The sequence below is a fragment of the Medicago truncatula genome, chromosome 3, assembly GCF_003473485.1.
Source record: "Medicago truncatula cultivar Jemalong A17 chromosome 3, MtrunA17r5.0-ANR, whole genome shotgun sequence".
NCBI lineage: Eukaryota > Viridiplantae > Streptophyta > Magnoliopsida > Fabales > Fabaceae > Medicago > Medicago truncatula.
In genome coordinates this window covers 44,388,080-44,530,019 of record NC_053044.1, presented here as the reverse complement: position 1 = coordinate 44,530,019, position 141,940 = coordinate 44,388,080, and the positions used below count along the sequence as shown (strand labels likewise).

Sequence of the window (141,940 nt, the reverse complement as noted above, 5' to 3'; positions counted from 1 at the left end):
TTATATTGAAGAAACATTATAGAAAAAATAAAATCATTAATTATATTGAGAATGAAGTAAATAAAGCCATCCAACGAAATTCAACTTTTCTTTTTTCCTTTGCTTCCGTTTTTTTTTTGATTGTTAATCTTTAACTAGTAGCACTTTGAACAAAAAAACAGAGAAACACAAATCAATTGGAAAAATGAGAAATTAGTGAATCAAACAAAGTCATTCCCCAATTCGAAACAAGTCCTAACTTCGACACTAGCTGCTTCGCTTCATAAAAACTTTTTGGCAAGCCATCAGTTATGGGTGTTGAATCCAACATCATTTTGGTCGTCAAATCTAAAGCTTGTTCAGGAACATGAAATTGAGACTTTTGAGATATAAGTCTTGCACACATTGATAACTTTGAATGAGGAGACCCTGGGAACAATGGTTTATTTGTTTCTTTCAAAATATTATAAAATTTATGGGCCTCTTCATTTGGGGGTTCATCTACCTCGACATCATCCTGCACCTCATCATATTCAGCATCTAATCCAGCATTAACTCCAAGAGCATCCACTATCATATTATCCATCATTTCAAATTGAACATGTCGGGTACTACTTGATGAACCTACTGCATGACTCTCTTGGACACCTACATTAACTATCGGAGGTGCCACAAATGACGATCCACCATGACTTGTCCAAATCCAATAGTTAGGTTTGAAACCTTTACTATATAAATGCAACCTAATTTCGTCTTCAGTGCGAATGCACCTACAATCACAAACTACACACGGGCATCTAATTCCCCCTTCATTTATGACAACAGGCTTAAATTTTACGGTACAGATAAAAAGTTCAACACCTAACTTAAAAAGCTCCTTAACTTGCCCTTTTTTTTCATGATGACTTCTATCATACATCCAACTACGATCACCCATACCTGTAATGCATATAACATGGTCAATATAAAATAAAGAACACAAAAAAGTTTTAATTTCTACTTTTTTTTAATTTATTTTACAAAATGTCATTTTTAGAGTCAAGTTACAGTGATAACACTTAAAAAAATCACAATATTAACAGTAAAATATTTTTTCCTAAATCAAATATATACACTAAAAAATTACAATTATTAAACAAAATAAATTGTACAATTTTAATTTGACTACTAACCTTGTGTCAATTACAGTCTCACTTTAAGAATTGCTCCCATCAACACCACCAATAAACAGCTAAATGTATAGAATATCAACTATATAAAAATTTAAAATCTATCAATATTAAAATAATTAAGAAAATAAATTCAATACATCTAACATTTAAAAAATATAAGTCTTTACCTTGATGAGAAAAAAATTTGTGTGGAAAAATGTTGAAGAAATTTAATAACATGGTAGAGAATTGTTTGAGAGATGAATGATGTTTGCTGTGAATGAGAGGCTACTGAGAAAGAGTATCGGTGAAAAAATAAGATTGCATTACATTACTGGCGGATTTGGTTTAAATACTGACGGATTTTATTATTAATGGCAACCGACCATTACTGGCGGATAAGGCGCATTACTGACGGATTGTTTGCTTTAATTACTAGCGGATTATATGGATTACTGACGGATTCTCAAGGAACAGTTATTACTGGCGGATACGTAGCATTACTGGCGGATTGTTGAATCCGTTATAATATTACTGACGGATTTATATCCCTCAGTAATACAAAGCCTTGTACTTTTACGTTATTGGCGGATCATTTCCGCCAGTAATAATTCGTAGGTTCTTTTTTGATATTACTGACGGATTTATCCGTCAGTAATGTAACTCTCTGAATTATTGAGGGATTGTTCCGTCAGTAACGTTATTGAGGGTTTTTTGAATGTTATTGAAGGTTTATTCCGCCAGTAATTACTGAGGGTCTAAATCCCACAGTAATGCAATATTGGATTGGTTAGTATATTGGGGAATTCTTGTAGTGAAAACCTCTGTCAAAATTGTCACTAAATTTCATTATGATAGACTGATACACCTTAAATGTGAAGTAGTGAGAAATTCGATAATTTAATCTCTAGCATCTACATATTAACATCCTTGCAACTATCAATTGAGTTGTACTTACATGATTTTCTTTTCTAATTTTATTTCTATATTTTCAACACTATTATAAACATAATTTCTCTATGCATATGACCAAACAAACATTCATTATTTTTTTTTTTTGTAGTTGTACATTTAATTCTTCACAAATAAAATAATAAAATAATTCTTAGTGAGAACAACGTTTTTTCCCATATCAGTCCATCATGTAATTAAAAGAATTGTTTGTATATTGAGAAATCAATATCCTACTCCAAGAATGGATTCAAATAAAAATCATAATGGATTTGGGATATTGATAAGGTGAATACCTTATCTATTCAATGTTAGGCAAATGAGTCTAGGAACCAAAAATATAATCTCTTTTCTTCCATCTTATGAAACTTTTAATAATTTTTTTTTTGAGAGAATAGAAAAATAATTTTTTGAAATGACTAATTTAAGGGATTCCCGGTGAGCATAGAAAAATAAAGACTAATTTAAAAAAGTTTAGTCTTAATTAACAAGTGTTCATGGACTTCTTAATTAACAAGTGTTTTAAGATCACTTGTAAGCATATGGCTCTTAGTTATTTTCTTAACGTTTGGCACCATATATACTTACCAAGTTAACCTCCTCCACATGGTTTTCTAAATAAATTATCTTAGAAAGTTGAAGTACTTCTCTACAATGAAGCAAATAGTTGGGTATCGGTTTGGGATCCAGGTCCTCTTCTCAACACGGATGTATAGATCTAAAATAATTATTAAATTTGTTGGATCTAAATGCTTGCTTCCAAACAATACCCTATTTGTTGGTGTAAAAAAAAACAAAAAAGAAAAAAACTGTTTGATACCATATACTTCCTCAGTTTCGCAATATTACGATTTCTCAAATCCACTTTTGAAGGAAACATGGAGATGAGGACGCCATGATACTCAATTTTGATGAAAGCGCTCTAACTATTCCAGAAAAGGCACGTAATGTATGTCTAATCCGTAAGCACCATGACAATTTTTAACTTGGTTTCTTTGGCGGTGTTGGTATTTCTAGTATCCTACATGTTGAGATTCAGGCTCTCTTGCTTGGCATCAGGTTGTGTTGGAAGATGTGCTATAGAAAGTTTGTGTTACTCTGAATCTTTTCATGTGGTGTACTTGGTGACGAAGGACACTCTGCAATTTCATCCTTATGCAAGTCTTTTGAAACTCATCCAAAACTATATTGCTAAAGATTTGACTATTTATGTTCATCATATCATTTTGGTGGGTAATTTGTGTTCGTCATTCTTACTGAGCTGATATCTAATAATTCAGATCATCTTGTCTCTTTCAATAAACACCACCATGTTTATCATATTCTCTATTAGGTGATGCTTTAAGTGTGTACTTTTTAATGACTTGGTTTTCCTTTTTTGTTCTCTTACCTTTTCTAATGTATCCAAAATAATTAATTAGTCCCTAATATATAAAAAGTCATTCAATTTAGTGGATATTGTTAAGATGCTACAAACTAACTCAACTTAACACATCTCATTCTGTCCAAACTCACTAAAAAATACTCAAAATTTGCTCTTCTACCATCAAAAAACACTCATGCCCAATTGAACGGACGAAAGTACCCCACGAGACTTAAGTCACACTTGGTACTTTCGGCCTGAGTTAACTCACGTAAGTTATAAATCTAACGTGACTTAACTCACGTTGTGTGTTGTTATAGAACAGCAACAAACAGAAACACATTCCATTCTGTTTCAAACTCATTTTTGCGAATTTTCTCCCATTTTTTGCGATTTTCACCAAACTCGACCAAATCAACAAGTAAGTGTTGTTTATCCTACTGCATTGTTTTTTTTTTTTTAATTTTTTATTTTTTGGAGAAAGTTTATATTTTTATGTTTTTAGAAATTTGGTTTGCATGTTAGTTTTTAGGATTGTTAGTGATGAATTAAGTTAAGAATTGTAGTTTAGATGTTATTTAGAGTGCAATGTGGTAGTTTAGGGTTTAGAAATTGTTAGATTTTATGTTGATTGAAATTGTTAGAAATTGACACAATTTCCAACACAAAATTTCTAATTTAAGTTCCTTAACATGTGCCTTATAAGGTCACAAGTTAACATTTTCTAAAATTAAAATAAGTAAATAATTATTCATTTATCCCACCCAAATAAGTGTTTAAGTCGATGAATGAATTAATGTTCTAACCCCAATTAATTGAGCATTTTCATGAATCAATTAATATAAGTAAGTAATTGTTTTTTTTTTTTTGGTACAATATAAGTAAGTAATTGTTAATTGGTGCAAACAAGTCAATTGTTGCTGCTAGTATTAACAAATTTGTTGCCATATTTTTAAATTATACGTTGTCTTGCAAAAAAAAAATGGAACCAACCAAAACTATATTGATTTTTTTTTTTAGTTTTGTTTGACTTTTAAAAAAGAAACTAAACCAAATCGAACCACATATCTTTTATTATTTTGTTCATATGAATATTAACTTTAAAATAGAATCAAACTGCATAATTAACGTTAGAGTTTTTCTATTTACACCCCATGTTTTTTTGGTTACACCCAAATTTTCTTAAATTTTTTTTATAATACCAAAATTGCCCTTTTATATAAATTTTCTTAAAACCCTAATTTTATTCATTGTCAGTGAATTTCACCCTCTTTCACCCCACAAAGCGATCGATCAAACAATTTGGTGTTCAATATCAATCTCCATGAAAATTAAAGAGTGAATCAAAATATTTTTCATCCATACTCAAATTGGATATAAGTAAGTGAATTTCTTCTTCTATTTGCTAGTTTCAATTTTTTCCTTCAACTGCAATGATGCACTGTACGATTACGGTTTTAATTTACATTGGCAAGGTTAACTTAAATTCAGTTTAAGTAGGTTCATGTAAACTAAGTTTACATGAACCTACTTAAACTGAGTTTACATGAACCTACTTAAATTGAGTTAACATGAACCTACTTAAACTGAGTTTACATGAACCTACTTAAATTGAGTTTACATGAACCTACTTAAACTGAGTTTACATGAACCTACTTAAACTGATTTTACAAAATCGCAGAACTGTGAATCGCAGAACAAGGAAAACACAAAATTAGAACTGAGAACCCATAACAAGAAAACACAATCGATTGAAGAACAACACTTGCTAACCTGATTTGCTTCGAATTTTCTTTGAAATCATGAATGGACGTGAGAAAGTATGGTTTTGAAAATCTTCGCAAAACACAATCGATCGATTGGAGAATTATGGTTTTGGAAGAAGGGTTTTGGGGTGTAACCAAAAAAGAAGGAATAGGCTTTTTGAAAATCAAATTTTATGAAAGGGTAATCTTGTCATTTTAGGTGCAACCATGATTAACTAGGGTGCAAGTAGAAAAACTTTTAGCGTTATGTTAATTATTAATATTACTTCTCAATCAATTACTCTGCTCTTCATTTTATTTAAAAAAAATTAAGAAGTAATAATTAGCCTTATGCTAATTATTAATATTTTTTTGTCAAGTTATCAATAATTTTTAATAGGTGCTAAAAAATAACTGCGATACTCATTATAAGGCTAATTAGTAGTAATAGTTAGGTTTCCTAAATATATCTCAGTTATTAAGGGCATTGCAATATACCTCGGTCGACTTTGAACCCGAGATTCTAGCCACTAGCAAACAAATAAAAATTAATAATGAGATTGTTCCCTTTCCAACTTTCTATGATCGGTTTAAGGCTGAGGGGGGAGGAAGGGAATCTTGCTTGCTGTTTTCTCTTCTGCTTTTTATTTTTTATAAATCTCAAATGATTTTTGGAAAAGCTTAAAATCCAACTAGTCCAAATACTATAGACAAAAATGTTTCTGTGCGTATGAGCACAACATTACACACAAAACACATGAACGGTAGGACATTGTTTTATTATTAGCAACCCATACTAGCTAGGTCCCGTTTGTTTCCACACACACGCACAAATTAAATATGCATTTAATGATTATGGCCGAATAATATAATTTTTTATATAGATATAATTATATTTTCTCATATAATTATAATGGATAGATATTAAATACCAAGGTGATCATGGATTCATGAGAAGATGTTCAAACTAAGCAGATACAGAGAAATGAGGTAGCATATTTTTCTTGGAAGGGTGTTTTAGATGATTAGTCACACTTTGTGGTCCTTCATGGGTCATGTAAATTCTAATTCAAATTCGTTTTCTTTTCCTAATGACCCCATCACCATAACATGGTGTTCACTGTAGGGGAGTGATAGATTAATGGACAAGTTGTTGCACTAAAGATTAGTCAATCATAGTAAAAATAAAATATTGACATTGGCCAATGTAAAAATTAGTCTCTAATTTCTAGTTGTGGTTAGGGAATCAATTGTCCCTACCTTCCAAATCCACAGCTTATCCTAACCTTATGGCCTACATGATCCCTAAACAGATATCCAACTTGTTTTCATCCCCAAATCACTCAACATCTTTGGAAGGTCTGTGCTACTGAGAGATCCTTTTCTGTCTTTCAAATTTTCCTGTTTGTCTGCTTTCTTCACATTAAAGTTCTCTTTCCTGTTCTCCAACAATTATTTTATCACACTGTTAAAAGGTCACATAATAATAATTCAATGATTGATAATGTAGGTAGGTTGATACATTTGGTAAGGATTTAATTTATATTACACAAGGGCCTGAGTTCGAATTCTACTACTGGCCGATGTAAGGATTTTGTTGATGGATAGAATATAAATGTCAAAGTAAGTTGTATGTAAGTCCGCTTCGAACTTCACTTACTCTAACCTCTGATGAGTCTTCAGACCCAAGTCATCTAAACCTTTTTATATATCTATATATAATATTAAAAAAAAAAATCAATGATCAATAGTGATAATACTATTTCTTTGAGACCAATCAAAACCTCTGACCCACATATCTAGAGTTACATCTTACCATGGGGTATGCACCAAAATAATGTAATTAAATGAGCTTCACAAGTTCACTTTCATTGAAAAATTAGTCATATAAGCTATTATTAAAAGCCTAATTGTCTTCATAGAGTTAGACTTAAATAACTATTAGTTGGAATTAAAACAAAGTTCATGTATTAGAACAAGGTCACCGACTGACTTTCATGATAAGTAACAACTTAATCAAATACTAATAGAAGGTGATTTTGAGACCTCACCATGCATATATAACAGAAAAGGTTGAACCACTTTGTGGTTTCCACCACTTTTTTACTTATTTATATTATATGAGTTGGACATTTGTTTATTTAATGCTGCTTAGTCCTTCTCAATACTTTGATTGTTATGGCAAATTAGATGAATCATCATGATGAATGCTTAGGAAATTCATAGCAACTTCTGTCATTTGCACCTAAAAGGAAGAGAACAAAATACAAATAGAATTTAATCAGGTTATGCAAGTACTCCCTCCTGTCACATTTACGAGAAAAAAATAACTTTTTAAATACATTGAATAATTAAGGTATCTAATCACATTTATATAAAAATTAAATCATTCAGGGAGAACAAAAAAAGTATTAGGATAAATATTCTGACAATGAAAATTAACAAGTCAGTTAATATAATATATAAGAAAAACAAAAAATTTCATTTTTATATTGTATTATATTATTATACAATTATGGCATACAGATTTATGAGTTCATTTATTTTTGTGCATCATGATTACATATAGGAAAACAAATGGGATGGGACTGCAGAGCACAACCTTGCAAGCTTGCTAAATACATTTTAGGTGTCAATGTTTATCAACCATAAGAATGTTCTGTCATGTAACAGTAGTATTTTTCCTTTTGTATTGTCCAAATAGGTATCTCCATACAAATCATAGCACATGCACAGGTCCCATTAGATACTAAAAAAGCCATTTCAGTCATTTTCACATTTCTTTTTGCATTAGATATATTGTATACAGCTCCATTACAATACACACTGCAGAATCTTGTACGAAATATGTTGTTAGATCTCATAAAAATCTGTTGAATGATTTGTTACAGAACTTGCTTTTATATATTATATATATTGTATACTTACAGTTCCAACAGCACCTCTCACTCTCGGTTAATTTCTAATTATAGAAATTACCCTGGTGAAGATTTGACAGCAGTTAGTTTCTATTAGCCAAGTGAGTAAAATACTACACCATCAGTCCAACAATAACTGTCAAATTTTCCTATTTCACGCAGATTAAGAGAAAAACTACAAAGAATTTTATTTTATCAAATTAACCTTATCAATTATTAGTATATTCACTATTACCATCAATGCAAATTAAAATATATTAACTTGAAACTTGAGAGTAATGCAAATGTAACGGAACGCTAGTTATGAGACGAAGTGAGTATTTAGTTAATAGAATCATCAAGAGAAACGAACACAACATCTTTACTTAAAACTTTAAGGGGCGAACTATATGAGTCATTTCTTTTATATATCTTCCGCACGTACTGAAGTTCCACACATGCTTGTACAATGCTTCCACTTTGTCCTTTTCTTTAACCTTTGCTGTAAATCCATTACAAAAGAGAACTATATATAGTTTGATGATGAAGGATAAAAGAACTGTCTACATCTTTATCAGTAACTTTAAGTGAAGATACGAGAATTTTAATATCCAACAAGTATCAAATGATAAAGAGAAAAATAGAGAGTAGTAACATAGAAAAACTAGTACTGCTGCTATGTTTTAGATGAGATAGAACAGTAGCAGAAAACCAACTCATCATGTCAAACAATGCATTAAATTTTCTTATCTTGTTTCTCACTATCTCCTTGTTTCCATTCATTTCTTCTCTAAACCAAGAAGGTCTCTCTCTACTTTCATGGCTTTCAACTTTCAACTCCTCAAATTCTGTCCCTACCACTACTTTCTCATCATGGGATCCAACTCACAAAAATCCTTGCAGATGGGATTATATAAAATGTTCTGCAGCAGAGTTTGTTGAAGAGATCGTAATAACATCGATCGATCTTCATAGCGGATTCCCTACACAGTTTCTTTCTTTTAACCACCTTACAACTCTTGTCATCTCAAATGGAAATCTCACAGGTGAGATTCCAAGTTCAGTTGGAAACTTGTCATCTCTAGTTACTCTTGATCTTAGCTACAATACTTTAACAGGAACTATACCAAAAGAAATAGGAAAGTTATCTGAGCTGAGATGGTTATCTTTGAATTCGAATTCGTTACACGGTGGAATTCCAACCACAATTGGCAACTGTTCAAAGCTTCAGCAGCTAGCACTGTTTGACAATCAGCTTTCTGGTATGATTCCGGGAGAGATAGGACAACTGAAGGCTCTTGAATCGCTGCGAGCCGGCGGAAACCAAGGTATTTTCGGCGAAATTCCAATGCAGATATCAGATTGTAAGGCTTTAGTTTTTCTTGGACTTGCAGTTACTGGAATTTCTGGTGAGATTCCAGCAAGCATAGGGGAGCTTCAAAATCTCAAGACGCTTTCAGTCTACACAGCTCATCTCACAGGTCAAATTCCACTGGAGATTCAAAACTGTTCTTCTTTGGAAGATTTGTTTCTGTATGAAAATCACCTTTCTGGAAACATTCTATATGAATTAGGTTCCATGCAAAGCCTCAAGAGAGTGTTGCTGTGGCAGAACAATTTCACTGGAACCATTCCAGAAAGTCTTGGAAACTGTACAAATCTAAAGGTTATTGATTTTTCTTTGAATTCTCTGGTTGGTCAGTTACCTTTGTCTCTCAGTAATCTACTCTCATTGGAGGAACTTCTTGTGTCTGATAATAACATTTATGGAGAAATACCTTCATATATTGGAAATTTTTCCATGCTGAATCAACTTGAATTAGATAATAACAAATTCACTGGAGAGATTCCACGTGTTATGGGGAACTTGAAGGAACTCACTCTCTTCTATGCTTGGCAGAATCAACTTCATGGAAGTATACCAACAGAATTATCTAACTGTGAGAAACTTGAAGCAGTTGATCTTTCACACAACTTCCTCACTGGTCCAATTCCAAATTCTCTCTTTCATCTACAGAATTTAACTCAGTTGTTGCTGATATCAAACAGGCTTTCAGGCCAAATTCCACCGGATATCGGCAGGTGCACCAGCTTGATCAGGTTAAGACTTGGATCAAACAACTTTACTGGTCAAATTCCCCAAGAAATAGGCCTTTTAAGAAGTTTGAGCTTTCTAGAGTTGTCAGATAATAACCTTAGTGAAAATATTCCTTATGAGATAGGTAACTGTGCTCATTTAGAAATGCTTGACTTGCATAAAAATGAGCTTCAAGGAACCATTCCTTCCTCATTAAAGTTATTAGTTGATCTTAATGTGTTGGATCTTTCTTCAAACAGAATCACCGGAAGCATTCCCAAGAGTTTTGGTGAGCTTACATCGCTAAATAAGTTGATTTTAAGTGGAAACCTTATCACCGGTTTGATCCCTCAGTCATTGGGGCTATGCAAGGATTTGCAGTTGTTGGATTTTAGTAACAATAAGCTCATAGGTTCTATTCCCAATGAGATTGGTTACTTGCAAGGATTGGATATTCTTTTGAACTTGAGTTGGAATTCTCTTACTGGTCCCATTCCAAAGACTTTTTCAAATCTCTCAAAACTTTCAATCTTGGACCTATCTTACAACAAGCTCACAGGTACTCTCATAGTACTTGGTAATCTTGACAATCTTGTGTCTCTAAATGTTTCTTACAATAGATTTTCTGGTACTCTTCCTGACACAAAATTCTTCCAAGATCTACCTTCTGCTGCATTTGCCGGTAACCCTGACCTTTGCATTAACAAGTGTCATACAAGTGGAAATCTCCAAGGAAACAAGTCAATAAGAAATATTATTATCTACACTTTCCTTGGTATTATCTTAACTTCTGCTGTTGTCACTTGTGGAGTTATTTTAGCATTAAGGATTCAAGGGGACAATTATTATGGGAGCAATAGTTTTGAGGAAGTGGAAATGGAATGGTCTTTCACTCCATTCCAAAAGCTTAATTTCAACATCAATGACATTGTCACGAAGTTGTCGGATTCAAACATAGTCGGAAAGGGCGTCTCGGGCGTTGTTTATCGTGTAGAGACTCCAACAAAACAGCTTATTGCAGTTAAGAAGCTATGGCCAGTAAAGAATGAAGAACCACCTGAGAGAGATTTGTTTACAGCAGAAGTTCAGACGCTTGGATCGATACGGCATAAGAATATAGTGAGACTTTTAGGATGCTGTGACAACGGAAGAACTAAAATGCTCTTGTTTGATTACATATGCAATGGTAGTTTGTTTGGATTGCTCCATGAAAAGAGAATGTTCTTGGATTGGGATGCAAGGTATAAGATCATACTTGGAACAGCTCATGGTTTAGAATATCTTCATCATGACTGTATCCCTCCAATCGTCCATCGCGACGTTAAGGCTAACAACATCTTGGTAGGTCAACAGTTTGAAGCTTTTCTTGCAGATTTTGGCCTTGCAAAATTGGTCATTTCCTCAGAGTGTGCAAGAGCCTCGCACGTAGTTGCAGGTTCATATGGATACATAGCTCCTGGTGAGTTTAAAAACTTGAGTTTCTCAAACAGCCATTTCATTTTTGCAAATTCTCAGTTTATCACAACTTTTCAGTCGCGCATCATTTTTTTCTGTCAAAAAGATGTTAAAAAATCAGTGTCTTAAGTCGTAACACTTAAATACATTCTTTTTCTAAACCTGGTAGTACTTTGTATACTAGTTTCCTGAGACCATATTTGGAAGAGAAAATGGGACGTGCAATTCCAGTGTAAATTAGTTTTGCACAGACGTCCAATAAGAATAGAGTATTTTGCAGTCAAGTGATATATGCCGCTTTACATTTAATGTATTTTCATTTTATGTCCATTTTCGCTAATGACAGCATTATGTGTAAAACTGCAGAATATGGATACAGTTTAAGGATCACAGAGAAGAGTGATGTGTACAGCTATGGTGTTGTGCTCCTTGAGATGTTAACTGGAATGGAACCAACTGATAACAGGATTCCAGAGGGTGCTCACATTGTAACATGGGTTATCAGCGAAATCAGAGAGAAGAAAAAAGAATTCACATCTATTATTGATCAGCAATTATTATTACAGTGTGGAACAAAAACACCAGAGATGCTTCAAGTGCTAGGTGTAGCTCTTCTCTGTGTGAATCCATCACCAGAAGAAAGACCTACGATGAAAGATGTAACAGCAATGCTCAAAGAGATTAGGCATGAAAATGATGATTTGGATAAACCAAATAAAGGCATGGTTATTACCAATCCAAAAGCAGCAGTTCATTGTTCCAGTTTCTCAAGATCATGTGAACTTTTGATAGAATCATCATCATCTTCATAGTCAACATATTGATTATTAAACCTCTTAATTTCTTAAGTAACAAATTATTTATTTGTATAGATTATAGTATTATATATCTTATGGCAATTCCATATTACAATTGTGTTATTTGTGTAGATAAAATCCTTCACTTGAAGACAAGTTAGAGAAGTGAATAATTGTGTCCTTATCTAAATGATCTTGTCCTATAATTGTTGTCAATAAAAACAACCACTCTGTGTTGTCCAAAATTCAAGGAATATAAAAACTTGAAACAGCTCATATGTCTCTATAAAATATTCTAATTAATTAATTAGTTAATTTTTTTTCGTTTTTAAATGAGCATAAAATAATGTCCTTGAAATGTAGATATGTAGAATCAAACTAATATTTGGAGTGCACTAAAATTCAGGAAGAAAATGACGCATCTTACCTATTCATGATCCTGCTTTTGCCAACATGAGTGGTCAGTAGAGGTAAACTAATCAAAAGTTCACAAAAGGTTCCAAAAGGTTAGTCATTAATTTCCCATAAGGTATGGGATATAAGGAATGTCTGTATTATTTCAAATAGGGTGAGTGATTGTAGAATATATTAAGGTCATTTCATCAACAAACAAAAAAAAAGAATTTATTAAGGTCATTGAAATAATTTTTGACTCGATTTAAATCATCCATTCATCTCTTTTATGAGTGGAGGGTGAATCTTATGGAATACATTTTAAGAGTTGATACTAGTGAGATTGTGTCTATTTTTATCTGGCTTTTTTTTGGAAGTGACAAATATTAATTGTTATTTTGTTAGTAGATGACTTGAACTCGAGCATGGATTCTTTACAGTCGGCTTTACGGTGCAGTCAGTAGACCGTTAAAACCGGCTGTATAGAATCCAATTATATTGAATTTATGACCTCCATATTACTCCAAATATTATGTTGTTCCGCCAAATCACTGTTTTGTTGTATTCCTTTCCTTTTGTGGCTGCTCTTGTAAGTAGGTTGTTAATCTTTCATATTCAATATTCCCTTCTTGGTATAAGTTTTAATTATGAAAAGTAGTACTTGTAAGAGGGTTAGATTCAATTAACCTTGGGAATGAATAATGACTTGTTAGCTAAGGGACCTCATAAAAGGACATAGTTTACAAGGGACACTGGAAGAGATGGACTAGAGAAAAGCAAGAGTTGATATTGTCTTCATTCGTGGCATAAGCTTCTAGATCACAAAACTATGAAGAGATGAGAAACAAATATGGTCCACAATCTTTCAAAATTATTAGTGTAAAGATAGATATATGTCGTACTCCATGTTATTGAAAAGATGTCTTGCTTTTATTCATGTGATAGGAGACCATCCTTGTCCCACACATAGTTTGATACATCTTATAATAATTATATCTCACCTGGTTAGAAAAACAAGCAACCATCAATGTTAAGTAATCAATATCTTCACATACAAGAAACGTTAACCTCATGAATTAATCAATTTGATTAATCAACTTCAAAGGTGATCCGAGGTGCAACAAGATCGACATCATGAGTTGATGAAGCAGAGAAGGATGGTAGTTGTGCACCTTGGTGGGGATAATGTACCTGCAAACATTTCAACGCTCAAGTCGGTTTTTGAGTGAGTTGGCTGAGAGGTTTTGCATAATAGAATGCGAACATTTATTTTGGTGCATGTCCCCTTCTATAGGTAGGGTTTCAAGAGAATCGGGCAAAAACCCATTTCAAGTGTTGAGTGATTCTCGATGTGATTCACGAATCAGCATCTAGTGTCGATAATGTGGTGATTGGTGGACAAATACGCTAGGGTGTGTTAGCAGTGCAGCTTCCTAGCGTGCATCTCTGCAGTAGATTAAGAATTGATCATTTGTCTGGTCCGAAACAAAGAGTAATGTATCTAGTTCCTTTGGCCCAAAATATCGCGTATTTAGTTCAGTTAAGATCATGTTTAACAGCATTATCATTATGTATACTCTATGGTGTATACAGGTTATAATCTTATGACTATTTAACAATACAGTGCGAAGGAGAGGACAGTAGGGGCATTTCACGTTTTCAGTGCCCAAATAAATCAATAACTAAAATCTTTATTAAAATATTCCCATTTCAGTAAAAAAAATCCCCATTTCTTAGTTCAAACCAATAAGAAAATTGGCCAGCATTCACTTTAAATCTATTCTCAAACAACATCCACATGGATGACAAATTTATACACACTTTTTTCTTCACAAAAGTGTTTCTATAAAAGTGGCAGCATATCAGTACAACATCACATGAACACAAATTATCCGGTGATGATGATAATGCAAGTAAAAATTTTATGAAAATAACAGATTGAGTGAATTAGCTTCAAATTTTATATGTAACTGTCTTCATTCACTTGCTTCACCAGAGTTAGGCCATGTATGAAAATAAGTTTTCATTTCCAAAAGGATTGCAAAATATTTCCTTATTATAACAAGTTACAACATACAAGAAAAAAAGAACGGGGGAACTAGAACCTCTTCTGATTAAATGCTTTCTCATTACACAAGTTCCTTAATCATTAACATATTCAGTGGAAATAAGAATAACAAATTACACCATTTCCTTTCAAATCACACTCTCAACGGAAAGAAAAGAACAAACAGTTAATACAGTCATGATATTACATAAATATAGAACCGAACGAAAAACTTGGACTCACTGATTGATATCTTGAGTAAGATAATTACAATGTACAAATCAAGACGTCTTTCATGGGTGCCACTTTATGCTGCATCCAACACTTCATACAAATAGGAAAACATTATCATGACAGAGACCATAAATTGAAATTTTCTTAAACAATCAAAAGGGGAATTATATGTACAAAGTACCTAGGTTTTTGCTCTGATGGTACCGGCTGTCCACTCAGAACACGATCTATTGCCAAGCTCAAGTCTCTTTAGAAATAAAATAAATAAATTAATCAAAAGGTTATATTACTTTCAAGAGATTAAAAATGTTAAGATAATTGTTTAATGCTAATTCAGTTATACGAAACAAACCTTCCAGTTACTGGTATGTTATTATTACTTGGCCTAGAATCATCAAACTGACCGTGATAAACCAGCTCAAACGGCCTTCGACCATCCTGTTATTATTGGATTAATTAATTGATACAAAATACAACATAGCTTGACATTTGAGGGTTTAACTTAACATAAATCAAAGCAACACTGATCAACAGTGACCGGTTGTAAATACCTTTTTAAAAAGATAAAATTCTGGTGTACAAACTGCTCCAAAATCCCGTGCAACATCTTGTGACTGCAATAAAGGACATTCCACCAAAGATCAGGGTTTTATTATATTGTACTACGGACATAGATAACTTCAAATCTTCAATAAATTGGTTGCTTTCAATTAACCCATCAGGTAAAAGATCTTCTACAGTAACGATTCGATTTCAATTTAGTAATATCATGCTATCAGCTCTCAGTTTTAGGATAAAAATGTTATATGATTTGGAAAAGGACTAAACTTATCTATATAGTGCCATATTATGCTTTAGTTTTGTCCGATTTACAATTTTGTGTACCAATGTTTATGTGATTTGGATTAACAAACTTTAACAATAAATCACAATACCACAGTATAAATAAATTTATGATGTGTACCAATTGTTAAGTACCACTTTGATCGAGCTAAAAAAAAATCAATAAAAAGCAACATATTTGTATAAAGGGACAACAAATATTTACCCAACGTTTTCCGTCACATTTGTTTATAACACATGATCGAATATGGATGATGTTTGATAATGTTTTGAACAACATGGTAGATGCTGAATACACACACACAAAACCTTTAAGTGTTGAGTTCAAATAATTTTGAACACAATATACTCACTAAAACACTTTAGTTATAGCAAAGTAGCAAATTATTTTGGGCTTAGGCCCTCTTTCCTACCAAAAAAATAAACAAATTATTTTGTCCATTAAAACTTCATCAAAGAGCAACATTTGACTGCTACCTAAGAGAAGTTGAAGCCTACAGATGCTTTTTACCCTTTTCTTTATAATATGTTACCTTTCTACGCACACATGTTTTAACAAGGAGATGAAGTATAGATCACATATTTTCTTGGTGATGTCTTAGGCTTCGACAACTTTGTGCTTAACCCAATTAACAGATGTGGATTATAGTAGTTTCATCATCTTGATATCGATGTAAAACTTGACCCACATTATAGCTAAACAGAGTATGCAATCTACTTGTTCTCTAATGGTGTGTTTGCGAGTTGAATTTTGGAGGGTTAAGTCTATATTTTCATATATATTTTACATTTTAAAAAAATTGAAAGAACAAGATGATATATGAGCATATAATACCATGCTGTTCATTTAATTTTTTTAAAATACCAAATATATATCAAAGATTTAACCCTCCAAAAACCAACTCGCAAGCACACCATAAAAGAGTAAAGCCCAGAAAATGTTCATGAAGGGTGTATAAGTATGACCATAAAAAAAAATAATGTTTACCAGGTTATATATAATAAAGATAAGATTAAATAGACATAGCTGTACAGGCATCTGTTCAACCGATAAACCATGTGAATTGTGAATACTTAAAACAAGTTAAAATTTACTGAATCATACCTCGTCATATAGGTATGGAAAAGGATAACCAAACAATTTAGCATCTTCTGCCATATATTCTGGTCCATCCTGTGACGCAGAATTCCAAATTGGACGATCATTCAATACTTTGAACGTAGCTATATTCCAGGAAATGAATTTACTATCACCTGGGGGTGTGTGGCTACGGAATTTGAAGATATAGCAACGACAGCAAGTCCTTTCTGTAGAAAGACAAAAAAAAATTAATTGGGTCTTGACTTATGCAAGTTTGGCCTGCTGCTGAAGATAGAAATATATAAACTTTTGCCATGGTAATTTGTTTGACTACCTTCATATAGAATTCAGTAAGCTTTACGATGACTTTTTTCAGGTGTATAACAAATGGACAGTGGTTGCATACAAACATAACCTGCATGACCACATAAAGAGGGAGGAAAGACAAACATCGTTACCACCGAGCAAAGAAAATGATAAAATCTCCACAAAATATAAGCAACAAGAGAGAAGTTTTAATTAGAATTTCCAAAACACTCATACTTTAGTCTTTATTCATCATAATTCATAAGGAATAACCACAAGAACAGCCCGTAAAACTTAGCCACAGACCACAAAATGGTCCATGGAGTACATTTTGCACACTGTAGCTGGAACTAAATAGCTTATATGAATGAAGACTACGTTGCATTTAGATTGAAGGCGTGTATGGTAACCAAAACGTGTTGGTGCCCGTGACACTGACATTGATGGTTACGTTCAAATTTAATCATTTTATTGTGTCAATGTCCATTGTGTTGTCGGCGCCTTGTAGAATGAAGGCACGATAATATCATAACTAAACAGAAATGAACCTAACCTACTTACAGAATAGCATTCTCCAAAGTTTTTTTAATGGATATGATTATATGAAACCTGCTTGCATTTTGGACCCATTTCATATGAACTCATTCTTACTAGGGCCTATTTGAATTGGCTTATTTGAGCTTATCTACATGCATAAGCACTTGTGAGACTGTTTGGGAGAATTTGTGAAAAATAGCTCGTGACATGTTCATAAGTTATTTTCAGCTTATTATCATAAGTTCTCTAATATAGCTCTTTTTTTAGAAACAGCATATTATTGAAAGCTACACTGCACAAGAAAAACAGGTAAGCCTCAGAGAAACAAACTACAATAACAGGCACCGTACATATGCGGCACCCATATATAGCTTATGAAAACAACTTATAGCTTATATGAAAACAAATTAATTTTATCTTTTTTCTAAAGAAATAGCTTATACTTAAGCAATTATCATGATAAACCCTTATACTTTAAGCTACAAATGAAGTTGTTTATCTAAGCAGGGTTATATATTCAGTGTGCCTAAGCCTAACATAGAACAAGAAATATAAATAAAGAGTAAAGTAAGCAAAAGAAAGAAAGATAATCAAAAGCAGAATCCTACCAATAGAGCTGGATGAGCCTCAAAATCTTCCAATGTCCAGACCTTTCCAGTCAGAGGCTCTGAAAGCTATATCAATTTCAATCCATCCAAACAAAAATTAAAATGTAATTATTACCATACTTTAAAAACAAAGTAAAAATAAAAAGCAGTAAGGCAAAGACTAAGAGCACCGACACCGACACATGCGATTACATTTAATTGTGTCATTCTCGACTCATGTCAACAACCTGAAATTGAGGGGCTCTGAAACCCAAGGTGACACTTTTGGACTCAATTCTAGCAGCTCTAATCACGAACCTTGTTTGGTACGAGTACTTTCTTCTAGTATTGAGTTTGAGATGAAAACTCGGTTTGGAAACAGAGCATGATTGGGAGAGTGAGAGTGAGAATCCAGAAGAGGCAGTAGAAGATAACTGAACAAATGGTGACCAAACAGAAGTCACTCTCAGGCTTAGTGCCATAATGGGTTGGAATGGTTAATCCAATAATATTCACCTCCACCTCAATTTTCCAGCATCATCTTCTTCGTTAGTCTTATTCTGTTTTTCTGCTCCAAAATTACATTTTTAGTCATTTACCTATTATTTTGCACTATTTACATGTGGATTTTAAGTTTCATATTTAACATTTATATGCAAATATAGATGAAAGTTTGAGAGACCATACAAAAATAAAGTGAATTTGAAACTTGAAAATTCATGTACAAACAAATTAAAATCAAGAAAATTATAAAGGACCAAACTCTTACCAAATTAAGGGACTAAAAAAACTCATTTTGCCTAAGATTTTCATGCAATTTCTTCTTCTTTTTTCCTTCGAATTATTAATAAGAGTAAATTATACTCCCCTCCTTTAAGAGAAGCTTGGATTACACCCCTTCCTCTTTTTTGTTAAAATATATACTCCCCTTCCTTGAAAAATATAATGTATACTCTCCTCCCTTATAAGATGTTTGAATTACAACCCTCTCCCTTAGGGTTTGTTTGGAAGATCAAAGAAAGTGAAAGGAAAGATAGTAAGAGGAAAGATTGTTGAAGGAATGAAAGAGAGTAGAAAGTGAATGGAAAGTGAGATGATTATTTAACTGTTTGGTATGAAAGAAAGTGGAAAGAAAGACAAAGAAAGGATAAATCTATGTTTATTAAAATGACATAAATATCCTTACATTAAAAATTGGTATTATATTATATAAAGTAGCATATATTTATAAAAAAAAAAACAAATAATAATGTTTCTATATTGCGCGCGCACACAAATAATCTAATGTTTCTACTTCCTTTACTCTTTTGTTAGAAATAATCTAACTAAAATAATTCCTTAAAAAAAATCTAATTAAAATAATTAATAAAAAAATATATTGATGCTAAAATTTATGTTATATATATATATATATACAAAGAAGGAGTTTCAGAGTATTTTTATTGATCATCATGTCATATAGGTCCGACTCGAACATCCAATTGATTCAATTTGAATTATCTGAAAGATAGATCCGTTAAATATATATTATATCAATAAATCAACAAAAAATTTCGATTCATTAGACGGTAAACCAAAAAGGTTGATATGAGGTCCCAGAGAGATATGTAAAAAACATACTCCTAATCCTAAATGAAATAAACTTATAATCATGGAATCGATATATATATGCGCGCGCACTCGCAATACAGTACCGTTAATCTTTTTTTAGGGGTTTTTGTAATTAGATTATTTCTAACAAAAGAGTAAAGGAAGTAAAAACGTTAGATTATTTCAAATAAAAAAAACACAAACGTTAAAAATGAAATATTTATCTCCCTTGCAAATATGTCTACAAAACAGGGGTATATATGTCATTTTGCTTAAAAAGATGCAAGTTTCTAACTTTCTTCTCATAACCCTGCGGAAAGCTTTTTGAGCATGGGGCCCACTCAAATCAATATTTCCTTCCTCAATCTATGGAAACCAAACGATGGAAGGACCACATTTCAAGAAACTTTCCATCCCATAGGCTTCCATCCTTCCACTTTCTCTGGAAACAAACAGGCCCTTAGAGTGTGTTTGGAACTGCTGATTGTTCAAACAAGGAAAGCTTGCAGCAAGGAAAGATTCTTGATTTTTGTGCTTCCATCGTTTGGTTTGGTCAAATACAAGCAAGGAAAGAAACTTTCTGTTGGGTCCCACATGCAAAATGTTTCCCCTCTGTTTTGGACGGAAAACCTTGGAAATCCTGAAATGACATAAATGTCTCCACTATATATACTTTTTTAAGCCACTTTTCTTTATCAACCATACATTCAATAAAATATAATAAAAAAGTGTATATATTTTTTTTAATATAAAAAAATGTAATATATATTATTTATATATATAGATATTTATAGACGAGTCTTGTTGCATTTGTATATTAAAAAAGGTGTGATTTATTGAATTAATATATATCATTTTTATGTAAAGACAATAATGTCATTCACTAAATATAACTCTTTCTTTCCTTTCACTTTCTACTCACTTTCATTCATACCAAACACTTAAACAATCATCTCACTTTCTTCTTACTTTCTTTCCTTTAACAATCTTAACCTCTTACAATCTTTCCTTTCACTTTCTTTTGTAATCCAAACAAAGCCTTAGGGTGTGTTTGGTAGAAGAGAGAGAAATAGACATGAGAAATCAAATAGGGAAGAGAGAACACATTTCCACAGTTTGGAACAGCAGAGAAAAAGGGGAGAGAGACCAAATATATGTGGGCCCCATGGCTACTCTTTTTCTCCTCTAGACAGCGAAGAAATGCAAAAGAAACCTCCACTCTTTTGCTTTTCCACTTTTACCCTTCTTTCTTTGTAGTGGCCACCTTGAATTGATATTGCAAGGGGAAAGTGATTGAGCAAGCAATACTGGATTACTGGTAGTGTTTTTTGTTGTTGTTAAATAGGTAATTTTTTTTTTACTTTTTACGGATGGTTATAGTTTTAAGTAGTATTATCATCATCAAACTAGTTACAAACCCGTGCTTCGCACGGGTTGAATTACATATTTTTTAAAAAATTTGCTCTAAATGTGAGATGTTCAAATTACGGAACATTGTTATTCTTTGTAATTTTAAGAACGAAGGTCGCGTCCTTCGCACGGGTTGAATACTGTTTTTTTGGAAATCCTTACTATATGTCTGAATAAGACAAATGAAACCGATTTCCTAAGATAAAATCCAAGTGTACTAAGCCAATCCCAAAATGTTACCGCACTAAATAAGGACCATCACTTAATTATTTAAATTCAACAATAGCTAGAATTATTCAAGCCAATTAACATCACACCATATACTTGAATAATTAGACCCTAAACATCTCAAGATACCAACAAAAGTCCTAATATATGTAGATTATACTACACCGCGATTACAGATAAGTATTTCACCAACTGTTGTGTATCGGACAACACTCAAGCAACTTGATCCAATTCCAACTTCCGAGACACATAAACCATCCTAACCACTGCAAAAACACCGGTGCAGATGAGCATGACAGCCGAAGAATGACACAATAAAAACAACCGAGCAGACCAGCTACAAAATCTCATTAAACTTCCATTAATATATTTATAGTGGAAATTTTAGAGCTGAACGATGATGCAGGATTAACCAGTATCTTATAGGAGCTTTTCTCTATATTGAAAGCACAGAGTATGCATGGTCATTTTTATTCACATAAAGAATAAGCTGTGTATCATACATATCAATTAAAATGCTTGAATTGCCTGATATTTGAACTTGACAAAATAAAACTTATTCAATAGTTGTTGTAAATTGGAAATCTATCTAATACACATGGTCATGGTTTTTCTTTTTATTGTATGTGTGAGAGAGACAAAAAGAAAAGAACTTTACCTCTAATTTTGCATTTCTACTACCAAATGAAGCCATGACATATTGTTAAAGCGTAGTTCAGCTTAACACTACCTGCAAGAAGAAAAATAAAATTAAACTTATTAGAGATAAGGACATTCTTAGATTGAGAAATGGTGCTTTGAAGGGGAAGACAATCGTATAAGACATTGCTTCAGTCGACCCTGATAATGATGAAGCAGAGATTTAGTCTTACATTGAGCACATTCGTGTTCACAAGTCTTATCATAGATTGAGAGACATGATTATTGAACTTCAATAGGGATGACATAGAATTATGACTCATGTTCAATAAGATATGTGTTTAAGGGGTATAACTTTATAAATGTATTGGTCAGAAAAATGTTAAAACCATATCATCAGTTTTTTAGTTTTTTCATGACAGAGGCACACATTGTCTCAAAACTTAGGTAAGCTACCAGGGAACCAAGAAAGAGAATGAGTTACCATCTCAATGCTCTTAGTAAACATAACGTGGCACAACTTTAAAGTGTCTATCAAATGCATATTTTCGAGCATTAACATTGCCATTGTTACTTCTAACAAATTTCAATTGATAAAATTTTGCCAAATGCAAGAACTAAAAAACAACATAACGCTACATTTTACAACAAAACACAAAGGTGTGCATGGAAGAAGGATTACAAATAAAGTCTGAAATACACAAATCAACCATACTAAGACACAAAAATACCTATAGTCCAGGACCAAATGCAAGAGAGAAATGAACACAAAAGTGTCACACTAATAATAATACCCCAGCAACAGGGACACACTTTATAGCTATAGAGAATACTGAATCAGCCCATAAACTGCGGAAATGCAAAGACAATTGAAAGATCTACTCTAATCCTGCTTCACCAGCAACTAATACTGATAGGAAACATCTCATGACTCAATTGAAAGTATCCAGGACTGAAAGAGACCTCAGTAAATTTTCAGTCAGTAATTGAGGCAGGTGATTGAAATTTCAATGAACTGAATGTCTCCTAACATGTGACTTTGACACTCTCTAATTGAGTCATGAGATGTTTACAATCAGTAATTAAAGGATCAATGACAGCAATACATAAATTCAAATTCAGACAGTTTGTGACACTGACTACACCAGTTGAGATTGTTATTTTCTGCATGTTGAGCTCTAATTTATTTTAAGCATCTACATAAAGTCAATTGCGTTTTTTTAAGCATTTCAATATCTTGCATATACCTTTGCAAACCTCTTGCAGCAATATTAATTAATAAAACCACCTATCATATAAAGAGAATGAATCAAACAAACCTAAAGTTAGGGACTTTTCATGAGAATACACTTCATGGCAGGAATTTTGTCTTGTGGCCCATCAACTCAAAATGGCGAAGAGTAAGTCTGTACAAAATATTTCGGCTAACAATTAGCACATGCAATACAGTTCCATTCAAGCACTGTTTTATTAAGATGATCTCACCAGGAATTCAACATCATATGTGAAGATGATTTCCTTTACCTCTTCAACTTCCTGAGGAGTATTGGAGTTGACAACTGTATGTTTAGCATGAGGGTCACACGTTGATAAGCGAGTCTTTTCATTTCATTTCCCTTCATATTCATGTTTAACACTGCAAATCATCATTCAGAACCGAAAATCAGTAAGAATCCATACCACAACTGGTTTGACAGACTGAATTCATAGAACAAATCAAGCACAGACATACAGACCTGAATGGCTTAATCTCAAAGCCCACTATTCTGGCAGATTCAGTGAGTGAATCTCTATGATATTTGACAGTAAATGCCAAATGGTTGTGTATAAAAAACTTCTCCTCCTTGCTCTGTGTATTTCAACATAGTAAGCACAAGAAGAAGAAAAAAATTGGCATTCGCAACAATAGACATTAATTTATAGTATAATGAGCATACCCCACCATATTGTCCTTTGAGTCCAACATGGAAACCAAGCTGATAAACAGTAGAATCCTGATCCACACGCTTTATGGGAACAACCAAAGGAAGGTTATCTAGAATCCTGCACATAGAAGGTAGAGGCATTGTAAGATCCTCAATATCAAGATAGTGGCAGAAAACAGGCATGGAAATATAAGACAATTTACTGGCACGCCGTACATGTTCACCCGATACTCGTCATCAATCTTCTTTTTGAATGCTATTGCAGTTTTGGCATCAAGTTTAAGCTTACACACAACATTGCACATTTTGAACTGCAAATATGTCAGAGTAGAGTAAATCAGTTGAAAACCAAAACACAGGTTGCAAGAAGCAAGCAAGGATGACGACATCATTTACGGAACACAGCCAAATAGTGCAAATATTATGTAATCTAAACAAATATACATAGACTGAATAATACAAATCCTCATATTTGTTAATTAACATCATCATGATCATACTCAATAACTTGAGCTCCACTACACTACACCAGAATTAACAGTCACAGGCTCCAATATAATTCATAAATTGCTTTTGGTTTTTTAGTGTATCACAAAACAACATTTATGAAGGATTGACAGTGGAGCTCAGCGATCGCATTGATTTATACTCTTCTAAATCCACGATTGTGATCACATTTTCAAAATATCTGATTGCTTCCTTTTTATCAAAACATATTTGAACTTGCTAAGGAAAGTCCATGCTACAATTTTTAGGCATTGTACTTTCTATTCCGTACAATGATAATTTTACTTACCAATTGGAAAATCAAAAGGGAGATACATGTTGGATGCATTGCAAATGAGCTTGATAATCAAGTGTAATAAATTCAGTGCAGGTAGAATGTAATAATTCATTAGTGCTTAGGACCTTGCAGCTTCTACTTCACTGTCGAATAACCCAAGATATATATACCTGCACGAAAGCATCGCAATTTCTATAACCAAACCAAAACACCTTTGCCAATTCTTTCTCAATTCTCAGAAACATGTATGATACTACTATCTTATACATGTTTCTCGTAACACGATAAAGAGCCTAAAAGTGTGTCGAGAATTAAGCTGAAACTCATTCACTTTTGTCGGAGGCCTTAGGATTTTAAATTCATAATATCTCATGTGATCATAGTAAATAACTAAAGTTAAATTAAAAATAGGTTCTCACTTTTTACCAAGGAATTGACCCATTCGAGCTTCCCAACGGCCACATTTGTGCAGTGTTCCTCCTCTGTACTTCGAACTCCCTCTTGAGAAAACATTGCTCTGTAGACGAAGTGTTTGCACAAACTCCTCTTTCGATAAATTCTTCGTCTAAGTAACAAAATAAAGAAAAATTACATGATATAATCCATCTTGTTTCACATTCATCAAGTATACTTGAAAATTCTCTAACCTGTTTAAGATCATCATCATAATCATTCAAATTGAAATTTATGTCAGCACCAACTCCCCTGAATTTAATCGCAGCTCGATCATAGGCTCTGATATTCAAAATTTGGAATCAACTCAACAATAAAAAAATCAATTACACAAAAAATTGAAAATATGTTCAAAGATTTACCTAGCAGCAGCATGAGCTGTGTCAAATCCACCTACAAAAATCAAATTTCAGTAAATTAAAAATACAAAATTAAAAATACAAAACTCATAAAAACTATTGTCCTGCAGTCCTTGAGGTTGTCACCACTTTCTTGGAATATGCCTATTAGCTCTAAAAATTTGATACACATACCTGAGCTATTTCTTCAGAAGTGTCAATCATTCGCGCTCTGCTTTTCAAGTTTGTCACAACAGCATCAACATCCATATTTATACCTCGCCTCAGATCCATTGCATTCATTCCAGCTGCTACTGATTTGCATCCTTCCGTAAATATTGCTCGGATAAGAACTGTAGCACAAGTGGTTCCTGCCAAAATTTATACCACTCATTAGTCGGGAGACAAAATGCACAATATCAGCATGTCAAATGTGGCCGTATTTAGATTTAATTTCTAAAAAAGCATAAGATACTCCCTCCCTGCACATTTGTTTTGGGTTTTACAATCCGAAAGTAAGACGCACGAGAAACTTGGAGGTGATGAAAAATTCACAAATTCATTATCATAAAATTTGTTTAGAAGTGTCTCCAGAAATTCACAAATTCATTATCTTAAAAATCTCTCTAAAATAAAAGAAATTGAAAGAAAATGAATAAAGGATCATGTGTCTCTAACCTGTTGCATGACAAAGGGAACTACAAAATCATTGGTATTCATGTTATTGTGAAGAAGTGTTTCATAAGGCACAAAATTCATCTCTTGTAAATATTCATAGCTATCATCATCATCATCATCAACCCTGTTAATTCCAGAAGTTCCTTCACCATCTTTTCCTCTACTATTACTCCCCATCATAAACACACACCAAGATTTTTTATAAAATCAAACCCACAAATATTACCTTGATTTGTGAAAGAAACCTAAAAAAAGGTTCAGCAAGCCACTCCCCGCAATTAGAAACCTTCTATCTATCATCGTCGCTTGAACCACCCTCTTATGCAATATGATGTGTTGCTGCAACTCTGGAAAACTGCAAATTAGGAAGAGATGTAGATAACTCTATGAAAACAACAAACCACAAATATTTATCTCACTCAAACATAATCATAAACTACCCAAGAGGTAGGTTCTACAACTAAAGGAACTCACCTTAAACATTTTTTTTTAAAGTCTCGACGCTGCTTACGTCCCATTTCAGCTCCTGCTATGCCCCATAAGCACTTTTCTCAAAACAGCTTAACTGCAGCTTATGGCCTCTGCATGTTCCAAATTCATTCCAAACTTCAACCCACACAACCAAACACTTATGAACAACTTTTAGATCATTTATTCAGCAACTTAAACTTCAAAATCGCTTATTTTGCAATTTCCATGCCAAAACCCGTATAGCTTTTTCTGCAGATTTTCAGCACTACAGTCCAACTTCTAACGTGTTTTCAGAATTCATTCTTGATCCAAATCGTACAAAATTTATATCTAAACTGTAGGGAATTGAGGGTAGAATCTTAAAATCCAATAATTTCTCCATTTTGGGTTACACAGAAAAATTTTCGACCCATAATTCATAACCAGTCCAATACACTTTTTCTAACAATCTATCCATAAAATTCAGTCATGGTTCAACCATAATCAGTTTCAACCCACCATTACAAAATACAGTAGCAACAACACATAATTCATAGTAATACCACCATTGTGAAATTCAAGCTTAATAAATAACTTACCTTTAAGCCCTTGAAAAACACCTTACGCTTATTTCTTCAATTCTTCCCAAACTTGTTTCTTCCAACCAACACCCAAGCTTCTGCCCTAATTCATTCCTTAATTCCTTGCTTCCAATCATCCATTTAAGTCACCAGCAACCCAAAAATCCCCTTGTATTTCCAAAATTCCACATGAAGGAGAAGAGAGGGATGGTTCGGCCAAGAGGTGAGGAGGAAAGGGATGAGTTTCTAATGACTGAATCCAACTTAGTTGTTATGTAGAAAGCATTATCACAATTGCATGTAGAATCCATTATTGTTTAGAAAGATTTGGAGAAGATGATGAATAGTGAGAAGGGGAGGCGATGGGGTTTTTAGAGAAAGAAGGGGAAGAAATTTTGTGAACTTTAGAGAGAGAAGTGAAAGAAAATTGTGAGAGAAGAGGAAGTGATTTGAAAAGAGCAATTATATATATAGGAGAAAGATAGACGATGCGTCAACAATTTAAATCCATCAATCAATAAAGGTTTAATTACACTTTCGTCTTCATGTTTTGGCCTACTCACGAAACTGGTTCTGTCCTTTTAAAACAGAATAAAACGTCCTTCAATTATCATTTTTGTTGCATTTTTCGTCCTACCTCCTATTTTCAAACTCCAGAAACGCAGAGAAATGGCAGTTTTAGGCGGTTTTAGACCTACCCATATGTTCAACCATGAAATCAACAAGGAATAAAACATGTGGGCACAAGGAATCTATTCTATTCAGCACACTAACAAAAAAAAACTAATTTGAAACATATCTTAGAAATTAGGGTTTTCTTGGTTAATGTGTTGAATAAAGTAGATTCTTTGTACCCACATGCTTTATTCCTTGTTTATTTCATGGTTGAGCATAGGGGGTAGGTCTAAAACTGTCATTTCTCTGCGTTTTTGGAGAATAAAATGGGGGGTAGGACGAAAAATGCAACAAAAATGATAATTGAAGGACCGTTTTGTTCTGTTTTAAAAGGGCATGACCAGTTTCGTAATTAGGCCAAAACACGAGGACCAAAAGTGTAATTAAACCATTAATAAATGACTAAAATGCCCCTAAATCAAGGGTAAATTTGGAAAAATTGGTGGAAGTTTTTTGTAGTAATTAGAAGAAGAAGAAGATAGATAGATAGATAGAAGATTAATTATAGTAATAATTATGGAGCAAAATGGGTACCCACGTGTTGGTTTAAGTAGATAGATAGGTATACCAACGATGGAAATAAATTTATGAGTTGATTTAGTTAACTAAATTATTATTCTTTTTACCATAATAACTAAATTATTTAAACCCTATCAAAAAAATAATTAATTAATCTAACTAAATTAAAAAATTGTGTTAGTTTGTTAGTTTAATAAATTAATTAAATGAATTCATATGTATAGATAAATTATATGTTGATTCCCTCAAAAAAAAAAAATATGATTGAAGGATTTTTTTAATTTGGTGTTATAAAAAAAGAATTTTTAATTTGGGGCATTTTAGTACTTTCAAAAGTAATCAATGTTGGAACAAAATGCGTTTTACAATAAACCTTAATGAGTTTTGATGATAACAAGGTATTAAAAAATTGTCAATTGGTTATTGCTAATATTTGTTCAAGTGTACAGGACCATAGACAAAGTTGATCAATTTAATAGGTCTTGGAAAAACAAAAGAGAGCAAAGGAATCAACGTGAAGAGAAACCTATAAGCATCTGAAGAAATCTGCATCTAAAGACAAAATGCATCTGATGACGTCATCAGAAGCAAGACCCTCATAAGCTAATTGTTCAGAAGCTATATAATCATCAGAAACTGAAGTTGATCAGGAGATTCAACCTGAAGTTTCAAATAGCTGTCTAGTGGATTCAACCTCATCTAAGAAAGCGAAAGACTAAAAGGGAAGATGCCAACGTTCGCTTGAAAAGCACTGGGTGTTTGTCCTTCATTGAAGAGTTGACAAAGTACAATTGTACAACCACTACCTCCACGACTCTGATTGTGTCTACGCTACAAGACAAGATAACAGCTCTGCCTGCAGAAATGTTCCTTCAAGTTAGGAATGGATTTGAACTTGATCCTTCATAGGACAACATCCAAATCATGCAAAAAATAATTGGTATTGATCAAGGTTTCTCAACAACTCTTTTTGACGTGCTTAAAGATCTCAACGTCTCTCTACACACCTCTATATAAAGGAGTGAAGACTTGAAGATCAATAGAGACAATACAACAAGTTAAAAGCGCTCAAACTCTGCCAAATTTGTTTCATACAAAGCACTTTGAATTTCTATGTTGATTTGATATATCTTAGAAATTCTTAAGTCTAGAGAGTCTTTCAATTGCATTGTATTGTGAACACCACCAATAGTATATCAAGTGTTCAAACTCAAACAACTTTCTGTGTAATTCTGTTTGATTAGAAGTCTCTTGCTTTAATGCTTGAGCATAGGAAGTCTCTTGCTTTAGTGCTTGAGCAAAGGAAGTCTCTTGCCTGCGTGCTTGAACATTTGTGAAGTCTCATACTAGGTGTAGTATTGAGCAGTTGTAATCTGTGTGATTATTTCTTAGTGGAAATCTCCTTGGAAGTGCAAGGGGGATTGGACTACTTCCAGTTTGTAGAAGGAACTAGTATAATTGTTTGTGTCTCTCTTTCTTTTCTCTACTCTGTTTTTACTCCGCTGCGTATCTGATTCTGAACAATACATCAGAAGCAATTTAACTGCATCTGAAGTATTATTACATCATAAGCACTCTCAAACAGCTTCTGAAGTGATATCAGAAAAAGATTTTTTTAAGAGAAAAAGAAAACACAATTCAACCCCCCCTCTTGTGTTTTTCTCACCTTCAATCAAGACTTCTTTCTTCTCTATTTCTTTTATCTTTCTATTCTACCAAACAATCAATTAAATCTACTCTATTTCTCACATATTTCTCTCTTCCCTTACTCTCTCTCACCTACTTCTCTCTTCACAACTTCTCTTCACAACCAAACAGAGTGTTAATAATTAAATATGCAATACACTTTAATCTATTTTAACATAAATAAATATTTTTTACGATATATACTAATTTTGAACTACCATTAAAGAAATCCCCTAAAAAAAACTACCTTTAAAGAAAAATAAATTCATTTCTTCATAATTTAAATATCAATGATAATTAAATTTAAATATTTTGCTATCGATTTTATAATTTAGAGTATAAAATTAACTTTTAAATAACTATGCTTTATTGTTTTTAGTAATTTTTCACATATTTTGATTTTATTTTTGGTTGTTTCATATTTTATTATAAGGTTTAAAACTACACGTTAATGAAATTGTGAATAAAAAATAACGAGAAATACATATTCAAATTTTGATTAATATTAAAATAGACCCGCAATACTATTTTTAGGGGCCTATGACCTTTAAAAATCGCTCTTTTGACCCTCTTAATGAGACATAGGCCCCTTAAAATTCCATTTTTACCCTTAATTAAGGTGTTTGGGAGTTACAAACCGATTGGTTCAGGAGATATCTTTCATTTGGTATATTTCAGGAGATTATTCCTGATATGTAATGTTTTCAGTGGCAAAAATCAGGACTTGTACTTGCATTGAAGCATGTACACTCAACCTCGACAATTACACAAAGTTTGAATTTTTGTGTTCTTTTTTTACTCTTTAATCCCCATCCTTGCATGAATGGACTCAAATGTTGTTACCATTGTGTTTCTGCATTTTTTTTCTTTGTAGGTGGTTACTAACCGAACTGGGCGTTGAGGATGTTTGTCGGGTTTTCTCTATTTTTGCAAAGTGTTTAATTATTTTTGGGTTGGTATGATACTTTTTGCATGAAATCTTTTTAAAAGTGTTTTAATGTAGATAAGAGATATCAATATTGAGATGAGTTGATTAATTGGGTTCCTTGGCAAACACCAAAGATAGGATTTCCTATAAAAATAGAAAAATATGATAGTGGTTCCAGTTGTAGAAAACAAACTTTTGTATTGGGTTGTGAAAGAGGCTATGAGTACAAAGAAATAAAGAAGTTGAAACGACAAAACACATATTTGAGAAAATGTGGATGTCCATTTTGGTTGCGTGGTATTTTTAAGTATCGATTGAATATAATCTTAGTATTGTTTATGGATTGCACCATCATTAAATTGTGTCATATGTGGAAAACAAGGAATATGGTGCAACAAAGAAATATTTTTTCGACTTTGAAAGATAGATGAAAAGAAAATTAAATAACAATAAAGCAAGTATACAAAGCACGTCAAAGATACAAAAAGTTCATTAGAACTTCAAGAACACAAATGCAACATTTGTTGAAGTGGTTGGATGATCAAAACTATGTTTACAAGTATACAACGGTTGGTTAGTAAAAAAATTATTCAAGACATCTATGAAGTTGTTTAACACTTTTCATATTGTTTTTCTTATGTATTCTGCTTATAAAATCAACCAGTACGAAATGCAATTGTTTGAGATAGTCGGTTTCACCTCAACATGGTTGACATATTATGCTGAGCTTTATTTTTTGACATTCGAAAAAGAGGATAATTTCACTTGAGTTTTATATGAATGTTTTAATCTTTTAAAGTAAAAGGATGATAATTGTATTGACACAAATATCATGCCATTAAATTTTGTTGCTAATATCTTTCCAACATCTAGTACACTTTTAGATAGAAGAAATAATTTTGTTATTGACGCAGGATATTTGCATCCTTTCATATATTTTTTTCATCCATTCATATGAATAACCATAAATAATAAATTATTTTTACAAATAGTACACTTTTTACTAATAAATGAATATTATTGATTTGAATTAATACATGAATAACGCATGGCGAGTTTCGTTGTCTTTTAAATAGACGAAATGATAACAATCATTAAAAACTTTTACACATGTAGATAAGTTATGTTCGAATCTCTATCACAATATTCAATCTGACAATTTCAATATTTTTACCGATTAAACAAGAAATTCTGACAAATTTATTTCAAAACAAAACTTCTGACGAGCTTGGTTGTTTTTTATTATTTTGTCTAAAGATCTCTATCCTAATTTCTAATGTAGCAAGTATAACCTCCACTTTCACCAAAAGGAGACCAATAATCTCACACCATTTTTTTTTTTTTTTGAAGGGAATCTCACACCATTTTATCTTCTCCAAGACTGCTATAGATTCATAAAGTACACCTTATCTTTATTATTTTTTTCAATTTATATGTTGTGATTATTATCTATGATATTCGGTCAAATCTTTCATCCATATATACTAACTATTCCTCAAATAGAATACACATAACTAAATTGTTTAAGCAAACATTTCCATGTTAAACAAGGTTATATTGCTTTGGCCTGAAATCCAGTCACGAGCCTCTGGAATCCGGGAATTGTCAGTTCAATCCAATTGTTCTTCGACAAGCAATTGTTAATTTTTTTTTTATGAAAAGCTTTAATTTAGATAACACCGTCCTTAGTTCAAGATAAATTGTATTTATCGTATGAGCTGTCAGATCTACAATATCCATTCAATACACTTAATTTTATGTTTTCAAAAAAATATATATTACCCCTAAAAAAATTATTTTAATAACGTACTTTGAGGGTAGAAAGTATATTTATATATACGTTTGGTCCTTTGGTTAATATTATATAGCTATTTTTTGGCAAAACTTATAACTTATTTATAAGATAACGTTATTTTTTATTTAACAATCTAAATTGAAACTAGTGTCGTCTTCTAGTTAACGGGGTCGAGTGTGAATAATAAAGAGATGTAAAATTACTTAAGATGCTTCCAAGAGAATCTAGCACGTTCACACTTAATTGTATTTATTCTATAAATTGTTGATATCAGCACTTCAGCAATTAGTTGTGTTGTGTTCTATCCAAGTTGTTTGGAATATTTGATGTCATGGGTGATGGAAAAATTCATAAGTATCTCCAAAAAGTTGACATCTTTTATACACATTTGTTTATATCTAAAAAATAATTTAAATTGTCGGCTAAAAACAACGTATAAGCATGCTCAAATAGTCGGATGAAAGATTAATTAAACTAAGAATGACTGGATATGAGTGAGTCAAATTTTTTCAGATCTAAAAAAATGATAATAAAAAATCATGTGATTTTGAAGAAGTTAAATTAATCCACTTAAATAAGTGGTTTGGAGCACTCTAATAAAGACTATTTAATGCATTCAGAAATAACATCTAACGCATAAACGAGCTTAGATTATCTGTACATGAATGATTAAATATGTCATTTTTTTTCCTTTTCTTTGTTTGGATTTCAAGTCATTGACATTTTCAACATTTTAATTTCTCGCACATTTACCTTTTTTGTGGTTTTTTATACACTCACGTTTCTACACTTTCTTTTACTTTTAAACACTTTAATTTTCGGTGTGTGTTCACATAGAAAAGGTGAATCCTTTCCTATCATGGGAAAGTTCGCTTTAACCATTAGATCATTTTGAAGAGCACGATCTTATCATACACTTGCAGCACTATATTATTTCTTTTACATCTTCCACCACCCTTCTCTCCTTCCCCCACCACCAACAACATCAATCACAACACCAGCTGCTCGGCAACATCAAACCCACCAACTGCTTCCGCCCAACATCTCATCCCACTTCCTATTAATCAGTGTATTTCTACCCAAGGTTGGCTAGTTTTTTTGGATTTTTCTGTGGGGGGCTGCCGCTATCAATCAATTTCACACCTATTTTTGTGGTAAACCTTTGTATTTTGCCTATACTTGCACACCTTATGCTTGTTTTATTCCTATAATTTAATTTTTGTTGTTGTTCCTTAAAAGAGTGTGTTTTTTTTTTTTTTTTTTTTTTTACTTTAATTACATGAATATTGTTTTTGGATTGTTTTTTATTTTAATATTCTGGGTTTTTATTTTAAGAGCAAATTGATGAAGATGGATATGAATTGTAGTCTCTTGGTTTTGGTGGTTTTTTAAGAGCAAACCGATGAAGCTGAAGATGGATATGGATTATAATTTTCTGGGTTTTTTAAGAGTAAATTGATGAAGATAATGAGGGAAAAATATATAGTGTAGGTTGACCATCATAAAATCTATGTTCATCTCTAATCTAATGGTAAAAAAAAAACTTTTTCATGGTGAGAAAGGATTCACCTTTCCCATGTGAAATGCCACCTTACTTTTCATGTATTTTACTTTCAACATTTTACATTTCTTTGTCAAAACCTTGAATTTAAGTTCATTGTAACAGATAAAGTTTCATCATCAAAATCATACATTTTTTTGCACTATTAAATCACAAAAAAAGTCAAATGTTCAGGTATTCGAAGAAACAATTTAATATTGTTATTTTCACAATATATGCAAGCAACGACACAATACATCAACTTGTTTCTTTGCTAAACACATCAGAATCTTACTTTTTAATTTGATAAGAACCATCGTTTAAACATTCTATTGGTTTAAATTGACATTTCCAGGGAAACTTGTTTGAGTAAATTATGTGTTCACAACCGGAACAAACTTGTGATTTAGACGTTATGAATGTGTAAAAACCTTAAGGGTGTGTTTGGATTGGGGGAGGAAGGGAGGAGAGGGTTTACTTTTCGCTTTTAAATTACGGATTAGATAACATGATTTTTTAAAATAAAGTAAGCGTGATTGAAGTATTATATGATTGTTTATCATGTTAATATGTTAACTTTTTATAAAATATTTCATAGTGTCTGTAATTTAAAATTGAAAATTAAACCCTACGCTCTCTTCCCCTCCTAAACCTTCCATCCAAACACACCCTAAATGTCATGACATGTTGAAAGAGGGAGAGGGTAATTACAATTGAATGTTTATCTTCAATTAAAAGATCGTGTGGTTGCTGTACACGTTATGAAAAAATACTAACGAAAATAATATGTCGTGTGGTTTCTGTACAGTGTACATGTTAGGAAACATAATAATAACAACAGAATAATGATTGACTCCATCCATAGAGTTGGCGGATGAGCCAAATCCATTGAGACTGGACCTATTAATTCCATCCAATTAAACTCTTGGAGGTTAAGAACATATTTAAAATTAAAATTATGAAGGATTCTGCTTTTGTGGGAACATTGCCATCTATGTTTTTTTTTTTAAACAGCAAATTTTATGAAACAAATAGATCCCTACTTAAAACGAATAGAGATCAGTGAAACCAAGCATACAAAGAAAATGCATCATATATAGGCGGAACACCAGAAAATAAACACCCTAAAAACACCCGTGAAGACAACACCCACCAAAAAAATATTATCACCTAAAACAGATTCTTTCACAAAAGCGACCAAACGATATACAATACTACACATCTTCACTACTCACCCCCAAAAAAAAAAACACACCTCAAAATCAAACTCACAGTCCTCAAACTCCAAATCTGAACCACATTCGAAAAACTCCTATCTAAAAGCTGAGCCATCTTTGTTTAACATAATTATACTTTTTTGTTTTTTTGTTACATGTGGTTATACACTTATATGTTTCGACAACTTCTAATTTTTTTGTCTTTTTTTTATTTCAGTTTCAATTTTTTTCGTTTAAATTAAATTGTAGTGTATTGACTAGTAAAATAAATTAGTGTAATGTTTTTTTTTTTCGTAAAATAAATATTGTATACTGTATAAAAAAGTCAAGTGGGATTTTGTGATTATCCAGAAAAACTGGTTTTGAACAAGGTTTTTTGTTTAAGAAAAAAAAATATGAAGAAATGTAAACATTGACACAGCCTGGAAAATTTACTGAAATTAAGGAGACATGTTTCTCATATTTTATTTAAAAAATAAAGTTAAAATAAATTTTACAAATTTGTCCTTTGCTTAAAACAAAACTTAAATAGATAGAGTTTGATTTTTTAATAAAAAAACAAGTGAATGTATGTTGTTAATTTACTCCACACATCAAATTTGTTGTTATTGATGTGATTTTTCAACGAATTCACAACATTTATTTCTAAAATACTAACTCATTGCTCAATTTACTTCACGACTATCAAATGAGTAGTTTCTATGTCAAATTCAAATGTTAGCCACAATTATTTTATGGGAAAGAAATCTAGGAACAAGTAGGGGTGTACTATATTTTAAAATAGCACTCCCTCCGTCTCACAATAATTGTCTTTTTATCTATTTTTAAAGAAAAAATAATTGTCACTTTAAAATACAAATGCAGCATTTATTATTTTTTTCCATTATAATATCCTTATTTATTGAACTTCAACCAACTTAACTACTTCATTAACTACAATTAATAAGAGTATTTTATTTAGAGACGGAGTAAGTATTAAAATGAAGGTACAACCTCGAGGGGTCGGAATGGAGTCCGAAGTTTAGTCTAAAAGAAACTATTATCATGCTACAGTCACTGACAGTGATTTTGTTTTCCTCATATACGGCGGACCAAAAGATTATGATTAGTCGGTCAATAAATTTTTTTATTCCATATAGATTGAAAGCTGTTGTATATAGCAATTGCTTACGGTCACTTCAAATTAATCAAAATACCCTCAAGGATAATTAAGTACCGTTGTAAGAGCTTTATATTATAAATCGGTTGCACTGATTTAAAAAGTCTCGAAACTAGTAGTAATATTTTACAGCAAACGATAGTTAATTAACGTTCAATAAATACGTGTGAACAATTGTTAGATACCTGTCTAAAGAGTAATCTCCAACAATTTAAGGCAAACGGTTAATGATAGTTCAGGATAGAAGGATGCTTAAGATTGTTTGGCCTGTCATGTTCAGGCATGGGACATACATTACATGGATTTAAACATTTTTCTATTGTGGTTAAACGTATATTTAAATTATTTTATTGCTTTGATTATAATTTTTAACAATCAAATAACTTTAGCAAATAAAAAATTTAACTGTTATTATTCTTATTTTAGTGAGTTTTTTCTATTTCTATGAGATTTAATTCAGTTTTTAATTAAAAATTTAGAAAACATTTGCAAAAAATCTAAAATTGTAAATAAAATATTTTAAATACACAATATGATTGAAAGAAAAAGTGTTAAACCAAAAACAAATATTCATTATATATGTGTGTGTGTGTGTGTATATATATATTTATTTATTTATGTATAGGTATAAATAATAATGTTTTATTTCATTAATAAATAAATAAATTAATTAATATGAGGATAGCCAGCCTGATAGGTGAGGTGATGAGGGAGGGAGATTGATGATAACTACAAGGTCAAATATATTGTCACTATCAATGACCTACATAAAAAAAAAAATGATTATCACAATAATATTACTAGCAAAGATTAATTTACATTAGAACGGATAGAACCCAAAGAAAAAAAGAATTTAAAATAGGAAGGAGCTAAGTTATACTATATACTATATGTGAAGAAACAATTAATAATTGGCATGGTTCCTTATGAGTTTCTCTCTCTTTTTCTGTCCAAAATATTTGAAACAATCAACTATACTGGTAAAAGTCAATGCTATTTTGCTTATAAATAAGCTTGGTGAGTTTTGCAAGCTATGTTTGTATCAGAGAAAGTATAAGGGAAATGAAGAGGAGTAGAGATATAGAGAAGAGATCAGAGATAAACTCTGCCATTGAAGAGCTTTCAGTGCTTGTTATAGTCAAACCTGAAGAAGATCATGAGGCTGGTGCACGCATCCCAACAAAGCCTTTCCTATCTTTATGTTACATGGTTCTACAAGTTCTTGGTTAGTACCAACATTTTTCATTTATTTTTAATCATGATAGTTATGTAACACCAAACAAATTTTAAGTATGTTTTTTATTGATTGATTATCTTGCAGATAAGGTAGGGCCAACAATGGCTGTTTTGAGACAAGACATTCACCAGAATATTAAGGTAACCAAATACTCGCACACACATGACATGGTGACACCTTGACACATGTAATAATTTGAGAAAATGATATAGTTGAATGTAACCACACGTGTCGATGTTGTCTCAGTGGCGGACACGAGACAAGTTTTTAGTTTGAAATTACTTTTTTCAGTTAACATATAGTTAGTTACACATTGGTCAAACAAATTAACATGCAGCTATGATCAATGTGCTATTGAGTTATGCTATGTGTCATTGCATTGCAGAGGTTGGAAGCAATACATGAATCAAATCCCTTAACCAATTCAAATTTAGTTGAGATATTCAAGTCAGAAACTAGCAAAGGAAATGGAAAGAAGAGAGTTAGCGGCAGTAAATCCTTTGTTTGGCTCACTAGGTGAACTTATATCAGCTCATAAATTTTTCAAGAAAAATAACTTATGGAAATTATGTGTTTGTATAATTTTCATATGAATAAGTCTTTTGTTGTTGTAATTTTTACTAAGAGATGTGCCACTCTGCAGATCCCTGGATTTCACATCAGCGTTGTTACAAGCGCTACTAGTAAAAGATCCTAAAAAGAATATGGAGCAAGCAGTTCAAGAGTCTTATGATGCAACTTTGAAACCATGGCATGGATGGATTGCATCAGCTGCTTACAGAGTAATAATAACCATTTCTTCCTTTTTTTTTTCTTCCACTTTTCAATAGTTACCAAAATTGAAATTGTGACATCGAACTGTTGAGTATGGCTCATAGTTACTAATAAGCGGGCAAGTCGCTCCAGCTACAGTTCAGAGGTAATGTTGTAATCTGGACCGTAATACAAGTTCTACATTGTAAATCCTAAACACAATAATAGAAAGGTGTTGCAGACACTATGCAGTCTGAGACGTAGGCACAATTGGACGAATTTCGTTACCAAACATCGTGGTTCATTGTTTGTATTTTTGTATAGCTTTACTCTTTTGAACCAGGGTTGCTATTCTAACATGAACTAATAGAATTTGTACTGCAGGTGGCTATAAAACTAGTGCCTGATACAAAAACTTTCATGGATCTCCTCCGGGAAAAAGACGAAGACTGCAACACCCTAATGGAAAAAATGGAGATTTTAGTTTCTTTGCTTGTGCCTTTTCTTGAGGATATCCATTGTATTCTAGTAAGCTTGATTTTATGCTTTCTGACTTAACATCAATTGGTCATGGTCGTTGGATTTCCTGTCATATACTTACCCGATGAATATTTATTTATTTTGCAGAAAGTGTATAACTTGGACAGGCTTAAGTCAAATTGAAGTTAAGATAGAAAAGCTGATGTAGAATTTTACTTAGTGTATACTGTATATAGTTTGGTTTCCTCTCCTGCTGTTTTCTTGTAAATTACTTGTACAGTAAATTTTGTATCAACTCAGTTCTGTAGTTACAAGTTTGCAACTTTGCATCAAGCTGGTCAGCATAGCTGTTTAAACATAAAAAAAAAAAAAAATTCAGTTGATTTTGATTTTATCTACATAGAGGGTCTAATTCAATGGTCCAGCTTCTCTAACGCGAGCAACTCAATTATATAGTAAAGTGAGTAATGTCGATTGTTGATGAACAAATCATTAGTTGATATTACATGTGAGACTCGTTACATGTACATGCATAACGAATTAGGGAGATTAAAAATATAAACTCTTGAAATCTTTTTGTCCCCTAAAAGCTTAAAATGGTAGAGATTCAAGAGTGATTTATAGTACAGTTTAAGTAGAGCCCAACTGCTTGGTTCTTAGAGTTGAGTAATTTATGGTGTTCATTGAACAATCATGCCTTCATTGCATCAAAATCCTGAAATAACTGAACTTTACAATTGATGACATGAAAAGTACCATTTAAAAATTAAATCCATCAAATTGTTGATCATATGAGCCAATGAAATATATCTGCTATAATTATAGTTGTCACACTTCCCTTTTTTCCTACACATATCCTCACAATTCTGTTCCACTAAGAGAAATTTGATGCAAGACTTTCAATAATAAATCAAATCCATTCCCACAATGAGTTTTTCAAGTCATGTGAATTATTAGAAGGGTCTTGAAGTGCAATCAATGCTGAAACTAATCCAGCATTGCTTGATATGGTTGGCTCCGTGAACCTTTTGTTGCTCCTCTGATCAGTAAAATGATCATTTGTGTCTGGTCCTCCTACCATGGCTCCCAAAAGAACTTGTGGGTTCGGATTTTTCGAGTTCAGCCATGTCTTACCATCATCACAATTGTAGAGCCGTTTATCCCAAGGGATCGACGCACTTCTATGATGAACTTGGACTGGAAACTTATCACCATATCCCACTAAATAACTCATTTTCATTGGATTTTGTCCCAAGATGTAGTTAACCTGAAACACAAGGAAGCAAAAATTAAGACTATTTCCAATTCCTATATGTTACTATAGAAAATGGTTAGAAGGTTAGGAATTCACCTGAGAGCTTGAAAAATCACGAAGCATTGAAACTGAGAATGTATCGGTTTCACAGCTTGCACCGGATATTTTGAGATGATCAATGTAATCACTATACAATTTACTGAGAAAAGATGCTGTTACAGCATACTGGAGTAATGGTCCATTATCAGGTTTTGGAATAACCAATCCACCTACAATTATGTTTAACATGAATCATATACTTTTTTTCTCGATCAATCATGAATCATATACTGAGATAAATCATGATGTAAGTTTCATTTTAACATAGAGTTAATTAATTACCAGGTGTCCTGCTCATATACTTTTTGAAAAGGTAAGAACACATGAGGGAGTGAGTGGAATTCGATGAAAATTTCAAAACATCTTCATATGGAAACCCGGGATCACGGAAATATCGAATACCAGTAAGCAAAACCTGCAAATATTACATTAAAAACATTATACTGAGATCCACTTTTCTCAAATCCATCTAAAAATTTAGCTCGAGTATCAGATTAAAGTTACCGCAACAGCACTGAGCTTGTTATTCCAATAAAACACCCCTTTGTCTAAATTTGTTTCATCTTTCTTTGCTGATAAAAAAAATTGAGTTGCATTTGCAAGATAATCAGTGTTTTTAGTAGCAAGAAACAACCAAGTAGCTCCCCAAGCCAACTCATCTTTGTAACTAGTTGAGTTATAAAGCATTCTTGCTTGTTTTCCACATGCATCAACAGCGGTGTAGGTTCCTTGCTTCTTAGGGTCTTCCTTTGTAACTACCTCATATAGGCTTTCTGCTGCTTGAACTAGTTTCCCTGAGTATTCTTTGTCTTCTTTGAATACCATTGACGCCGCAGATAGTGCTGCCACAATTTCACCAGCTAAATCTGTAGCAGATCCATCACAAACTGAAACTGGTCTCCCATAACTCATGTCTTCAGGTCTTTGCCAGCAGCTTATATCATTTGGTTCATGATTAGTACTAATGGTACTTCCAACCTAATGAAATTGAAAAAACATGTATCAATTTCAATACGTAACTTATTATAACTAATAGTATATGATTATGAATAGCAACCTGTTTGGATAAAAAACTTAATTAAGCACAGTCAAATGTTTTCATCCAAACCATAAGATATCCTGAAGAGATTGTGGAAATAAGCTAAAAATAGCTTATCGATTTATCATTAGTTGTTTACTTAAGTTCTCCAAACAGTCTCACGAGTCCTTATGTCAGTAGATAAACTCAAATAAACCAATCTAAACAAGCCTTAAATATGATACAAAAATTTGTATCTTGCCTGGGAATATAGTGTTAGGTTGGATCCATTTGGAGGAATGAACACCTTGTGCAAATAGTCAGTACCCCATCTGATAATATCCCTAACATGGTCAAGCTCATCAATATCAGCATATTTACTTTGATATTCCATTGCAGTCCAACTCAACAAGGTCATAGTATAAGCTGTGGTGAAAGTAAACTTAATGTTGTTGCCTGAATCATAATATCCACCAATAAGATTGGTCTTTGCTGAATTCCCATCTTTTAATCCAGAGTCTCCCCTATATTTCACTGGACTATTCCGTGGATAGTTCCCAGCTGCAAATTTATTAAAATTAAAATCACCTTGTTGAGGCGGGCACGATACTGTAATAATTTTAGAAAATTGAAGTGATTGAATGTAAGTACATGTGTCATGTTACTGTGTTAGACACTAACATATGTGTCAGACACCGAACATGCCTATAATCTGAAGTGTCAGTGCTACATAAAAGAGACGTAAGTACATTTTTGTGCGTCATAAAATGTTAGAGCTTGATTTATTGCCAACTTGAGATCGATAGACGAGTCTTGATGTTTATGCTTTTGAGGTAAAAAGTGCACCAGAAGAGCCACTGCTACAACTGCAAAAAATATTGCTACTATAACAAAAATAAAAATATGGAAGTATTTCTTATCAGTGATGACCAGATTGCAGTCAACAGATTTTGGATATTGGGAAGGGATGGACTCATAAGAAGCAGAAAACTTTGGAGTAAGGTTGAAATCAAGTGCTATGGCGTTCCAGCGGCTTGATGAAGGGAGAAGTCGACCTGCTTCTGAAACTGTATGCATATATCTTACAGGATTCTTCTCTGACTCTAATTTTGGTGGCATGATTGATGAAGATTTTTGTACTTCAGAAGTGTTGAATAACAAAATGGATCATACACTATTCATAGTTTGATATTGTACGTATATTTGGTTCATATGATATAAGCAAAGTAGCAAACTATGCAGTTATTTTTCAGAGTTTGAGGTAATGTCTAGACTCTAGTACACTACATATTATTTGATTAGGAAATTTATGTTACACATGATTTTTGTTGTTGGTTATTATGCATTAAATTTGAATTGGGTTGATATTCCAAAGCATGGGTTTGTCTTAAGGTTGCCGTCCAAATTGTAGCTTTAGATGGAATGCCTGAATGTAAGCCATACAAATAAAGGCAAAAGTTTCCTTATAATTGCCACACTTGTACTTATTTCCTTGTAATAATAATCGGAAAAATGCTAACAAACGCCTTTAAAATAACACTTATTAAGGAACCTAATATAATAGTATTTTATTGAAAATTGTGTACTTATGTTTTTAAAAATTTAGGAAGTTTTCTTTTCAACATAAAACTTTACTACTCCCTCTCCGTCCTAGATTAACTGAGCCAAAATCTCATTTCACACGTATTAAAAAAAATGTATGAAAGAAGAAGAAAGAAAAATAGTTTTAAGTGCACTTGTTAAGTATTGGTGCATTTTCCACTATCATAATAAATGTAAAGTGAAATATATTGAATTGGAAATGATGAAAGTAGTATTAATTAAAGTTATAAATGGAAAAAAGTAATTAATATTGTATTGAAAAGTGAAATGACTCAATTATTTTGCGACACTTTTTTTTTGGTAAATGACTCAGTTATTATAGGACGGAGGAACTATCTTTTTAAGCTCCTTAGTAAAATCATAAATATCGGTTCCTTTTTAGAGTGTCTTTAAAGATATTTATGACACTATGTCATATATTTCACTTTGTCCAACAAATGGGGTGGTAATGCATTGCCACCGTCTCTTTCCTACTTTCTTTATGTAAAAAATAATATAAATTAGAATGTGATTTTAAATTATAAATTTGAGGTGTATTATATAATTAGGTGGGACCCAATTTAGAGTTTTGGATTGGTGGTATGAATATTTAGAAAATCTAGTTTAATAGTTTCAATAATTAGAAAGTATAAAATAATATAATGTATTCAGTAGGACTCATTTATAGCACCCATATGAATGGCATGGATGTGAGTGCTTTAAGTATCTTTGATTCAAAAGTTGACGCATAATGACTTAAGCCAAAGTAGATGAAGATCAAAACCAATTGATGTTGCAAGATGTATGTCTTCTTCAAGTATAGGAGAGTATCGGAATGAGTTATTTCAAACTCTTCATGGAGATTGGTACCATATGATGTTGTAAAAAACTGATAGACAAATCAGTATTGAACAGAGCATTTCTTGTGTGAGCCAAACCAAAGTGATGGCTGCCTAGCCAACATTAGCCACTATAGTTCCTTTACACTGGACTATTTTAGACAGTGCAGACCGGTCGTTAGAATTTGGGTACCAGTCAAATTGAGAAAATGATGAAATCTGTTTCAGAGTCAAGAGAATTCAACATTTACATGTTCTAGTCAAGAGAATGCCACATTCAAATATATATGGTTGTCCGATCAAAATGAAATTATCTTAATAAAATGAAGATTTATATTTTATAGTATGCTATTTTGAATTTGAATATGAATTGCCTGGTCACAATCAATCCGACACGTATGTAACGCAATGTTTAAATGTTGCAAATTTTAAGTTAGAGAGCTCGACCGGAAAATGATGTACTTATTTGAAGATAGATGAGTGTAAAATTATTTAATCTATTTTATGATATGTATAATCACAGTATAGGTAATGGTAATAAGAATAGTTAAAGTTATTTTGTAAGTTGTGCATAGGTCGAAAGTAAATATTAAAAATTTAAGAATTTAGTGTAATGGTAAAAAGATCCAAGATTTTAGGTTGAAGTCTAACAATGACATTAAAAAAAGATAAAGGTAAATCTTATGTTAATTCTTTTAAGTTTTTCTTGAGCTATAATTTATTCTCTGCCTTAGACTTTTTTTTTGGTAGTGACCGGAGTTTGAACCTCAAACCTTGCATATTTTATGTATTGTTTCAACTAACTGAGCTAAGCTTACGAAGAATTAATTGATAGTTATTAGATTTTATGCTAATTCTCTAATATTATATTTTCATATGATCTAGATTTTATGCTAATTCTATTGAGTGAATCAAATTTATTTATTTTTTACAAGTGAATCAATTGTTTAATATCATGTGTAAAAATAATAAAACTTAAAAGAATACTCATATTATTTAGAATAATATAAAAATCTTGAATAGAAACAAAAATCAAATGAGAGTGTGAGTAGTGAAATGAAAATAATTTAAGGAACGTGGAACCAATTTGGCAACATGAATAAACACCGAATTGGCTGCCAGATACACACACCAATTGGACTCTCCTCTAATATTCTTTTCATTTTCACCATCTTTTTCGCAGTAAACAAAATGCAGCGTAACTGTGTAAGAGGGAATCGTTGACCCAATGAAGAGAAGTTGGATTTGGATTTTTGAACCAAAAAGATGAACAGTGAATAACAACAACAACAACAAAACAGAGGCAGAGGATATTCTGTAAACTAGAGTCAATCAAAAATGGGGAAGGTAACAGTTCCATTTGTAGGGATGATAATAGCAGAATGCATTCAAGTCGCGTTAATCATATTAAGCAAACAAGTCATGTCTCAAGGAATGACCAGTTTCATTTTCATCTTCTACTCAAACACCATCGCTGCTCTCGTTCTTCTCCCATCTTCTTTCTTCATCCACAGGTACCTTTTTTTTTCTCTCTCTCTCTCTTAATTATTATGAATTCAATTGGGTTATATAAATTCCAATTTTTTTTTTTTTTTTTTTGCAGATTTCAACGTCCTCCAATCACTTTTTCCACTCTTTCTGGATTCTTCATTCTTGGACTACTTGGGTATGTTTCATTATTGATGCTAATACCAGAAGAATAATTATGTTTATTTATGTTTTTAGTTTCTTTTCAGTTATTTGGCGCAGGTTTTCGGATATGCTGGGATTAACTACAGCTCATCAACACTTGCCACTGCAATGCTTAATCTTGTTCCTGGTTTTACCTTCATCCTTGCTGTTCTTTTCAGGTTCATTCTCTGCTCTGATATTAACTATAAGTAATGCTGGTGATGAATAAAGTCGAAGTTTAAGCTTATGGAAACTTCTACTCTAGTGCCATGTTTGGACAAAACACTAAATTTATCTCTTATAGCTTAAATGCTTATCATATAAGTGCTTATGTATAAGCTATTTCTATAACAAAAGAAAAAATAAAGTCAATCTGTTTTCAAATAAGCTATTCTGTAGGGCTTGTGAAAATAAGTTGAAAATTGCTTATGGACATGGCTAAACAGTTTCAATAAGCTCTCCCATACACTCTCATAAATGTTTATGCCAGTAGATAAGCTCAAATAATTTGGTCTAGCGCTTCCATAATGGATATTCTTCTGTTTTTCATTTAAGCCATTGCTGTTTTTTAACTCTCTTAGTATAAAGGATCGATGACACTACTACTACCACTACCACTACCTATGTTATAGTTTATAGAAGTGGTAGTAGTATTTTGTTAGATTTATATGTCCTCAATTGAATATGAAGCATATGATTCAGTTAAATTGCAATTATCTTGACTGACAGTTGTATAGTAATTTATGATCTCACCAGTATTATCCCTCCGATTTCGTTATTTTTGTGGATAGCTTATTTCCTTACATAACAAATTGAATCAAGTGATATAATCTTATCAATTTTATAGGATTAACTTTTTAAGTTTTTATAGACAGCAAACTCATGTAATTTATAAAGGTCAACTGGCATACAACTTCAATAATTCTCCATCATTAGCTTGGATTTTCCTGTTATCGAGTTTTGCATTAAAACCAAATTAGATTATCTTGTTTCATTTTGAAGAGAAGTAGAGTGAACAAACAATGCCATTCTTAACAGAAATTTCTCTATTGATCTGATTGTAATCTTAATTGCTTTGACTTAATTTTTCTCACAATACCATTTTCATCAACCAGCATACATAAATGGTGAGGCTAAGCATCAAATTGTGAGGAACCATTAGCACTTGGGCCATAATTCTTGTATTGCTTAAATTCTCCCAGCATTGATTCTAAAAATTAAAGTTCATGCATATCTAAAATATAAACATATATCATCACATGAAGAATTTAGTTTGATTGAAATAACTGCCCTGGGTTTTGAAAGCTTTTGCATGTCTTATTTAAATACAAAAGACTTGCCAGATATGCACTTCATTTCGTTTTAGCGAAAAAGAGGACATATTTGTTTTCTCAATCACTTTTTTACTGCTATAGATCTGTCTAAACTCATCTCACTTTCTGGTTTCAGAATGGAAGAATTAGATTGGAGAAGCCCTAGCAGCCTAGCTAAATCATTGGGAACAATAGTATCAATTGCCGGTGCTTTTATTGCAACTTTGTACAAGGGTGCTGCACTTCTGAAGGGACCATCACCTGCAAACTTTTCTCAGCAGCCACTTTTCTCACAAGATTCTGATTGGATACTCGGAGGATTATTTCTTGCAGCTGATTGTGTGATGGCTTCATCATTTACTATAGTACAGGTGAAGTTGGCAAGCAATAGTAGAGAGATTTCATGATCTTCAATTTCTACTTGCATTGCATGGCACCCTTACTTTGTGATAAGTTAGTTATAATTTCCTAATTGTCCATATTTCAGGCTTCTATTCTTAAAAAATATCCAGCAGGGTTGATTGTTGTATTCTTTTATTGTTTCTTTGTGGCCATTCTATCTGCTGTGACCTGTTTGGCTGTGGAAAGAGACATCAGTGCTTGGAGCTTGGAACCCAAGCTGAGGTTGCTATCAGTTTTATACTCGGTAATCAGAATGTATATTTGAATTGACATACAGGTTACAGCAAATAACTAACTTTGTATTATCGTTGTCTTGAATTCTAAAATTTCACTGGTAAACATTTCTAGGGAGTCTTTGGCTCTGCCTTTCAAGTTGGGGTGACTACCTGGTGTTTGCACCAGACAGGACCTGTTTTTGTTTCCATGTTCAAGCCCATAGGAATTGTCATATCGGTTGTTATAGGTGTTCTCTTCCTTGGTGATGCATTCTATCTTGGAAGGTAAATTTTATGCCTCTCTACTGAACTGTGTTTGGTGTTACCGTTGACTTTATTTATCGACAAAAACTTTAATGTTGTCCTTCAATGCAGTTTGATTGGTGCTACTGTGATTGTTATTGGGTTTTATTCTGTACTGTGGGGGAAATCCAAAGATATTGAAGCGAGAAGCTTGGAATCAAGAGGCAAGCAGACCCCTCTTTTGAAGGAAAACAGCAGTGAAGACGTATGAAGTTGTTGTTAGTTCATTTAAAAGGATGCTACAATTCTGCAATGAATTAGACTGTTTCAATTGTTTTACTCAGAGTAAAGGAAACAACTTTGACTCTGAGAAGTATATAATTTTTCTCTTTTAAGGGGGCATGGATAGTTTTGTGATTAAAGCTATAGGTCAAATCATCAAGAACTATTTGAATTCAAATGGTTTAATAATAGAACAGAAGTTGTCAATTGATTCATATAGCCAACCAGCCAACCCCATATAGTGATAAAAGTCTTTGATTGTTGTTGCCAGAAAAACTTCGAAGATTGTTGTTGTTAATGTGGGTCTAGGAGGGAGATCAATATATTACTAGTTTGAAGGTGAGTTGCAACCTTTTTTGTTTGCAAAATCTTGAAGAAAAACTATTGTTGTAATACTATGTAAGGTATATACAGTTTACAAACACTCTGTTTGATTACAATACAACTGCGAAAGATATCAATCTAAAATTCTTGGGAATTCTTTGAAAATTATTGGGAAGTCTTTGAAAGTTCTTAAATACAGTGAAACATTTCTGTTTTGCTGGGATCTTAGAGATTCTTTAAAGGAAGAACACTTGCACCGCAAAGACGGGAATGGACGTTTGTTCACTGCCTAGAAGGGAAACCCATTTCTTGCAGTCACCACGTCAGTGGTCGTCTGATAAAGTCCGATCTTATCAGATGTCCCATGAAAAGAAGATTTAATTTTTATTCTAAAATTTTAAAAATGTTGAGTTTAAATCAGAATCTTTCGTTCTATAAAAAAAAAATGGTTTTGATCTTGATCGGACAGCCACCTACGTGTGTTTGCGGGGATTTGATGACTGCAGCAAATCCGAGTCTGTTTTCCATTGTTATGCTCTAGAAAGGAGGAATGGATTTTCTTTCCTCTTAATTGCGACAATACTTGAGGAATGAGTCCTATCTCCAATTCTATGCAAGAATTTACAAGTGTTTAAATCCTATGAGTTATTTTGCCTAGATATCTGTAGTTGTTACAGATAGAACCATGAATAAAAGTGTAGAAAGAGTCTTCTCCATATAAAAGATAGCTCATATAACTTCTGCAAATACAAATGCAAAAAACTTAAACAGATCACAATTGCGGTTAAAAACCGTAGTTGTGTAGGTCATGATTTGCACAAGGGATGCAATGTGAGAATACACTAAACATTGACGAAAGTTAACATAAATTGTTATCATAATCATCTAGCTTTATGTTTGGTACCTTTTGACTATGTTGGTATTCACAAGACAACAATTTCAATCATGCTCAAAATGTAGCTCCTATCTTTTTGACCAAATATAAATGAAGTTTATTATAATAATAATAAAGTAAACTCCTTATCTGATCTTGACATTGAAAATTAGATATTGAAGAAGAGTGCTTGCTTAGGTGAGTAGATTGTGATAGATAGTTCCAATTACATGGCTAAAGGGGGGAAACATTGTCTCCAAATTATGCTAAAACAGTAATAAGCATTTGAGTTTAGGTTTTTTTTATTTTTTTTTTATTGAGGGAATTTGAGTTTAGGTTATTTTGCTTTCACGTACTCACAAACTTTATTTTGGGAGAATGTTGAAAAAAGTTTGAATATATTGCTTATAAAGTTGGACATTTTGGTGAACTGCTTTGTCAATAAAATAACCAATACATTTCTGCAAAAAATAATTAACCAGTATTTAATGATAATTCAAAGTGATAAATCAAAATGAGAAAATATCGACTGTTAATAAGTTATTTTAAATTTCCTCAAAAAATAAGTTATTTTCAATATGAGTTTAATTGGCTAATAATTACAGTTGTTAGCATTTTCCATTTTTGTAATATATGTCTCCACCATTTCCATGATTCTCCACCTTTTTTTTAGGGGAATTCTCCCCCTTTTCTTAACAATGTCAAAATGTTATTTTATATATTATCCCCTCTTTTGTACTTCAAACGAAAGAAACTTGCTCATTTCTTGATTTTTAAAAATCTCTAAGTCGTTGAAAAATGAGTTCAAACTTGCATTGAGGAAGCAAAGATAAGTCTTTCTCCATCTTTAAAATGTCAATTATATAGTGATGAGGATATTATGAGACAAATATACTAATTCTATATATCCATACACTAATAAATACTAATTCTTCTATTCAAGGGAAATTATGTAAATGGGTTTGTTTATCTCAAAAAAAGTTACAAGTGCATTCTACTAATCTCAGATATCAGTTAATAGCATGAATCTATATATATATATATGATGAAAGAACATCGATATATAATGATCATTATTGGAATTATAATGCTATATTCTATAAATACTTATCTTGTTCTTCTTTTATTTATTTATTTGTTGACATGAAGGTTTTTCTTATTAGTGGCTATGTAATGCGATGTTTTTATTTATTTAAATTCTCAATTTCCCCATTAATCAAAACTTTAGTGCTGGCACTTTGTGGATGAGAACGTATACAAAAATTTGTGAGGGACTCCAATACTAGAGAGATTGAACATTTCTGTTTTCTTTTCTGTCAATCTTAGAATAAAGAAAATAAAAGTTATAGTCTTCTCCTTTGTCTGAAAAACCTTTCAAATAGTGAAGGAACAAAATTAAGTAACAATGTTATGAACTCAATTTGTTAGTTTACTTTCACCATTCTATTGACTCTGTCACATATTAGCCTTCATCAACAGGCCCACCAACTTTGCATGCGCATGAATTCAAATTTCAACCAAACAAAAAAAACTCAACCAAGTTGAGTTTGATCCATCTCCATCTTGACAACTATAGGAAGATTCAAAAAAAAAAAAAAAAAAAAAAAAGATTCCAGACAAAAACACTAATTTTCTTTAGATTCCAATCTAGTCTTTCTTAATTACACGCAAATAGGTAGGTAATAATTAATTTAGTAACGCCAAAAAAATCCTATAATGGTAGGGCCACAAATAATGTGTGCCACTAAACCATTTACAAACATACTAAAAAGCCTCAAGTTATTGGTCCTTGATGATTCATTTCTTATTCTAAGGTAAAATCACTACAGTGTATACATATAATAACCAACAAATAAATAGAGAACATGTGCACAAGATTTATACAAAGAAACAAAGAGTAAAATGATTAAAAATTTCATGATGTCATGTTTTGGTCAATTGTTTAATTAATTTGGGACACTCGAGTTGCAACTTCTCCAAAGTAGCTTCACAATTCTTTGAAAGGTTACTGACATATGCATGGCCCTCATTTCTTCTCTTCTTTATATTTGGAGCACAAACATTACATTTCAATTTCACCTCAATACATAAAGAGAGTCTAGTTGTGTTTTGTGGTTCTTATTCAAGCTCCAACAATTGAGGAGCACCACACCAAGAAACACATAGCTAGCATATACTCAAATTAATTCTCTGTCCATATATATATTACAAGGACTATTACATATTTACATATATATTAGAACTTTGTGATAAAAACATTAGGAAAATTAAATGGAGTCTAAGATTAAGACTTTAGAAGTGCTTCCATTTATAATTATGGTGATTATGGAAGGGTGCACCATAGGACTAACTATTTTAGCAAAAACTGTAATAACAAATGGAATGAGTCCATTTGTGTTTATTGTTTATACCAATGCTTTGGCCACTATAATTTTGTTTCCTACTTCTTTTTTATTAAACCCCCAAAACAGGTGTGTGTGTGTTTATGTTGCTAGCTACATGCATGAAGTTGTTTGCATGGATGATTAATTTTATTCCTAATCTTCTTTTACACAGAAAGGAGAAGCCACTTTTTACTTTCTCTTTGTTTATGAGATTCTTGTTTCTGGGGTTTACAGGGTAAATATTCTTCTCTGACTCAATATAATAAAGGTGTCATAATATTGTTATGTACCAAAATATTTTAAATCTAAATTACTAAGACCCTTCGAATATATTTGAATTAAAATTTAAAGCCTAATTTATGTAACATTTTTGTTGTGATTGATGGATTTTGCAGAATAACTATGACTCAGACACTTTTATTTCTGGGTCTAAGCTATAGTTCTCCAATACTTGTATGTGCCATGAGCCACTTGATCCCAACCTTTGGTTTCCTACTCAATATCATTCACAGGTTCCTCTTCAAAACTTTATATGTGATTATGTAAAAATAAATAAAATTATGTCATCTATTTTATATATTCTTCATTTTGTTACATTAATTAATACATAAATTTGATGGATCAACTTAATTGATTATTTTTTTTCAGGAAGGTAGAGTTGAATTTAAGAAACTCTGGTATCCAAGTCCAAATAATTGGAATGATGGTATCATTAATGGGAGCAATAGTTGCTGAATTTTTCAAAGGGCCACTTATAAGACCCTCTTCTCACAATCTTAAATACACTAAGCAACTTTTTTTCTTCTCATCAACACCTGAATTTTGGGTTTTTGGTGGCATTTTACTTGCTGCTGCTTCCTTTTCAGTTTCAATTGCCAACTTTATTCAGGTACTACCCTTTAATTTTCTTATCTTTTCTAAGCACACTTTTTCAAATTAAATTTTGCTTTTGAATGTTTGAAGTGAATAATTCAAGTTTTTTCTTCTCTTTTCATGCTATTAGAAAGAAACTGTTAAACAATATCAAGAACCAATGAAGATGGTTTCTTATTATACCTTGCTTGGAACAATTTTTAGTGCAATAGTCTCATGCATATTTGAGAGAGATTTAAATGCTTGGATGCTAAAGCGTAACATGGAACTCATTCTCATTGTTCTAACCGTAAGTATCAATTAATTCATATAGATGATCTATATGATATTATAAACTTTTAATTCAATGGTTAGTTTTGTAAAATATGACAAAAATATATGCTGATGATAAATATGTAAATATTTTAGGCAATATTTGGGGGTGTGATTCGTCCGAATATTCAAGTTTGGTTGAGCAGAATGAAGGGTCCACTTTATGTACCACAATTCAAGCCATTTGGTATTGCTTTTGCCACCACTTTTGGAGTTTGCTTTTTTCCTAATAGCCTTCATTATGGAAGGTAATACTTGGATTAATTCTCCTTCATCATATGGTTATATTTTTATAAATAAATTGTGCTTCTAAAAGAATAGTAATTATGAATATCAAATATTTTGTTCACTTATTTGTTATATCTCCCAAAAAAATGTGCAGTGTGATAGGAGCAAGTGTAATTGGAATGGGGTATTATACAATATTATATGGAGAATTCAAAGGAGATGAAGATGAGAAAAGTAGTGACGAAAACTCAGATTCTTTGGACAAGAAGATTCCTCTTTTGCAAGAAGATATGCAAGTGTAAATAAATCAGTAGCTTCAAAGTGGACTTCCAGAAACTTCCACTATTCTAATGTACAATTGTCAAATACAATACAAGCTGCATATCATTTCAAACTTTTTTTTTTTGTGAAAAAATTATTTCAATTAGATTGTGATATAGGTCTCTCCTTTGTTGCAATATTTTTTTTTTTGTTACAATAGAGGGTTTGTTGCAAATATTTTTATTACCATATATTTACTGCTGCAACTGTGTGTAAATCATGAAACATTCAAAGTCATACGTTGAGAAAAGGTGTAATTTGAGATCTCTCAATTTTCCTTCTATCATAAAATTTGTAACTGTATATATGTTATTATTGTTTTATACTAATACAAGTATCTCATTGCCATATTGATATTTGCATCCACATATTTATTGTCAAGTGGTTCAAATATCAAATCAAAGTTAAAAATAGAGTGAACCATCAAATTCGTCCCTGAATTTTCACGCGTCGGCCAAATTAGTCCCTCAATTATGCGAAATTTCAATTTCATCCCTGAATTTGTCAGACGTCCATCAAAAAGGTCCCTCCGTTAACGGGCTCCGTTAGCCATGCTGACATGTCGCCTGGCATGCTGTGCTGTCCTGTACGCGTGGCAAGAAGGAAGCCACGTGTTCAGGGACGAATTTGATTGATTTGGAAAAAGTTCACTTTTCATTTTTCAATTTAATTTTTTCGTGCTTTTCCCATTTTGCCCCTGCATTACATATTTCTTCTTCTTCACATTTTACTCAGAAACATCAAAAACATCCTTGACTCTTCTCCTTCCCGCTAAAACGTTCTCCATTGTCACCCCTCCAAAATCATCATCATCTCCATCGATTCTGGCGTGTTTGAAGTTCCTGTGTTCGACCGTGATCAAAGGTAACACCTTTCCTTGTGTTTATCAAGATTCTGTGTTCATTTTGGCACCGTTTTTGTTCATTTTTTGGTTTTTTGGTTTTAAGTTTTTATCATTTCGTTTTGGCGTTTTAAGATTATGTGATCATTTCGTTATCGTTTTGTCCTTTTGTTGCGTGTTTGAGACAGTTGGTTTGGTTTGATTATTCGTTTTTAGGGTTTTGGGTTAAGTTGTAAAAATTTGAAAATTTGATTTTTTTCCTGGTTGGTTACTAAATTTGATGAACATTTAACTTTGTAATGAAGGAAATTACACGTTTGTTTTTGAGTTTTGCATTTTAGTTTTGTATTTTTTTGTTGTTTTGTTTGTGATTAAAATCAAGGTTGCCGAAATGTGTAGGATGGAAGAGCATATAACACTAATACTGCATCATGGTGGTGATTTAGTGCGAAATGAGAATCGGAGGCTGCAATATGTTGGCGGTGAATTCTGTGTATGGGAAAAGATATATGTTGATGAGTGGTGTTTGTGGGACATTGAGAAGATGGTGAAACATTGCAAAAGCTACTTCAAGGTATCTAAACTAGGGTACATGAAGCCGTATGAGGGTGTTGCAAATGATCTGAACATCTGCTTGACTCCATTGACAACTGATCAACATATTTTGGATATGGTGCAAGCTGCAAGGTCTAATGGTAATGAAGTTGAAATATATGCACAACATTTGGTAGATAGTGATGAGGTTGAAATTGTTCCATTAACAACTGAAGAGAGGGAGGAGGTTGAGAGAGAAATGGAAGAATGTCTGAGAAGTGCAAAAACAAGGGAGGAGGAACCAATTAAAGTTATGGAGGTTGACATACTAACTGTTGAGGAAAGAAATGTGGTAGAGTCTTTGGTTGCTAGTGTGCAAAATAGGGTTGATAATGAAGAGGAAATTGTTGATGATATGCAGGAGGGAAGGGAAGAAGACAATGTTGGTGCTACTCAAGGAAGGGAAGAAGACAATGTTGGTGCTACTCAAGGAAGGGAAGAAGACTATATGGTTGATAATGAAGGAGGAAATGTCACTCAGGCTCAAGAAAGTCAGCCTCAAGAAACAGTCACCCAACAAGAAACTCAGGTTGAGAAAAATGTCACCAAAGGAGCTCAGAAAAAGGCAAGGAAAAGCAAAGGCAAGGAAAAACAAACTGCTGCACCAAAAAGAAAAAGACCAGTGAGATACTCAAGAGGGACTGGGGTGACCATTAATGATGATGGCCCACTTGTGTTTGATTCTTCTAGTGATGACACTGATTTTGAGGCGGATTATGTGGCTGGACATAGGGACTCTCACTGTGAGGTAGGTAATGGTAGCCAGGTTAACATTGAAATGTCTGAGCCTAATGAAGTATGCAGTGATAATGACAGCTATGTTTCTGAGGAGTTAAGGAGTCCAATAAGCACTGATGATGAAGGTGATGGAAATAGGAATATAGTTTATCCTCAATTTAATGAAAATGCTGGGTTTGGTGATGTAAACTTGGAACTTGGAATGGAGTTTGCTACTCTTCAAAAATTTAAGGATGCTGTTAAGGATTACACCATTCACAAGGGAAAAGATATTAAGTGGTTGAAGAATGATAAGAAGAGGGCAAGGGCCGAATGCAAGCATGAAACATGTGGTTGGGTAATATATTGTGCAAGGGATGAAAAGAGGAAATGTTTTCAGATCAGAACATTTGTGAGTAAACATGATTGCCCTACAGATTTCAAGAATAAACAAGCTAATAGGAAATGGGTGGTTAAGATGCTTGAGAAAGTCTTAAGGTTTGATCCTGAAATAAAGCATACAGAAATATTTGATTTGTTCAAGAAGGATTATAAGGTGATTCTTGATGACAACTTGATTTTTAGGGCAACAAAAGAAGCAAGGGATTTGGTTGAAGGCAGTGAAAGGGAGCAATATGGTCTTTTGTGGGATTATGCAAATGAACTGCTGAGGAGTAACCCAAACTCAACTGTGAGGATGAATACAACACCAATGCCACAGTCCCCTCCACAATTCAAAAGATTTTATGTTTGTCTGGATGCATGTAAACAAGGTTTTAAGGCAGGATGTAGACCATTGATTGGGTTAGATGGATGTTTTCTTAAGGGGTATTATGGAGGGCAACTTTTGTCTGCTGTGGGACAAGATGGAAATAACCATATTTATGTCATTGCTTATGCCATTGTGGATGTGGAGAATAAAGATAACTGGAAATGGTTTTTGGAATTATTACATAAAGATCTTGGAGATTATGAGCGTAATGGATGGAACTTCATCTCCGACATGCAAAAGGTATGAATAACCATCTTAGTCTTTTTCATCTTTCATGTTATGTCCCTTTTTTTCATGCATTCTGATGTATAGTAATAGCTGAAAATAGTAAGTAAAATAATGCAGGGACTATATTGATATTTATTAATATAATTCAGGGACTACTTTGATATTTATTAATATAATTCAGGGACTACTTTGATAGTAAGTTGTATAATTCTGGGACTTGTTTGATAGTAAGTTGTATAATTCTGGGACTACTTTGATAGTAAGTTGTATAATTCAGGGACTACTTTGATACTAAGTTGTATAATTCAGGGACTTGTTTGATGGATAGTGATAAAATTCAGGGACTTGTTTGATGTATAGTGATATATTTCAGGGAATAATGATTCTGTAATTGTTAAAATTGGCAGGGTTTGATTCCAGCCATGCAAGAAGTGATGCCAGGGGTGCCACATAGATATTGTGCAATGCATCTATGGCGGAACTTCACAAAACAATGGAAGGATAAGGAATTGAGAGGGGTGGTATGGGAGTGTGCAAGGGCAACAACTCCCACTCAATTCAACCGCATTATGGAGAGGGTGAAGAGGCTTAATCAGAAGGCATGGGAGTATCTTAACAAATGGCCAAAGGAAGCATGGACTAAAGCTTATTTTAGTGAAAATTGCAAGGCAGATAACATAGTGAACAATGCTTGTGAGGTTTTCAATGCAAAGATCTTGAACTATAGAGGGAAACCAATACTCACTTTGGCTGAGGATGTTAGGTGCTATGTTATGAGAAAAATGAGTCATAACAAGATGAAGCTTGATGGGAGAGCTGGACCACTATGTCCTTGGCAGCAAAGTAGGCTAGAGAAAGAAAAGCTTGTCAGTCACAATTGGACACCAGTGTGGAGTGGTGATAATCCAAGGCAAAGGTATCAAATAGAAAATTACTCCAGAATCAAAGTGGATGTTGATATATTTAAGCAAACTTGCACCTGCAGATTTTGGCAGTTAACTGGTAAGTGTTTTCTTTTATTTTTCTAGCTAAATATGTTTTATTTTTATACTCATTCTGGTGTTTTTGATTTGAACTGGAATATGTTGGATTTGAATGCAACAGGAATGCCATGTATGCATGCTTGTTCAGCCCTTGCATTGAGAGGTTTAAAGCCAGAAGACCATTGTCATGCTTGGTTGACCCTTGGATCTTATAGGGCAACATACAACTACTTCATTCAGCCAGTTAATTCCCAAATATATTGGGAATCAACTCCTTATGAAAAACCTGTGCCACCAAAGGTTAAAAGGGCTCCAGGAAGACCAAAGAAAGCCAGAAGAAAGGATGGTAATGAGGAACCTGTTTGTGGGAGTCAGATGAAGAAGACATACAATGACACTCAATGTGGAAGGTGTGGATTGCTTGGTCATAATGCAAGAAGTTGTATGATGCAAGGTGTGCTCGTGATTTTCGGATATCAAACCATTAATTGATTTGAATCGTCAATCTTTGAACTCTCGATTTTTATTCGTGGGAAGGGAAAAAATGAGTAAAAACCCTTATCGAGACTTTGGATTCGGGGGTTGGTTATGCGAAGGGAAGGTGCTAGCACCCTAAGCATCTACGGTATTCCGTAGGAACCTCTTACCTAATTTATCTTGTGCTAAATTGATTTGCTTATTTGAAAATTATTATCTAAAAATCTAAGTGAAAGAATGGAGGAAGAAGAAGTATGTTTTTGGTTATTTTTATTTGATTTGGAAGGATAAAAATCCTATGCCTACATACCCTTAAAGAAAAGGGATCAAAACCAATGTAGTTCACCTCAAAAATTTCTTTGGTGGGTTAGGTTGATTTTAAGATTTTTGAAAATGGGTTTTAAGAAAAGAAAGAGGCCTCAAGGCATGAGAGAAAAAATAAGGTGAGGTTGTTCACATTTTAATTACAAGAAAATCAAGTCTAATATGAATATTAATTCAATTAAGCATTTGATTAAGAAAATAAAAAGGAAAGACACTTGGGTTACAAACCAAGGTTTATTAAGAAAATATTTTTGGAGTTTTGCATGTTTTTGTTGTTTTTGAATAATAAATGAAAATTAAACTAACGGAGCAATAAAAATAAAAGCGCGTGGATTTTTGTAGTGACGTTGGATCACCACAAAATCCCTAATCTAATTTGTTTGCATTTTTTGGATATATCTAAGGCGGTAAGGAAATAAAAGGACACACACACCCACACACTTTTCTCATTTATATTTACATTGGACCTAAATACATTCTAATTGCTGGAAAATAAATAACAATAATTAAGGTGCTAAATAGAAATAAAATCAAATGTAAAAATGCTAAAAAGAAATAAAAATGCAAGAAAATAAAAGAAATGGACTACCGAAAGGATAAAATTCCGAAGGGACTTATTCCGAAGGGACAGAAAAAAAAAAAAGGGAGAAGAAAAGAATAGCTCGTTAACACAAGCTAAATAGGGAGAAGAGAGAAAAGTTCTTTGACAACTCAAGAGAACTTTTTGGTGTGTGTAATTGTGTGGTATGAGGGCTCTATTTATAGGTGAGGAGGTTGATGAAAAAAGGAAAAATGGTTTAATGGAAATGATGGACAATTATGGTGAATTTTGGAAAAGGAATGTTAAAGTTGACACTTGACTTGAAATTTTTTTAGACCTTGTACATTTTATTTTGGACCTATTGACACTTTGTTTTTTTTTCTTTTTACACTAATTAATTAAAAAGAAATAAAATAAAAATAAAATAAATCTAATACAAAATAAAATAAAACAAATTAAACTAAATCATGTAAAGAAAAATAAAATTAAAAGATGGAGAATAAAAATTATTAAATATAAAAAAAGTAACTAATCTTAAAATTAAAATTAATAAAAGATGGAAAGAAAATAAAAAGAGAAAAGAGGGTCCGACTCGGAATCAAAAATGAGGTACTTCAAAGTAACCTCCTTGCCAAAATTTCGTCTGAAACGACGAAAATTCCCGACTTTAAAAATACGAATAAAATGGGTAAGAATAGAGAAAAATGGTCAAAATTTGGGGTATGACAGATGCCCCTATTTAAGTTTCTCCGTCACGGAGATTTAAAAAAATGAAAATTTTAAATCAACGGGTCGAAGAGACTTAAATACTAAGTACACCAATTTTTGACCAGTTGAAATGCTGAGAATGCAATGCTTATGAATATACTGGTATGAATGTCTGCGATGCAAGTATGAATGCAAGGACGACAAAAATACATTGACTGGGGAAAAAACTGATAGATATCACTGGGGAGGAAATATTATTTTATTACCGTTACTGCGGTAAAGACGAACATACGAAATGAAATACTGTCTATTACCTTTACTGGGGTAACGAACAACATAGGAAAGGAAAAACCGTCAGTTACCTTTACAGGGGTAACGACCCACATACGAAACGAAATACCGTCAATTACCTTTACTGGGGTAAAAACCAACATACGAAAAGGAAAGGAAATATTGTCAGTTACCTCAACTCGGATAACGACCAACATACGGAAAGGAAATACCGTCAGTTACCTCAACTCGGATAACGACCAACATACGGAAAGGAAATACCCTCAGTTACCTCAACTCGGATAACGACCAACATTCAAAAAGGAAATACCGTCAGTTACCTCAACTCGGATAACGACCCACATACAAAAAGGAAATACCGTCAGTTTCCTAAACTCGGATAACGACCAACATACAAACAGGAAATACCGTCAGTTACCTCAACTCGGATAACGACCAACATACCAAAAAGGAAATACCGTCAGTTACCTCAACTCGGATAACGACCAACTTACGAAAAGGAAATACCGTCAGTTACCTCAACTCGGATAACGACCAACATACCAAAAAGGAAATACCGTCAGTTACCTCAACACGGGTAACGACCAACATACGAAAAGGAAATACCGTCATTTACCTCAACTCGGATAACGACCAACTTACGAAAAGGAAATACCGTCAGTTACCTCAACACGGGTAACGACCAAAATACGAAAGAGAAGATACTATCAATTACCTTTACTGGGGTAACGACCAACAATATGAAAGTCACCTGTTACCGGTACGAGGATAGCTTACAAAAGTTACTGGGGAGCTAAACTGAATTGACACAAAGATTGCTCGGTGGGACCTGCCATTTGAAATAAACTTTAACTGGTGACAAACTTGAATCAAACACATTGGGGGTGACACTTTTTACATGATACACTGAAATAAGACACTTGGTAATAATGTAACCATGCATGAATGATATTTGTATGCATGCTATCTATTCATGAATGAATGAACATGTACGAGACACATATGACAGTACAACGGAAGACTGTTGAGACAAGATTTGGACAGGTCCTAACAGGAAATAGCCCGGCATTGTAGCACAAACACTCAAGAATTTTCCACGGGGATACCAATACAGGAGGTGAGTCAAACACTGACGGGGTAAAGCCCTCCAAACAAAACATTAGTGGGGTAAAGCTCAAAATCAAACCCCTGATAGGAGAACAAACCAATAATCAAACTAATGATGGGGGCACAACCCAATAATCAAACCAATGATAGGGATACAACCCAATAATCAAACTGTTGATGGGGATACGACCCAACAGTCACCCAACTGATGGGGTAAAATCCATGTTCAAACTACTGATGGGATACGACCCATATCCAAACCAACTTACGGGGTAAAAACCCATATTCAAACCAACCGGTGGGGTAAGGCCCTAAGAAACAAACACTAGAGGGGTAACAACTCCACAATCAAAACCAACGGCAGGGTCACGCCTTATAACCATACCACTGAAGAGGTAACAAAACGTTAATCCAACCACTGAACGGGTAACTGCCCACTAATCATACCGCTAAAGGGGTAACGGCCCATCAATCATACCGTCGAAGAGGTAACAAAGGTAACAAACCATTTACTCAACCACTGAAGGGGTAACTGCCCACTAATCAAAACCAACGGCGGGGTCACGCCTTATAACCATACCATTGAAGAGGTAACAAAACTTGATTCAACCACTGAAGGGGTAACTGCCCACTAATCATACCGCTAAAGGGGTAACGACCCCTCAATCATACCGCTAAAGAGGTAACAATCTATTAATTCAACCATTGAAGGGGTAACTGTCCACTAATCAAAACCAACGGCGGGGTCACGTCTTATAACCATACCACTGAAGAGGTAACAAACTCCATAATCAGGCTACTAAAGAGGTAACATCCCATTAGGCATAACTTTGATGGGATACGACCCCATAAATAGACCATTGATGGTGAAACAACCCGACATAATGTCTCAGTTGATGGTTAAGCAATCATTCCTTGGGGATAAAGCCCACCGATCAGAAACCTGGCAGAAGTTGCCATCAATCAAAGCACAGGCAGAAGTCGCCATTTAAACAAACTATTGGCATGAGTTTCCCTCAATCAAAGCATAGGCAGAAGTCGCCATTTCCCGGGATGAAACCCATCAATCAATCATTATGGCAGAAATTGTCATTTATTCAAACCATCGACAGAAATCGCCATCAATCAAAGCACAGACAGAAGTTGCCTACAATTAAACCATAGGCAGAAGACACCATTTCATCTAACCACTTGGCAGAAGTTGTCATTTGTAAATCAGTACAAAGTGATTCTTCCAATCGACCCACTTGAGCTGTGATGCCTCTGTCTTTTTCATTTTTTTCATTTCAATTTTTTTTTTTTTTTTTTTTTTTTTTTGTTTTTTTTTTTGAATCCCTAACTTTTACCTGGACCGCCCTTTCGGGTTTTCAATCCACCGGGAATATATTCTTTTTTTGTATGCCCCTAATTTTTGCCTGGACCGCCTTTTCGGGTTTTCAGTCCACCAGGACGCTCATTTTTGGCTTAAGCCGCCCTTTCAGGTTTTCGACTTAGCGAGTTTTTTTTTTTTTTTGTATATATTTTTTGACAGAGGTCATCTCACAGCTTTTGGTCATGCTTACCTTGCAGAGTTTAACTGTACTTGAGACGGATGTTGATGCATGTTTCACCTACTCATAAGTTCAAAGAAGATGTACCTGTTGTTTATGCTTTTCAGAAGACATGAAAAAAGTTTTTTTTAAAAGATTTTTTTTGATTTTTTTTTTTTTGCTTTAGGTATTAACATCAAAAATAGAAGAGAAATTTACAAAACAGAATAAATGAGAATTTCAAATAAATGGACATAGGCTCAACTTAATGTAAATGGAGTGGTGGCCTGCCAAAGGCGTGGCTCCACGGATTTTAAAAAGAGTTTGGAAAATGGTAATTATATGGAAAAGGTACATTGAACACAATAACTACTGTTTCCTCTACCAACTTTGAATTCCACTGTTCTGAGTCTTTGATTTGCAGACGCTTCAGATCGGAAGCCCTTGAACAGCTAAGATGCCTCAGATGAATCATATCTGATTTGGTGCAATTACCTTGCAATGAGTCGGAGGTCTTTTGACAGCTGAAATGCCTCAGGTGAGTCATGTCGGACCAGATTCAGTTACTTTGTCATAATCCTTAACTTTTACATAGGTCGCCCTTGCGGGTTTCAACCTATCAGGATAACCAATTTTTCACTCATTTTTTTTGTACGCCTCTAACTTTTGCATGGACCGCCCTTTCGGGTTTTCAGTCCATCGAGACGCTCTTTTTTGCCTAAGCCGCCTTTTCAGGTTTGTGACTTATCGAGCTTTTTATTTTAACAAAGTATTTCTTGACTGCATCGGTATTCACAGGACATACAAGTTTACCATCATTCTTTGTAATTTGGCATACATTTGCCCCTGGAATTGGGTAGCATATTTTTTAGCACAAAGCTACTTTCTTGACATTCACTGGGACAAGCCTTCTTTGTCGAATACTTGCTTTATCCTTTTGATATAACTGTCCATGGCACCCGGCAATAACACTTTTAAGTTCAATCAATCTTAGCTTTCATTGGAACTTCCGTTGACAGGACTTTGACCTCCATGTGGCACAGTACCTTTACATTGAATACTGAGGGATGGCGGGGGGGCTGCCCCTGTTGAAATGTGCATGAAGTACAATATCCCTGCAAGGCAGATGGTAGCATCTCGTGCCAATCTTTGTACATGAAAGTCCTCTTCTGGACATTCTTTCTTGATATTTGCAGCTACGACGGCCAAGATGCCCTAGTAGGCGAGAAATCTCAGTGGAAACTTCTTCATCATCCTCAGATATAAGGAACTCAAAGTCGAGAGAGAGTACCAGGTTTAAGTGTTCAACGGGTTTATTAATGCATGATTTGATTATTGATATAAACATTATGATTATGCAGATATGTGAAAATGATTAAAGGGAAAGATTTTTTTTGGTTTTTGTATTACCATTTTTCCAGAAAAAGCAAAAAATAAAAACAAGGTCGGGATCAAGACGACCTTTCATTAATGATGAAAATACATAAAGCAAAAAGCCCTAAACAAATTCACTTTTGCCTCGGGTGGGACGGAAGGATTTTTTTTTAATTTTTTTTTTAAAAACATAAAGCAACAAACAAACATATTAATTGAACAAATGAGTAGTAGAAATAAACATCAGCAAAGACCCAATTGTAGCTAAACATTCCACGTATCAACATTAGGCTTCAAGATCCGATAGCGGATTAACTTGCATGTCTGCGTTCAATCTTAGAAGCGTAAGACCTTATCTTGGATCAACTTCTGAACTTCATTCCTAAAAGCAAAACAACGCTCAATATCATGACCAGGTGCCCCTTGATGGAAGACACAAGAGAGGTCGGGCCTATACCCAGCTGGCAATTTCTTAGGCATACAAGGAGGTGGTCTGGTCTGGACAAGCTTCCTCCTAAGCAAATCGGGGAGCAACACTCCATATTTCATGGGAATCAGATCAAACTATGGTTGTCCCGAAGCTTGTTGTCGAGGCTGTTGTTGATATTGCTAAAACTGGGGCTGATATCCCGGATTTCGGACAACATTCATGATGGGCATAACAGCGGCAACAGAGTGAGAAGCCATATACTGTTGTTGACTTGGTCGAAACTAGGGTTTATAACCCGGATCTTGAACAACATTGGCGATGGGCCTAACAACGGCAACATAGTGAGTGGCCAGATGTTGTTGTTGAAGTAGCACTTTTATATTTGGGTCTTCGAGGGACCAGGCGTTATTTTCAATCAACTTCTGAACTTCTTCTAATTTCAAAGGATATCACTGCTCAGTGTCATGACCTAGTGCCCCTTGATGGGATGCACAGTTGAGGTCAGGGCAGTACCAAGGTGGCAGCGGATTCGGCACCCGAGGAAGCGGCAAGGTTCGAACAAGGTTCTTCCTAAGCAAAATGGGAAGCAAATCCGCATATTTCACAGGAATTGGGTCACACTGCGATGCTTTTCGAACCTGATTTTGAGGAATAAGCGGTTGAGAACCCTGTTGTCGAAGTCGTTCCATGCATATTGGCTGACATAGTGGCTGAGGCCGTTGCTGAACAAGCGGTGGGTCCTTTGTGGCCATCAATGAAGATACTAGGCTAGTTAACTTCACTACCTCAGCCCGAAGTGTTGTTACCTCTCCACGAAGCTCGTGGACCTCTTGCTCAAGTCGATCCATTTTTCCTGTTTGCACGAGTGTCTGCATATGCGAGCCGAACTTGGATGAAGACATTGGACCACTTTACTGATGGATTGACCTTTTGTAGGTAGAAGCAAAATATGAGACATGGACTAGAAAACTATGAATGCAAAATGATGCATGATATGCTTATGCAAAAATAGATAATTTTTTTTTTGAAGGACTTATCAAAGTGAATTGTAAACATTGTCGAGGAACATAGTTTCATTTGAAAATTGTAAAGATATTGGAATAGGTTCTTTTTCAAAAGTTAAGAACGAAACCAAGGAAAAACTTCTTAACAAAAGCTAAGGCTTAGTTAAGATTTTTATGAAGTTGTATCTCTTGGTGATCATTCTTAAAAGGTCCATACCTTTGATGTTTACAAAAACTTGCCTAAGTCCTTCAATTTTTGATGAAAAAAAGTTGTTTACGAATGAATGCATGTATGCATGATAATGCTAAAGTACATAGAATACATGGTAAGGTTAAGCTCCACAATGTTGGAGTCAAGGGTAACAACGCCATTTGGTAAGGACTATGGTTTCAAATTGTACCTGTATTACGGGTTCTACCAAGGTTCCCAAAGTCCTCGACCACTTCCGAATATTATCGGATACCGAGAAAACACCCGGTCCAACAACGTTCGTAGGAAAGTCTCATTTGAGTGTAGTATCGCGTATCGACTAGTTCCGAGAAAACACCCGGTTAGCCACCACACTACGTCCTAAAAGGCCAAGATGGGTTAAGGGTTACTAAAGGTCCTTAGCTTCATTGGAAACTTAAAAGTAATAAAGTCTAAACGTGAAAACACACGCCGACATATATTACTTCAAGCTCCTTTGCTAAGTGTGGTTATCTCACGTGTGACAAGACACGAGTATATTCTCGGTATGCCACTATGAGTCTACCACTCCTATCTTATATTTCCCTCAAGCTCGGGTGTAGAGCTTTATCTCACCACTCACGTGAAAACAATAACATTTAGGCATGTATTTACAAGGCATAAGAAATAATGAAGCACAAGTATAAAGAAAGTAAGGTGGGTTTAACCCGCGTAGGACAAAGTCCCCAGTGAAGTCGCCATTTCTGTGCTCGTCGACGGTGTTGCTGGGTCCGACTTGTCTGTTTTCTAGTTGCGGATTTGTGTTGATGTTGTTTGCACTATGTATTTCGGACGTATCTTTTGTCCGATCGGTTGTGTTGTGTGTGGTTTCGAGAAAGGGTTTTGATTAATTGAGTTTCGTATTGAAATTGGTGGTTTATGGTGTTGGCTTGTGTGGGAAATTGTTGATGCAAGTTTCTGATTTTTCGTTTACGATTTGCGGCTAGGGTTTTTTGGTTGTGGAAAAATGTCCGTGAACAGTTCTGATTTCCTCTCCTTCTTTTAAAGACTAAAACAAATTCTTAAAAGGAAATAGATTAAAGGACCATGAATTGGTTTGATGGGTGATTAAATGATTGTTAAAGGCTGAAACGTTTTTTAGCTAGTCTTGGAAAGAAAAAGCTGACCTTTGCCACTGATGGTGGCGTGTTTGAGCAGAGGAAGAAAAATGGACCTCGGAAAAAAAAAGTTCTAACTGACACTTTATTATTACCATAAAAAAAAAACCTTAAAACGGAAGATAAATCTGAATAAAAATACTGAAGAAAGACAGAAAATAAAAATGGAAAATAATAATAAAATAAAACTAAAAGACTAATAAATAAAAAGTGAGGAGAGGGCCCGCAATCGGAACAAAAATGAGGTATTTTAAAATACCTCCCTGCCGAATTTTCGCTGAACTATAAGATCGATCAGAGTCAAACGATGCACGTCTGTGAGATTTTTGGTCAAAATTTAGGGTATGACAGATGTGAAAGAATGGAGGAAGAAGAAGTATGTTTTTGGTTATTTTTATTTGATTTGGAAGGATAAAAATCCTATGCCTACATACCCTTAAAGAAAAGGGATCAAAACCAATGTAGTTCACCTCAAAAATTTCTTTGGTGGGTTAGGTTGATTTTAAGATTTTTGAAAATGGGTTTTAAGAAAAGAAAGAGGCCTCAAGGCATGAGAGAAAAAATAAGGTGAGGTTGTTCACATTTTAATTACAAGAAAATCAAGTCTAATATGAATATTAATTCAATTAAGCATTTGATTAAGAAAATAAAAAGGAAAGACACTTGGGTTACAAACCAAGGTTTATTAAGAAAATATTTTTGGAGTTTTGCATGTTTTTGTTGTTTTTGAATAATAAATGAAAATTAAACTAACGGAGCAATAAAAATAAAAGCGCGTGGATTTTTGTAGTGACGTTGGATCACCACAAAATCCCTAATCTAATTTGTTTGCATTTTTTGGATATATCTAAGGCGGTAAGGAAATAAAAGGACACACACACCCACACACTTTTCTCATTTATATTTACATTGGACCTAAATACATTCTAATTGCTGGAAAATAAATAACAATAATTAAGGTGCTAAATAGAAATAAAATCAAATGTAAAAATGCTAAAAAGAAATAAAAATGCAAGAAAATAAAAGAAATGGACTACCGAAAGGATAAAATTCCGAAGGGACTTATTCCGAAGGGACAGAAAAAAAAAAAAGGGAGAAGAAAAGAATAGCTCGTTAACACAAGCTAAATAGGGAGAAGAGAGAAAAGTTCTTTGACAACTCAAGAGAACTTTTTGGTGTGTGTAATTGTGTGGTATGAGGGCTCTATTTATAGGTGAGGAGGTTGATGAAAAAAGGAAAAATGGTTTAATGGAAATGATGGACAATTATGGTGAATTTTGGAAAAGGAATGTTAAAGTTGACACTTGACTTGAAATTTTTTTAGACCTTGTACATTTTATTTTGGACCTATTGACACTTTGTTTTTTTTTCTTTTTACACTAATTAATTAAAAAGAAATAAAATAAAAATAAAATAAATCTAATACAAAATAAAATAAAACAAATTAAACTAAATCATGTAAAGAAAAATAAAATTAAAAGATGGAGAATAAAAATTATTAAATATAAAAAAAGTAACTAATCTTAAAATTAAAATTAATAAAAGATGGAAAGAAAATAAAAAGAGAAAAGAGGGTCCGACTCGGAATCAAAAATGAGGTACTTCAAAGTAACCTCCTTGCCAAAATTTCGTCTGAAACGACGAAAATTCCCGACTTTAAAAATACGAATAAAATGGGTAAGAATAGAGAAAAATGGTCAAAATTTGGGGTATGACAGATGCCCCTATTTAAGTTTCTCCGTCACGGAGATTTAAAAAAATGAAAATTTTAAATCAACGGGTCGAAGAGACTTAAATACTAAGTACACCAATTTTTGACCAGTTGAAATGCTGAGAATGCAATGCTTATGAATATACTGGTATGAATGTCTGCGATGCAAGTATGAATGCAAGGACGACAAAAATACATTGACTGGGGAAAAAACTGATAGATATCACTGGGGAGGAAATATTATTTTATTACCGTTACTGCGGTAAAGACGAACATACGAAATGAAATACTGTCTATTACCTTTACTGGGGTAACGAACAACATAGGAAAGGAAAAACCGTCAGTTACCTTTACAGGGGTAACGACCCACATACGAAACGAAATACCGTCAATTACCTTTACTGGGGTAAAAACCAACATACGAAAAGGAAAGGAAATATTGTCAGTTACCTCAACTCGGATAACGACCAACATACGGAAAGGAAATACCGTCAGTTACCTCAACTCGGATAACGACCAACATACGGAAAGGAAATACCCTCAGTTACCTCAACTCGGATAACGACCAACATTCAAAAAGGAAATACCGTCAGTTACCTCAACTCGGATAACGACCCACATACAAAAAGGAAATACCGTCAGTTTCCTAAACTCGGATAACGACCAACATACAAACAGGAAATACCGTCAGTTACCTCAACTCGGATAACGACCAACATACCAAAAAGGAAATACCGTCAGTTACCTCAACTCGGATAACGACCAACTTACGAAAAGGAAATACCGTCAGTTACCTCAACTCGGATAACGACCAACATACCAAAAAGGAAATACCGTCAGTTACCTCAACACGGGTAACGACCAACATACGAAAAGGAAATACCGTCATTTACCTCAACTCGGATAACGACCAACTTACGAAAAGGAAATACCGTCAGTTACCTCAACACGGGTAACGACCAAAATACGAAAGAGAAGATACTATCAATTACCTTTACTGGGGTAACGACCAACAATATGAAAGTCACCTGTTACCGGTACGAGGATAGCTTACAAAAGTTACTGGGGAGCTAAACTGAATTGACACAAAGATTGCTCGGTGGGACCTGCCATTTGAAATAAACTTTAACTGGTGACAAACTTGAATCAAACACATTGGGGGTGACACTTTTTACATGATACACTGAAATAAGACACTTGGTAATAATGTAACCATGCATGAATGATATTTGTATGCATGCTATCTATTCATGAATGAATGAACATGTACGAGACACATATGACAGTACAACGGAAGACTGTTGAGACAAGATTTGGACAGGTCCTAACAGGAAATAGCCCGGCATTGTAGCACAAACACTCAAGAATTTTCCACGGGGATACCAATACAGGAGGTGAGTCAAACACTGACGGGGTAAAGCCCTCCAAACAAAACATTAGTGGGGTAAAGCTCAAAATCAAACCCCTGATAGGAGAACAAACCAATAATCAAACTAATGATGGGGGCACAACCCAATAATCAAACCAATGATAGGGATACAACCCAATAATCAAACTGTTGATGGGGATACGACCCAACAGTCACCCAACTGATGGGGTAAAATCCATGTTCAAACTACTGATGGGATACGACCCATATCCAAACCAACTTACGGGGTAAAAACCCATATTCAAACCAACCGGTGGGGTAAGGCCCTAAGAAACAAACACTAGAGGGGTAACAACTCCACAATCAAAACCAACGGCAGGGTCACGCCTTATAACCATACCACTGAAGAGGTAACAAAACGTTAATCCAACCACTGAACGGGTAACTGCCCACTAATCATACCGCTAAAGGGGTAACGGCCCATCAATCATACCGTCGAAGAGGTAACAAAGGTAACAAACCATTTACTCAACCACTGAAGGGGTAACTGCCCACTAATCAAAACCAACGGCGGGGTCACGCCTTATAACCATACCATTGAAGAGGTAACAAAACTTGATTCAACCACTGAAGGGGTAACTGCCCACTAATCATACCGCTAAAGGGGTAACGACCCCTCAATCATACCGCTAAAGAGGTAACAATCTATTAATTCAACCATTGAAGGGGTAACTGTCCACTAATCAAAACCAACGGCGGGGTCACGTCTTATAACCATACCACTGAAGAGGTAACAAACTCCATAATCAGGCTACTAAAGAGGTAACATCCCATTAGGCATAACTTTGATGGGATACGACCCCATAAATAGACCATTGATGGTGAAACAACCCGACATAATGTCTCAGTTGATGGTTAAGCAATCATTCCTTGGGGATAAAGCCCACCGATCAGAAACCTGGCAGAAGTTGCCATCAATCAAAGCACAGGCAGAAGTCGCCATTTAAACAAACTATTGGCATGAGTTTCCCTCAATCAAAGCATAGGCAGAAGTCGCCATTTCCCGGGATGAAACCCATCAATCAATCATTATGGCAGAAATTGTCATTTATTCAAACCATCGACAGAAATCGCCATCAATCAAAGCACAGACAGAAGTTGCCTACAATTAAACCATAGGCAGAAGACACCATTTCATCTAACCACTTGGCAGAAGTTGTCATTTGTAAATCAGTACAAAGTGATTCTTCCAATCGACCCACTTGAGCTGTGATGCCTCTGTCTTTTTCATTTTTTTCATTTCAATTTTTTTTTGTTTTTTTTTTTTTTTTTGTTTTTTTTTTTGAATCCCTAACTTTTACCTGGACCGCCCTTTCGGGTTTTCAATCCACCGGGAATATATTCTTTTTTTGTATGCCCCTAATTTTTGCCTGGACCGCCTTTTCGGGTTTTCAGTCCACCAGGACGCTCATTTTTGGCTTAAGCCGCCCTTTCAGGTTTTCGACTTAGCGAGTTTTTTTTTTTTTTGTATATATTTTTTGACAGAGGTCATCTCACAGCTTTTGGTCATGCTTACCTTGCAGAGTTTAACTGTACTTGAGACGGATGTTGATGCATGTTTCACCTACTCATAAGTTCAAAGAAGATGTACCTGTTGTTTATGCTTTTCAGAAGACATGAAAAAAGTTTTTTTTAAAAGATTTTTTTTGATTTTTTTTTTTTTGCTTTAGGTATTAACATCAAAAATAGAAGAGAAATTTACAAAACAGAATAAATGAGAATTTCAAATAAATGGACATAGGCTCAACTTAATGTAAATGGAGTGGTGGCCTGCCAAAGGCGTGGCTCCACGGATTTTAAAAAGAGTTTGGAAAATGGTAATTATATGGAAAAGGTACATTGAACACAATAACTACTGTTTCCTCTACCAACTTTGAATTCCACTGTTCTGAGTCTTTGATTTGCAGACGCTTCAGATCGGAAGCCCTTGAACAGCTAAGATGCCTCAGATGAATCATATCTGATTTGGTGCAATTACCTTGCAATGAGTCGGAGGTCTTTTGACAGCTGAAATGCCTCAGGTGAGTCATGTCGGACCAGATTCAGTTACTTTGTCATAATCCTTAACTTTTACATAGGTCGCCCTTGCGGGTTTCAACCTATCAGGATAACCAATTTTTCACTCATTTTTTTTGTACGCCTCTAACTTTTGCATGGACCGCCCTTTCGGGTTTTCAGTCCATCGAGACGCTCTTTTTTGCCTAAGCCGCCTTTTCAGGTTTGTGACTTATCGAGCTTTTTATTTTAACAAAGTATTTCTTGACTGCATCGGTATTCACAGGACATACAAGTTTACCATCATTCTTTGTAATTTGGCATACATTTGCCCCTGGAATTGGGTAGCATATTTTTTAGCACAAAGCTACTTTCTTGACATTCACTGGGACAAGCCTTCTTTGTCGAATACTTGCTTTATCCTTTTGATATAACTGTCCATGGCACCCGGCAATAACACTTTTAAGTTCAATCAATCTTAGCTTTCATTGGAACTTCCGTTGACAGGACTTTGACCTCCATGTGGCACAGTACCTTTACATTGAATACTGAGGGATGGCGGGGGGGCTGCCCCTGTTGAAATGTGCATGAAGTACAATATCCCTGCAAGGCAGATGGTAGCATCTCGTGCCAATCTTTGTACATGAAAGTCCTCTTCTGGACATTCTTTCTTGATATTTGCAGCTACGACGGCCAAGATGCCCTAGTAGGCGAGAAATCTCAGTGGAAACTTCTTCATCATCCTCAGATATAAGGAACTCAAAGTCGAGAGAGAGTACCAGGTTTAAGTGTTCAACGGGTTTATTAATGCATGATTTGATTATTGATATAAACATTATGATTATGCAGATATGTGAAAATGATTAAAGGGAAAGATTTTTTTTGGTTTTTGTATTACCATTTTTCCAGAAAAAGCAAAAAATAAAAACAAGGTCGGGATCAAGACGACCTTTCATTAATGATGAAAATACATAAAGCAAAAAGCCCTAAACAAATTCACTTTTGCCTCGGGTGGGACGGAAGGATTTTTTTTTAATTTTTTTTTTAAAAACATAAAGCAACAAACAAACATATTAATTGAACAAATGAGTAGTAGAAATAAACATCAGCAAAGACCCAATTGTAGCTAAACATTCCACGTATCAACATTAGGCTTCAAGATCCGATAGCGGATTAACTTGCATGTCTGCGTTCAATCTTAGAAGCGTAAGACCTTATCTTGGATCAACTTCTGAACTTCATTCCTAAAAGCAAAACAACGCTCAATATCATGACCAGGTGCCCCTTGATGGAAGACACAAGAGAGGTCGGGCCTATACCCAGCTGGCAATTTCTTAGGCATACAAGGAGGTGGTCTGGTCTGGACAAGCTTCCTCCTAAGCAAATCGGGGAGCAACACTCCATATTTCATGGGAATCAGATCAAACTATGGTTGTCCCGAAGCTTGTTGTCGAGGCTGTTGTTGATATTGCTAAAACTGGGGCTGATATCCCGGATTTCGGACAACATTCATGATGGGCATAACAGCGGCAACAGAGTGAGAAGCCATATACTGTTGTTGACTTGGTCGAAACTAGGGTTTATAACCCGGATCTTGAACAACATTGGCGATGGGCCTAACAACGGCAACATAGTGAGTGGCCAGATGTTGTTGTTGAAGTAGCACTTTTATATTTGGGTCTTCGAGGGACCAGGCGTTATTTTCAATCAACTTCTGAACTTCTTCTAATTTCAAAGGATATCACTGCTCAGTGTCATGACCTAGTGCCCCTTGATGGGATGCACAGTTGAGGTCAGGGCAGTACCAAGGTGGCAGCGGATTCGGCACCCGAGGAAGCGGCAAGGTTCGAACAAGGTTCTTCCTAAGCAAAATGGGAAGCAAATCCGCATATTTCACAGGAATTGGGTCACACTGCGATGCTTTTCGAACCTGATTTTGAGGAATAAGCGGTTGAGAACCCTGTTGTCGAAGTCGTTCCATGCATATTGGCTGACATAGTGGCTGAGGCCGTTGCTGAACAAGCGGTGGGTCCTTTGTGGCCATCAATGAAGATACTAGGCTAGTTAACTTCACTACCTCAGCCCGAAGTGTTGTTACCTCTCCACGAAGCTCGTGGACCTCTTGCTCAAGTCGATCCATTTTTCCTGTTTGCACGAGTGTCTGCATATGCGAGCCGAACTTGGATGAAGACATTGGACCACTTTACTGATGGATTGACCTTTTGTAGGTAGAAGCAAAATATGAGACATGGACTAGAAAACTATGAATGCAAAATGATGCATGATATGCTTATGCAAAAATAGATAATTTTTTTTTTGAAGGACTTATCAAAGTGAATTGTAAACATTGTCGAGGAACATAGTTTCATTTGAAAATTGTAAAGATATTGGAATAGGTTCTTTTTCAAAAGTTAAGAACGAAACCAAGGAAAAACTTCTTAACAAAAGCTAAGGCTTAGTTAAGATTTTTATGAAGTTGTATCTCTTGGTGATCATTCTTAAAAGGTCCATACCTTTGATGTTTACAAAAACTTGCCTAAGTCCTTCAATTTTTGATGAAAAAAAGTTGTTTACGAATGAATGCATGTATGCATGATAATGCTAAAGTACATAGAATACATGGTAAGGTTAAGCTCCACAATGTTGGAGTCAAGGGTAACAACGCCATTTGGTAAGGACTATGGTTTCAAATTGTACCTGTATTACGGGTTCTACCAAGGTTCCCAAAGTCCTCGACCACTTCCGAATATTATCGGATACCGAGAAAACACCCGGTCCAACAACGTTCGTAGGAAAGTCTCATTTGAGTGTAGTATCGCGTATCGACTAGTTCCGAGAAAACACCCGGTTAGCCACCACACTACGTCCTAAAAGGCCAAGATGGGTTAAGGGTTACTAAAGGTCCTTAGCTTCATTGGAAACTTAAAAGTAATAAAGTCTAAACGTGAAAACACACGCCGACATATATTACTTCAAGCTCCTTTGCTAAGTGTGGTTATCTCACGTGTGACAAGACACGAGTATATTCTCGGTATGCCACTATGAGTCTACCACTCCTATCTTATATTTCCCTCAAGCTCGGGTGTAGAGCTTTATCTCACCACTCACGTGAAAACAATAACATTTAGGCATGTATTTACAAGGCATAAGAAATAATGAAGCACAAGTATAAAGAAAGTAAGGTGGGTTTAACCCGCGTAGGACAAAGTCCCCAGTGAAGTCGCCATTTCTGTGCTCGTCGACGGTGTTGCTGGGTCCGACTTGTCTGTTTTCTAGTTGCGGATTTGTGTTGATGTTGTTTGCACTATGTATTTCGGACGTATCTTTTGTCCGATCGGTTGTGTTGTGTGTGGTTTCGAGAAAGGGTTTTGATTAATTGAGTTTCGTATTGAAATTGGTGGTTTATGGTGTTGGCTTGTGTGGGAAATTGTTGATGCAAGTTTCTGATTTTTCGTTTACGATTTGCGGCTAGGGTTTTTTGGTTGTGGAAAAATGTCCGTGAACAGTTCTGATTTCCTCTCCTTCTTTTAAAGACTAAAACAAATTCTTAAAAGGAAATAGATTAAAGGACCATGAATTGGTTTGATGGGTGATTAAATGATTGTTAAAGGCTGAAACGTTTTTTAGCTAGTCTTGGAAAGAAAAAGCTGACCTTTGCCACTGATGGTGGCGTGTTTGAGCAGAGGAAGAAAAATGGACCTCGGAAAAAAAAAGTTCTAACTGACACTTTATTATTACCATAAAAAAAAAACCTTAAAACGGAAGATAAATCTGAATAAAAATACTGAAGAAAGACAGAAAATAAAAATGGAAAATAATAATAAAATAAAACTAAAAGACTAATAAATAAAAAGTGAGGAGAGGGCCCGCAATCGGAACAAAAATGAGGTATTTTAAAATACCTCCCTGCCGAATTTTCGCTGAACTATAAGATCGATCAGAGTCAAACGATGCACGTCTGTGAGATTTTTGGTCAAAATTTAGGGTATGACAGATGTGAAAGAATGGAGGAAGAAGAAGTATGTTTTTGGTTATTTTTATTTGATTTGGAAGGATAAAAATCCTATGCCTACATACCCTTAAAGAAAAGGGATCAAAACCAATGTAGTTCACCTCAAAAATTTCTTTGGTGGGTTAGGTTGATTTTAAGATTTTTGAAAATGGGTTTTAAGAAAAGAAAGAGGCCTCAAGGCATGAGAGAAAAAATAAGGTGAGGTTGTTCACATTTTAATTACAAGAAAATCAAGTCTAATATGAATATTAATTCAATTAAGCATTTGATTAAGAAAATAAAAAGGAAAGACACTTGGGTTACAAACCAAGGTTTATTAAGAAAATATTTTTGGAGTTTTGCATGTTTTTGTTGTTTTTGAATAATAAATGAAAATTAAACTAACGGAGCAATAAAAATAAAAGCGCGTGGATTTTTGTAGTGACGTTGGATCACCACAAAATCCCTAATCTAATTTGTTTGCATTTTTTGGATATATCTAAGGCGGTAAGGAAATAAAAGGACACACACACCCACACACTTTTCTCATTTATATTTACATTGGACCTAAATACATTCTAATTGCTGGAAAATAAATAACAATAATTAAGGTGCTAAATAGAAATAAAATCAAATGTAAAAATGCTAAAAAGAAATAAAAATGCAAGAAAATAAAAGAAATGGACTACCGAAAGGATAAAATTCCGAAGGGACTTATTCCGAAGGGACAGAAAAAAAAAAAAGGGAGAAGAAAAGAATAGCTCGTTAACACAAGCTAAATAGGGAGAAGAGAGAAAAGTTCTTTGACAACTCAAGAGAACTTTTTGGTGTGTGTAATTGTGTGGTATGAGGGCTCTATTTATAGGTGAGGAGGTTGATGAAAAAAGGAAAAATGGTTTAATGGAAATGATGGACAATTATGGTGAATTTTGGAAAAGGAATGTTAAAGTTGACACTTGACTTGAAATTTTTTTAGACCTTGTACATTTTATTTTGGACCTATTGACACTTTGTTTTTTTTTCTTTTTACACTAATTAATTAAAAAGAAATAAAATAAAAATAAAATAAATCTAATACAAAATAAAATAAAACAAATTAAACTAAATCATGTAAAGAAAAATAAAATTAAAAGATGGAGAATAAAAATTATTAAATATAAAAAAAGTAACTAATCTTAAAATTAAAATTAATAAAAGATGGAAAGAAAATAAAAAGAGAAAAGAGGGTCCGACTCGGAATCAAAAATGAGGTACTTCAAAGTAACCTCCTTGCCAAAATTTCGTCTGAAACGACGAAAATTCCCGACTTTAAAAATACGAATAAAATGGGTAAGAATAGAGAAAAATGGTCAAAATTTGGGGTATGACACAAGGTGTTAGTAGGAGACCAAAGGAAAATCCTGGCAATGTAGATGCTGTGGATGAAAATGCTGGTAATGTAGATGCTGTGGATGAAAATGCTGGGAATACTCCTAATGAAGTGCCAGAAAATGCTCCTAACTTTGTGCCTGGAAATGCTCCTAATGAATTGCCAGAAAATGTTGTGCCAGCAATTGATCCTAATGAAGTGCCTGCAAATGTTGTGCCAGAAAATGCTCCTTACTTTGTGCAACATAATGTTGTTGCACATGCTGGACAGGTATGACTTTTAATTTTTAAGGATCGTTTTGGCAATTAGTATATTAATTGAAGGACTGATATGATTGATTCTGTTATGATTTTAGGGACTAATTTGATTGAAATTGAAATTTCAGAGTCTTGCACCAAGGAGGTATGGCCTTAGAGGACCGGTTCCTTCAGCTAATAGGCCAAAGAATACACCAATGAGGGGTCCTGCACCAGCTCATCCAACTCCTGCTGGCATGATTAGGGTTCCATATCCAACCTATGGTCCACCCGGTTCGACTCAACCTCAATTCATGGAGTTTATACCAACTCCCGGATTTCCCAAGAAGTGATGCTTCCTGAAGTTTAATAGATGTTTTGGATTTGTAATATGTAGGCTTATTTGAATTATGCCCCATAGTTGGTTTTTTTTTTGCTTAACTTGCCATTTAAGTCTTATGACTTGTTAATGCCCCAAAATTGGGTTGCTTTTGCTTATGTAATTTCTCAGAATTATGACTTATTACCTATGACTTTTGCCTATGTAATATCACAGTTTAATTTCTGTGTTCTGTAATTTCAAGGATCAATTTGATATATGATTAAAATATTCAGGGACTAATTTGATGGTTTTAAATATGATCTGTGGACGAATTTGTGTGATCTGAATCATCTTCAACCTCTTTTCATAACCATTAAACTTATTATTCGAGGAAATTTAGGTGATATTAGAATGTAGATTATAGATTGTGTAATTAGGGTTCCAATTTTATACAATTGGGGAAGACAAAGTCGTTGGGGAAGAAAAGAGTTGTTTGGGGAAAAAATAAAAAAAAAATTCTGCAAATCAATCAATTTAGTCCTTCAAAATGTTTGGAATTATCAGCCAAATTAGTCCCTGCCTACGTGGCGTATGACATGTAAGAGGTTAACGGCCACGTCAGCCCCGTTAATGGCCCGTTTGACCAGAAGGACTAAATTGATTGACAATTAACAAATTCAGGGATGAAAATGAAATTTCGCATAATTGAGGGACTAATTTGACCGACGCGTGAAAATTCAGGGACTAACTTGATGGTTCACTCTTAAAAATAACTTATATTAGCTAATTAAAGATTTGAAAAAGCATAAATCGTATTCGTATTGGAGGTTAGGTGATTGAAAAATCAAATCAGTATACTTTTTGCTTCCTTTTGATAGAAAACATAATTTGTATATACTAGTATAATCATATAAACGAATTAGGTAACTGAAAAAATTATATGTAACTGATCCATTCAAAACTAATGTAATTGAGCAAAGTGGATAAAAAAAATGAGATGTTCAAGATATTTTCTCATTCATGTTAAGTGAATCCCTTCTTAAGTTAGGATGCGAAAAGTTGAATATCGGTGGAAGTTGTGGTGCTTTGACGACATTGATGCTTACGGTTTACTTCGTGACAAGATGAAAGATTGCCTAATTGACGTTCTCTTCTAATGTTGGTTGGTCATCTAACAACTCTATTTAGCAAGTTAATTGTGAGACAATTTTTTTAAAAGTCTTTCATCTTCTTCAACATCCAGATAATCCACGTAGGAACTCAAATTCATAAAATCATTCAAAATCAATTCATAAAATCGTGTCAAACAAGTTAATTAATTCAATCGCAGGAACTCAAATTACTCCAAAACACATGAATATGAAAATTAGCTACAACAACAGAGCATTATCAAATTTGGGCATGTTAAAACCCATATGGTAGGAATAAGTGACTCAAAATCAGATGAAACAGGATTTACCTGGTTTTCAATTGGTTTGTTACCTGGATTTTATATGCATCTGACAGAGGAAGTGTGAAAATCCTGTTTTTTTTTATTTTTTTTATTTTTATGAAACAGTTCACAATTTTTAAGACCAGTTCAGTTTGGTTTAAATTGTTTCATTATGGTGCAGTTCAGTTCAAATGAATTGTTTTTACAGAGGGGAGTGGAGGGGAGAAATTTTTAATTAAAAGTGTGTTTGGTTCACAAGGGGAGGGGAGGGATTTTAACAGTATTTTACCGTTTTACCCTTAAACTTAATTAAATAAAAGAAACTGTTTGTTTTTACGATTTCAGAAACTGACAAAGACAAGCACACATCTAAGCCGCTATTTTATCTTAAACTGGCTCATGTATTTTGCTCCAAGCATCATATTGTTTTTTTTGACAATGAGATGATGAAATTACTCACAATTCACTTTGGAGGAAGCCTCAAGCAGTCGTTGACAACAACAAAGTAGTAGTAAGAGCGGTTTGTACATCTAACAAATAAGAGTGGTAGATTATATAATAATAAAAATTGTTACAAGGAAAATATAACAAAATAATAATAATAATTGTTACAAGAATAAGATAACCTAATAATAATAATAAGATTGTTACAAAAATAATATAATCTAATAATAATAAAAGTTGTTACAAGGTTAATATTGAGATTTGAAATTAATTTAAGGATAATTATGGCAATGCAATAAAATTTTAAAGAGATTTGCTCCCCTTCCCTCCCCTTCCCTTCCCTTCTAAAAATTGAACCAAACACTTCAAATTAAAAATCTCCCCTCCCCTTCCCTCCCCTCCCCTCCAAAACTCTCGAACCAAACGGACCCTAAGTTTAGTGGTTAGAATTAAGGTGAATAAGTGGGGTGCCCGAGATTCGAACTATGCCCCCTGCATATAACAATGCATATCTCTGCCATGAGCTGATATCAATTTGGGCAATGTAGTTTGCCATAACAGTTGAAGCATCCAAAGAAGAATAGTAATTACGTGACTATGTTATTTAAGTTTTAGGAGGACATTAAGATTTGGCATACTAGAATAACAATGCTAAATTGAGAAAGAAAAAGTTACCGACATAAATACATTGTTATTCGAAGTAATTGAACCCCCAAATGGTTAATAAGTTCCACCCAAGAACAAATAGAACTTGAGTTCGAAACGCAAGAGAGCATGATAGTATTCTCAAAGTCAAAACTCGCCAGAAATTTCACACTTGGATGATATAGTATTGAATATGCATGGAATCGCCCGGGTTATTCAAAATGGTCTCAGAACCAAATTGTGAAAAGATTAATCTTGAATTATAATTGGAAATTTACGAGAATTTTATTTGGTGGACATGAGGGTATCATTAGGGAAATTTTATGCAGTTCACTATTATTAACGTTGGAACTTTTTAAGACAAGTCAAATTCTTTTTTGCTATGTTTGCTACAGAATTCAAAAACATCCCACACTTGGCTATTAACACTCCTATCTGCAGGGTTGATACCTCTTTTTTAGTCTGAATCATGTATATTGTTATTTGCTTGAATACTCTCAATAGAATAACAGGGTTGATACCTCTTTTTTGGTCTGAAAATGTATTGTTTTCTTCTCAATTCATTCAATATTTCAAGGGTTTGGTAGACAACAAAATCAGTCTCACCCTTGACATAACCGTGGGAATTTTTATCAGCCCTGTACATGACAATATATCTTCCATTATATTTACACGTCTTCAAAGGCTCACCCGATTGTCAGCCCCCTACATGCTCTATTTTGAATTTTCTACCCTACCAAAATCTATTAGAATTTTTCTCTGTGCAAAACTATAGGTTGTTGAAGTAATAGAATATTTAAATACTATCTTCTCATCCTAGAGGTTGATGCCTTGGAATGGGTATGTCTCTTTCCATCGGACAAACCACTATCACTGACACTTCCTTCAACAAGTTTGTCGTGAACATCAGAAAATTCTGTTCTCCATGATTCCAGGGGAACGAGGTGACTGTCATCCTTGACCTTAGTGTTTCTCTTCCTCTCTTCATCATGGCGTTTTACATTTTCTGATATCTGATGGAAGGTTTTGTTTATCTTTGCAATGCCCCTTTCAACAGGTTCTACAACATGTGAAACTGTGAATTTCATGTCATCAACAATCTGAAACGGAAAGACAGCAAGCAAATAACAGCGCAGATGAGTTTGACATAAAGATGCAAGAAAAAATTAAAAGTTTTGAAGCTGAGTGACGTATCTTACAATTTCACCACTTCCAAGAACCACATCACGAACATTATGCGTGAACTTCATAGGCTTCTTTTCTTTCTCCTCATGGTGACCCAGCCGCGTTCTAATTGAGCGCTCACAGTCTCGAACCTCTGCGGGATCAGGAGGTGTTCCTAGTGATGCATAGTCAGCCATCACTGCTGCATTGCGGACACACCTTTCTCCTCTTTTGTAAGGTACTGCAGGGAAGACATAAAGGTGCACAACAGCAGCAACGCCCATCTGTAAACAACGTTAAGATGGGGAATCATTTAAAAAACGCCAACCCAGAACTTCATAGTTGATTGAAAGCTTTTTCCAAGTCAACGACACACAGAAATTCCAGTTTGAACAAGCATCACACAACATTTAACAGAGGAGAAAAAACCAACGTAAGATGCTAAACATAAAACAGATGACTCTGCATAGCTTATTACTAAAATGTGAGTCCCTGTCCCTGTTCTAAAGCATAGCTGGCATTTATCTTTTGCAAATGTTCAAGATAGAGTGGAGAATGATCATCTCATGTAACCAAGCGTATTTGTCCCTCTCTCTCAACCTCACAGTCTCTCGACCTTACATGCAGAATTTATATATATATATATATATATTACAACTCCATAATAATGCAGTATTAATAAATGACAGACAAAATTATCAAAAACTTTTGATGCATAAATCAGTTTATTGTGTAATTTCAACTGTTTTAAGGAAACGTAGACTGAACTATTGGCCTGCATTAGTTATATATTAACAAAAAGTGAAATATGTGAACACAAATAACACACCTCTATACAGATGATATAATCTTGTATACGTGTTCTCAGCTCTTGAGCAAGTGCCCCTTTAAATGCTCCCATAGAAAAAAGAAATGCGACAGCCACTCCTTGCCACCATGTTAGAAAGACTATTGATTTAAATGTTAAGAATTTAGCTAATGGTTTGATTGGCTCCAGTTTATCTTTAATGACAGAATAGAATTGTACGAGGCAATACAGGGCCCAAGTCTGACTAAAATTAAGAATACTTGCCAAGTAGGGATACCTGCAAGCACAAAAGAGAATCAGGCAGCATTAAGAGTTATGAGAAATCTAGATATGGAAATAGAGAAGTGATAATATATGTAGTGATATCAATTGGTACTCCGAATAAAAAGTAAAATTTGATCTGAGTTCAAGAACGATTTTTGTTGTTAAGAATTAAGATCACATATTTAGTATCATTGCCATTGGTTTTCATTATAAACATGCTCATAATTGAAGGCATTGGCCAATAGAATCTTACCCATATCTCCATTCAAACTTCCCCTCACCATAAACCCCAAAAGACTGGAGGATCATTGCCAGCAAAGCACAGATCATTTTCAGTATCATCTGGAAATGTAGGTTTTAGTAAAAAATAAGAAAAGACACAGATTCCACTTTCTCGAAAAGAGAGAGCAGGGAAACAAAAGCACAAGTCACCAAAATACATCACATACATATTGCACAATGCCAATTTTCACAGCTTGATAGAAGTCAGGGCCAAGATGCCAATCTCTTAAGAAGCAATTTAAAGGAAATGGATGTTCAACAACTCCATATGCATAAGCTTCTTTCAGGAGAGGAGTGCCGGAGTCTGCTGTTAGGCTCATACCTTCCATAAACTGAATTGTTTTGTCCTCACCACCTAAAATCAACCATAAACAAAATTGTACATAGAGCGTGACCAATCCAACATTATTTAAATTTCAGAAGATGTATGAAATCTTTAAGCCATGTTTAATAACATTCAAGCTTCACAGTTTACTAATACTCAAGCCTCACAGATAATCTCTTCAAATATCCGAATCCTTACACTTTCCGCATGTGGCCAAAATTATATGTGAATAATAACTACAACTAGTGATATTATAAAGATATGCAATCCATTTGGCATACCTAAGCAAGCTATCAGGTATCTTTCAAAGCAGTATAATGCAAAAGCCTCATAGCAGTCCCGGATAACTTCACAGTTAAATGCCGCACTGGAATCCAATAGTGACAAAAACTGCATCATATAGACATCAGAACATAACAACATACTATTAAAACTATATTATATACACTGATACTAATGTTAGTTGCAAGTCACTACAGATCTATGAAGCACGGATACGGACACGACACGGACACCTCGACACCGCTAATAATTTAAAAAAAATCACATAATTCAGTGTAATTATATGTGTCGGTGTCGGACACGACACATGTCCGACACCGGGACACGCCTAATCCGAGGAGTGTCCATGCTTCATAGGTACAGATGGTCCTTCCAGGAAAATATAACCTAATCTTTTTCTCAATATAAGTTAAACAAAATTAAAATATGTGTTTCAAATCAAAAGAAGGCTGTTTTCCTTTTCAGTATCAATTATCAATAAGATATCTTAAAGATCACTATTAGATAATGGAAAACTTTCAAACCAACTAACCCAACATAAATATGCATGTGAAAAGAGGAGCGTTTTAGTTTGACTGTGGAAGACACTGACATAACAATTCATTAGAACCAATAGAACCAAAAGTAAAAGATGTTGTTATGATATATAATGAGAAAAGAGAGTATTTAGCCATTTACTTGGCATCTCTTACCGATTCCAATGCATAGACAGGAACCATTAAAATGAGACCAATCAAAAACTTCTGCTCCTGATTAAAGAAAAATATAAAGTATTAACTTCTGCTCTTAAAAATTAGAAAGCATTACAAAATGAAAGGAAAGCGTAATACAGGCCGCATATAGTCAAATCCCTCAAAGGATACAACTATAGTAAGCACTGAGAGGGTAAAGGTAAACATTGTATAAATAGTAAATTAATCTATTGGAGCAGGGGGTAAAATAAGCAGGACTCAAAAGTTAAAAGTAAAGGAACGCGTGTACCAACCTCGGGCTGGTTATAGGCAGCTAAATGCTCGAAAATTAGGTACATGGAGAGGACAAGGGCAACAAGCACAAATATACTTGCACTGAAGACTGTCCAGCTAACAGTTCCTGTAGACTCCACGCCTACGTTGTGGAGCCACATGCTCCCTGATCTGCTAGTGGATTCAACAACCGTAAAAAGAAATATGGAAGAACATAGAATATCTATCAGACCCATTCACCGGAAAATTAGAATTGGTTGTAAAAAATAGTCTTCCCTTGATTTTGATCAACTCTATGCTTTACTATATTCCAGACAGTGTTAAGGGTCTCCACTCCCACAAAATCTTCTGTTTCATTTGATTTTCCCTCTTTCTGTATGGAAATTGGAAACTGGGACGTTTTAAGATATAGTATATTACACAAGAAAGCTGCCCTTTTGATGCACTATCAAATTTAACACAGCACGCAGAACTAACAATCCATCAACAGCAGCCAAAGATGTTTCCTTTTGACGTATGTAGAAAACCTGAATTGAGATAGGACATCTATCATGCATTAACAATTGAATTACCTAATAAATAATGTTTACCTATTAAAAAATACACATTCCGTGTTCGAAGCAATTGAATTACCTAATAAATAATGTTTACCTCATAAAATTTATTTAATAATAAACATTAAAGATATAAAACATAAAATACAAAAAACAAAACATAAAAACAAAGATCCAATATTGTCATTTGGACCAGAAAATCCAAAATTTAAAGCATCATTCAACCTCTACATGTCATATATGAACAACTTAAACTATACAGAGTTCCATAGTTTGATCCAGGGAAGGGATATAGAAAAGGCAAATCATCAGAGAACTAAGAGCTGGTGTTCCATTTTTTATCATGTACTTGTTGTCACAAAACAGTTCACGAACTTCCAATTCCATACAACATCAACGACAACAACAGCCAAGTCTTATCTCACTAAGTGGGGTCAGCTACATGGATCAAATTACACCATAATGTTCTATCATAAACCATATTTTGGTCCAACTCATTAATCTTCAAGTCTTTCCTAAACAGTTCACAAACTTCCATACAACTATTTTCTTATTAACTACAGTATCACATACTCTCCTAACTACTTGCTTATTGCAATTGTATCAGTTACCATTACCTACATATCTGATAATAGAGCACACATAGGTACACCGAGACAAAACAATCATAACAATCTCATATTGAAAGTTGATCTAAAGTCTAAATAAATTGACCACATAATCATCAGGTGACTGTCATTCCATTTGATCATAAAGAAGGGAAGTCTGCGAGAAACAAAATTACAAACTCTTTCCATTCATAAAATTACTCAGTGCAAGACTTGGTAATACTATCATAAATTATCCGCAAACCCAAGATGGTTATATAATCATATTAATTATCATATCTTATTCGATTGAAATATTTCTGCTATGCTATGAAGCAAAGATACAGTCTACTCAACGATTCTTTTCTTTTTAGGCACGAGACATTAGAAGCAGAAACAGTCCAAGGGGTATTCAAAATACATACAAACCGCCAATGTCGAAAAGAAACCAATAACCAACAAGTGCATTCATTAACTTAACAAAACTATCACATAGCTTTGATCAAAAGAGGTGATCAAGTACATATACATCAGCAAAGCAAGGTAAACTCAAAAATCGATTATAATGAATTCAAAAACCATGACGTAGAAATATTTAACCCTTTTCAGATTCCATAAACAAAATACTATTTATCGGTGCAAGAAATTCATTCAACAATCAATCATCGATTTTCAATACAAATAATATGAATAAAATATAAAAATTGGTTCGTTAGGAAATCGAAAATGCCAAAACCCTAGACCTGGGGTATATGGAAACAGGGAAAGGGAAAAGGCCATGCGGCGAAACAAAAATCGGTGCAATAGGAAGAATATAACGATGGGAATGCATCGCAGATAGCATTGGAGAAAAAATTAGGGTAGAGTTCGAACCTGTGTTGAACGTGTTTGATTTTCCCGAGAAAATCGATTATGGATATTTTCCGGGAGAATAGAACGCAAGGAAAAGAAAAGGAAGAACCAGGGGAAAATTATTATTTAATCATTAATTATTTAACTAAAAGAAAGAGAAAAACGGAATTTTGCTTCGGCAGTTGGAAAACACAAATCTCAATAACAAAAGTTAATAGGATGCGGACACGTGGATGTTGTGGTAAGAGATAGAATCAGAGTCGTCCATTAATATGTCGGTTTTTTCTATTTGGGGTTTTGTGTGCGAGTTGTGATTTCGAAGCTTGAAAAATTGGGAAAGTTTGAGTATACACGTGCGTGTGTACATGGCAAATTAAGAAGAGGGTGAAAATTTTGGATTTAAGGTCTCTACCAAACAATCAGAGGTATAGTGTATTGTTTGGTTGGTAGTGCAAATATTTTTGTTTGCTACCTGTCATTATAAAATACTATTGCTTTTTGAATTTAACTTATTTTTTAAAAATTTAATTTGATGAATGCACAACTGACTTCTCATTTTTGTCAAGAGAAATGAAGTATTATCGGGTTGTTATCCTCTTGAAACATCGATTAAGAAGAGACTTTTCCTAATTAAAATGACCATTGATCAGACAAATTTCATACTCACATGATGTTATTATCCTCTTTCTTCCTTTTATCTCTCCATTGTTCGATAAATTATAATGGTTTAATGATGTGGAAAATAGAAGTTTAAAAAATTTGACATATCATCAATTTAACTACCGTGTCATGAAAAAGTAATACATGGTCATTTTTGGGGGCCAAAATAGGAACAATAGTAAAAACCGGGGGCTAAAACATTCGATTTATAATTAGAGGGAATATTTTCGTGAGAATGGCAAAATAGAAAGAACTAAAAGTGAAATTAAGCTTAATATTTTCCTTTCATTATTTATTTTAAGGCTTAATTGCACTTTTGGCCCCCTATGTTTCAAGAAGTTGTGAGTTTGGACCCCTAATTAATTAAAATACAAAACAGCCCCATATGTATTGGATCTTTGGTAGTTTTGGCCCCCTAACTAATTAAAATACAAAACAGCCCCCTATGTATTGGATCTTTGGCAGTTTTGGCCCCCTAGACCAATTTTGACTCGGTCAACGCTGACGTGGCACTTCAAAGGCGCCACGTGTGCATTGTTTTAATTAAAAATAAATAAATAAAGCCACATATAAATTAAAGAATTAAATAAATGAAAAAAAAAACAACAAATAATTAAAAAAAATAAAAAAGAGAGAAAAAAAAAGGAAGAAAATTGTGTTCGAAAATCTGATTCTAGCTCTTCTTCCTCTCATTTCTCTCTAAAACACTGATTCAAGAACCTGCTCCATTGACAGAAGCATGGAAAAGGTGGAAAAAGGATGAGTAGCTCAATGCAAGCACGATAATGAAATAATGTTCTATTGAACGAAACGAAAGTTTCGTTTTTATCAAAAGAAAAAGGAGCATATCACATGCACTTTGACATATATAAAGGGCACAAAACAAGGCAGCTATATTAGTTGCATGTTGCTTGTACATAACTTGAATAAGAATTACACCTCCATTGTTCCCTAACAATCCAATAGTCTGATATATTTATCATATAAATTCTTGTTTTCCTCCATTACTATATCGTTTCCTATCTGTATATTTATTATAAATTGCTCAGTTATTTGTTAATTTGCAGTTATAAATGTAATATTATCAGTGTTGGCATGAATAATGCAAGAATATTTGAATAATCTTTAATAATATGAATATTTATTCTTGAATCAATTCTTGAACCAGTTAAAAAGTGTTTTAAAACTCCTCATCTGAGACAATAACTCCTACATGTTAAATTGATAATCCGGAGGAAATATAAAAAGAAACTGCCAAAGATCTAATACAAAGGGGACTGTTTTGTATTTTAATTAGTTAGGAGGCCAAAACTGCCAAAGATCCAATACATAGGGGGTTGTTTTGTATTTTAATTAGTTAGGGGACCAAAATCGCAACTTCTTGAAACATAGGGAGCCAAAAGTGCAATTAAGCCTTATTTTAATCGATGAAAAAAATTAATACCCAAATTTATTCCATGAAGACAACAAGTAATATGGTCGCTAACAAAACAATATTGCAGTCAACAGTACTCATCTTTACAAGACAATCCCCGGCAGATACATAATGCCATCAACGTTGCAACTGTGCATTACAATAAAATGACATCAATCAAATTTCAGACACACAATCTGAACTTGAAAATTATGAAGCAGTGAATCTACAAATGGAATGTCTTTTAGTATACAAAAGAATGGGGCATTTTATACAAAATTGTTCTTTCATCAGCCAATGTCAATAAAAAAACCTGATACTAGATTAGCCAAAAGATGATGGAAGACTTGGCATCAAAAGGTTTCTTTCATTGTACCTATATGCTTCATGTGCACTTTTTTCCCACGAAGAAAAGTGAGGGACGAGTCATGCATGGGGTGGCTTGCTCTTGAAGTTCTCATATTTCGATCTTGAATCATACTCAATTGCAAGGAGCCGATTAGCACCTAAATTGATCAATGGTTGGTGATTGTCTTCGAGATCAACAATGGATTGAGTACTGAGTCTATATCCCAACATCGAACTCCTTTAGCAGTTTTTTTTTATACATATACATAGGTCCAAAACTAAAATTCCCAGCCTGAAGCTGTAAAAACTATATCTATATGGTCCTCATGATGCAAAATATGCCAGGATATACTTCAAACAACAGAAGTGCTAGAACGAGCTACCCTCTGAGCTTCTTCCAAGTCCCTGAAAAACCTGCAAATTCAAAAATTAAACCTCTGTTCTAGGACTCTATCAAGGAACATTGAAGACCTACCCAATAAACTTTATCGCCCAAACCATGACAATGACCAACTTCATACAACATCCAAAATAACTAAGAACTTATTTGGGTTGAAAAACTGTTGTGTTTTTATTTTATGATTTTTCAAATAATTTTAAAATGTCACAGTTTTCATTTGTTTATTCTTTTCAAAGTTTGTAAAAGAAATGGTGAAAACAACAAAATGCCATGCCATTTTACCATTTCTTGTATAAGTAAGTATTAATGAAGTGACATTTTTGGAATTAGCAGTAAAATTGAAAATAAAATCAGAAAAAGGCTCTATTAAGCCCATACCATGACTACTTCAAATTTTGTCAATAGCCTGGAACTATCAATTTCCAAAAAGAAATATCATTGTTGCTAGCATGCCAAAGTGAAAGTACAATTTGAAAGGAAAAATGAACATTTTCACTAATCCAATCTAGATTATCTTTATGAGTTAATCATACCTTTTAGAATTAAGCACAGAAGAGCCACCAAGTATAAACCGAACGCCTGTATTACTGGCATTTTGTAGAGCAACAGACCGTGACTCTTCATATGTTGTCCCACCAACAATGAAGATAATTACGTCCTGGGGCCTGGTTTTCATACAGTCACCAGTTTCACAACTCAGATTATTCCACAGTTCTAGATAATGATAACAATAATAATAAACATGGAGAAACAGGCAACAATGTAGTGGCATCACGAATTTGGATATAAATCATCGGTTTATAAAACCACAAGACCTCTAGAAGTTCACAAATAAAATTACATGAAGAGGTTATATTTGATAGCAACGAACCTTCCTTGTTGAAAGTGATTCCCAACAAATGGGTAGTCTACATCTCTCAACCGTCCTTTGACAATGCTTTCCATGATTTGGAACAGAAGCGGCTGGTGCTGGGTGTAAACATTCTCAACACCCTGCAGCAAAACTCAAAACAAGTATTTTGAGATTCAAGACTCACATCATCAAGCATATGATGCTACAGTAGTCGTAATAAATAATTTGATGATTGAATATGGTTTTGGTCCCTGTAAAGTTTGACAATATTGATTCCGGTCCCTATACAGTTTTTATACCTTTTTAGTCCCTAAAAATACAAAAACTTTGCACTTTTAGTCCCATGTAAGGAGCCAGTGAGGGACTAAAAACATACAATTTTTCTTAAATATAGACAAAAAACGAATAATTTTTTTATAAGGATCAAATCAAATTTTACCAATATTATATTATAAGGATAAAAAGCATATTTAATTTAATGCAGACCTTCAGTCCACGAGCCATGTTACGTGCAATGTTCATTAGATCTCGATTTCCATAAAGATCACCAGTTCTCTTGTCAACACCAGCCTGCTTCAAAAGAAACTGGACAAGCTGTTGTGCCACAATGAAGATATCAGTATCAGAAACTTTCTCATGTAGCCATATCAAAAGCAGCAAAATCATCCATCAAAGTGCTGTTCATAAATTAATCAATCGCATTGAATCCAAATTTCTACTTTATAACCCAAAGCTGAAGATATGACAAGACAATACAACCCAAAATAACTTCACCACCACTACAATTTATCTAAGGTTTAAAATTGGATAACATTCGTTAAGGACTAAGTGACATTCAGGAATTCATGCATAAGAATATGTGGATTTAAGATGAAAGACAGCAGTTTAAATTTACCCCAGGTTTGTATTTGGCAGATCTGGAAGCCAGTTTGTTGAAAAGCTGCATTAATTGAACAGGGCTCTCCTTCTCATATCGCAAAGCATATAGCATGACCAAACGTAGTCTGTCCATATCTGATATGCTTTCATTGTTTAGTAGATTGGTCACCGCCTGTAAATGAGTATATAGAGACCAAAGTTATCACTTATCACTCGATCTTATGTTAACTTCGTTAATTTAAAACTGTTACTACCAGTATATATAACAACAATTAACAGGGAACAATAGAGTTACATTTTTACATGTCGGTTGGATAAAAATAAGACTGCTTCACATAACAAATAATTTGTTGTGTTAAACATGCACTATTAGTTAGGTGAAACTAATAGCAGATATTATTCAGGGATTTGTTTACTCTTATACTTTGTTGCGGTTCCTTATCCTTAACTCATATATTGTTGGAAAATCATAGTGAGTAAAAAGTCCCGCATCAAAAAGAAAGAACTAAGTGAGAACAGAGTAGCTACAATAACTCATTAATCAAAATATTAATTTCCTAGGGAACAGAGTTTACGAAGACAGATAACAGAATAACTAAAATAAGGATGGCATATCCTTTCGAACAAATATCAGCACTGAGATGAAAAAATTACTCTAGGTTAGCTTTCTATTTTCCCAGAACCACCCCCAATAAATGTTGCTACAGCAAGTACCATGTGCAGAGCACGCGAAAAATAAGTTACAAAAAACATTGCAAAGCTTGAAAGGATTCTCCCATTTTTTCCGTTCCTTCAAATGGTTTTTACTGGTGGGGTAATAATTAGATATAATCAAGTAAATTCAGAAATTAGACAGTATGCAGTATACATAGTGACATTACTGAAATTGGTAGTAGTAAATAACTGGTATGTTTCTTAGTTTATTTGATGGTCATAAAAAACTTGATTTTTGAGAACAGCCAAAGGAGAATTTCAAATATTTAAGACTAATATATACCTCAAAAGCAGCTCCTTGCCCTCCATTGCAAGCCAACTCTTGTTCTGTTTGTGAAACTGACATAAGTTTTCGCTCTTCAACTATCTTGCTCATTTCTGTTACCAAAGTCACATGTTTTGTCACATTCCCATGCATTTTTCTGTACTCAGGGTAGTTGTCAACAAACTTAGCCATGTCCTCTGCCAAGAGTTAAATCATGAAATCGGAAAGTGTTAATACCATGTATTATCATGTATAAATAAGTTTTAAAGTTCATAACTGTAACAACTGAAATGATTTAAGTACGCTGAAATGTTACAGAATAAAAAGTACAAACCTACTGTTTGGATGTTCTGATTACTCTTTGCCACTTGTTGAAATTCATCAACCAGTCGCTTGATATTCATACCAATATCTCCGAAATTCTCATACATGTTAGCTTTGAAAAAGGAATCTTGTTCCGATGACAGAACAACCTCCTGCGACAAGGATTAGTAAAAAAAATTACTTTTCAATGAGCACAAAAACAAGACTGCGATATGCTTCTGACATATTACCCAGTGCAAGAAATGTATCCAACCTCCTGGTCCTTTGGAAATTTACCAATGGATTTGACATCCACTTTGTTGTCTTGGATTCCTATCAATTCATGAACCATAGCCTGTACAATATAACACTACAAATGAGCATCACCTATATGCATATTTTTATGAAATCACTCAGCTGTAAGCCTGTTAGTAAGCACTAAACTTGTGTTAATTTGACTGGTACCTGATAGGTCCATTGATTTAGCAATGGGGTTACAGGATCATCCCTCCTGTCAATCACCAACAACAACGGAGAAACTTCCATTCGTCTAAAATCGAAAAGACCACTTTCCTCTTGGTACATCAGTTTCTATTTCAAACACAATAAAGTAAATTAGTTTCACAATGTATGCCAGCACAGTCATTAATGATATAAGATGGCATGTTGCAGTGCACAAATTGCCAGCCAAATAACAAATAGATTGGATTCATGTATGCATATACTCAGAGAAACTCCCAGTGCATTATGGAATTCAGAACCATAGAAATGATGGAAGTATAAAAGCTTAAACTTGTAGAAACCATTGACCAAGTAGCTAACATGCAACATCAATTATTTAAAATAAACCACAAAATACAAGTTAGACAAGGTGGCTTGAACTCACGGATGCTTCATGTGCTATTCTTTTTGCAATGTCGGATGTTCTTTGATATCTAATAACTGGTCTCCGTTTTAATGTCAAAAAAACAGCAGCAAGACCTTCAACAACCCGATCACTGAAACGCTGCAATGCTGAAGGATCTACGACAGCTGGGAGCATATAAATGTAGTTTGAAGGTATGTGGAAAGTGAAATGATAAGGATCAATGGCAACAAAGTCTGCATAGTACTCCTGGATGATCAGGGCAACAAATGTATCAGAATTAAACTTTGCAACACAAAACCCATCATTTGAGATTGCAACACAAAGGGTAGGGGTCCAAAGCTTCAAGCTCAACGGTGCGAAATGTCATCTATCAGATAAAGAACCAGACAGTAAATAGAAAAGGTCATAATTATGAGGAATTAGAATACCCTTCTATCTGGAACACGTTTCATGAGAATTTATAATATTATTTTGATACTATAAACTGGTTTTTGTTATCTGTCACTTTAGAATATCGAGAAAGCATCAATTACATTTTTCCTATAATACCCTTGGTTATTTACATCTCCACTACACTATATTAATAATTATAAGTCATTCCACCAAACTCCTACTACAGTACGGACAATGTAGTCAAAGGAGATTATTTTACAATAGAAACGAATGTAATTAATGATTTTCTTAAAATGTGCACATCACCTTAATTAAACGACAAAAATAATGAGACGGAATATATAAGGGTTGGAAAAGCATCTACTATCACTAAATTAGTGAGAAGTTTAAATATCATAAAATGGTTATATCAAAGTTCCTAAGTCCATACAGACTACAAACTTTAAAATTAGAGTGTGCACCCCATAAGCAGTTACCTGAACTTGCTGGACAACTTCCTGCTCATCCGAATCGGCAAGTAAGTGAATATGATGGTCCTTCAATATGTTGGAGAAAACTGTAATTTCGGAATGGATTAAAGAGAGTCTTCAAGAATAGATGACAATCACTATTAACTTAGAGAACTTAGAAAAATTACAAACTCAATTCATAAGGAAGAATTGTACTATATCTAATCTAAGAGTCAAGCAAAACAATTAAAGAACCTACATAGGTGATACTCTCCGAATCTAGGACTAGCCAGCTGACGACGCATATACTGGATATTCTCTGATGTAGGTCGAAGGAAGTAAATTGCCTTGAGATGTGACATTGGTTCGCTTGACTTGGAAATCGAATCAACCAACTCTACCAAAAATACTTCTTTCTGAAGAAGCTCTGATTGTGAATACACAACACTCACAATACTTACCTGCAAAAGTTTGAGGGAAAAAAATGCATTTCCTTATCAACAACAACCAAAAATCAAATAATCGAGGTACCACCAAGTTACTATGGTATGTTGATTCATGGATTTGATGAAGTGAAACAAAATTCTTTGGCATCTTGCCAATATAACCCACAGGTGATAGCTTTACAAGCACATATCAACATTATAACTTAATAATTGATCGACCCATTATAACTAGCAAAATTAAGAAGCCTCGTAATATTTTGGCCTCTTCAAAAAAAAAAAGGAGCCTCAAAATATTTTCCCTAATCCTTTGAAACATAAATGGAAAAAAAAAGTCCATACTTTAGAGTCGTAGTTTAAAACCTGCAACCTCTTGCCATCCATTGTCGAAAGAAAACAATGTAACATCAGACGCAATGAAGTTCCGTAAGAAATTAACGAAGGCAATGAAGTATTTTCGTCTTTCAGAAAACATTCAAACCTACTCACAATGATAATTTACTAATAACCCAATAACAACAACCAAATCTTATCCCACTAAGTAGAGTTTGCTGCATGGATCAAACAACACCATAATGTCTATCATATATCTATCCAACACATTAATATCTAGATCTTTCTTAATAGTTACTCTTATAGTTTTTCTAGGTCTTCCTTTGTCTCTAGTGATTTGACTACTCTATATCTGATGTACTCGCTGACTATAAAATCTCCGTGTCTTCTCTCAACATGCCCAAAGTACCTAAGTTGAGTTTCCACCATCTTTTCTTTCTACGATGGGTGCTCTCTCTCTCTCTCTCTCTCTCTCTCTCTCTCCCTCCCTCCCTCCCTCCCTCCCTCCCTCCCTCCCTCTCTCGCTCTCTCTCTCTCTCTCTCTCTCTCTCTCTCTCTCTAGCACCAGCTTGAATATAATGACATTAGACAGAATCAAATTCCGTAAGAAATTAACAGAGGCAATTATGCGTTTTCATCTTTCAAAAACATTCAACCCCACCCCCAATTACAATTTAATCGTGATACAAAAGAATCATAATTCAAACTAGCATAGGTGATATTTGATTGTGAGTGAAAAATTGATAGGATTTGATAGCATTGTCGAAGATCATACCGTTTGAGAATCGAGGATGAGAACCTTCATGCCAGATATGTCTTGTAAGATGCGATTTATGTAATCACGCGCAGATGATGTCAGCGCCATCTTGTGAATCGATAAGGAAGTTCAATTGCAGCGCGTGCAAGTCGAGAAGAAGAAGAATAATAAGGTTTCAGAGTTGAGGAAATTAACTCGCTAGTTCAGATCCACCACCAGCGACCGAGGACGACGAGACCTTAACGCACCGTTTTAGACCTCTTTGCTTTTTCCTTATTTTTTTTAGTTACATTAAATTTACTCGTTAATATCACTACTTTTTTTAATTTTTTTTAAAATATCAATAATTTTTTTTTAAAGTAAGGGGGTTAAATTTTAAAGTATTGGTAAGTCATTCTAGTTCATCCCACATCCTACATACATTACACTCAAGATTCAATTAAATATCACTACTCATTATCTTAGTCTAATCGAAGAAGTTGCACAATAAGATAGTTTGACTTTTGTGTTGACTTGTTATGTTTCAATCGGTTAAGTATTAGGAATAATTGATAAGATGTCACATCATTGATAGAAACAAAATATATTGAAGAATGAATCATGAATAGTGGAGAATAGATCTTATCAAATCATTGAAGATGGCTCAATGAAAATGCACTATGACAAGATTTTACCTCTCTAAAGCTTGAAATTGTCATGGTTACTCAAAATTTAAGGTATAAAATGAAGAATCTTGAAGGTTAGAGAAAAAAGGTCTCAATGTTCTCACAAATTTTGTGTGGGTGTATTGGAAAATTAAAAACATCTACTAAAACCTTTGAAATAGTGCATAGATATGAACTCTATTGCACATTCAAGCAATTTGCGACACCAATATGCAATGTAGAAAAATATGTGAAACAAGTAGAACTTCATAAATCAAAATATCCTCGCACATTCTATGCATCATAAGTTGAGTTCTACACTTTTTGCTCAATAAAATATATACCTAAACCTAGTTAATGTGTCTCAAACTTAACCCTTAGTCCAAATTATCTTTAGCACACAAACATCAATCTCATGTTATTTTCTCTTTATTTTATATTTATCAGCCATAAATATTAGTCTCATGCTTTTTTTTTTTTTTTTTATATTTATTTATCAATCATAAATCTTGATCATATGTTTTTATTTGTAAAATCACGTAATTTAACTATATTTTTTAATATGTATGAAAATTTGAAAACAACTTTTAATAAATACAAAGAGAGCATTCATTAATCACAAATCATAATCTCGTGTTTTCAATTATATTTGAGAGTCACACATATTTATCCCATATTTTTTCTATACATTTATCGATGACAAATCTTGATCAAAATTTTTAATCTCATGTTAGCGACGATTTATCCCACATATAGGTTGTGTTTGGTAACACAAAAAAACTAGCTTATAGTTTGTTGAACTAGCTTATAAACTTGTTTTGATAAAATGAGATGTGTTTGGTAAAAAGCTTTTCTCACTAGCTTATAGCGTTTTTTAAAAAGCTAATCCAAGTAGCTTTTTAGCTCATAGCTTGTAGCTTTTTATACTTTCTTCTCATTTTAACCTTTTCTTAATTTTATTTTATTATAATAAAAAAAACTACCCACTATCTTCTTAAACTAACCACGTTTTTCATGTATGGCTTTTTAAATTTTCTTGTCCACTTTTTTTTTTTTTTTTTTACTTTGCTCATAATTCATATAATATATAATTTTACATAAAATTTGTAATAGTGAAGCAAGTTTAGTTAAATAAAATTCATAAAAATAAAATAAAAGTTGTGAAATAAAAAAATTTGATTGAATTCATAAATACATTTATTATATTTAAATAATTTGAAATATATTTAAATATTTAAAAATAAATGTGTTAAGTAATAAAAATTATATATATGATATTAAAAAAAGGCTAAAATATGGTTTTAATCCCTGCAAATATGGCTCGTTTTGGTTTTAATCCCTGTAAAAAAAAAATTGTTTTTGGTCCCAGCAAAAGTTTTTGATTTTGAAAATAGTCCTTCCAGGGACTATTTTAAAAAACAAAGGGACTATTTTCAAAAACAAAATTTTTTGCAGGATCAAAAATTACAAAATTAGTTCAGTTATAATGTGACACGTATGCAAATCATCACAAAAGTGTAAGTGGGGTAAGAGACTATTTTCAAATATCAGGCTCGCTTTTTCACGTACCTTTTTGTTTCTCGTTCTTCCTACAGATAAGTTGTCTTCTCTATTTACAACGCCATCACCATCATTGTTATTGTTTTTTTCTCTCAAACACTTCCTCAGGTATTCCACTTTTCCTTTCTCTTTCAATTTTTTAATTTCTTATTCTTCATCACTAATTAGTTTTCACTAGAATATGCATTAATTCATGTTTTTTTATCTTCTGTTTATGAAATTAGTGGAAACATTATGTCATCTCAACAACAACAACAAGTTCGTGAGTGGTCCGGAATCAATACATTTGCTCCTGCTACGCAAACCAAGTTGCTTGAACTTTTGGGAAAACTTAAGCAAGAGGTTTATTTTTTTTACTTAACCTCTTGAATTATTGCACTCATAACAACAATTTTACTTCAATTATAGTTGTATATGCAGTATTTGATTGCAATTTTGCGCATTACCAACCATGCTTTTAAATTGGGGGTTGCGGTTAACCTATAATCGTGGCAAAATGAGGCTAATGCTCTTGAAATTGTGGTTGCCATTCCATTTTGGAGACCTCAAAATCCTTTATATTTTGCCTGCAATTTAAACCCTTGCTTGGTACCAACTATCACAATGTGTTTGTTTCTTTCGACATAGGATGTGAACTCCTTGACCATACTTGTGATGGGGAAAGGTGGTGTCGGAAAGTCTTCAACTGTGAACTCTATCATTGGGGAAAGAGTGGTGGCGATTAGTCCCTTTCAGGTATATCATGAATTGGCACTTTCCTGTGATGGTTTGCAGAGTGGTGATTTTTAATTTGATATGTTTGCTTGTGTTGTAAAAAACTATTTTCATCTTGAGTAGTCGGAAGGGCAAAGACCTGTTATGGTGTCACGAGCAAGGGCTGGTTTTACATTGAACATTATCGATACTCCTGGTCTTATTGAAGGGGGGTACATCAATGATACGGCGCTTGATATCATAAAACGGTATGCTTTTATGTCTGGCATGCAACAGTCCGCGTGTGAATCTTATTTTTTTTTGGGTATTGATATTGTTTTTTCTCTTTACCCTTTTTCTTTGTAGCTTCCTTCTGGACAAGACCATAGATGTTCTGCTTTATGTGGACCGCTTAGATGCGTATCGAGTAGACAGCTTGGATAAGGTAGTCGCCAAAGCTATAACTGATAGTTTTGGCAAAGGAATATGGAACAAGGCTATAATAGCACTCACACATGCCCAGTTCTCTCCACCGGATGCATTGGCTTATGATGAATTCTTCTCAAAAAGATCCGAGGCTCTGTTACAAATTATAAAACCAGGTGCCTACTTAAAGAAGGATGCCGCTCAGGTATTTGTCCATCTAACATCTATCCTATCCTTAAAAAATACATCTCAGGCTAAAAAATTAAAACTGTTAAGGCACCAGATTCGAAGTATCTGGACTTTAGTTCCTGGATCTATGATCCTTGAATGGGTATACATTGGTTGGCCAATTGGTTGATTATATATACAGTAATTTTCATCAGGGGTTGGGTTTGTAGAGCATTGTGCGATTGTGAAAATTACTTTATTTGTGAATGGTAAATCTATTATATATTTATTATTACTTCCTTTAAAAGCAGGGTTATGTCCAGGTTCTCTCTTGTTTATCTTTTGTTTCAATTTAATGTTGATGTTAATTATTATTTGTTGCTTTTCACAAACATTGTGTGTGTAATTCATAATTTTCATGCTTGTATTTTGCCCTTCTCTTAACCATAGGCTTCTGCCATTCCTGTTGTCTTGATCGAGAACAGTGGGAGGTGCAACAAAAATGAAACAGATGAAAAGGTTGGAGATTTGCTTCGTGCCATTCACCTTTCCTTATATCCTCTTTTATCAGCCCGTTTATCTTGCGTAATCTGATTGAGAAAATGTGTGCATGGTGACAGGTTCTTCCTAGTGGGATTGCTTGGATTCCTCACCTAGTCCAAACAATCACAGAAATTGCATTGAACAAAAGTGAGTCTATTTTTGTTGACAAGAATTTGATTGAAGGACCAAATCCAAATCAAAGAGGAAAACTATGGATTCCTGTCATATTTGCTTTACAGGTAAGCTTTTGAACTTTGAGGCATATCTTGTTTTCTGTTTATAAACGTCAGGAGATTCTTCCTCTTGTTTATCTTATTCTTCCTCTCTGCAGTTCTTGTTTATCATGAATATAGAAGCACTGATCAAGAACGACGTTGCTAATGAAAAAAAGCCCTCTTGGGAGACACGTGATGTAGGTGTTCAGAAAGAGACGCGTGAAGGTGGTCAGAAAAATACGCGTAAAGAGAAGCGTGGTGCAGGTGTTCGGAAATAAGATGGTCTGTCTTAGTTGTGCATGTTTGCCTTTTCGTGAAAATCCATGAAGATTTAGCCATCATTGCTGACACATCTGTCCTTTTTGTCTATGTTTTCTTATTGAATTTATGATAGGAACTGATATCAAAATATAAACTAATAGTAATATTACAATATAATCCCAAAAAATTCGAGAGTCTTGGTTCTCTCCCCTCCAAGAATTCGAGAGCTTGGTCTCTCCATAGTCCATACCAGTCCTTTATCCCAATCCCTGCATGCCTTTCTTTTCCTCTGCATCTTATTTATAAGACTAATTCCCTCCTATAGCAGTTACATTGAAGTTTAGTAGCCAGCAACTACTGCAGCCAGCAATTACTGCACATAAGTAACAATTACTAATTTATAATACTATTAAATAAACAACTAGTATTCTATAACTTCTGCCCTTAGGAGTCCTATATCTAACAATTTAGTTGGTGTTTTCATGTACTGCAATCCCTATTAGTGTGCGGCATAGGAATTTGTCTGTGATTTAGAGGATGGCTTGTTTTGTGAGAAATTGTTTGCTTTGCGTAGTTCAGTTTGATAGGATTTGATGTATTAAGCTAGCACTAGATGCAGCCACTATCATGGTTTGTTTAAATACCCTTTTAACTGTTAAAACCATCCCCAAGTTTTATTCTTTGAGGATTTATGGGTCTTAATTGGAATCTATCTGTGAAATGATATTTCAGTTGCTTTATATTTTGAATGGTGATTATAGAACTCTGTTGTATTACTAAACGAGGATAATCCACGGACCATGGCCTTGAGCTGATGCCTCTTGGATTGTTAATATGCATCAAAAGAAGCTTTAACTTAGGAATTTGGATTCTCTAAATTTATTGATTTATGCCGTCTTTGCATTTAAGCAAAAAAATGGTTGAAAGGCATGAAAATTGACTAAATTTGGAGGGCATGCTGCTAACCCAACAATATGTCTAGTGTGATTTCTTTAATATATTATTTTCCTCGCCACAACAATTGCAAGACCCACCTGGTGTAGGTGGTGTTAGGTGTCCCGTAGTAGTCCCTTATCTTACACCTTGACATTCTAGCCTCCCAGCATGTAGAGACCATGCAAAATAAGGCCTAGTCTGAGAGTTGGGAGTGTTAGAGTTAACATTAAAATTCGGAGTTCATTGGGATAGATGTAAAATACTTGGCTTCAGATGTCAATGACTAATAAGTTTCCAAATAGAAGACAACTTTGCATGCAAATCAACGATTGTTAAAAAGAATATCACCCTAAAGTAATCAAACTCCCATGAAATGATCTTTGCAACCTTCTAATCTAAGTTTGTTTTCTGCTTCAATAATTTGAATGCCAAAGAGAGAGGAACAATCACAACATATTGTGATCGATCGTTTGACAGTAGTATGCGCACCAACAACAATCACAATCTCTCTCTCATATATAGTACTGAATAAAGACCGAAGAACAAATAATACACTGAATCTTGTTATTTTTCCTCTATTTTAATAGATTTTTAACTTATCAACAAAGTAATACGAACCATTTGGACTATAGAACATACACTTAAATAAGATATATAGATTTGGCAGACTCATATCCCATTTATTCATACGTAATTTCATCAATAATTTTAGGTCGGGTTGTTTTTGGCAATCTTCTGCCACGTACAAAGGAACTGAATAGATGCAATGCTTTAGAAGGTTGCGCATAAGGTACTATGTGACCTGCTCCTCTTACGGTGGCGAAAGTCAATAAATTTCCATATTCAGTTACCCAACCTCCAACCTACACATGAATTAATTTGGAAATTAGAAGTGAATAAAATTGTAAACCATACTAATTAAAATAATTTTTCATGTAGAAAATGGTTAAATTGTTACTAATACACACACTCGTGCGCACACAAACACACCTGGTCTCTATGGAACCAAACTCTATATGAGTCTGTAATGTTGAAATTCAGGTCATGAGCTAGTTCACGAATGTGTCTTCGAGAACCTAGTAATGGCACAATTGAATCTTGATCTCCACTGTCATAATATTAAAAAGACATTTTTTTAACAAAAAAAATAAAAAGACATAATTTGGTTACAACTTATATTGTCTCTAAAAAATTCCTCTACATCAAACCACCCACTTTCGTTCTTTTTATTCTTTAACAGTCAACCAACCGCCATCTACAATGATATATCATTGTAACTACGCAAAAAGTAGCATATTTTTGTTTTTGGTACACCTTTGGTAACATTTTTGGATATGTTACAAATCCTTTTTAGAATTTAAAAATGTTACAAAAACTAAAAAGTGTGTTTTTCTTTTTTCAGGATTAAAAATAAAAGAGTAAATTAAATTCCCCTCCCCTGAAAGATGTTTGAATTACACTTCCGTCCCCTCTTATGTTAAAATATACACTCCCCTCACTTGCAATGTAAAATTTATACTCCCCTCCCTTATAAGATGTTTGAATTATAACCCCCTCTATTAATAATTAAAAATGCTCTACACTTTAATCTATTTAACATAAATAAATATTTTTATGATATATTTTAATTTTGAACCACCATTTAAAAAAAAAATCATTTCTTTATAATTTAAATATGAATGATAATTAAATTTTAATATTTCTCTATTGATTTTATAATTTAGAGTATAAAATTAACTTTTAAATAATCCTAATTTAATGTCTTTAGTCATTTTTTACATATTTTAATTTTATTTTGGGTTGTTTCATTTTATAATAGGGTTTAAAATTACATGTTCATGAAATTGTGAATAAAAAATAGCGAAAAATATGTATTCAATTTTTTATTATTTAAAATAGACCCATAATACAATTTTTTCGAAGTGTGTTAGATTATTATTATTTTTGCTAGATTATTAGAAATAAAAAAATATTGAGGGAGTAAAGTGTAGATTTTATTATAAGAGGGAAGATGAATGTAATTCAAGCTTCTCTTAGGGGAGGGTGTGAAAAGTTTTCTAATATGTTTTGAATAAGAGGGGAGGGGATTGTATATTTTAACATAAGAGGGGAGGGGAGTGTAATTCAAACATCTTAGAGGGGAGGAGAGTGTAATTTACTCAAAACAAAATTCTAATATGAACAATTTACTTAATTAACCCAAAAATTAATTACCTATAAACCCATACTGGAATATGGTTTTGAACTATCCGTTTGAGAACTGGAAGTATATTGATATCGTGATCTGCATCGTTGTAATTTAAAACACTACAACAATAAAAAAGTGAATATCGGTCATTTGATTAGTAATAAAAAAAAAATACATGTTTACTATAATACTAAGATTATACTTTGCTCGTCAATTTGAAGATAGTCTTAACTCAATCTCGCAAAATCAACATGTAAGGTGACGATTGCAATTATTTATAACTTTATTCTAATCATATCTCTATTTTAAACGACTTGAGTTTTGCCAAGAATATTTATTTATATCAACGTATGTATTATAATTTATTTATACTCACCCACTACACATAGACCATGGATAGGGCAAATTGGTACGGTTAGCATGGAGAGCCTTCTGAACCTCCGGAAGGTTAAGATAAAAATAAATTTCAGAGTCCATACAAATATCTACAGTTAAACTTATTTTAGTAGCCTGAATTAATAATGAAATAACAAAATTAATTAGTGCATAAAGCTATTATTAAAAATAAAAATATCATCACCAAAACAAAACAAATGATATGCAAAGAGTACCATTCTTTTCAATCTCAATTCTTGTTCAGCTATGGATGGATAACAAACATCAAGAATCACATCATAGTTGTCTATATAGTCGCTCACAATATCTTGAGCATCAACCATGGCATCTTTACATGATTTAGATAAGTTATCATAAGATGCATCAAAATTGCAATCATTCATAATGGTAAGGCCTATTTCATCGGAAATCATTCCATGTGACCAGTAATATTCATATGTTGCTTGCGTATCACGACTGAATTGCAAAAGTGGATTTCCAATCTAGTAAAGGCCAAAGAAAATTGTTACATAAATAATCAATAACCAAATGTACAACATTGATCCAAAAGTGACACAAATATAAAGTTATGAGTAAATTAACAAAAGATTTAACGTGAATGGAATCTTACAGCGACTCCTTTTATATTGAATTTGAAACCAGTTGAATGATGAGCATTATAATCAAGAATAGTGTTAGCTAACTGAGGTATGAAATGCCCTAAATAATAGCATTATAAATGTTAGCAAGAGAAAAAAATTGTTCAAGGTTGAGATCAAATGCAAAAAAACACAATTAACAAAAATAAAAAAGACAAACAAAAAAAGAATGAAATAGTTAAACGAACATCTAATGTAAAAATAAATTGGGTTTGATAATTTTATAACATATATACTCCTCTGATACTATTTATAAGAAAAAATTAGTGTATTTGGACCAAATTTTATACCAAATACATTAGCTTTTTCGTATATAAGAGCATATTGCAGATAGAAATGATGACATAGGTTTTGGAGTTTCGAAACAATAAGTTAGTTTAAAATTAGGGTTTGATTTATAAATTTATTGAACCTGCATAGCTTTCTCCTGTCAGAAACAAACCCCTTGATCTATAGGAAGGAAACTTCTCGTACCATTTTAACATGAACAAAAGTGTATCATTAGCTGTCAAAAAGAAATTAAGGAATTATATATGTCCATGCCTGGTAAAACAAATAAACTGCATTTATAAATTTTCTCATTTTTTCCATAGATAAACACCGCATAAATTAGTTCACATAAAGTTTAATTCAATACCTGTGGAGGTGTCATCATAGTTGTTATAATCAGAAGTTGTATTTGAGTATGACCAACCAACTCCAGCGGGAGACTCCACAAAGAGGAGATTGGAAGCTATAAAAAGAGGAGGGAAGACAATATATGTGTGTGTGAGAATTAATTTCTCCAATAATAAAAAATACACATAATCATATACAAACCTCTATTCCAAGATTTTTTATTTCTTCGTAAACCACGTCCATCACCGGTAGGATAAAATGGACCCAATTCCGTAAAGGCACCTCCTCCAATTGAGGAACATCCTGGACCTAAAAAATTAAAAAGGTTGCATTTTTTCCGCCAAATTAACAAGGTTGCTTAATTTCTCACCATCAAATGACAATTTATTTATGATGATTTGTATACGGTACGTTCATTCAAGTGTCAACTGTTAGAAAAGCCATAGTAATAGAAGAGTTCATTTCATAAGCACCCATAATAAGGATTAAAAGGGGTGGTGTATTACAATAATTAACAAATTATTACCTCCATTGAGCCAAAGGGTGAGAGGCTTTTTGTGAGGGTCATGATCAGCCTCAACAAAATAATAGAAGAGGCTTCTCCCATGCCTTACATCTATATCAATATAGCCAGCATATTGTTTGAATTCAACCTTAGGTTGGCCTGGCAACTTCACAATGAAATCTTCAATTGGGTACCCTTCTACCCTAATAGGTGTCTCAAGGAAGCACCCATAACCCACCACAATCAACACCCAAAAAAACCAAGACTTAACCATTCTAATAACTCAATTTCCCTCTCAAGAAACACAGCCTATATTCATTGAGAAGTCATTTAAATAATGTCACCAAATTAAAAATAGTAAATATTAATATTTTTATTATTTGTTTGACCAGGAGACACAATTTCATGCAAGGTCAGAACCATTAACCTTGTTTAGTCTTTGCAATGAAATTATTTACATAAGTATTAGAATTGCATAAGGTAATAGTAATAACTAATAAATAACAGCCTCTCTCTCAAAAACGAATAAGTTTTTAACCCACAAATTTTGAATATGGACCTTATTCCAGTTCACATACACACGTAATTGTCATTTATATATATATATATATAAAAGAAAGTGCTGAATATAAAAACATATTAACGTGATTTATTTATTTGTAATCAACTACTTCTATATATAATTAAGGAACCTTTGTTGACCAGGTAACTTCTTTGGACTTAAAAGTTTCAAAAGTCAATATCAAAGTGACTTAAAGAAAGTGACGTGAACAAGAGTTTCTTTCATGCTTGTATAAAGAGTAGAAAGAAGGTAATGGTGGTGCTTAAAAAAGGAGAGGGTGGTTGCAGCGGCAAAGCTAGCCAATTTTTTACACGGTGGCCAAATATAAAAAGAAAAATAATTTAAATTAATATATTAAATTTAATTCATAAGAAAAATTACAAGAATTTTGCTTTAAAGAGTCAAATTCATCTAGAATTGACTTTGTCTATGTTTACAAAAACTGTCACAATAAATCTATTAAACAAATGATAATCTTTTGAGTATTTTATTTTTCTTAACATTGCACGAATGATAATCTTTTGGACATAGTACTACTTGTTCTCACATCCATTATATCGCTAAAAGAAAACGATAGACAACTGAGAGTTTACCACCCAACAAATTAATAAATGCAACTCTGAATAAGACTCAGATTTAAATAAATTTGAAGGAGTGAGTATAGCGTCTATTCGCAAAATATAAGTACCGACAACACATTCTTTTTTTTTTTTTTTAGAGAAAATCGACAACACATTCTTGAATATACACTTTATAAGACAATTTTTTTTATTGGTTAAAGCTCATATAAATCCCACTAAATTATATCGATCTCATATAAATTTGATGAGATTTATATAAATTTTAATCAATAAAAAAGATTGTGTTAAAGGAACGAGTCTTTCATGATCACAAGACTATATTTATATTTATAAGTCTTAGACACATCTTTAATAAAAAGTCTTAGACAAACACAAAAAATATAGAACCAATATTTTGATTATTTTTAACAAATTAAAAGAAAAAATATAGAATTAATATTTTGTGAGCGTGCCTAAATGAATATTTGGTCTTGTGACTATGTGCGGCGAGGTGTTGTTACTAATGATACCCAATTATGCGTTACAGGATGTGGAAAAAATGAAACAATTGATCATTTAATTATTCATTGTCCTATTTTTGGCGACTTATGGCAACAAATTAAAACTTGGATTGGTGTGTTTTCTGTGGACCCCCAACAGGTTTTGGACCATTATTATCAGTTTGTTTATTCTTCAGGTTGTTATACTCCAAGAAGGTCTTTTCTTCAATTGATTTGGCTTTGTGGTATTTGGGTTCTTTGGAATGAAAGAAATCAAAGACTGTTTACTAACACAGCAAGAACAACAGTGCAATTACTTGAGAAGGTTAAGATTACATCTCTCAAGTGGTTGAAAGCAAAAAATGTGTGCTTTCCATTTGGTTATCATATGTGGTGGCAACGTCCCTTTGCTTGTTTGGGGATTGGCTGATTTACTCTTTTTATTTTCCTTTTTTGCTTTGATCGAAACTTTGTTGTAACTTTGTTTTGTTTTCTTTGGCACTTCTTGTGCTAGGGTACAAAACTTTTGTTAATATATCTCATTTTGGCTTGTTCAAAAAAGAATAATCTTTGTTAAAAAATAGTAGGTTAAATTATATTTTTGGTCCCTTAACTATTTAATTAGTATCGCTTTAGTCTCTTAATTAAAATTTGATTTATTTTGGTATCTTAACTTTCTCTTCTTACACATTTTGGTCCTTTCCGTCAGTTTTAATTCAAAAACGTTAGGTTTTCTTCATTTTATCTGGAATTTTTCTTGAATTTTTGTTGTTGAAGGTTGATGGAGATGATATGAAGATGAAGAAGAGGAGAAGAAGATGAAGAAAACCTAACGTTTTTGAATTAAAACTGACGGAAATGACCAAAATGTGTAAGAAGAGAAAGTTAAGATACCAAAATAAATCAAATTTTAATTAAGGGACCAAAGCGATACTAATTAAATAGTTAAGGGACTAAAAATGCAATTTAGCCAAAATAGTATTTGGTAATACCTTGTATCAGAAAAACATATCTAAATTGATTCTGAGTTCAAGGTCAGCACAATTTAATTTGGCTTAATATCTTCAATCAAAATTTCATTAGAAATACAACAATTAGAAACTCTCAATACTTTTTAGATAGAGGGGAATAATATGTTTTGCAGTGACCCAAAAAATCACATAATTTCGAGTATGAATGTAGACCAGGGAATTCCTTTCAAAAAAAAATGTAGATAAGGGAATTACAAACACTAAATTCAAAACTTACCTGCAATCTGTCCTTTTAATAAATCAACACAGTAATTTAATGAATGGAATATCTTCCTGCTTAAACTCCATTACCACATAAAGTAATCCTTCTGGTAACTTTACAGTAACACAAATACTCCCACAGCTGTACAGATGCCAAATTTACACCTAACATAATATTCAACTTATCTTAACATCCCCACTCAAGTTGGTACCTGAATTTTGGAATGTGCAAGTTGTAGAAATAATAGCAAGTCTATGATGAATAACAGCAGCTTATGGTATGTCTAAGTTGTATTAGATAGAAGAAAACATAAAATTAAAAGGGCAGCTCGATGCACTAAAGCTCCCGCATATGTAGGGTCTAGGAAGGGGTCTCACCATTTTAACAAAACAACAAACAAAATGTGAGATCCTTATACGAGTTACGAGTGTACATATACAGACACATAGACGAAGATGGAGATCTAACTTTCAACTGTCAAGGAAAATAAACCATTTAAATGTCTGATTGTAACCGTACAAAAAGTAACGAATCGAAGGGAGTACTTAAACGCCATTCTCTTTGCTTTTTATTCAGCGGTCTTCCTTTCCCTGCTTTCTCTCTGTTGACTCTCACGTTTGCTAAACTCCAGGTGCAATATTCTGTTACCATGTCGAAGGATTCAAGCTTGAAAACACCCTCACCTTCTGCAGGTGGATTATTTGCATCGTCATCAATGACATATTTCACATACATAGCTCTCTCCTTGAATCGGTCTAGGTCATCTGGAATCCGAACGATTCTTTCAACACCTGGAGACGACACCTGAGGAATACATCTAAGATATAAAAACTAATTGAAACAATATTGAGGAACATAACACATCACAATTTCAATCCATTAAGATATAAAAACTAATTGAAACAATATTGGACCCCTGACACCATATGGTTCATTTGCTCTAAAATATAAAAACATTATTAAAAGCTTCTTGTGGAATGTGAAAAAGCCTAAGCCACAAGTGAAACCAATTGGACGAAAGAGTACGTCAATAATTTGCACTCTCGAATACTGTTCATCATGATAATCACAGATTATATCTCTACCTCCTATATAAGAAAAAAAAATGTAGTAAGATACTTGAAATGCTACCTCCAAACTTAAATTCTCAGGAACGAATTTGGCAAGTTCTGCTTCATCCAATTTTGCTCTGTAAGCTGTAGAAAAGGCTTCAATATCTTCCATGGTGGGAGATCCAGATCTATTGTACATGGCAATCAGAATTCAAAAATTAACCATACATCCAATGTATATATAGCAATTTCAGTTCAGCAGCAGGTTATGCAAAAATGAAATAATTGCGTCAGGGGGAAAAAAAACAATGCAGATTATTGATCCTTGATGAGTGCCTCTGTTGTGAGATGCCAGAAACTCATTCATTGAGCAGCGCATGAAAGCATTTCTGTTTTTAACTATAAGGTAAAAAGTCCTTTAACCGTCGCAAAAAAGGTTTGCACTCAGAATCTGTGATAAATTAGGCACCAACCCGGTGCAGCACTTCGGAACCTGTGATATAATTTTAAAATCTCAGGACTTTTTCTTACTTCTTAAGGAGGGAAGGTGCCACAGGACAATAGTCGGTTTCTTTCCATATGCCCAACAGAACTTAAATTACACGATAAAAGCTTCTTCATTTCCTCAGAAGAATACCATATACTAATAACCTGAATTAAACTTAACATCTTTTTTCTAGTGAACGTACTTAACATATAAAATTGCAACAAAAACCCACATCAGGATCAAATGGTTCTAAATTCTGAAATTTAGCCTAACACCCTATCCTAGTATACCAGTACTAGTAATAGTACTAGATATGAATGAAGGAAACAAACCTCAAATTAAATTAAATATTAACAACAAGAGCGAATTACATAACCAGAAGATAGATAAACCTCTGTATAACATTATTTCCAAAGAAAGAGATACCGTTAATTCGTTATATAGCACAAATATTTCATCACCCATCACGCACACGCACACGCACGCATTATATCCTGCCTACTATAGCTGGTTATGCAAATTCAAACTTACACCCGCTAAAGATTCATCAAAAACCGTTCAGAATCAATATGCATTTGTTCATAATGATCATCAAATAACATAATTAAAGAAACTATCTAAATGTTTAAGGAAGTTCAACTATCTGAATCATGTAAACATTTCACAAACTGAGAGACATGTCAACACATATGGTGATGTAAGTGGTAACCCACGTTTGCTTGTCACTTAATCTGATAAAATGGATTGAATTTGATTAAATTAAACAGAATAACCAACAAGGATCCCCTCAAAAACATTATTACCTGTCATAATTAAATTTAAGGTTAAATAAGTTTTGTCCATAAAAATATAACAAATTTTGATTTTAGTCCTTAAACATACAAACGAGATATTTTTCGTCCTCCCAAAATTTTCAGTTTCATTTGTTGTCCCTAATAGCTGGTTTGCATTCATGCTAATGTCAAGGTTATGACCCATTTATATTCAAAATGTTTCCAATTTACGTCTATCTACTATGTCCAATCCAAACGTGTGCATATATTATGTTACAAATTATGTCTATTGGGGATCAAAAACAAAATGGAATATTTTGGGAGGAAGAAAACATGTTTTTATATTTAGGGACTAAAATAAGAATTCGCTATATTTTTAGGATGGAAAACTTATTTAACCCTTACATTAATCTCAGAACTTCTATTCTACTACTCATAATAATAACTAACAAAATAGTGATGAATGATGATGCCTTACTTGTTTGAAAGCTTCTCAATGCGCACTTGAATGGTGGAATTAACCAAAGTTTTAAAAGCATAAATTTGCAAGTCACCATCAAAAGACATAGTAACCTCTTTAGCAATTGCTAATGCTTTTTTATCCCACCATGTTCCGGCAAGGGAAATTCCACCACCCGCACCGCCATCACCTGCCTTCAAAAACAACCAAAGTCACATTCCTCAACAAAATTGATTTTATTTTCTTTCATAATAAATAGCCTAAATGCGAAACTAATACACACTAAATAGTAAGAAATAAAGAATTGCGGGTAACATATGTATGCAAAATTGAGTTTTCCATCAAAACTTACATAGGGCACACTATCCTCCTCTTCTTCGTCATAGAACTCGACGCTATCCTCATCCATTTCGGTCTCTGTATAAAAAAAAAATCAATTAAAGTATATCGAAAAAAGTAGTTAAGAAACTCATAGTAGTTCAGTTCTACCTACCGTCTTCAAATTCAACATCATCAACATCTTCTTCTTCTTCTACTTCTACTTCTTCGTCTTCTGATATTTCTTGAGCAATGGTAGGTTCTAGAAAGGGTTCAAAATCAGAATTTTTGTTCTTGACATGAAGAATAACAAGGGGCTTTATTGGAGTATGTGGAAGAGTACAAAACTGAGAAGAGAATTTGGTTGTAGAGCGAGAAGTAGAAGGAACATAGAAGCAATTCATAGACCTAGTAATGGTGGGAAGTGGCGATGATGGAGGAATTCGCCGCGGTTGAACGGTTGAAGATTTAATCAAATCCATTCGGTTTTTCTCAGAAAGGACAAAGAGTGATGTGATATGAAAATATTACTGATTTATATTTGGAGGGAATACATATGGGCCAAGCTCGTCCCATACATCTAAAGCAATGCTATCATGAAAGATAATTTCTTTTTTCACCTCCTTCTGGCACGTCCTTCGATTTGAACATTTTATTCACGTTTAGATTTTATAATATGAAAATAGTATTTGACTAGTTCAAATTATATAATCTGAAACATTTTCATACAGTTGGAAAACTTGAGCATTGGAGGGTCTATTATGTTTCAGAGTATATAATTCGAACTACTCAAATACAATATTTTTTGTATGGTCCATATTTCACCGACAATTTTTTGGTTCATAACACACAAAACCTTCTATAAATTGGTGTGTTTAGTTCAATTGCAAATACACACCACAAAATCATAGATGTTCATCCAATATATATGAAAATGAAGATAGCTATAATGTACTACAATCGAGAGAAACCTAATATCTTTAAGGTCTGTGTTGATGTCTAACTATCTGACTTGAAGGATCAGTTAGACAAATTAAAAATTGTTTTAACCAAAGAGATACAAGAAGAGCGACAACTTTAAGTATCGTCGTCTGTCTATCGACTTAGATGGAAGTGTCGGGTTCACCTAAATGAATATCTGCAAACACGATGACACGAGAACCATATTCTTCATATTTGGTCAGTATAGTTTAAAAGGACCGACCAATGTTATATGCTTCCTTGGTCAAATTTTATTACACTATTCTGGAAAAAAAAAAATTCGGCCTAGGACCTACGAAAAAAATCAGGGCTTGCATGAATAAAACAAATGAAGAATTTAGTTTCATTGATCCATGATCTTGCTCATATGTTCCTTTGACTGTAGTTACATTCTAGGATGATAATTTGACTATGAATAGTTTTGCATTCATCGTCATTTTCTTTGCAATTGTCTTTTTTTTTCCTTCTTCTCTTTTCTTTCTTACTTTTCCTTTGGATAATGGTTATGATGACATGGTCATTGTAGACCATGCATACCTTCTTCTCTTTTCTTTCAAAAGAGACCTTTGTATTATTTATAACATGTTTTCTGAGTTTTTACAGGACTCCGATTATAAAACTCGAAATAGTCCAAAATTCTTTTAGATTATATAATCTGATTGCGGGAAATGAGAATTTTGGAGGATGCGCGAGAAATGAGTTGGATGAGAAGAAAAATTCCCATTATGGAAGTGAGAAAGTTTTAGAAATGGAAACAAGAGATTGAACAATTGTTAATGAATTCCACCGAATAATGAATCATTCAGAAATAATCTGAGTTTGATTATAACAATCTTTGGACAACTATATTTACTTCATGATCAAATTTAATATTATAAAGACCATTTTTACTACTTGATTAAAACCGGAGGGTTACAACACCATTGTGGCTCAAAATTTAGGATGTCTCATTAACCAATTTTACTACTTGATTAACCAAAAAAATATATTGTCGTTAACCATTTTTTGAACATAAAATCCATTAATTACTCGACTACTTCATTAACCACAAAAATGAAAGGCGTCATGCATTTACTCCCTCATGTCACATTTATAAACAACTATTCCTTTTTGAGATTCATTAAATAATTAATGTATTATCCCCGTGAGCTTAACTCAGTTGATAAGGATATTGCATTTTATATGCAGGGGTCGGGGTTCGAACCCCGGACAATCCTCTTCTCCACAATTTAATTGTGTGAGCTCTAGCCTCTAGACTACTTGACAAAAAAAAAAAAATTGATGTATATGAACTATACTATAATTCAGATAAACAGTTATTCAATGAACCTGAAACTTTGCTCATAAACGTGACAAAAGGAAGTATTTTACATAGTTTGAAAAAAATTACAAGTACATAATTTTAAAAAGTGGTTAACAATCGACATTTTTGGAGTGAATCATCAACTTCGTCCCTGAATTTGCATGAATCGGTCAAATTCGTTCCCCAATTTAACGAAATATGAAAATAGTCCCTGAATTTGTAAAATGTCAATCAATTTAGTCCCTCCGTCACTTGTTAAATAAAAATAGTCCCTCCATCCAATTGGAGTGTTAACGGTGCTGACGTGGCCGTTAACCTCTCATATGATAGATGCCACATAAAGAGTGGCTAATTTGGCCGATAGTAACCAAAATTTCCAAAGATGAAATTGATTGATTTGCAGAAAATGTTCTTTCCTCCCCAACGGCTCTTTATTTCTTCCCCAAATATATAAAATTGGAACCCTAATTTTACAATCTTTAATCTACACTCCAAAATTCCCAAAATTTCTTACAATAATTAGTGGTAACGTTCTTCCCCAATTCAAAAAAATTCAAACCCTAATTTTTTTTATTGAATCCGAATACCAGAATCCACAAAATTTCTTCAAGCAAAATTGTTCAAATTGAATCTGAAATAATTGGGGTTGGGGGGGGGGGGGGGGGGGGGGATATGGGCAAAAATAATTATCAAAGTCAAACTTCATGTTTAATGGTGACTAAAAACTTAATTAACCCAAAAATATATTATTGTAAAGAAAATGACAAAAAAGAATAAGCAATGTTCATGAAATAAAAACGATGTGTTCTATATATATATATTTTTTGTGGCCAGAATTCAAACCCCAGACATAACATATTTTATATATTGTTTATAGCAACTGAGCTAAGCTCACGAAGACGCATGAGTTCGGTATCTAGTGTAAACAATGTGTGTTTTAATAGCATTTTTATTAAAATCAACATGTAAAAACTTTTTTAAACAATTATCCGACCTGAGTTCCAAAAGAAAGCCCGATCTAATTTTATTTGTGCAAATATTTGTTCCTTTTATTCATGTATTTGAGTTATACTGTCATCTACTTATAAATTCAGATTTTGTTCACTGTACACACCTTATCATAATCATAATCAATAATGTGCATTATGTTTTATTAAGAAAAAATACCTGTTTCCTTTTTGAAGAAAATGGAATTTGCTAAAACGGAGTATTTCTTTAAAAAAAGATTTTCCAATTTAATTTTTAAAAAGAAAATAATTTCAATTAAATTATTTGACTAGACTTTTTTTTTTCTTCAAATTATTAATTATTTGACTTATTGTTTACTATAATTATATTTTACTGCCAAATAAAATATATTACTTTATACATTATTAATACTTATTAATATTAACCTAGTGGCTTTATTGTTTAATTATAGTTCTCAACTAATAGATAGAGGGTGTGCTTCTGTGAGGGAATTGGAGTTGTTAGAATGAGAAAGTGTTGGTTTGTTGGAGTGTTGTTTGTGGTGGCATATGGAAGCTTGTTGGTAGAAGGGTACCCAATTGAAGATCTAGTTGTGAAGCTACCAGGCCAACCCAAAGTTAAATTCAGTCAATATGCTGGTTATGTTGATATAGATATAAAACATGGGAGGAGTCTCTTCTATTATTTTGTTGAGGCTGACCATCTCCCTCACAAAAAGCCTCTCACCCTATGGCTCAATGGAGGTAATAATAATAATAATAATAATAATTTTATTATTATAATTTTAATTTTAGCTCCTTTTTCTTTCTTTCTAACAGTGTGGACACTTACAAAACATACCTTGCACCAAACGCACAATTTTATTTTAAGATGTAGATATTTGTTAATTTTTTATAACGCCTACATCAAATTCAAATCATCTTACAAGGATCATAAATAAATTGTTCTTTATTGGAGGGGAATTAATTAACTTGGTTAATTTTCTAGGTCCGGGATGTTCCTCTATTGGAGGAGGTGCTTTTACTGAATTGGGTCCATTTTATCCTTCTGGTGATGGACGCGGTCTACGAAAAAATTCAAAGTCCTGGAATACAGGTATGCATATGACTATGAATTTGAATTCACCGCCTTCACCAATTTCTTGCTTTCATGTAGTCATTATATCTGTGAGTGTTAGATCGAGATTAGACAAAGCAAATTTCAAGATCAGGCTTTTAGTTTTAAAAAATATTTTTTGACATGAGCACAATACGATCTCGATCTAATGATCACTTATGTGGTGACTAAATACGTGTTTTGATATTTGAGAATTACGTGGGTGTATTAATTCCTGACTTATATATATTTTTCATGTCTACTCTTTTTATAGTTTCCAATATCCTCTTTGTGGAGTCTCCCGCTGGAGTTGGTTGGTCATACTCAAATACAACTTCTGATTATAACATTGGTGACGCCTCCACAGGTACAAAATTAGATTTGTGAGACCAAACTTATGTAGTCAATATCTATACAAAAGAATAAAAAAAAAATATTTTTTGTATGTTATACATGGAATTTTTAGTTTTATTATTAGGCATGAACATAATTTTTTAGTTTGTTTTTGGCAGCCAATGACATGCTTTTGTTCATGCTGAAATGGTACGAGAAGTTTCCTTCATACAAATCGAGGAAGTTGTTTCTTACCGGAGAAAGTTATGCAGGTCCAACAAACACAATAATCAAATTCCAAATTTAATAATTTATCGTTTCAAAATTCCAAAAATTAAACTTAGTGTGGTGGTATAAAATATTCAATTATATAAATTTTATATTCTTTATGCATGCACACAAAACCTATGTCATCATTTTTGGCTGAGACATACATACACAATTGTTTAACACAAAAATTTGTTCCTTAATTGTGTTCTTTTGCCTATAATCACTTGTGATCGACTTTTGTTTCTTACATACTAACATTTATAATGTTATTCAGGACATTACATACCTCAATTAGCCAATGCCATTCTTGATTATAATGCTCATTCATCAAGTTTCAAATTCAACATAAAAGGAGTTGCCGTAAGATCCAATTCACGTGATATATTAAAATAAATTTATTCACAACTATATATTTGTGCCACTTTTGGACTGATCGTGTATATTTGATGACTTATTTGATTATTTAAAAAAAAAGAAATTTTGAACGTTAATTAAACTGATCTTAATTTTCCCTTAACTTTGTTGTTAGATTGGAAACCCACTTCTGAAATTGGATCGTGATAGACAAGCAACATATGAATATCTCTGGTCACACGGAATGATTTCGGATGAAATTGTTCTTGCCATTAGGAATGATTGCAATTTTGATGCATCTTATGATAACTTATCTAAATCATGCAAAGAAGCCATAAATGTCACTAGGAAAATTGTGAGCCAGTATGTAGACAACTATGATGTGATTCTTGATGTGTGTTATCCAGCTATAGCTGAACAAGAAATCAGATTGAAAAAGATGGTAACTTTTGCCTTTGGATTATTATGTTCTGCCAATGATATTTTTTAATTAATTAATTTGTTTATTTCATTAATGCAGGCTACTAAAATAAGTTTAAGTGTAGACGTTTGTATAGATTATGAAAGCTTTAATTACCTCAACCTGCCTGAGGTTCAGAAGGCTCTCCATGCCAACCGTACTAATCTGCCATATCCATGGGGCATGTGTAGTGAGTAAGTATAAATAAAGCAAAAATATACTTGTTATCATGAAGTTTTACCGGGTATAAGTACCTTGTAGACAAAATTAATTTAACATTTAATTTGATTTCAAAATAATTATATATATAAAAAATGACAATGACATAACTATAGATTGCATTATAAATAAATTAGAATACATGTTTGATATATAAATATTATTGGAAAAAGACAATTTTATAACTAGAGATATGATTGATATGAATAGAGTTTATATATATAGGCAACCTTCATTTTATTATATGTTGATGTTGTGGATTAGGTTAAGACTAACCATCAAATTTACTAGCTAGGAAACTAATATTGCTAATTTTTTTGTCTTTATTTTATTTTATTTTATTTTTATAAAAAAATATACTTGAAATCTTGACTCCTATGATCATAGTAAACATGTCATTTTTGTTTTTGTGTAAAAAAAAAATGTCATTGTTGTTTTAATTTTGATTTCTAAAGAAATGTCAGCTCATGCACATTTTCTTCATTGCAGTGTTTTGAATTATAGCAACACAGATCCTGACGTTGATATGCTTCCAATTCTCAAACGGATAGTTCAAAATCATATTCCAATATGGGTTTACAGGTAATTAATTTAAAAAAAAATAAAATAATTTGCTGTTATTTATTTTATACATTTTTGGAATAAGTTTATCATTCATGTTAAATTATTATGGGTTTACAGGTAATTAATTTAAAAAATTAATAATAATTTGCTGTTATTTATTTTATACATTTTTGGAATAAGCTTGTCATTCATGTTAAATTATTATGATAGTGGAGACCAAGATTCAGTTGTTCCATTACTAGGTTCTCGAACACTCATTCGTGAACTAGCTCATGACATGAAATTCAAGATTACAGACTCATATAGAGTTTGGTTCCACAAAGGGCAGGTAAATATATATTTTTATTAACAATTAACCTAATTTTTTTGCAAATAAAAAATTGATTTGAGTATGGATTTCGCAATTTTATTAACTCATGTTTCTAAATTAATGCATGTATATATAGGCTGGAGGTTGGGTAACTGAGTATGAAAATTTGTTGACTTTCGCCACTGTAAGAGGAGCGGGTCACATGGTGCCATATGGACAACCTTCTAGGGCATTACATCTATTCAGCTCCTTTGTGCATGGAAAGAGATTGCCAAACACTACTAAACCCTCAATTGGAGAATGAATTGTATTTGAAGACTAGTATATAACTCCTTGTGTGTTGTTTGTGTTACATGGGTTGTAAAAACTAGTCTATACCATATGATCAAAATAACAGGTTCTATATTTGAAGATTTCATAGCCTAAAAAGATGGATTGCTGAAAAAGAAAGTAAGTAAGGAGTGTTTGTTTCTTTATAAGCCATTGGCCTAACACCTTGAATTTTAACAATGGAAGTGTATCTTTTTCGTTTGTAAAACAATTAAAAATTATGGATAAAATATCTAAAATTGTCCTTTAACTAAAACATGACAATTTACTTTTTTTTCGGCTGAAAATTTGATCCACAAGACCACAACTCTTAAAATTGTAAAGAGGTAAAAATTTTAATTATAGACGATATATACAAGGGAAATGCTTTATATCACGATTTTTTTTTAATTTGACATCACGGATAGTTCACGAGCGTTGCCTAAAAAAAAAAAGAATAATTCACGAGCGACTGCCACATTCAATTTTTTTTTCTCTCAAAAAAAAAAAAACTACCCATGTAGTGGAAGCTCTTTTAGCCATTTTTCCATTTGGGATAGATTCGCTTATACATGTTGTCGTTGTATATAACATTGCCCTGTATAAAATCTTTGCTTAAATTTTTAAAGGTCCCTAAAATTTAGACAACAAATGAATTTTCGTCTGGTTTCCTCAATGAAATGAAATTATTTCTTAATAGAAAATCAATTCAAAACATCATATGATTTAGGGTTGAGGGCTGTTCAATAACTTAATACAATAATAAGGATTATTTTAGTAAACTAACCGTCTAAACCTCCACTAAAAATGGCTGATATAAGGCTGGAGATGAGTCAAACCAAGTCGAACTTGGGTCCAGCTTAGCTTGACTCGATAAAAATTGAATCGGCTCAAAACTCTATTTGAGTTCGTCACTTCAGTAACTTATTGTATTAGTCGGCAATAGTCAACATATATAATTTTTTAATTCTTTGATAGTTAGTGTAACGCCCTATTTTATTATTAATTTATTTTATTGAGTTTAGATGTCTCTTTATAATTTAGTCGATTTATTTTAATGAGTGATATTTTGTTATGTTAAATGTTGGTATTTATTAGTATAATATATATGTTATTTGGTGTAGAAATATAAATGTTATCTGATGTAGAAATATATATATGTTATTTGGTGTAGAAATATATATGTTATAAAAATATATTTGTTATAGAGATATATTTGTTATTTGTTATAGAAATATTTTATATTATATATATATATTATATATTAGAATAGAATATTGAGACTTTGGGGGCAGATTTTGAAATAAAAGAAAATAAGTAGGTTAAAGATTTATATAAAAAGAGAGAGTTAGAATTAGAAAATAAGGATTACTTGAAACAAGTTTTTGGAGAAAAGGGGAAAAACCAAGATAAGAGAAGAACCAAGGAGGAGAAGCTTTTGATCGATTAACCTAAAGTAAGAGTGAGACTAACCTTTAATAATTCTGAGTATATGATTCTAAAATTGAATTTAACATGTTGTTGGTTGTAGTTTTGGAAATTTGGGAAAAAGAGGTGTTATAGTTGGCCCTAGTTTTTTCGCGAGAGAAACTTCATATTCTCTCTAAGTTTTTTTCTCCTTCACTCATCCAGGAGGGATTGTTTTAGATCATTTTTTAATCTACAATCACCCGTTATGCATATTTTTTCTCTTTCTTTCAATCTAAATAAGTGGTTTTTACATATATAAAAAAATTTCTCTTATGTTTTTTCGTGATTTTGTCATCTGAGTGCGGCATTGTGTTCTTTCAATCTAATTTTTTTCCTCAACGTTCTCGTATACTTCTTCCCCTCATTTTAATGGCTCCAACAAATTAAGAGAATCACAATGTGCCAACAATCTCGAAAAAGAGAACTAGTGCTCTCAAATTGACGCATCTCACGCCAATAAAAACCACTCTGTCCCGTCCCCGTGAGCATAACTCAGTTGGTAGGGACAAACATTATTATATACAAGGGCCGGAGTTCGAACCCCGGACACCTCATTTATTCAGCTTAAAAAAGGTGAATTCTAACCACTAAACTACTTGACAAAAAAAAACTTCTTCTCAAATCTAATTGCTATCTCAATGTAAATTGAAAACCTTTTATGATAGAATGACAAAATACCTGAAATGTAATATCTTTGACGTGGATTATACAATTTAAATTCTAATTCTCAGTTAAAGAGTCTTATATTGGATATGAGACGATCTAACAATGTGTTTATAAGTAGGAGCAATCATCATCTTATAAGTTGGTTTTGTGAGGTTGTGTTAGACTCACCATAATTTCTAAGACCAATTCCATTATTCATGATTAATGATTTAATGGACAGTAATTTTTCTTATTACTATTACTGAACTCATCTTAGAAAGAAAGCAAAAGAGGTGATTGGATCAGAGAAAAACAAAAATCTATAAATCTTGAGGACTACAAAGTTCCTAGAAGTAGAAGAGAGTTCTCCAAGACCAAATCATGATTTTCTTATGGATTGTGCTATCATGCAAAACTATTTTTTTTAGCCGGATAGACCTTGTTTATATCAATGATAATGGATACTTAAACAATCAAAATTCATTATGTTAACTTCATCACATTTTGTCCCTCAAAAAAGAAAAAAACATCATCACATTTTGGTTTATATTCATAAGGAAAATGAATAATTAAACAATTTCATCTTTTTTAGTTTTATTGATATTCTAAATTCTATAAAAAAAAAATGGTATTATGCTATTTCATATTCCTTTTCTTCGATGATTTTCAAACCTTTTTTATCTGATTTTTTTTATTTTTAAATTTTTTAAGCTGAAAATGTATACCTTTCCGTTTCAAAATGTAAGTTAAAATGTGTTAAAATAAGTTAATGTATATGATACAAATTTTGAACTAAATACAATAATTTTTATTGATCAATTTTTTGTTATATTATGAACAGAGAGAGTACATTCTAGTTTACGAAGATCATTAAAGATAAGTTTGTTAATAGTTAATGCAAATTTAGATATGTTAGTTATCGATATTAGTTGTTACTCCTTCTATCCCACGTTACATTGTTTTTAGATTTTTTTTTTTATTAAATTATGTTATCAATATTAGTTTTTTTTTTTCTTTAAAAGAGTAATCAATATTAGTTGTTACTCCTCCTTCTATCCCACGTTAAATTGTTTTGAAACTTTTTTTATCAAATTATAAATCAGAATATATCACTTTCATCGCATTCAAAACTCACCCACTAGTTAGTTATCGTGTAAACTTTGGGTAACTCTCGTGAACAGCACCACAAAGCCACCGACAGATTTTAACATTTAATATCAAGCAATATATGCTTCTCCGTGCCTCTCTTAACGTAAAATGCATTCTTCTTTTATCAAATAGTACTAGTTAATCCACCCGCAACTTCTTGCTCAACCAAAAAAAATTGAAATTGTTAGAACAAACATTCTGATTGAGATAGAAACTACAACTCTTACACTTATGTGATTTTTTATTCTTAATCTATAATTTACTATATCTCTAATGACAATAAGATGTGATTTTTTTTCTTTTTTATTGTTATTAGAAATATAGTAAATTATAGATTAAGAATAAGTTTTACTTAACCATTAAAGTTTTATGATTCAAGGTGTAATTTGCATATAAGTTTTATATTTGGAGAGGATGTTTGCATATAAGTTATAAATTTGAAGGGATATTTGCTACATAAATTTTAAATTTGAGGGTGGTATTTGCACATAAATGTTTAATTTCAGGGGGGTATTTGCATGTTCACTGGGTGGCACAAATGTTAATTATGAAAAGAAAAAAAAAATCAGATTTTAAAAAAAAAAAAATCAGTGAAAAAAATAAATATAGTCAATTACCCCCTATGACGTGGCATGACTTTTTTGACCATGTGCCAGTGCCACGTGGCAGTTAACGGCCACATCAGCATGTTGGATGGTGGAAATTAACGGAGGGGGGTAATTGACAGACGCTTGACAATTTCAGGGGGGTTTTTGACATTTTGCAAAATTCAGGGGGTTTTTTTGACAAAAGTTACAATTTCAGGGGATAATTGACTATTTACTCGTATAATGTCATTTCATCTAATTTTATTTTTTGTGATAATAATTGTTTTAGTCTCTGAATGTATACAAGTAATCACAATAGTTTCTCTGAATGTTCCGGATGTTAAAATAATTTTTTAATATTGTCATATTAGTGTTTCAATATACTTACTTATTGTCATATTAATCCTTATGAGTAGTTACTTATTGTCATTTTAATCTTTATATGAAAAGAGTTGTTGTGAATATTCATAGATTATTTTAGCGTGATACTACTTTGACTCGTAACTACTCATTACACATTCAAGGATTAAAACAATCATTATCCCAAAAAAATTTGTAAGTGTGTCTAATGACCGCATTACCCTCACCTCACCATTTACATTCCCACTTTTTCATGCTAACTCAACCAACTTCTTCAATCACTTCACAACCACCACCTAGTGCATTCTCCAATCTTACAAGTTTTCATTTCCATAACTGTATATAGGATAATACTTGGGTGACATTGTGATAACATAGGTTATTGCTTCCTTCATCCAAACTTTCACTACTAATGCAGTTAACGGGTTTGTTCAGTTTTGATATATGGGATAGTAGGTTGGTTACTCAATCAATACAGTTAATGGGTATGCTCAGTTTCTGGATTTCATTTACAAAGTTTAGAACTTTAATCTCAAGGGTTTTTGGTTTTATTCACAAAATTATGAAGGGTAATTGCAATGCTTGGATCTTAGTTTCTTTCAATGTGTTAGTCACAACTGGGTCTTTGATTTCCTTCATGTTAGTACTTTCATGGGTTTATTCATATGCATTTCCCACTCCTAATTCAGTGATTAAGAGTTATGATGAGATTAATCCTAACACTAATAGTAATAGTTCTCATTTACATGCTCAGAGCTATGTTGAGGCTCTAAAATCCAACGTTTCAAGGGATGCATGTAATGTGTTTGATGGAAGTTGGATTCAGGAAGGTAGTTATAGTTATAGTTACCCTTTATATGATGCTTCACAATGTCCATTTGCAGAAAAAGGTTTTAATTGTTTTGCGAATGGGCGTAAAGATAGAGGTTACACAAAATGGAGATGGAAACCTAAGAACTGTGATATTCCAAGGTTTGATGCACGTAGAATACTCGAAAATCTTCGTGGGAAAAGAGTGGTTTTTGTTGGTGATTCATTGAGTAGGACTCAATGGGAGTCTTTGATATGTATGTTAATGACAGGTGTTGAGAATAAGAAGAGTGTTTATGAAATCAAAGGCAATAAGATCACCAAACAGATTAGGTTTCTAGGTGTAAGGTTTAGTTCTTTTGATGTTAGAATCGATTTTTATCGTTCTGTTTTTCTGGTGAAGCCTGGTTCGGTGCCTAGATTTGCGCCTAAAAGAGTGAAGACGACACTGAAATTGGACAAGATAGATGATATTAGCCATGAATGGGTTGATTCTGATGTTCTTATATTCAATTCAGGTCACTGGTGGACAAGGACTAAGCTTTTTGATATGTGAGTAACTTGATTCTACAAATTGAGATGCATTTTTTTTCCTTCTACTATTTAGATATTAGATTACATTTTTATGGTCTTATCTTGTTTCATAAATTAGAGACTTGATTTACTACTCTGCATATTTTGTTTACATGCTTTTTTTAGACTTAATTTTCATATTTGGGTCCGGGTAGTGCATGCTTTACTGTCGGTTTGCTGATCAGGCATCTTTATAGATGATAAGCATTGTATGAAGATTGATGTCTCGTTGTGCTTTTGTAAGATGGATGTCTCATTGTGCTTTTGTGTTCAAAGAATCTTCAACTAGCGTTAGCTTTTCTGCAACTGATAGCATCATGCAAGTGATAATTTTGGACACTTTTGATCCCTGTGATTTTTTAGATGAAATGATGTATAGTATGCATGAACTTCAGCAAGATGATGTTTTATCAGCATGACTATGACGAAACATGTAAAATGTAATCATTTTATTTCAAATAGTCTCTGATGAAAAATTGGTCACTTAGTGGCTAGGATGTGTATTCTTTTGCATATTCATCTATTATAAATTTTTGTTTGTGTGTGCACATGCATTTTAATAGAATTTCCATGCAGGTTAGGATTAATATTTTTATGAAAATTATCAACCGTTTGCTGCTAATTGCTAACATGATTATCAGACAGGGGCTGGTATTTTCAGGTTGGTAGCTCACTGAAGCTTGGAATGCCAATTAATTCAGCTTTCAAAACAGCTTTGCTCACCTGGGCATCTTGGGTAGATAATACAGTTAACACAAACAGGACAAGAGTATTCTTCCGAACTTTCGAATCATCGCATTGGAGGTGAGTTGGTTGTAACCATATTATTCATTTTGTTTTGTTACTTTCCAGATGAGACAATGGCAACAAAAAGATGATTAACTTTGCTAATCTTTTGGTAATACTAGAGCTATTGAACTTGATGATAAGACTTAATAAGATGTTTATCTTTTTGTTCTAGTGGACATAACCATAATGCTTGCAAAGTGACTAAAAGGCCTTGGAAGAGAACTATAGGCAAGGACAAAAGTCCAATTTCAGATATGATCAAAAGAGTTGTGAAAGATATGAGTGCTCCTGTGACGGTGCTGCACGTGACACCGATGGATGCATATAGGAGTGATGGCCATGTGGGAACTTGGAGTGACAAACCATCTGTACCTGATTGCAGTCATTGGTGTTTACCTGGTGTTCCTGATATGTGGAATGAAATTCTCTTCTCATACTTGCTACAAAAAGATGAAGCAAGTTAACATTAAAGCCAGTAGTAACATGTGATGTGTTAGTTAGTGGTTGTATTATTGATTTTCCATATGTATTAAACAAGCAAAAGTCATTACTAGTATAACATGAGTAATTAGGTTATACACCCCTGTAGAGAATGTGACATGTTGTAACAAAAAAAGAGAGCATGTGACTTACTCCCTCGTCTTTAGCTAGTAATAATAAATTAAGTTAGTACTTTAAGAAGAACTTGTAAGTAGATTAAAATACTATTTCTATCTATGATTATTCCAGCTCAAAGTTTATCCAAATGTGTTGTAATGAAGAGTTTACCATAAAAGGGAGGTGTTATCCCTATTGTAAATAATTGTTCAACAATCATTATCATTAACAAGACTTCTCACCAATTATAAGTGATTGCTGCTTTGACTTTCCAGTGAACTTGATGCTAAATACTTACTTAAGTGGTTGCATCACAAAAGGTTCAAGTTGGCAAACCACCAGTATAAATTATGGATCTAGAATTCTCTATAGACGTGCACAAATAAGTACGGGATCTGAGATTCTCTATAGATGTGCACAGATAAGTATTGGATTTGAAATTCTCTATAGCTATGCATACCAAGCATCGCTGTAGATAATTCAAATCCAAAAGAAGACCTCACAAAATTATAGTCCAATAGAAGATATAGAAGGTTGTGGTGGCTAGTTAGTCCTACAGGTTCTTCATAACTTTCTTCTGAATTTTACCCAAATTCTGATTTGGTTAGGCACTTAGACAGTTATACTGGTCTACTAAGAAAAATGTAGAGTTTCTTTTATTCCCCATAAATTCTTAAAAACCGATCACATCCAGAGATATAGTTTCAGATGGGGAAAACACTGATTTGTCTAGTTTCATCAGGTGGAAAAATGTGTTTTTATCAACTAAGCAATTGAACTCAAGTGATTAATGATCTCAACCAAATGACAAATCGTTTGAAAGAACTCAAATTCAATTTTTGGATGAAACAATTGTTGGTCAGACTATATTTATCTAGAGGTCGAGCTTCACGTTACCAAGGTCTTCTTCTCCTCAAAATCAGAGGGTTAACACAAAAAAGAAAAACATGTTTTTACCTGCCCGAAATATTTGTACTTCTGAACAGATTCGTTTTTAAGAAGTCCTAAGAAGTTCTATGTAATCAATATCGACAAGAAGAGTTTGCCACTGTAATAATCAAATCGCATAGCATAGCTACATTGCGTGATAAAGTATGAGCTCCGATTGTAATCAGGATCATATAGCTACGATTCTACGTAATAATCAATAAGCATAAATATATTGGTTGAAAACAATTATACGGGTGAAATAGATAAATAAACAAAAAGTAATGTTGACTTGAGACCTCGGAGTATTCCTCTCAAGATATCAAGTTCGATTTTCTACGGTGTCAATTTTAGTAGACTAAGTTCATGTTATGCTCTGATTTTAGGTGAACCCCTAGCAAGTGGACGTTGGGATTGAACTCATGGACTAGTCGATTCTTGAACCAGCACAATAATATGGCTCGTTTGGCTAAGGCGAAGGGTGATCCAATGCTTGCATGCATATGCAACACGATCGCGACGTGTGAGAAACGCCACTAGATTGCATATGAGAGGATCGCAGAGAAGCTTCTAGAAGTGGACTGCACATAGACAATGCTAGCCATAGCAAAAATAATGAGTGGCAACATAGCAAAGCATGGACACATGATGCATGATGGACGAGACCCACATCTCTTCAACCATTTCTCCTCTGTGGCGAAACACATTGGAGCGTACAAAGTTAGTGATTACATTGATAGCTTGGAGTTCTTGATTGGGCAGTGGAGATTGGAGAAGCTTGAGGGTTTGACGAGTGAAGGAAAACATGCGTGGGCTTGTACCCAAGGTTATGAGGCTATAAGAACGCATTGAAGAGCGAGTGAGAAAGATGAAACCCAAGTTTAGTTGGATATTTCAACAAAGAGATGCCCTTATGATTATGAAATTACACAAAATATTTAAAAATAAATAATGTGGAAAAACAATAATCATCCATTTTAAAATTCTCTCTCCACCTAGTGTTTGGTTATCATTAGGGGTGTAAGTGAGTTGAGTCAAATCGAAAAATTCGGTCAAACTCATCCAAAAAAACTAAAAAAAAGTGAGTTAGATTGGGTAATCAGGTGAGTATAGTTCTAAAAATAAAAAACCCATAAAAAATAACGGATTTCAGGTAAAATCAGACTCAAATCGAATAAATCCATTTACCCAATAATGCCAACATTTTTATTTGTATTTTCGTTGGGAAGAATGAGAATACAAAAGATTTTGGTCATAAATCAAGTCTAATTTTCAAAATTGAGCAAATACATTCTCTATATTATTGAAATTCAAAACATGCTAAAGTTACAAATTCGAATGTTACACTTTTTGGTTGTTTTGATGCTAATGCAATTTTATGGCATGCAACTTTAGTTTGTTGCAAGTATTTTACGATGCAATTCATTATTTGATATTATTATTTTTATGCTAAAATACAGTGAAAATAAGTTACACAATTTTTTCAATGAAATTATTTGTACTCCTTATTATTGAATGAAATGGCTTAATTTTGCCTTTGCTAAAAAAAATCACAATATTTTAGAAAATAAAATAGTTGAGTATTTTTTATGAAAAATATATAAGAACTCATCATTCAGTCATTCAATAATTTGGGTGGGTAACCCACTACACAACTCAAACCGAAATTAACGGGTTTGCTCAAATCGGTTTAATAGTGTAACAGATGATAATTTTACCTCACCCAAATCGAAGTATCCTATATGGTTTGGGTCTTGGATTTGGCCAAACCCAACTCAAACCGACCCACGTATATCCCCAATTATCATCTACTCTTTAGAGTAATTAATAAAAAAAATTAAATTATTGTAGAAAAAATAAGACGACTATTGTTCAATAATATGCATTGAGAGTGTGTAAGATGATGTTGTTAAATAAATAGAGGGCAAGTAGTTGATGTTGATGCCAGTGTGAATTGATTACCATTATTAACTTAGTCAAGGTTTCAAAATTGAGTTTGTTTCTTGCTGAAGCCTATTGCAGATATGAAGGTTGCTCTTTACCCCACTCTAATTGATTTATTTTTCAAATGTTGGTTGAGCCGTACTTAGGTGTCATTTTCCTTTCATGCGGTAGTTAAGTGTGTCTGTCATTTTTTTTTATCGGTCTAATCACTTTTTATATCGATTAATCGATGTAAAAATCCCTCAAGTTTGTAGTTAATTGCCGTTGATATATTTTTGTCATTTTGAGGTGAGAACAAACCATAAATGTTTAAATAACAATTTTCTGTGAATATAATGGAGGACGTTATTCTTTCAAAAACAAAATGGAGGATGTTATGGTCCAAATTAGTAGTCTATTCCAAATACTAAGCCTAAGTCCCATGATTTCTATTCACTGCGGTTGTATACTGTTAGCCATAGGAAAATATCTAGGTACAAGTTTCATTTGGAATCATGTGTACTAGTTTGTTAAAGTGTGCTACGAATCATGTGTACCTAGTTTGTTAAAGTGTACTAGATAAAGATGCATTTTTTTCCTTCACTCCAATTCCAAATCACTTCGGATGTAAACATAAAACCCTAGTTTTTGTGATGTCAAGATGTGTGTTTTCGATTAAATCAAGAGTTTTTATATCGTCCAGACATAAGCTTTCAGAATCGTATAAACCTTAAATCCTTCCTCCAATGAAATCTCATTATTCACAATGTTTAGAATGTGTTTCTTAATCTCATCTAAAAGCACTCAACCCTCTTTTGATCTCAAGTTGATCTCTTTAAATATACCAAATAAAACAACTTTTACATATCAAATCTGCGCGAAACCACCTTGCATTTATCCCAATCGTCTCACAGTCAAAAGCAGCGTGGAACACCACAAGCCTTGCGGATGAGTTAGAACTAACATGCTGATTTTAAAACACTTTATTTACAACACCTATTATGCAATAAATATTGTTTTTTGAATGACAAATATTAGTATATTAATTATTATGTAAATATTTTTTTTTGTCAGAACTCAAACCCTAAACATTTAACTCTTTAAATCCCTTAGATCATATTAGAAGACCTCTCCCCGTATAATAAGTGATTGCTGCTTTGATATTCCAGTGAACTTATTGCTAAACAGTTAACACTTGGTTCAAGCAGATGCATCGTGTGAAGTGCTGGAAAGGACCAACATAAATTATGGATCTGGAATTCTCTATAGTGATGGAACTGTGCGGCGCTGTAGATAACTGAAGTCCATTTACTGAGTAAATTAAAAATGTACCAGCTTTTCTTTTTTTACAATCAATATTCTAACATGTATACGTACATTTACTGAGTAAATTAAAAATGTTAGGTTGAAATTATGAGATTGCAATCAATATATCATAACTTGATTCGCTAAAAACAAACACGAGTACGTAGCTACAATACTTGAAAAAGATCATGTGGGGAGCTACTATTTGTAATCAGGGTCATTCAGCGACGTTGACCTAAAAAATGTACTGTATGTATTAGCCTTTGTACGATTGTAAGTAATAATGATAATAGTAATATCTTACACGGATAAAAATGAATGAATGAAAGAAAGAAATTAAAATGATAATTTTACTAAATTATTCTTATTAATCGTAGAAGTGATATAAATAATATTAATTAGATGACCCAATTAATAAAAATCAATTAAAACTATGTTAGAAATTGAAAGCGACACTCTTTTGAAACAATTTTTTATGAAGTGACAATTATTTTAAAATAGGGAGTCTACTTAAAAAAAACACAATGATGTTTATTATACAGACTTTAAACAAGATATTGTACTAGTTAATTTTCCCTATATCTCACAACTTTAAAAATATGAAATTTTGTACCAAAAAAAACATGAAATTTAATACTGGCATTATTTTATGAAGGTAGATGCACCCAACGACCTCGCTTTAATAGAAGTCTTAGCAACAATCTTTGTATAGTATTTACACATATTTTTGTTACTATATGTATCAAGCTAAGCAGCAAGAGAATATATCAAATTAACAATGACGATGGCAACAATATGCACCCATGCGTGGAGTCCACTACAATGTTCTCTAAAGGCCCCATCCAAAACATTCATAAAACCCCAAAAGACACACTCAATGTCTCCTGAAAAGAAAGAAGTGTTCAAATCACTAGAGAAATGGGTTTCACAAAGTGTCTTGCCATTGGTTAAACCTGTGGAGGAATGCTGGCAGCCACATAATTTGTTGCCAGACTCTTCACTACCTTCCGATGAGTTCATCCATCTAGTGAAGGCATTGAGAGATCGAACGGCTGAGCTTCCAGATGATTATCTTGTAGCTTTGGTCGGTAGCATGATCACTGAGGAAGCATTGCCTACGTACCAAACATGGATAAACAAGTTGGATGGAGTTGGAGACGAATCTGGTTCAAGTCTCTCACCATGGGCTATATGGTCACGCTCTTGGACCGCCGAAGAAAATAGACATGGAGATTTACTCAAAACTTATCTCTATCTCTCCGGTCGAGTTGATATGTGCATGATTGAGAAGACTATCCAATATTTGATTGGAGCTGGCGTGGTAATTTATATATATATGTCACTGTCATCTATACATATACATGCACACAATTGGTTATTTTTCAAAAGAGAAACTAATCATTTCACTGGTTTATTTAAACACACTAAGAAAGTGAATGTACAAAACTTCTCTTATTTTCTAAATCTATTATACTTAAATTCTTTAGCTGCCAATACATTTGCCTGAAACTAACGAGAATAACAAATGACATATAATATTTTATAGTGTGTTATAATTTTTTTTGAGGAAATAGTGTGTTATAATTTAAAAATTATGATGCCCACACACGTGTTACGGGTGCAGGTATGATACCATGCACAAATATGATTTATTACATCTATTTTTGATAAATAAAATTTTATGTGAAAAAATAAATTCAAAATTATGCATATATTATTAGACACCTCTATTTCTTTAATAGTCGTTCAACACTTTATTTTTCTCTCTATTTATTTTTTAATTACATCACCAACATATTCTATCTATCACATCTTATTTCTATTTCTTTCTCCTTCAAGGTGTATGCATATGTCCAAATAACATTTTTCATAAATTAATTGATTATTATGGTGTAGGATGTGGGTACCGAAAACAACCCATACATGGGTTTTGTGTACACATCCTTTCAAGAGCGAGCCACATTTGTGTCACACGGCAACCTAGGTAAGTTGGCTAAAGAGAGAGGTGACCTCTCACTTGCACGCGTATGCGGGACAATTGCCGCTGATGAGAAGCGTCACGAGAATGCATATGTGAGGATTGTGGAAAAGCTTCTAGAAGTGGATCCCACTGAGGCTATGGTGGCCATAGCCAAAATGATGCGGCGCAAGATTACAATGCCCGCTCACTTGATGCATGATGGACAAGACCCACACCTCTTCGATCATTTTTCTGCAGTGGCACAACGTATTGGCACGTACACGACCAATGATTATATTGATATCTTAGAGTTCTTGATTAGACGATGGAGATTGGAGAAGATTGAGGGTTTGACCAAGGAAGGACAACATGCACAAGAGTTCGTGTGTGGACTTGCACCTAGATTAAGGAAACTGGAAGAGCGTCTTGATGGGAGAACAAGCAAGATCATCCACAAATTCTCTTGGATCTTCAATAATGAGTTGTCCTTGTGAAGTTTGATAGCTGCATCTCAATGTTTACTTTACTTTTAATTTTCTTGTCTTTATACATAGACATAGTGTAGGCTTGTGTGTATTTGAGTTTGCTTCTAATGTAAGAATTAATGTGATACTAACGTTTAGATTAAATATGATTGCAACCTCATCTTCTTTTTTTTTTTCTTCTGACCCACCAAAGGTGAGCGACTAATCCGCTCATGCGTAGAGGCATGCATACTGGTTAAGTGTTGTTCCCCCTGGGAATCGAACTCGGTATTCTCTGGATACGTCCTTGGAAGGAGCTTCTTGCCACCGGAGCCCAAGCAACTTGGTTATTGCAACCTGATCTTTGTTGTAATATGATGTTGTGAGAAATGTGAGATCATTTGAATGATGTTTCCTTATATAGGCAATAGTTGGGACCAACTAGTTAATGCAAAAGTAGTCGTTTTTTTTGTCATTTGTTGATTTGAATTTTGCCTTGATGATTAAGTTTCTTCCAATAGCGAAAATATTGCTTCGATATGAATTCGTCTTATGATGCTCAATCTAATCTTTATTTTCACTTGAGTTTGGTTCCTTTCATCCTTTCTTTGGTGTTTTATGAATTTCTCAAGTTAAAGTCACCATGTAAAGTTTTGAGTTGATCTTCAATTTTGTAATGCAAAACTTGAATTTGATCTTTCAACCTTCAATTTGAACTTCATAGCTTCATCCTCATCTCCAATCTGATGTATATATTGATCTAATTTTGATTTGAAATTTTTTTTTTTTAATGTTAAAATGTGTTTTTTGTCCATGCAAATATGACAAGTTTGAGTTTTGATCCCTGAAAAAAAAAAAAAAAATTGAAAACTGTTCTTGCATTTTTTTTTTTTAATAGTCCATGGTCTCACTTTTGTCTAACTACTCTCAAAATGAAAAAATATTGATCGAACATATTCTAACCTCGCATAAACAAGAATTCAACAAACTATATTAATTCGTCAATAAAAAAGGAAATAGATTGAACTATAAATACACAAACTAAAAATAACTTAAAAAAACGCTTAGAACAATCAATACCAATGCAATGTTCAAATATTGACGCTAGTCTCAGGCAACGACATCATTGATAGCTTAGAGAGGGAATCAAAGTATTTTTAATTATCGCATCCACATATACTTGCTTGAATTGTGGATTTGTAAGTAAGTAGAGCAGTGCTATATGGCACGAGAGTCAATAGCACTGCACGATACTTACGTTTTTAGTTTAACCCACGCACAACTTCCTTTTCTAATTGTTATGTTTTAACCCACGTCTTCGATGGTTTCCGCCACCATCTTACCACTTCTATATTGCTGCAACCCCATCTACATCTTTTAGGACCAACCGTGTAAACAACTCCTTTAAGTCTTTGTTGTCTCTCGTCGTCGTATTCCTTGTTGCCTCTCATTGTAGTTTGTATTCATCATGGCTAGGGCTGGCAATAAACCGAACCAACTCGAAAATAGTTCGATACTCGATTTGATAATTGGTTCATTGGACTTGGTTCATGAACCAAATGAGTCGAACTTGAGTTGAAAATTAAGCTCGTTAAATAAATGAGTTGAACTTGAACTTAGTATGGTTCGACTCGTTTGGTTCATGAACCAGCTCGACATATATACATACACAATTTTTTATATAATATAGGATTTCTTACAAACTTCTTCTAATAATTATGCACTTTTTTCATATAAAATATTACTAATTGCTAATTTAATAAAAATCAACGATAATTGTAATACTAGAAAGAGGGAAAAAAGTTAATGCTTTCACAAGGCTTTAAAACAAAGTTGTGCATAAAAATTGTCCCACATCGGGGAGTTTTGCAAAAGATTAGAGAGGAGAAGTATATATATACAAGCGGTGCATTACAAATACAACATATAAAACCAATACCGGTAGTATATATATGCTACTGGTAGTATATATAAAGTGTTGCTACCTTTCTAAAGGTTTTGCATTATATTTTTTGTTCCTTTAAAGGTTTTGTGTTTTTAGGTCAAAGACATGTATTTTTGACAAAAAAATCTTTTTTCCAAAAAAAAGGTTTTGAAATTTGAGTAAATGAGGTGAACCTAACGAGTCGAACCGAGTGGTTCGTGAACTTTAAATGAGCCGAACTCGAGCTAGAAAAAGGTTCGTTTTGAACTCGAGCCGAGTTTCGAGTCGAACCAATTCTTATCGAGTTGAGTCGAGCTCAGACAGATTCGACTCGACTCATTTCCAGCCCATCAACGTTTTTGTTGTTGTAGTATACCTCCGTCGTTGTCTCCACACAACTTAGTTGCCATTAGTTGCTGCCAAAACATAGTTGTCATGATTGTCTTTATCATGGTCGGTGGTAGCATGTGTAAGAGAAACTGGCTGCATAGTTTAATAGAGGATGCCATTTTAGATCAAATATATAACGATGGTAAACAGTTCGTGGATTTTGCACGAGGCAATTGTTGTGCACTTTAGCATTATTCTAGTAAGTAACAACTTTTAATTGTATGTACAGTGTGATTTGTGCGAAATATTTCGCACCATTTAGCATTGCTCGAATTTACGTGGAAACCACTGAGCAGTTGCATAGTGCTCGTACTCACCTGATTTTTTTATTTTTTTTTCTCTCCATATTTATCAGCTAAGACTTTTTGTTTATGTGTGTGGAAATGTATAGAATTTACGTGCATTCTGGATTTATTTCTTTTATATCAAAATTTTCAACCACTTTCTGCTAATTGCTAACGTTATTCTCAACCAGAAGCTGGTATTTTCAGGTTGGCAGCTCAGTGAAGCTTGGAATTCTATATGTATTAAACAAGTAAAAATTATTGCTAGTACGTATAATATGAGTAATTAGTTTATAAACTCCTCAAAAGAATGTGACTTGTTGTAACAAAGAGAGAGAGCGTGTGACTTACTCCCACATCTTAAGTAAATATTTGCTAGTAATAATAAATTAAGATAGTACTTTAAGAACTTGTAAGTAGATTGATACTACTAATTCCATCTAAGATTATTTAAGCTCAAAGTGCATGCATGGCTTGTAATGAAGAGTTTAATTACCATAAAAGGAAGGTGTACTTGTTCAACAATCATGATCATAAACAAGACTTCTCACCATATAATAAGTGATTGCTGCTTTGATTTTCAGTGAACTTAATGCTAAACACTTACAAGCAGATGCATCGTGTCAAGTGCTGGATCTGGAATTCTCTAAAGTGATGCAACTGTGCAGCGCTATAGATAATTGAAGGCTTAATTACTCATTTGATCCCTTAACTTATTTTTTGGTTTCGTTTTGGTCCCTTAACTTACTTTTTGGTTTCGTTTTGGTCCCTTAACTATTAAAAGTTTCGTTTTGGTCCCTTAACTTATTTTTAGGTTTTGTTTTGGTCCCTTAACTCTTCCTTCGTCAACCACTTTGGTCCTTTATGCTAGGATGAATGTATTAGAGTTAAGGGACCAAAACGAAACCAAAAAATAATTTAAGGGACCAAAACGAAACCAAAAAATAAGTTAAGGGATCAAAACAAAACTTTTAATAGTTAAGGGACCAAAACGAAACCAAAAAATAAGTTAAGGGACCAAAACGAAACTTTTAATAGTTAAGGGACTAAATGAGTAATTAAGCCATAATTGAAGTACCTTAGGCCGGTTCAAATTCAATATTCTGCCATTTTTTCGGTAGGTTCAATCAATATTCTAACAGCTCTGCATTCACTTTTACTGAATAAATTAAAAATGTTTGGTCGAAATTTTGAAATTGTAATCAATATCAGAACCAGATTTGCTAAAAATAAAACATGCTGGGGTTACCATATTGCAGAAAAGTAGCTACATTGCTTGAAAAAAATTATGTCGGGGCGGTAAGGTTGTACGTAATAATCAAGAAGCACATATATATTGGTTGAAACTAATTATACGGGAACATAATAACAACAACAACAACAAAATCTTATAAAATAAAAAACAAAAGGATTGTACAAAAAAAAAAAAACTAAAAGAAAACCAAATACTTTATATTATAAACTAGTAACATTTAGTCGGCTTTTTTTTATAGCGCTAATGCATATAAATTATAAACAATAGTTTTATAAAATTTTGATTAATTTTTTTTTTGAAAACTCGGTATCTGATTCAAGAATTGAGTAATTCGAGGGGACCAATCCTACCACCCACTTGTGGGGGCCCCGTTTAAAGTCAGAGCAAGCTCTGTATGGACTTAGTCCACCGAAATTGGCACCAGAGGGAATCGAACCTGAGACCTCTGGAGGAGCAAACTCCAAGATCCCAAGCCAACCACTAGACCAACCCCAAATGGGTTAATTTTGATTAAAATTAATTTAGTATTATTAAATTTTTATTAAAATTAATTTGATTTGGATTAAAATTATAGGTATAGATAATATATATTTTGCACTTTTACATTGTAACAAACTACACTTATATTTTTCAATAAAAATTCAATATAGAAAATATAATATAAGGTCTTATATTTTTTAATGACACTAACTAGATAGCATTTTTATAAACCAATTTGTTTAAGAGTATAATTGTGCCCTTCGAGTATAATTGGAAGTGAAAAAGACAGTTCAAAATTCTCTATTTTCTCTTAAGAGCCTAACCACTGGTATGTGATGGGACATGCCAGTAGTTTGCCTATTGGAGGAAAACCGGAGGAGGAGGGAAGAGGAGGGCGGGAAGAAGAAAACAATGCCCTTGAGGGAGATGAAAGGTGCTCAAACTTACGCCCAGACAGGTCAAGCTAAGAACCACACTGACCCACATGACCCTCAGATGAACCGCGCTTCGTTGCAGCGCGGTTCCATCCTCACTGACCGTTCATACAAACCCTGAAAGTTTTCAACCAGACCCTTATCTATGAAAGGCCAACGATGGAAAATCATGGTTGTAGAAGGAAGAAGAGGAGGAGAGGGTGTGAGAAATGGTGGGGTTTGGAAGGCTATTTATAGGGAGGGGTGGGTCAAAAACGGTTGGGAGGCCATAAATGCAGTCAAAAAACGCGTTTTACCATGTTTTTTTAGACTTGACCACCGACATAAACGTGTGGTGCAGATTGTAACAGCCCGATTTTCACTAGATTTATTTTTAATTGTTTTATTATGTGTTTATATGTGCTTGTGTGTGATCATTCATCATTGGGTGCATTTTCATGGGTTTCCGTGTTGTAAGGGTAATTTAGTCATTTTGGACTTAAGGGTATTTTGGTCATGTCGCGAGTATGGGAAAATTAATAGATTGATTAGAATTATTTTAGTGGTTTAGTGAAAACCGTTATTTTACTAAGTTACCAGAGTAGTGATTAGTATTATACCGTTTAGTGACCGTTGGTAGTATTTTACCGTTAATTGACCGTTATTAGTGAATTACCGTTGTGTGTATAGAAATATTTTAGAGTTGAGTTGGGATGGGTTAAATCCATTAAGCTTTAGAGTTAGGCCCATTAAGGGGACTTACTATAAAAACCTTGTCTTAGATGAAATTTCCTCACACTTTCATTTCACAAGATATTTGTGAGAGAATTAGATAGAGAAAGTGGGAGCAAGGTGAAAAGGGTTAGAGAGAAGGGAGAACTTGAAGAATCAAGGATTGGGAGAGAGCTAGGAGCAAAATTGAAGCCTAAGCTAGGGAGATTAATATAACTAAGGTAAGGGGGTTAGAATTCATCATAATCATTCATTGCAAATTTTCAAAACATTCATATGGTAAGCGTACTTTCTGGTAGCTTCTGTAACTCGTTCGCTTAAGCGAACTGGTGAGCGACCAGTCAGCGATCAGAAAGCGTACACTTCTGGTGGCTACTGGAACTCGTTCGCTTAAGCGAACCAGGTGGTCGCTTAAGCGAGCAAGCCCAGTTTCAGCCACTTTAATTTTTTGTTCCGGGACATAGGGGGCCAATCCGAACTTTGTAAAATGATTCTTTCAAAATGTTTAACTACTGTTTAAGCCCCTAAACCTACTGTAACATGATTAGCTTGTCTAAACTTGAATCTTTCCATTTGAGTCTTAAATTGGAAGTCTCTGGGAATTTTAGTCTTTTGTCGAAAACAAACTTTTGCAAACAACGGAACTTACAAGTTGAACCTACAGCTCATATAGACTTAGGTAAGACTTGTAAGAGTAGTCAAACATCTTAATCATGTCTAAAGTGATATTTCGGGTGGGAATGTGAAAGATTGTGAAATTGGATTTTTCGTACGAACTTAAGTTATTCTTGGATTAATGTCTAATCTCATGACTATATGATTGATTAAGGTTGTTTGAGAACTTTCAACTTGTCTATGTTGTTTTATCTTGGGAATTATCAATGTTGGTCGTTTGCCACTTGATACGTTTTTGGTTGGAAATGTTCCTTGAGTCAATAGTCTTACTTTTTATTTAGGACTATTCTTATATGACTAAGTGAAGTTGTATGAATGGATGATTGTATGTTGGATATAGTGAATATCATGAGATGTGTATGTTCTCTTACTTATAATGTAAAGAATGCTTGAATGGTGAAACTATATGAGATAGTAAATGTTGAATGACATTGTTGATTGTTGATGATCAAGTTGATGTGGTGATAATGAATCTTATGATTTGATTGTGTATGGACATGTTTTCTTGATAATGCAAATGTTATGGAGATGATCAATATATTTGGAAGTTGTCCTCTATATTGTGGTGAAAATTGTAAATTGGTGTCGCATTATCGAGTCTTGTTACATGTCCATGCATCATAGTCGTGTTGAGATTGATATGATGTTTTTGTTGCATCATTGGGCTCCGACCTAGCAGAGATCATTTAGTGATCTAGTTTTGTGGACTTCGGTCTTTCAGAGATCCATTAGTGATCTAGATTGTGGGCTTCGGCCTTGCAGAGACCTTTGACGGTCTAGATATAAGTGACGACCTTGAAGTGAAATGGTACCACATGCATATATGTGTCGAGCTAGGTGCACATCATGCATGAGTCTTATTGGTGAAATATGAATGATAATTGTGTGTGAATAAATGTGATTGAAGAATGTTCATGACACATGTGACTGGTGATTGATTAATGTGAGATATGGGGATCATAGTATGAATATATATATATATATATATATATATATATATATATATATATATATGATATTATTATCGGATTAATGCATGATATTTGAATTGAGCTATTCATGTTAATTATTATATGGATTATTATGATGTAATACTTACCCCCAGTGGTTTTGACCGCCTACCTATCTGTATGGATGGGTAGACGTTGTGTAGGATTAGTTGCTCTGGTGAGTCTTTTGTGCTTGTTGGATATCGGGAGCTTTCTCCGATATCGGTGTTAGTTGCGTCTAGGCTGGCTCTGATCTAGGCGTCTGTTAGATTTATCTGTTGGATTTTCTCTGATGTTAGAGATTTACCCTATGTTGGGATTTGGAGATTCATCTATGTTGATATAGTATTGATTCCTGATATGTATATTTGGATTACTCTGGTTTATATTCCGCTGCGACTGTTGAGATTTATATGCATGCTTATTGGTTTCGAATTTTGTATTCGGACGTAGCATCTATTTCTTGAATAAATGTAGTATTCGCATGTTTAATTGCTTTAATAGAAATAGGAGTGTTACACAGACCATCGACCATGACTGATGCATTCCGGAATATAAAATCCGGAATTCGCATCTGTTTTCCGGAATATATTTTCCGAATTAATGCGATAATGGTGGTGAACGAGGGAAAAGTTGGCACTTCCTATAGGGCTAAAGACATTCCAGAATGTAAAATTCGGAAAGATTCAGAGTCTTTAATGTGGGTTTGGACGGTTACAACCACTAACACGTTTTCATTGACTGTATTAATGACCTAGGATTTGTTTTAGGCTATAAATAGGCTTCCATCTTCAACAAATACTTTCATTTTTCACTTCACCTCTTTTCTTCTATTTTCTTCAAATGTTTTTTAGTTTTTTAGGGGTGTCGATGGTGTCATGGTCATTGTTGACCGTTCATCGGAACCCTGCAATTGCAATGCATTGCAGCTTGTGTGGGGTTCATATAACGGTCAACAGAGACCCTTGATAGCAAAGAAAGACACAGAAAATTACATAACATCTGGTCCATATTTCTGTTTCCGGATATCACTAACAATCTGGTTCGGATTACATAATCTGAACCAGGGTTATTTTAATAAATTTTACAGGGTGCGCGAGAAGGCAGTAGGGTGGGAAAAGTAATAGTCTTGTATATTTTAGTTAATAATTAGATAAAGTATGAAAATAAATTAACATTCCGTAAAAAGAATAAAAAATAAATTAACATAAGAAAATAAAAGTTGACGTTGAATAATAGAGTGAATTGCGAAAGAACATGAAATAAATTAACTTACTGCATTATTGACACTTACCGATAATTAATGTTTTATTTTTGAAAGAAATTGTTTACTCATATTTAATGTTATTATTGTTTATTCTTAAAAAAAAAAGTTCTTATAGTTTATAAAATATTAAAGGAGGTCTATGTAAATAGTTTTTAGGAGGAATTGGGAACTGAGTATATTTTCTCTAATAAATACTCCCTACCCCCTAATTTATAAGAAAAATACTCCAGTTATTAAGATTACTAGAACATAGTAATTTGAAGTGTAATTTTGTCTTTTTATTTATTGGAATAAGTATCATGAAAAAATGAAAATAAATTCATATTGATTAACGATTACGTAGAAAAAAAAGTAGAACAAAATAAATATAATTTGCATTTAATTTTAGGGAGCTTCTACGGTGCGGACATCAAATTGACTTTTTTGAAAAAGTTAATTTCAATCTTAATGATTGATTTATTTTTAAATTGTTGATTACCGATTAATGATCAATAGTAATTTATCTAGTAATGCTTGCAACATCTTAGACTTGCATGTACTATTTTATCGTTGGCATCTTTAACATGCAAACGGAGTTGCTAATATCATGTGATAGTCTTAAGTGTTACACTTAAAAAAAGTTGGATAAAATTATATTAAGTGTATTCTTGTTAATCTGATGAATAGATGATACTATGAGGACTGAACTTTTGATGTCACTGTATAAACAATGAGGTGTTACTCGCAACACTTTTGATGCTATAGTGTTAACTTCACCAGAAAAATCATTCTCATGACTTCACAAAAATAAAGAATTATATATATATATGGGGCATGTCACATGAGAATGACATTTGTATGTGAGAATGGTGAGAATAAATTGCAGCCATAAGATTTAAAAACAAGGGTTAAGATTAAAACACAACTTAATGTCATGTGCCAATTCTTTCCACTGGAACCTTTCTTCTTCCCCCTCACTGTTAACTCTCCTCAACCCTTTATTCTCATCATCTCTCGTCGTCGTTTTCAAATTAAACTTGTCAGGTGCTTATCTCCACAGCCCTTCCTTTCTTTGCTCATCTAGCGACCACTAGTAGTGATTCCATAAACGTAGTCTTCCCAATCACTTCTACCACCAAAACCTTGATTTTGGAATATATTTAAATCAAAAAAATTATTAGGGGTTCAATTGTTTCTTCTTCTTCTTGTTTCGTGAAGTACGGATTCTAATTTAAAATTTTCCAGATCCAATATATTTAGATAAAGAAATTCATTTAGATGTGAATTGATGGTGGTGGTGGTGGTGCCAGAACTTAGGGCGGTTGTTCAGGCCAGTTGTGGTTCG

The 141,940-nt window shown here is 33.4% G+C and overlaps 15 protein-coding genes and 1 long non-coding RNA gene across 33 annotated transcripts; 9 read left to right on the top strand and 7 right to left on the bottom strand.

Annotated features, from left to right (window-relative positions):
* The first annotated feature begins 8,480 nt into the window (after positions 1 to 8,480).
* LOC11427826 (LRR receptor-like serine/threonine-protein kinase RCH1) lies at positions 8,481 to 12,599 on the top strand. Its single transcript, XM_003602111.4, has 2 exons — positions 8,481 to 11,622; positions 11,985 to 12,599. Exons 1-2 carry the CDS (start codon positions 8,808 to 8,810, stop codon positions 12,428 to 12,430), a joined length of 3,261 nt encoding a protein of 1,086 aa, XP_003602159.1. The 5' UTR covers positions 8,481 to 8,807; the 3' UTR covers positions 12,431 to 12,599.
* Positions 12,600 to 14,893: 2,294 nt separating this feature from the next.
* On the bottom strand, positions 14,894 to 19,043 carry LOC11427827 (uncharacterized). 3 transcript variants are annotated; one of them, XM_003602112.4, is made up of 9 exons: positions 18,692 to 19,043; positions 18,465 to 18,530; positions 17,348 to 17,428; positions 17,187 to 17,240; positions 17,038 to 17,106; positions 15,641 to 15,703; positions 15,442 to 15,527; positions 15,271 to 15,336; positions 14,894 to 15,179 (listed from the first exon to the last, which is right to left on the bottom strand). In XM_003602112.4, exons 1-9 carry the CDS (start codon positions 18,923 to 18,925, stop codon positions 15,149 to 15,151), a joined length of 750 nt encoding a protein of 249 aa, XP_003602160.1. In that variant the 5' UTR covers positions 18,926 to 19,043; the 3' UTR covers positions 14,894 to 15,148. The 3 variants fall into 3 exon arrangements, with proteins under 3 accessions (XP_003602160.1, XP_024633932.1, XP_013461392.1); XM_024778164.2 differs by having other exon boundaries at positions 18,762 to 18,904; XM_013605938.3 differs by having other exon boundaries at positions 18,657 to 18,797.
* Positions 19,044 to 21,617: 2,574 nt separating this feature from the next.
* LOC11417412 (uncharacterized) lies at positions 21,618 to 27,954 on the bottom strand. 14 transcript variants are annotated; one of them, XR_005645260.1, is made up of 15 exons: positions 26,963 to 27,954; positions 26,715 to 26,843; positions 26,489 to 26,612; positions 26,006 to 26,181; positions 25,835 to 25,865; positions 25,667 to 25,754; positions 25,439 to 25,584; positions 25,032 to 25,189; positions 24,452 to 24,546; positions 24,253 to 24,353; positions 24,047 to 24,159; positions 23,835 to 23,946; positions 23,630 to 23,716; positions 22,330 to 22,401; positions 21,618 to 21,937 (listed from the first exon to the last, which is right to left on the bottom strand). It is a non-coding gene; the product is annotated as an uncharacterized lncRNA (long non-coding RNA). The 14 variants fall into 14 exon arrangements; XR_005645263.1 differs by having other exon boundaries at positions 26,715 to 26,835; XR_005645261.1 differs by having other exon boundaries at positions 26,489 to 26,843; positions 26,963 to 27,408; positions 27,538 to 27,954.
* Positions 27,955 to 37,860: 9,906 nt separating this feature from the next.
* LOC11422717 (glycolipid transfer protein 3) lies at positions 37,861 to 39,906 on the top strand. The gene is made up of 6 exons (XM_003602115.3): positions 37,861 to 38,263; positions 38,360 to 38,415; positions 38,661 to 38,791; positions 38,919 to 39,057; positions 39,413 to 39,556; positions 39,656 to 39,906. The coding sequence occupies exons 1-6, from the start codon at positions 38,101 to 38,103 to the stop codon at positions 39,689 to 39,691; spliced, it is 669 nt and encodes a 222-aa protein (XP_003602163.1). The 5' UTR covers positions 37,861 to 38,100; the 3' UTR covers positions 39,692 to 39,906.
* A 101-nt stretch (positions 39,907 to 40,007) lies between these two features.
* LOC11413319 (endoglucanase 25) lies at positions 40,008 to 43,130 on the bottom strand. Its single transcript, XM_003602117.4, has 6 exons — positions 42,630 to 43,130; positions 42,143 to 42,441; positions 41,367 to 41,840; positions 41,145 to 41,277; positions 40,860 to 41,032; positions 40,008 to 40,775 (listed from the first exon to the last, which is right to left on the bottom strand). Exons 1-6 carry the CDS (start codon positions 42,997 to 42,999, stop codon positions 40,419 to 40,421), a joined length of 1,806 nt encoding a protein of 601 aa, XP_003602165.2. The 5' UTR covers positions 43,000 to 43,130; the 3' UTR covers positions 40,008 to 40,418.
* Positions 43,131 to 45,416: 2,286 nt separating this feature from the next.
* LOC11414334 (WAT1-related protein At5g40230) lies at positions 45,417 to 48,894 on the top strand. The gene is made up of 7 exons (XM_003602118.4): positions 45,417 to 45,814; positions 45,904 to 45,966; positions 46,037 to 46,150; positions 47,421 to 47,655; positions 47,772 to 47,930; positions 48,035 to 48,186; positions 48,277 to 48,894. The coding sequence occupies exons 1-7, from the start codon at positions 45,639 to 45,641 to the stop codon at positions 48,413 to 48,415; spliced, it is 1,038 nt and encodes a 345-aa protein (XP_003602166.1). The 5' UTR covers positions 45,417 to 45,638; the 3' UTR covers positions 48,416 to 48,894.
* Positions 48,895 to 51,695: 2,801 nt separating this feature from the next.
* Positions 51,696 to 54,049, top strand: LOC112419946 (WAT1-related protein At1g70260). Its single transcript, XM_024778268.2, has 7 exons — positions 51,696 to 52,095; positions 52,181 to 52,243; positions 52,404 to 52,520; positions 52,657 to 52,897; positions 53,012 to 53,170; positions 53,290 to 53,441; positions 53,576 to 54,049. Exons 1-7 carry the CDS (start codon positions 51,896 to 51,898, stop codon positions 53,721 to 53,723), a joined length of 1,080 nt encoding a protein of 359 aa, XP_024634036.2. The 5' UTR covers positions 51,696 to 51,895; the 3' UTR covers positions 53,724 to 54,049.
* A 23,431-nt stretch (positions 54,050 to 77,480) lies between these two features.
* On the top strand, positions 77,481 to 78,275 carry LOC120579612 (uncharacterized). The gene is made up of 2 exons (XM_039832090.1): positions 77,481 to 77,774; positions 77,890 to 78,275. The coding sequence occupies exons 1-2, from the start codon at positions 77,481 to 77,483 to the stop codon at positions 78,091 to 78,093; spliced, it is 498 nt and encodes a 165-aa protein (XP_039688024.1). The 3' UTR covers positions 78,094 to 78,275.
* A 2,809-nt stretch (positions 78,276 to 81,084) lies between these two features.
* On the bottom strand, positions 81,085 to 86,843 carry LOC25489770 (protein LAZ1 homolog 1). Of its 2 annotated transcripts, none has more exons than XM_024780029.2 (9): positions 86,688 to 86,843; positions 84,694 to 85,200; positions 84,401 to 84,457; positions 83,708 to 83,816; positions 83,269 to 83,456; positions 83,073 to 83,161; positions 82,577 to 82,832; positions 81,783 to 82,031; positions 81,085 to 81,683 (listed from the first exon to the last, which is right to left on the bottom strand). In XM_024780029.2, exons 2-9 carry the CDS (start codon positions 84,907 to 84,909, stop codon positions 81,387 to 81,389), a joined length of 1,461 nt encoding a protein of 486 aa, XP_024635797.1. In that variant the 5' UTR covers positions 84,910 to 85,200; positions 86,688 to 86,843; the 3' UTR covers positions 81,085 to 81,386. The 2 variants fall into 2 exon arrangements, with proteins under 2 accessions (XP_024635797.1, XP_013461383.1); XM_013605929.3 differs by having other exon boundaries at positions 83,708 to 83,793.
* Positions 86,844 to 88,763: 1,920 nt separating this feature from the next.
* On the bottom strand, positions 88,764 to 96,022 carry LOC25489769 (vacuolar protein sorting-associated protein 45 homolog). The gene is made up of 13 exons (XM_013605926.3): positions 95,764 to 96,022; positions 94,472 to 94,673; positions 94,240 to 94,319; positions 93,389 to 93,616; positions 92,968 to 93,093; positions 92,777 to 92,857; positions 92,534 to 92,675; positions 92,218 to 92,396; positions 91,237 to 91,392; positions 90,828 to 90,935; positions 90,360 to 90,481; positions 90,022 to 90,153; positions 88,764 to 89,502 (listed from the first exon to the last, which is right to left on the bottom strand). The coding sequence occupies exons 1-13, from the start codon at positions 95,851 to 95,853 to the stop codon at positions 89,442 to 89,444; spliced, it is 1,707 nt and encodes a 568-aa protein (XP_013461380.1). The 5' UTR covers positions 95,854 to 96,022; the 3' UTR covers positions 88,764 to 89,441.
* A 1,899-nt stretch (positions 96,023 to 97,921) lies between these two features.
* LOC120579439 (translocase of chloroplast 34) lies at positions 97,922 to 100,521 on the top strand. Its single transcript, XM_039831661.1, has 8 exons — positions 97,922 to 98,057; positions 98,174 to 98,291; positions 98,577 to 98,684; positions 98,787 to 98,911; positions 99,009 to 99,273; positions 99,687 to 99,755; positions 99,857 to 100,018; positions 100,111 to 100,521. The coding sequence occupies exons 2-8, from the start codon at positions 98,184 to 98,186 to the stop codon at positions 100,270 to 100,272; spliced, it is 999 nt and encodes a 332-aa protein (XP_039687595.1). The 5' UTR covers positions 97,922 to 98,057; positions 98,174 to 98,183; the 3' UTR covers positions 100,273 to 100,521.
* Positions 100,522 to 101,570: 1,049 nt separating this feature from the next.
* On the bottom strand, positions 101,571 to 106,081 carry LOC25489767 (serine carboxypeptidase-like 42). 2 transcript variants are annotated; one of them, XM_024778534.2, is made up of 10 exons: positions 105,558 to 106,081; positions 105,233 to 105,340; positions 105,051 to 105,146; positions 104,826 to 104,918; positions 104,386 to 104,474; positions 103,991 to 104,257; positions 103,756 to 103,817; positions 103,406 to 103,498; positions 102,182 to 102,299; positions 101,571 to 102,054 (listed from the first exon to the last, which is right to left on the bottom strand). In XM_024778534.2, exons 1-10 carry the CDS (start codon positions 105,808 to 105,810, stop codon positions 101,872 to 101,874), a joined length of 1,362 nt encoding a protein of 453 aa, XP_024634302.1. In that variant the 5' UTR covers positions 105,811 to 106,081; the 3' UTR covers positions 101,571 to 101,871. The 2 variants fall into 2 exon arrangements, with proteins under 2 accessions (XP_024634302.1, XP_013461378.1); XM_013605924.3 differs by having other exon boundaries at positions 103,756 to 103,889; positions 105,558 to 106,080.
* A 2,568-nt stretch (positions 106,082 to 108,649) lies between these two features.
* Positions 108,650 to 112,054, bottom strand: LOC11411515 (uncharacterized). Its single transcript, XM_003602102.4, has 5 exons — positions 111,657 to 112,054; positions 111,516 to 111,580; positions 111,182 to 111,357; positions 109,523 to 109,631; positions 108,650 to 109,195 (listed from the first exon to the last, which is right to left on the bottom strand). Exons 1-5 carry the CDS (start codon positions 111,961 to 111,963, stop codon positions 108,887 to 108,889), a joined length of 966 nt encoding a protein of 321 aa, XP_003602150.2. The 5' UTR covers positions 111,964 to 112,054; the 3' UTR covers positions 108,650 to 108,886.
* A 3,164-nt stretch (positions 112,055 to 115,218) lies between these two features.
* On the top strand, positions 115,219 to 118,650 carry LOC11433806 (serine carboxypeptidase-like 42). Its single transcript, XM_003602101.2, has 10 exons — positions 115,219 to 115,477; positions 115,722 to 115,829; positions 116,104 to 116,196; positions 116,342 to 116,434; positions 116,707 to 116,792; positions 116,962 to 117,228; positions 117,307 to 117,440; positions 117,955 to 118,047; positions 118,240 to 118,357; positions 118,476 to 118,650. The coding sequence occupies exons 1-10, from the start codon at positions 115,240 to 115,242 to the stop codon at positions 118,641 to 118,643; spliced, it is 1,398 nt and encodes a 465-aa protein (XP_003602149.1). The 5' UTR covers positions 115,219 to 115,239; the 3' UTR covers positions 118,644 to 118,650.
* A 4,465-nt stretch (positions 118,651 to 123,115) lies between these two features.
* LOC11415360 (protein trichome berefringence-like 7) lies at positions 123,116 to 125,883 on the top strand. The gene is made up of 3 exons (XM_003602100.4): positions 123,116 to 124,221; positions 124,888 to 125,046; positions 125,204 to 125,883. The coding sequence occupies exons 1-3, from the start codon at positions 123,272 to 123,274 to the stop codon at positions 125,493 to 125,495; spliced, it is 1,401 nt and encodes a 466-aa protein (XP_003602148.1). The 5' UTR covers positions 123,116 to 123,271; the 3' UTR covers positions 125,496 to 125,883.
* A 4,586-nt stretch (positions 125,884 to 130,469) lies between these two features.
* Positions 130,470 to 132,628, top strand: LOC11413317 (stearoyl-[acyl-carrier-protein] 9-desaturase 6, chloroplastic). Its single transcript, XM_003602098.3, has 2 exons — positions 130,470 to 131,104; positions 131,680 to 132,628. The coding sequence occupies exons 1-2, from the start codon at positions 130,562 to 130,564 to the stop codon at positions 132,235 to 132,237; spliced, it is 1,101 nt and encodes a 366-aa protein (XP_003602146.1). The 5' UTR covers positions 130,470 to 130,561; the 3' UTR covers positions 132,238 to 132,628.
* The last annotated feature ends 9,312 nt before the right edge of the window (positions 132,629 to 141,940 follow it).

Bases quoted from the DNA above. Each gene is read 5' to 3' on its own strand.
- LOC25489770 (XM_024780029.2), bottom strand. From the start codon at position 84,909: ATGGGTCTGATAGATATTCTATGTTCTTCCATATTTCTTTTTACGGTT. The intron at 83,817-84,400 runs GTAAGAGATGCC...TATATGATGCAG, and splicing joins CTGTCTATGCATTGGAATCG to TTTTTGTCACTATTGGATTC. The intron at 83,162-83,268 runs GTATGTGATGTA...CTACATTTCCAG, and splicing joins AAATTGGCATTGTGCAATAT to ATGATACTGAAAATGATCTG.
- LOC11415360 (XM_003602100.4), top strand. From the start codon at position 123,272: ATGCAGTTAACGGGTTTGTTCAGTTTTGATATATGGGATAGTAGGTTG. The intron at 124,222-124,887 runs GTGAGTAACTTG...ATTATCAGACAG, and splicing joins AGGACTAAGCTTTTTGATAT to GGGCTGGTATTTTCAGGTTG. The intron at 125,047-125,203 runs GTGAGTTGGTTG...TTTTTGTTCTAG, and splicing joins TTCGAATCATCGCATTGGAG to TGGACATAACCATAATGCTT.
- LOC11433806 (XM_003602101.2), top strand. From the start codon at position 115,240: ATGAGAAAGTGTTGGTTTGTTGGAGTGTTGTTTGTGGTGGCATATGGA. The intron at 116,435-116,706 runs GTCCAACAAACA...AATGTTATTCAG, and splicing joins TACCGGAGAAAGTTATGCAG to GACATTACATACCTCAATTA. The intron at 118,358-118,475 runs GTAAATATATAT...ATGTATATATAG, and splicing joins TTTGGTTCCACAAAGGGCAG to GCTGGAGGTTGGGTAACTGA.
- LOC11414334 (XM_003602118.4), top strand. From the start codon at position 45,639: ATGGGGAAGGTAACAGTTCCATTTGTAGGGATGATAATAGCAGAATGC. The intron at 45,815-45,903 runs GTACCTTTTTTT...TTTTTTTTGCAG, and splicing joins TCTTCTTTCTTCATCCACAG to ATTTCAACGTCCTCCAATCA. The intron at 47,931-48,034 runs GTAATCAGAATG...AAACATTTCTAG, and splicing joins TGCTATCAGTTTTATACTCG to GGAGTCTTTGGCTCTGCCTT.
- LOC120579439 (XM_039831661.1), top strand. From the start codon at position 98,184: ATGTCATCTCAACAACAACAACAAGTTCGTGAGTGGTCCGGAATCAAT. The intron at 98,292-98,576 runs GTTTATTTTTTT...CTTTCGACATAG, and splicing joins TGGGAAAACTTAAGCAAGAG to GATGTGAACTCCTTGACCAT. The intron at 98,685-98,786 runs GTATATCATGAA...CATCTTGAGTAG, and splicing joins TGGCGATTAGTCCCTTTCAG to TCGGAAGGGCAAAGACCTGT.
- LOC11411515 (XM_003602102.4), bottom strand. From the start codon at position 111,963: ATGGATTTGATTAAATCTTCAACCGTTCAACCGCGGCGAATTCCTCCA. The intron at 111,581-111,656 runs GTAGGTAGAACT...TTTTTTATACAG, and splicing joins TGATGTTGAATTTGAAGACG to AGACCGAAATGGATGAGGAT. The intron at 109,196-109,522 runs GTAGCATTTCAA...TGTATTCCTCAG, and splicing joins CTGAGAATTTAAGTTTGGAG to GTGTCGTCTCCAGGTGTTGA.
- LOC11422717 (XM_003602115.3), top strand. From the start codon at position 38,101: ATGAAGAGGAGTAGAGATATAGAGAAGAGATCAGAGATAAACTCTGCC. The intron at 38,792-38,918 runs GTGAACTTATAT...GCCACTCTGCAG, and splicing joins TCCTTTGTTTGGCTCACTAG to ATCCCTGGATTTCACATCAG. The intron at 39,557-39,655 runs GTAAGCTTGATT...TTTATTTTGCAG, and splicing joins AGGATATCCATTGTATTCTA to AAAGTGTATAACTTGGACAG.
- LOC11427826 (XM_003602111.4), top strand. From the start codon at position 8,808: ATGTCAAACAATGCATTAAATTTTCTTATCTTGTTTCTCACTATCTCC. The intron at 11,623-11,984 runs GTGAGTTTAAAA...GTAAAACTGCAG, and splicing joins ATATGGATACATAGCTCCTG to AATATGGATACAGTTTAAGG.
- LOC112419946 (XM_024778268.2), top strand. From the start codon at position 51,896: ATGGAGTCTAAGATTAAGACTTTAGAAGTGCTTCCATTTATAATTATG. The intron at 52,244-52,403 runs GTAAATATTCTT...TGGATTTTGCAG, and splicing joins TTGTTTCTGGGGTTTACAGG to AATAACTATGACTCAGACAC. The intron at 53,171-53,289 runs GTAAGTATCAAT...TAAATATTTTAG, and splicing joins TCATTCTCATTGTTCTAACC to GCAATATTTGGGGGTGTGAT.
- LOC25489767 (XM_013605924.3), bottom strand. From the start codon at position 105,810: ATGGTTAAGTCTTGGTTTTTTTGGGTGTTGATTGTGGTGGGTTATGGG. The intron at 105,147-105,232 runs GTTTGTATATGA...CTCTTTTTATAG, and splicing joins TAAAAAATCTTGGAATAGAG to CTTCCAATCTCCTCTTTGTG. The intron at 104,258-104,385 runs GTAAGATTCCAT...GGCCTTTACTAG, and splicing joins TCAATATAAAAGGAGTCGCT to ATTGGAAATCCACTTTTGCA.
- LOC120579612 (XM_039832090.1), top strand. From the start codon at position 77,481: ATGGTCAAAATTTGGGGTATGACACAAGGTGTTAGTAGGAGACCAAAG. The intron at 77,775-77,889 runs GTATGACTTTTA...TTGAAATTTCAG, and splicing joins TTGTTGCACATGCTGGACAG to AGTCTTGCACCAAGGAGGTA.
- LOC25489769 (XM_013605926.3), bottom strand. From the start codon at position 95,853: ATGGCGCTGACATCATCTGCGCGTGATTACATAAATCGCATCTTACAA. The intron at 94,674-95,763 runs GTATGATCTTCG...AAACTTTTGCAG, and splicing joins TCATCCTCGATTCTCAAACG to GTAAGTATTGTGAGTGTTGT. The intron at 92,676-92,776 runs GTTGGATACATT...TCCTTGTCGCAG, and splicing joins AATTTCCAAAGGACCAGGAG to GAGGTTGTTCTGTCATCGGA.
- LOC11427827 (XM_003602112.4), bottom strand. From the start codon at position 18,925: ATGGCACTAAGCCTGAGAGTGACTTCTGTTTGGTCACCATTTGTTCAG. The intron at 17,241-17,347 runs GTAGTCAAACAA...GTCTTTCTACAG, and splicing joins TTACTGAATTCTATATGAAG to AAAGGACTTGCTGTCGTTGC. The intron at 15,337-15,441 runs GTTTGTTTCGTA...TTATTTCTAAAG, and splicing joins AACATACCAGTAACTGGAAG to AGACTTGAGCTTGGCAATAG.
- LOC11413317 (XM_003602098.3), top strand. From the start codon at position 130,562: ATGACGATGGCAACAATATGCACCCATGCGTGGAGTCCACTACAATGT. The intron at 131,105-131,679 runs GTAATTTATATA...ATTATGGTGTAG, and splicing joins ATTTGATTGGAGCTGGCGTG to GATGTGGGTACCGAAAACAA.
- LOC11413319 (XM_003602117.4), bottom strand. From the start codon at position 42,999: ATGCCACCAAAATTAGAGTCAGAGAAGAATCCTGTAAGATATATGCAT. The intron at 41,841-42,142 runs GCAAGATACAAA...CAATTTCATTAG, and splicing joins ACCTAACACTATATTCCCAG to GTTGGAAGTACCATTAGTAC. The intron at 41,033-41,144 runs GTAATTAATTAA...ACATAATTGTAG, and splicing joins GTATATGAGCAGGACACCTG to GTGGATTGGTTATTCCAAAA.